The sequence below is a fragment of the Leptonychotes weddellii genome, chromosome 10 (assembly GCF_054177405.1).
Source record: "Leptonychotes weddellii isolate Sample4059 chromosome 10, ASM5417740v2, whole genome shotgun sequence".
Taxonomy (NCBI): Eukaryota; Metazoa; Chordata; class Mammalia; order Carnivora; family Phocidae; genus Leptonychotes; species Leptonychotes weddellii.
This window is the reverse complement of record NC_138378.1, coordinates 96,547,008-96,675,689: the sequence shown is the minus strand read 5'-3', so window position 1 is coordinate 96,675,689 and position 128,682 is coordinate 96,547,008. Positions and strand designations below refer to the sequence as shown.

The 128,682-nt window shown below is 44.8% G+C and overlaps 2 protein-coding genes across 4 annotated transcripts in view; one reads left to right on the top strand and one right to left on the bottom strand.

The window, feature by feature from the left end:
- The first annotated feature begins 7,035 nt into the window (after nucleotides 1-7,035).
- On the top strand, nucleotides 7,036-107,435 carry VIT (vitrin). Of its 2 annotated transcripts, XM_081796916.1 has the most exons (15): nucleotides 7,036-7,278; nucleotides 27,940-28,009; nucleotides 36,479-36,550; nucleotides 50,574-50,730; nucleotides 56,079-56,212; nucleotides 60,848-60,925; nucleotides 66,418-66,609; nucleotides 71,778-71,834; nucleotides 78,946-78,990; nucleotides 80,480-80,542; nucleotides 84,418-84,565; nucleotides 96,690-96,793; nucleotides 99,668-99,894; nucleotides 102,376-102,889; nucleotides 106,171-107,435. In XM_081796916.1, exons 2-15 carry the CDS (start codon nucleotides 27,952-27,954, stop codon nucleotides 106,347-106,349), a joined length of 2,028 nt encoding a protein of 675 aa, XP_081653042.1. In that variant the 5' UTR covers nucleotides 7,036-7,278; nucleotides 27,940-27,951; the 3' UTR covers nucleotides 106,350-107,435. The 2 variants fall into 2 exon arrangements, with proteins under 2 accessions (XP_081653042.1, XP_081653043.1); XM_081796917.1 differs by lacking the exon at nucleotides 78,946-78,990 and having other exon boundaries at nucleotides 7,037-7,278.
- Nucleotides 107,436-121,165: 13,730 nt separating this feature from the next.
- Nucleotides 121,166-128,682, bottom strand: part of STRN (striatin) — a 100,621-nt gene continuing 93,104 nt past the window's right edge. For both annotated transcript variants that reach the window (XM_081796914.1, XM_081796915.1), the window contains one exon: nucleotides 121,166-128,682. This exon is cut by the window's right edge and continues 7,841 nt beyond it. The gene's annotated coding sequence lies outside the window, so the exon portion shown is untranslated.

Here is a 128,682-nt window from a genome sequence, read left to right as displayed (position 1 = left end):
AGATTTCCTATTGCCCTCTTCTGGCTTCACCATTTTTGCCACCAGAAGTCCTCCCCGTGTAGAGCTCTTGCCTTGCAGCATAGGCAGCAGAATGAACACAGAAGAGAGGTCTACCAGCCAACCCACACACCTCTAGTGAGAAGCAGAGCTGCCCAGTACAGCATAACCCAGCTTAGGTCAGCAGAGCCCCAGCTGACCAGTGTTCAGTGAACCAATCCTTTATTTTAGACTCCATTTGCTTACTTGGCATAAAAGGGAGATATAAGGCCTATGATCTCCTGCCAAACATTTTGAGCCCTTGTTTTGAATAAGGTACTTTTGTATTTTGCGAATCTGCCAGACCAGCAGCCTTTTTTAATGCTAGGATCTACGTTATAGCCTCCAGTTCCAAATATCATCATTTAGGTCTTTGAATGTCTTTCATGCTACTGCAAACACAGTGATTTATCTGCATTTACTTTTTTGTCCATTTGGCCTAGAATATTGTGGGTGTTATCCAATATTTGCTACAGTGATTTCAGCTCATTTCTTTCGGGGAGGCATTTGGGAGTAGTAATCTTTCTAACATTCTCTTTTAAAAATAGGCCTAGGAAGATGAATTCTATTGGTCCACTATCTCCTTTGCACCCCTGAGTTTACCTTTTGTGTCATAATCAATACTTCCTGTCTAATCTCTAATCAATTTATCCCTCTGATATATTCTTAAGAACTCCTCCTTCCAGTTTTGGAGGCTCTGTTACATTCCGTGGCAAAATTCATTGTCTACCGGTTTAGAAGTGATCCACACTCTCAGTTTGGCTCCTTCCATTTTTTGAAAGATATGTTTTTCTTGCAATAACCCCTTTGCTCCTGACAGACAGCAAGAACATAAATTTAACAAAAGCTAATCATGGTAGCAAATTTTCCATTTCACACTGACACTACCCAAAACAGGTGTGCTTGGAAGTAATGTTCAAAAGGGTCTAGGAAACAGAAATAACACCTGGTCATTGCAGTAAGCTTCTACCAAAGTGCAGGGAGAAGTTTCAAAACTATTGTAAAGGAGTCCAAGGCGAATCATATTTCTATGAAAAATTGATGTAGCATCAAACACGAGGCAGCCTTAGACATTTCAGTGAACTTGTGTTATAAAAGGTGTAATTCCTGTGTTTTATACCTGCTCACAGTAAAAGTATCAGGAGGGTCTGTAAAGGCTACCTCATTACTTAGACTCTTAAATTGCCATCCTGCATTTTTAAAAGTCACATAAAATAATGGATTTGTGAGATGAAGAGGGCATTGATTTCCCTGAGTTCTATCTCCGGGGTGGAAAAAAAAAAAAAAAAAAGAGGTAGTATTTTAAAGAGCCATCAAGTTCAATGTTTATGACAATAATAAAAACTTTTGATAGAAAATGTTCTAAGAGAGATTTGAGTTTTTGTACTGGATACAGTAAAGACCAGGACACTAGGTTTTGTAGTAACAAACAGTTATTTAGGAAAGAACTGATGCTTTCAAGCATCCATAGGTGATTTATAAGCCAAACAAACTCAAGCAGTAATTCGGGAAAAACTGAACCATCACCAATTCTGTTCTCAACTAGAAACAACCTAGAAGTTCAGTTTATGCCAAGTAGCAAGCTCAAGGCCACTTACCAGGAAGCTGTGATCATGTTTTCGTTAAAGAGGTTCAGAGATTTCCCTGAGGTTCCCAGCCTGACCTTTGCTTGGGCACAGCTGCTGTCGGCCTTGGGTGTGGCAGGTCCAGTCACTTCTCAGCAACATCATCGCTCATCCACACCAGACTCTGGGACTTCTGCTACAATGTTTTTATTCCATTTTATCCCAATTCTCCACTCTCATTCTCTTTCCCTCCCAGGCAAGCATTCTAATGTATTTGTAATCATTTAACTAATACGCACCGTGTATCTATCATGTGTCAGTTCAAAGAGCTAGGAGGAATAGGTCAGTGACCAAAACAGATAAAAACCTCTGCCTTCCCAGGCCTACATTCTAGAGGAGGATGCACAATGAAAAATTAAATAGGAAATATTGTTAAAATGTAATAAACACTATGAGAAAAATAAAACAGAGGAGAGGAAGAGGAAATGTGGAGGGGTAAATGGGTGCCATTTTAAACAGGGTGTCCGGGGCGCCTGGGTGGCTCAGTCGTTAAACGTCTGCCTTCGGCTCAGGTCATGATCCCAGGGTCCTGGGATCAAGCCCCGCATCGGGCTCCCTGCTCGGCGGGAAGCCTGCTTCTCCCTCTTCCGCTCCCCTTGCTTGTGTTTCTTCTCCCACTGTGTGTCTCTCTGTCAAATAAATAAATAAAATCTTAAAAATAAAATAAAATAAAATAAACAGGGTGTCCAAGCAGGGCCTCACTCAGGATTTGACATGTGAGCAAAGTGGTGATCCATGCAGATACCCGAGCAAAGCCATCAGCAATAGCAAGTACGAGGCTCGGAAGTACCATGGGTCTGCTGAGTATACATTCACTGATAAGTGTTCCTGCAAAATGTATATTGTTGTTTTATGTGCATCATTTTAATTTTCATAATTGCATTTGTAATAGTCTGGGTTTTCCAGAGACAAAAGAACCAAGAGGGGAGAGAGACAGAGATTTACTATAAAGAATTGGACAACATGGGGGCGCCTGGGTGGCTCAGTCGTTAAGCGTCTGCCTTCGGCTCAGGTCATGATCCCAGGGTCCTGGGATCGAGCCCTACATCGGGCTCCCTGCTCGGCGGGAAGCCTGCTTCTCCCTCTCCCACTCCCCCTGCTTGTATTCCCTCTCTTGCTGTGTCTCTCTCTGTCAAATAAATAAATAAAATCTTTAAAAAAAAAAAAAAGAATTGGACAACATGGAGGCTGAGAAATCCAGGATCTGCAGTCAGCAAGTTAGAAACATAAAATTGACACATAAAATGAAACATTCCAGTATTGTATTATGTTTCTCATTCTGCTTCTTACTTTCCCTCAAAGTAATGTTTTAAAAATCAATAGCTATGGTAGGCAGAGTTCTAAGATGGCCCATGATCTTTGCCCCTGGGGCATGATTATGTTATGTTCCGTGGCAAAGCAACATTGCAGATGTAATTATAGTTACCTATCAGTTGACATTAAGATAAGAAGATTACCCAGTGGGCCTAAACTCATCACAGAGTCCCGGTAAAAGCAGTTTTCTCTGGTTTATTGCAGAAGAGAAAGTCAGAGAGAAGCCAACCATGAAAAGGATGCAACATGCCATGGCTGGCTTAAAGATGGAAGGGGCTGTGTGCGGAGGAGTGGGGTGGCCTCTAGAGTTCAGAGCACCCCTGGCTGACAGCCAACAAGAAACCGAGGCCCTCAATCCACTACTACAAAGGGCTGAATTCTGCCAACAACCTGAACCAGCTTAAGGCAGATTCTCTCTCCGAGCGTCTAGATAAGAGCCCAGTCCAGCCGACATTTTGATTTTAGCCCGGTGAGACCCTGAGCGGAGAACCCAGTCATGCCATGCCGGGACGTCTGACCCACAGAACTGTGAGCCGGTAAACGGGTGTTGTCTTAAGACACTAACTTGGTGGTCCTTTGTTACCCAGCAACACAAAATGAATACAGTAGTGTTGATGTACATTGTACTTATTTAAAAAACACTAACATCGTATTTGCCTCACGTGAGGTAGGATTCCAAGAACTTTACAAATATTAATTCCCTTAATTGTCGTAACTCTGTGATACGTAACTCTGCGTAACTCCCATTTTACAGACGAAGAAACTAAGAAACAGAGAGGTTAGGTTACTTGTCAAATGTCAGGTGCTGAAACCAACAGTCAGACTTAGGTGGTCTGGCCTGGGGAACTGATGCTCAAGCCCCACATGTAGTCCTTTGCTTCTAGGTGTTTCATAATATTTCTTTTTTCTTTTTAAAGAATTTATTTATTTATTTGACAGAGAGCGAGCACAAGCAGGGGGAGAGGCAGGCAGAGGGAGGGGCAGAAGCAGACTCTCTGCTGAGCAGATCCCAGGACCCTGGGATCGTGACCTGAGCCGAAGGCAGATGCTTAACCAAGTGAGCCACCCAGGCAGCCCTATTGCCTATTTCATACTGTGCATTTCCCATACTTAACTCCTTAGTTCTCCAGGGATGGATTTCTCATGGCCCTGTGCAAGGAGCTCACTGAGGACTACAAAGAGCATTCCCGGGTCCATGGGCACACATGAACTATGACTAAGTACTTTAGATGGCTCTCTAGAATGGTCACATTTGCCCACACCTCCAGGAGCCCCTCAGAACCACCACACGTCTGCCATGGGCGTTTTCCGGCTTTCTCATTTTTGTCAATCTGATGAAAATAAGGTGATATTTCATTACTTTAAAATTTTTTTTTTGAGATTTTATTTATTCATTTGACAGAGAGAGAGAGAGAGCACAAGCAGGGGGAGCAGCAGCGAGAGAAGGAGAAGCAGGTTCTCCACTGAGCAGGGAGCCCGGCGTGGAACTCAATCCTAGGACTCCAGGATCATGGCCTGAGCTGAAGGCAGACGCTTAACTGACTGAGCCACCCAGGTGTCCCTTCATTACTTTTTTAAAAAGGGAATTTCTTGGGGCACTCGGTTAAGCATCTGACTCTTGGTTTTGGCTCAGGTCATGATCTCAGGGTCATGAGATGGAGCCCTGTGTGAGGTTGTGTCCTCAGTGCAGAGCTTGCTTGGGTTTCTCGCTCCCTCTCCCTCTGCCCCTACGCTCTGTGCTCTCTCTCAAATAAATAAATAAATCTTAAAAAACAAATAAAGGGAATTTCTCTTTCTTTTTATTATGAAACACATATTACAAAACCTTTGCTAGTCTAACCATTTTAGGTTCATTACGCATTAGCATTAACTACATTAATAATGTACAACCATCAATATCTACAGTAGTCTCCCTTATCTGCGGTCCCTCTTACCCACAGTCAACCTGGTCTGGAAACAGATGATCTTTCCGATGAATCACCAAAGGGTCAACAGTAGCCTAACGCTATGTCACAGTGCCTCTGTCTTTCACCTCACTCTGCACAGACACCGCACTATCTTGGACCATCACAAGAAGAGTACAGTACCGTAAGATATTTTGAGAGAGAGTGATCACATTCATATGACTTTATTACTGTATATTGTTATAATTATCCTATTTTATTATTTGTTATTGTTGTTAGTCTCTTACTGTGCTTAGTTTCTAAATCGAAATTTATCATAGGTATGTACATGTACATATAGGAAAAAACATAGTATGTATAAGATTCGGTACTATTGTCAGTTTCAGGCATCCGCTAGGGATCTTGGAATATGTCCCCCACAGATGAGGGGTGACTACTGTATTTCCGAAAGTTTTCATCACCGTACACACATCGTTGCTTTTAATTTGCGTTTCTCTTTGAGCATCTCTTCATTTGCTTTTCAATACATTTGCATTTGATTTCTGCCTTATTCACCACAAGATAACAAATTAGTGAAAGAGAAGAAGCTCCAAGTGAGTATAGAAGCTAACACAGCCCAGTTGCCTCTGAATCACACAGCTTTGAACTTGAATCCCAGTTGTTACCTTTCTGTCTGGGTGAAAAGTTAGTATCTCTTTGAGCCTCAGTTCTCTTATCTGAGGAACGAGAATAATAGTATTGGCCTCTTCAGGTTCTTCTAAGTATTAAATGAGGTGATATATGTAGAGGGCTATCACCATTCCTAGCAAAAGTAAGTATTCGATAAATGGCAATTATTATTATTATTATTATTATTATTATTAATTTGGTTTGGGCTGCCATTTCATCTGAACCTTCCCTGACCCCCTGATGGTGGAACAAGACGTCCTCCATGTGGGAAGCACCATCCTTCCTACCCATGGTCTTAGGTTCAGGGTTTTGTGGAGGAAGAAACAGAACTATGTAATAATTTAAAGATTTTATTTATTTATTTATTTATTTATTTGAGAGTGAGCGGGAGAGAAACAGCATGAGAGGCGAGAGGGTCAGAGGGAGAAGCAGGCTTCCCGCTGAGCCGGGAGCCCGATGTGGGACTCGATCCCAGCACCCTGGGATCATGACCTGAGCTGAAGGCAGACGCTTAACCAACTGAGCCACACAGGCGCCCCAGAACTATGAAATAATTTAAATGCAGAACCAGATGGAGGGGAAAAAGTTAGATAGCATTCCAATGTTAATCTTAAATAAGGAGCGATCTCAGTGCCCACAGATAGGGCTGCTGGGAGGGAGGGCTCTCCTCTGGGGCTGCCGGAGTGCACACTCCCCAGCAGGAGGAGAAATGGCTCTGTGCGACCTCCTCGCTTGCTGGAGAGGAGATGCTGGGTCACACTGATACCCATCTGAATCTCAAGGAGTGCCAGATGTACGCTTTCATGTATGTCTTTTTTTAAATGGTGTGATATGCTAATGCCCGTGCATGTTTTGAGTCTGAATCCCTTCACTTTAACTGATGACACCAATAATAACTAAAATTGGCAGATTTCACTTATGATGTGAGCTCGCCACCATCAGTTTTTTGAAACATGAGCAGGTTTTGCTTCCCACTATTATTATCTTGTGTCCTGTTACTAGCAGCATGGACTACAGTCATTTCATCAAGCTTGCCAAAACGCAGAAAGGACCAAAGTGAGCTAAACAACAACAACAACAACAAAAATAGCATTACTATGTAGGAAAAGTAAGTGTTTTCAACTCTAAGAGTGAGAGCCCAGTAGAACCAGCTTGGTGGTATTGGCACAGTGTTCAGTGTTCTTTCCTCATGCAGTTTAATCAGCTGTTTACTGGCATTTGAAAAAGAAAGAGAAAATTTAATTGCCCCGTGTTAAGTCCTTTTTAAAGTATACGTTTTATTTCCCATTTTACTGAGGCACTTCTCTTCCACTTTTTAGATTTTCTAATTATAGAATTTGCTTACTGAAAATGTGTGCTTTAGGCTAGAAAAGAATATTTAGAAATCCTTACCCCAAAGAAAAGCAAGTGGGAGTGGAAATTTGAAAGAGGACCGCCTAATTCAGCACTAAAACCAGTGTGAGAAGCAGTGTGTGAGTGTGTGTGTGTGTGTGTGAGCATGTGCATGTGTGTGTGTGTGTGGCTAAAATGTGCTTTTCAAAGTGCTGAGAGGTTGATGGGAATGTTTGATTAGCTCCTCTGAGAAAAGAGAAAAGTTGCTTGGACCTCTTCTTGTTTCTTCTTTAGAATAATTTGGATGGGATTTGTGATGCAGAAAAGCTTAAGGAAAAAAGGATATTCATTCTGTGTGGTGGAAAATTTTTGAAAAAAAATTGCTCTCTTCAAACAAGGTATGTCTGATGAATTACTAAGCTATGTAGATAGTTTGCTTTCCATTTCTTATTATAAAAACCTTAAAATGTATTTATCATTAAGAAACTACAATACATACCTTGAGCAAGTAATCAGTCTGTACAAATTTTAGTCTCAGGAGAATTGGGAGGGGGTGGGGGGAGTTGACATCCTTGTAAACAACTAATATTATGTAGATCCACTATAAATGAATTGTGCTGAGATGAGATTAGAACAAGATTTTTGACTGTATTTTTAAACCAATGTTATTATGGTTAAGACAAGTTGGAAAGTATGACATAAGTCTCTTTATTATGTTACCCTTTTTTATACCTTGCTTCCTCTATGGAATATGATAGCAATGTAACAAATTGCTTCCAACAATGTATGAAAAGCAGTATGAGAAAAGGACACATTGATGCTAAGTGAAGAGAAATGATTTAGTGTGGATCTAAACTTCTCTCTACTCAGACAGATCTCAGTGGAATGTGGCTAGTTGTACAATTCTGTATCTTGTTTCTACTGGAAGTGTTTTCTTAGGCTGAAAGCTTCTTTAACTGATAAGCCCGAGAAAAGGCTGGTATTGTCAAGTCTACTATTGTAGCTCAAATTTGCCCAGGGAAACAGGGTACAAATCTCTTTTAAGTATGATTTGTGTCAAACTAGTATAAACATGGGATAAATGACTCAAGCACAGGTTAAACAGAGAGGATAAGATTGAATAGTTAGACTCGATCCTTTCCTCCAAAAAACCCAGGCATCTTTGCCATCCCCAGATCGAGAGTGGAATTCCAGATTTTCTTTGGGTTTATTGTAAAAATAAAACCAGGCATTCTTGGCTGTGGTGGTTATTCAAAAATGTGAGCGTTAAGAAAATAGCATTTTGCCATTACGTTGCGTTGCAATAAATTTGGAAGCTTTGGTGGCAAAGTTCTGAGGTTGTTTTTCCCTCCATCTCTTGAAAGATGAAAACACCCTGCAGCAAAGCAAGATCAAACGCTATTTGTTTGTGTATTTTCTCTGTTATGTACATTAGCTGCAAGGGGTGACTACGCCTCCTTCGGTAGGAAAGTTGGACGTGTCTGTCTGTTATTTATTGAATTAAAATACCCTCTTTTGTAAAAGGGCTTTAGACAGAGAATTGCGAGACTAAAGGGCTACATTTTTAATTGCAATGTGCTGGTTTCCCAGACTAAGCTTGATTTAAATATATCTTACACCTCACCACGGAAAGGAAACACCTAAAGAACATTGGAAATGCTTAGTATCCATCCTGAAATAGCGTTCACTCTAGGAATATCATTTAGAAGATCTAGGGATCTCTTTTGCCAAGTTACTGATTACAGGAAGAATAGTTTCTTTCAGAAAAAAACACACTGGGTTTAAAATGGTTTATGAATAGCATCGGGAAGACAGAAATGCTTGTGCTGTTCTCGTCTGTAATTCCTGTCAGACGTACCGGGACGCGGGAAAGCAGTAGGGTTAGCTCACTGTTGCAAGCCTGGAGTCCTGTAAGGGTAACAGTTCTGCCACTACCTGGCTGAGTCACCTGGGGAAAGGTGAGCAACCTTTCCCGACTTTCGCTTCCCCATCTGCAAAGGAGAAACCGCAATGCCTACCCACATCCCTCCCACGGTGGTCAGGAGCTTCAATATTGATTCCCAGCTCCAATAGGGTTTTGAAACTTGAAAAGTTCTATAGACAAGTAATCTTCCCCCCGCCCCCATCCCATATTCAAGACCAGATGACACTGGAAGGAGTCATTGGTCTCAAAATAAATGTTTCGTGGCCTCCAGGATGTTACTTGTGGCCACATGTGTAACTTCTCTGCTCGCTTCCTTGGAAGCAGAAGCCAGGTAGCAATGGCGGTGGGTGATCTGTCAGGAGAAGGGCATTCCAGCTGTGTGAGCTTGGGGAAGTTACTCCACATCTCTGTGTCTCCATTTCCTCACGTAGGAGATGAAGAAGTTGGACAAGATCGTCTCTAAGTTTCTCTCCTAATGCTATGGTTCCATGCACTGGGACCTCGCCAATGTCAAGACATGGCCAGGCCTCTATACATTACAAAGTGAGGAAGTAGCAAAATGGGGTTTGGAACCTGTGGTATATTTAAAATATTTATGTTTACGTAACTAATGACTTTTTGAAGTATACAAAAATGAAATCTACCATAACTGCATATTATATAAATATAACATAAATGTGTATATATGTATATACATGTGTATATATTATATTACCATATTATTATAATATATATATGTTACTAAGGACAGTGTGGGCCAAGTTGTATAACAGACTTCTTTCAGTTTCCTGGTGCATTTCTATGACTACCTGCGTACCCTTGTGTAGAGATAGTATCAAATATCTAAATTTAAGGCCTTCCATGCAAGGCCAAGGCCAAGTGGCCCTCCTGGGCTATGTGGATCCTGTGGGAGTTTGTCTGGCAGGAGGACCCACCACTTCTTAAATGTGTTAACTTCGGCAAGTTACTTAAGCTCTCTTGGGCCTCAGTTTTCTCATCTGTAAAAGGTGTCTGTTATTAGTGCCTACCTCATAGGATTGTGGCAAAAAGCTTCTGTTGGTGCTGGTACTCCGTCAGCACCCAAATGTTAGCAAATATTTTCTTTATTATATGTAGCTGGAATGAAGAAATCCGATCAGCTGTGAAACAAATCAATTGTAATACTCTTCAAACTTTTAAACATTAACCCTGTGGATGTGGGAAGCAAACAGATTTGTGAAATTATGTGATATTAATATAATTATTAGAAATGTGTTGCCATTTCTTCATCCAGAGGATGTGAGCTAATTCATCAATCAGCAAATGATAAGCAAGAGAGGCAACTTCTGTGATGCCTGTAATTCGAGAAGCCCCAAGGGCCCCCCTCTCCTTGCCTAAGAATGGGTCCCTCTGTGGTTTGCAGGAGGTGGTGGTATTCCTGGCCCTCTGAACATACAGAGGGGGAGCTAGAGAACTGCCCAGGGAACCTGCTACCTTTTACAGGTATGACAGGTCCTTGTGCATGTGGCGTTGAGCAACTTCTGTGAGTGCAGAGAATAGGTAAAGAAAGGAGCAGTAGAGGGGGCGCCTGGGTGGCTCAGACGGTTAAGCGTCTGCCTTCGGCTCAGGTCATGATCCCAGGGTCCTGGGATCGAGTCCCGCATCAGGCTCCCTGCTAGGCGGGGAGCCTGCTTCTCTCCCTCTGCCTCTGCCTCTCTCTCTCTCTCTCTGACTTTCATGAATAAATAAATAAATAAATTAAAAAAAAAAAAAAGAAAGGAGCAGTAGAGCAGGACAAATTTAGTTGTGGTGTCAGCAATGGCTGTTGGATATTGTGCTGGTTCCTAATTTTTAATTAAGCTGCAGGAGTGCACGCCAACAACCGGGGCCTCCACAGCCCCTTGTCAGCCCGGATCCGGCCCCTAACTCCTGTCACTTGCCTGCATCTCTGGGCTCACCTGCAGCTGGCCCCTCCAGGGGGTGCACCTGTGTCCTGCTGGCCCAACTCTTGTCACCAGCCTCCACCGCTGTGCACAGCGCGTGGCGAGACCCTGCAGCCACGGGAGCGCACGAGGACAGTCAGGGGCCCACACCTGCTAGAGTGCCAGCAGCAGGGCCTGGTTCTTGCCACGACACATGTGTCTGCACCTGGCCCCTGTTGCGATCCAGGCCCCTGCAGCTGACCCCTGCAGCTCCTGCTTGCACACCACCAGCTCTGGCTGTCACCACTGCCTACCCTGGTCTCTAAGGACCCGAACAGCCCTTGCAGATACCCCCAACATGCTCACCAAGGACTACCCGGTTGCCAAGGTTGGGGACCCCAGCAGCCACACCTCCCTGGACCCAGAGGCACCACAAGCCCCACTGGACCCAGGGTCACGGGGCGCCCCAGCATGCCTCGACCCACCAGTGAGGACACCTGACCAAAGTAACCTTCCCTTACTGAAGTCAGGCCATAAAGTCTAGAAGAGGTAACTGGACACCTACGCAAAGCTATGAGCATCGTGAAGAACCAGGGAAATGACATCACCAAAGGAACACAGGAAACCTGAATTAACTGACCCTCAAGAAATGGAGATGCATGAACGACCCGACAAAGAATTCACAAGCGAACACAGCTAAAGAATTTAATGACATCAGGAAAACAACATAAGAACAAAATAAGTTCAACAAAGACACAGACAACATAAAAAAGAACCAAACAAATTTTGGAACTGAAGAATAAAATTTTAATTAAAGAATACACACACGCACACACATTTAAGTCAGTGTGAGATCACCTAGGTGAGTTCCTGTTTGCAGACCAGGAAGTGAAGGACCAAAATCCAATGAGATTCCCAGAGGTCCATGTTCACAATGGAGCAAAGACTATTTTGGTCTTGTTTATTGCATTTTTCTATGGTTACCTCATCCATTACACAAACAGTTGTGGATACGGGATTTAGAATTTGTTTTTAATCAACTAGAAAACTTTTCCACTTCAACAGATTGCAAATCTTAAAGAAATCTCCTTAGAGACTGCCTATCTGAAGTGCTCGGGGCTGCCTGGGGAGTGCACAAAGCAGGCACCAAGCGATGCTCTGAGTTGAGACCTATAAAAGCTGCACATCATGTGGCAATCCTGCATTAGGCAAATCCCCCACACAGCAGATGTTGTGGCTCGGCTGAAATCCATTGCCACATTCCAGTGCTAATATCCTCAGGGAGAAAGGTGAACTGAGATAATGGGATGCCAAAGTCCTCTTCTGAGTCAAATCTACAAGCCACGGGTCTTAGAACAAAAGGAATACTAGTTTGGTTTAGATTCAGTTTAGGGACTATTTTGGTGTTTGTGTTTTATTTTGATGTTACAATTTTAAAAACTGTGTAGGCTCCTTTCTGCTTCCTATTACTTCACTGGATTCTTTTTTCAATTCTTTTTGAAAATGCTAGATATCATTCCTCCGCTATTTGATTGGTTCAGTTGTCCTACCATCATCTAGAAGATTTCCATGAGAATGGGCTGAAGATCCTTATAAATCTCTGAGAGAGAAGGAAGGAACACGGGTGTAGAATCACTCCCTTTCTGGAGCCCTAGAAGAATTTAGCTCAATGGCAGTCACAAATCCATGTGGCTCCTTCACCAACAAGTCCCCAAATCAGCCATAATTAACCTGGGCAGCTTTGCCTCTGTAGAGTCTTCAGCTGGAGTCTAAATGCACCATGTTTGCAAGAGGATGAGCTAAAAATGACGAGATTGATGACGGTACTCACGATTAACCACCACCAAACAACAAAAGATCATATTTGCTGACACCCACACAGCTCTTCTCGTGTGCCAGACACTGGTTTAAACCCTCTTCATATATTCACTCATTTAATCCTAACAGCAACCCTATGAGGTAGGTTGTAACTACTCCTATTCCACAGATGGGACATCTGAGGCACTGAGAAGTTAAGTTCTCCAAGGTCACACAGCTAGTAGGCGACGGAGCTCAACCTCAAACCCAAGCAGTCTATTTCCAAAGCTCACGTTCTTAACCTACCAGGCAATGAGTACACATGCTCCTGGTTTTTCTGTCACCGTACCAAATTAATCTTTGCCATCCCTGAAAACATTGTCTTCAAGCCGAGTAAATTCCAAAGAAACTATTCCTTCCTGCAAGTAGAGACACAGGAGTAACCCTGATGCAGAGGGACAGAGGTTTTTTTATTTCCGTCATTCTTAGATGAGCTCCTGGCTTAAGGACACTTTTCAGGTAGAACCTGACTCTCGGGGGAAGGCTGAGGTGCAGAGCTCGTTATCAAGCCCTAGGAGTAGCCGGTTCCCGAAAGGTGTCCTTTATCTTCACTCCAGTGCTAAGTTAGCAGCAAGGCACAGAAAGAAACTTGTTTCCTAATGACTCAGACTTCAGAGAAGCACTTTCCCCAATAAGGGTCTCTACATTGACAAGACTCTAGTAAAAATTTCTCAAATTCCTTCCTTCAGTGAAAGAAAGGTTAAAGTTTTATGTGGACATGAGGTAAAAATTCATAAAAACCACCCTTCAGGCTATAGTGGGAAGGGACTCTCTGCATTCTTTCTTCTCAGATTCAAAAAGAAAAAAAAAAAGAGAGAGAGAGAAACTATTCCTTCAGGGGAACCCAGTGTATAGTTTCCAAGAGATCAGGTCACTGGCATCTCAATGCTAAGTGAATTCCCTCCTCCAGTTCCTGTGTCCCAGACAGAAAACAGGCTTTGGAAGTAAAGGTGCGAGTCAGCTTGCCCAGACTGGCTTTGCTTGTATAATAGAGTGAGTGAATCTATAGTCCAAAAGGTAAAAGGAATCTGGGGAAGCAGAGATAACACTGAATGACAGGAACAACAAATATTTATTGGGCCACCATCATGTGCCATTACAATTCTACATGCTTGGGAAGAAGAGTGAACAAAATAGTCTCCGTTCCCCTAGAGCTTGCCAATCTGGGGAGCATTGGTGGTATTATGGCTGTGAAAAACCTAGACTAAAGAGGCTGGACAGAGCAGGGAGATGAAGTGATGATTTGCACTGCATGGTTAGATAAATGTCTGATAAAGGGACATTTGAACAGAGAGAGAGAGGTGAAGGAAGCCATGGAGCAACCTATGTGAGTACTTGGGGGAAGAACAATCCAGGCAGACCAAAGAGCAAATGCAAAGGCCTTGAGGTAGCACCATGCTTGGGAGGGCCACGGTCTCTGGAGCAGGCAGAGTGAAGAGGAAAGTTCGTATGGAAGTACTTGGACAAGTCGACGCGGAGGGCACTATCCTAGTGCTCCTCAAGTTCCCCCAGGAGCCCCCCACTGCCCACTCACACACTCCACCTGCGGCTCTTGCCTCTGCCCTGGATGAAATCTGAGTAGGTCCCTTAATATTTCAGGCCACACTAAGAATTTTTAAAAAGACCTTGCCCACATTACACCCCCAAACAATCAGTTTGGTCATTAATATGGATGTAACACTTAAGTAATGCTTAAACACTGAACAGTGGCATTCACAGTTTCAAGTTTCACCCTGCCCCTGGGCCTAACTGCTGCTGTGTGGAGGGGAGCAGGACTGGATTCTCTCTTTCTCTGCTCTGTGCCTCTACCCCTCCTCCCCTTGGCTGCTAACAACAGTATCTTCATGTCCAGAGTTGAAGTGGGTACAGAGAGGAAAGGTAAGGGGACTGAAGGGCCTTGTAAGCAGATACTGACGTAAGCTGGCCCCCCGGGCTCCCTGGGCTCAGCAGGCACGTACAGGGGTTTCTTGTTCACTTGGGGCACTGCTCCCCATTTGTTGGGAACCCCAGGTGCTGTTACATATGGATCTGCTCTGGCTGGGGGTTTACGGGGTTCCTTGCTCAGCCTCTGAACACCCGGCACTCCCTCTCTCCTGTGCCTCCTGCTGTGGCCTCCTCAGCCCTCCGTGCACCTGGCTTGGGCAGGACCTAAAGTGACCCCAGGCTGACGCTGACACAGAGGCTGCTTTGCCACAAGCTCTTCCCTCTCCTGTAGATGTCTGAATCATGAGCCAGACACCAGGCCGCTGTGCCCCCAAGCCCTAGAGACACAACCACTCAGTCATCTAAATGGGGCTACTGGACATCCAAGCTGGACTTCCAAAGATAGTGACCAAGAGCCGGGATGCCTGGCTGCCTGCCTCCCTCCAGACCATACCACAGTTGGCGGAGCCAAGAGGGAAGCTGGAGACTGGACAGAAGGAATTGCTTTAGAGAAAGTTATTGGCGTTTTCCCTCCTCCTCTCCGTCCCCAGATGCAGGAGGGGAGCAGGGGGACAGACAGTCGTAAGACGACTGTCAAGGAGACCACTTGGGAACACGGAAGTAGATCTCACGTAGTCTCAGGGGAAGTTAAGACAGAAGGTTTTAACATCTCATTACACAGTCAATTACAATACACTCCAATGTTTATTTAGATGGGTGTGTTATGCCTGGTTAAACTTAAAAATATGCCTGGTGCATCACTTTACCCTAAATAACATTTGTGTGAGAGAGAAAGCTCTATGTGAGTTCATGCCCAGATAGGACTCAAAAAAATCTCCTGACCTTATAGTCAAGACAACTGTATCACACAATGTCTGTATTTTTGAGCGTGCATCTTGAACTATTGTCAACAGAGTATTTCAAAAAGCCTCGGATATATGTGTCAAGGTGAAAAGGAAGGTGAACCCATCCTGGAGAGTGGTAGAATGGAGTAGTGAATGGGGTTAAATGCGAGGCCTGGGATGGAATTCTGGTGCTGCTCTGCGTCCATTGTCCTTGGACAGCTCACTAGATTCTCTAAACCTCGATTTCCTACTCTGAAAAATAGGCATAATTGTACTTAGCTGGTAGGAGCATCGTGATAATGAAACAAGATGGCCATGTGTAGTGGGGAGCATATGGTAAGCACTCAACGAATGAAACTGTTGTCATTGGAGTGGACTCTAAGCTTCTAAAACTTCCCATGAAGAACAAAGAGACCAATCCCATCTCATGTAACAGGCCACTGGACAGCAGGGCCAAAACTGTCAGGAGGGACGTGAAGGAGGGTTGGAAGGCTCCAGCAGAGCTGAGAATGGTCTGGAGAGGGCCTCTGGAGCCTGATGCCGCACGGCTCCCTTCGGAGCTCCCTGGGTCTCCTGCTTCAAAACAACTCCTTCTGCTGGTTCTCCCCAACTGCCGGGACTTAATCCTCCATCCCCTCAATTGCTCAGCCACAGTGACTGCCCCCCTCCACACCCTCCCTTCCCCCGCCACCCCACCCCAAGCCTGTGGTTGCTGGGATTCAAGAATGTGCTTTGACCCACAGCCCTGCACTTGCCTCTCCGCTGCATGGGGACAGCTAGGACCCTGTCATCTGCGATGAAACCACTCGTTACCAAGAGGCCGACGGGAAGATGCTGTGGACCTTACAGACACACCCTCATCTTCCTTCCCACCTCAGCTGGAAGGCTATATGAGACCCAAGAATGTTTTTTCTGTGCCTCAGAATTGAAGGCAGACCAAAAAGCACAGAGTGTTCGGGCCAGTCGAGGCTCTGGGGATCGCAGCTGGACTGATCCAAACACAGAGCTCCAAATTCACAGTGGATGGCCCCTTGGCAACCACAAACCTCAAAGCCCAAGGGAGAAAACCCAGTGGGAGGAGGCAGGACTACTCCACAGTGTCAAACACATTAGGTAAAGAAGCTTCTGATGAGAGAAGCTCCTCTTCCAAAGCTCCATGAGAATCTTTTAAACACACACCGTTTCCAGAGTAACTGAGAGGAGTGGTCATGGTCCACCTCGTCTTTTACTAAGGTCCTCAGCCCTTCCCCCGATTGACTGCCCTTCTATTATGGAGGATAAATAACTCTTGGAAGCAGTTCTTTAGAGCTCATTTGGGGGCATGCCTGCAAACTAGTATTTTTTTCCTACTGGCAATATAGGATCTAAACTACCACTTCAGAGACGTAATTACTGTTTGCAGCCTCACTAGAAATCACTATTGGTCGAAGGCTTTGTGGATGTGGTAAGCATTACCATATGTCAGGTTCTTAACGAGATACAAAATAATGGTCTGAAACATGCACACCAAAAAAGGCTGTCCCTTTTTGGTGTTCTGACATGTAGAACCATGCCACATGGATCAACGAGCCTGACGGCATAGACATAACTCAGTCATGGAACACAGGGATGACCTCTCTAACCCACCCACTGCCCACGAGTAAACATCGCTGCTTTAGGATTTGACTTGATGGTACATGGTGATCAAAAGTGGTCCTGGAGAAAGTGATCCTGCGTTGTTCATATCTTAGTTATAAAAAAAAAAATCACCTTTATTGATGGAAAATTCCTAGGTTGGAAAATCAGTAAGCATGACATTCTCAGAAATACACTGGGGGAAAAAAATTCTCACACATCAGAGTTTCTCAGCCCTGACACTATGCCCATGTCATGCTGGATAATTAGTTCTTTGTTGTGGGGGCTGTCCTGTGCCCTGCAGGATGTTTTGCAGCGTCCCTGGCCTCTACCCATTAGAGGTAGAGGCCCCACCCGGATCATGACAACCAAAAATGTCTTCAAACATTGCCACGTCTTCAGGGGAGGGGGCAAAATCACTCTTGGTTGTGAACCATGGTCATCAACATACCGGGAACTCCACAGTGACATTCTGACAGCATAGTTTCAAGGTCACCCACTTCCATGCTTGCCTCCCAGAGCATTCCAGATGTGCAGGCTGTGTTCCTCATTCTCTGGGGCTGTCCTCACAGCTTACGGGATTCTCTGTCACACTTCTTCCCAGAGCCCTGCTCCCGAGTTGGATACAACCTCTCAGACCCCAGCTTGGTGCTACCAATGATAGGTGGGCACAGGAGCCCTTTTCATTTTAACTGTTTTCATTTTCCTACTAATCATGTCAGGGAAACAGATAACTAAAACAACAGAGATGAAAAGGGTTTGAACCAAAGCTTCAGGAAATAGAAACCAACTCCAACTGGCTGGAGTAAAAGGGCCCAGAAACATCTATGTCATGCGCAGGAGACTAGGTCCAGCTGGACCTCCTTCAGACTGGAAATGGGACGTGGGAAGTGGCCAGAAACCAAAGCGTCTTCTCGCCCTGCTTCTCCCAGAGCCACAGGCTTTCTCTTCTCCTCTCTTTCTGCCTTCACCTTCTCCGTCTCATTCAGGACCCCACATGGCCTTCAGGTTGGCTCCCATAGTTTTCAAGGCTTTCAGGATCCTGATTCCAAAATCACAAGGGAGCTCTTGATTGGCCTATGTTATCTTTTCTTGCCAGACCAGCCGAGACACACAATTTCCGCTAGTGTTATTTCTGCATCTGACTGTAATATTTGAGACATTTATTTCAGGTGTCTTTAGAGATTAAAATCCTAGATGTCACCAGACATTTAAACATGCAAAATACGACACAGATGAGGAGTGGAGTTTTAATTTTATAATAATAGTATATAATAAATCACAGAATTATTTGGAATTTACAATAATAGTTATGTGAGGGGTTTGATATAGTAAAAAGAGCATGAGACTAAAATAGAGATCTGGCCTTCGACAAGTCACTTCACTGCCTGGAATGATAGGGAGAATAATGTCCATTCTACCTCCTCAAGAGGTTCTTAGGTGATTCAGATGAGAGAATTGTTGAGAAAGCATCTTACAGACTCCGGCATTATTAGTCTTCTCCAGTTAAAAAGACAGGTGCTGTGAGTTAGGAAGCAGTCAGGAATACTTTTTTCCCTGCAAGGCCAACTGAAAAGGAAATACATTATCTCACACATCAGGTGGTCCAGAGGTGGGCCCAGCCTCCGGGCACAAGACAGGCAGAGCTCCAGCTCCATTTCTCTGTGATTCACTTGGCTGCCTTCCACCTTTTAGTGTTGACTCGTTCCTCACACTGACTTGTCTCATGGTCACAAGATGGCTGCCAGCAGACCAACAAGGGAGGCAACCTCTCTCCCTGAAAAACATAGGACTAAGTCTTTCCATTCTGTGCGTCTGATACCACTCAGGACACAGCCCACCCTTGAACTAGGCGCCATCATGTGGAGAGTGATGCCGTGCTGATGGGCTCAAGCTGAGGTTCTGAGGCAATCCCCAGCAAGGGGGAGAATATATATAAACAATCTTTAGCTGAGACTTGGAATCAGGATCCACACCAGGAGCTGGGGATGGATCAGCTTCCTCTGAGTCATCTGTGTGGATTTATTCCTCTTATCAAATTGGGGCTGTGTCAGGAAAGAGGAAGTGGGGAAGCCGCTGCCCTGCTTAGGCAGCCAACAGCGTCCAGTCCACACAGCCTGATGGAGAGCACATATTCAAGTAGCCTGGTACATTCTTTGGAGCCAACATGGAGAAAAGGCAAAACCTCCCCTGCCTCCCTTGCCTATTTGGCTTGCACATTTCTCTTGGCATTTCTTTAAGACAAAAGAAGGCTCAGTCGGTTAAGCGTCTGAGTCTTGACGGTGGCTTGGGTCATGATCTCAGGGTCATGAGATCAAGCCCTGCATTGTGTCCTGCTGGGCATGGAGCCTGCTTAAGATTCTCTCTCTTCCCTCTGCCCCTTCCACCCGCTCTAAAATAAATAAATAAATAAATCTTTAACCAAAAAGATAAAAGAAGGGAGGAATTGGAAAGAGAAGGAAAATAAGGAAAGAAAGAAAAACCACCATGCTTTCTGGCTCACTTCTGTGCTCCCTCCCTCCTTCCCTCTCTCTCTGTCTCTCTCCCTCTCCTTCACAAAATCCTGGGGGATTGTAACAGTGTCTGCTGGTGTCATGGCAACAGGAAATGCAGTGTTTCAGGCCCAGCCCAGAGGAATATGATCTGTGTGAAGGTTTATATGCAGATCAAGGCCACCTCCACATTGTAAAGGCCCCTCCTAGGACCAGTCTTCCTTTTTCCGACCTCACTAGATCAACCCACATCCATTGACAAGCGGCTGAGGCTTTACATCAGGCAGAGATGGAGAAAGAAAGGCTGCAGATGTGGCCTCTCCCCATTCAGAGATGTCGGTCCTCAGGGGATTTTTGGCATTTTGGAAACAAAGCACAAGCCTCTCATAACTATTAAATGTTTCCAGATGGACACTGGCTCTTTCTGCCTTGTGGACAAAGCGTATTGTTAGGTACTCCCCCTTGTAGCGTCATAGATCAGACACACACCAGCATTGCATAAATCTTACACGCCCGCTAGGGCAGATTTTCTGCAAGTGAGGGGCTCAAGTAAACCTCTAGGGGGCTTATTAAAAATGATGAATGCAAAAATAATTTTTTAAGTCTTCCATGTCTCCCTATTGCCTAAAGGATCAACTGCACATTCTTCAGGCGTGACATTCAAGGCCAATATGGCCCCTTCTTTCCTCTCAACAGTCTGAATCCTCTCCTGGCCTCTCGAAGCAGCTCCCAGTTCCTGAATCTACTCAGTCCCTTGGGTCCTGTCCTTCCCTCACCACTCACTGTGTTCCAACCTGCCAGTTCAACTAATTCAAGCTCCTTCCGATCCCCACACCCCAGGCCTATTTGACCATCCACCCCTTCTGCCATTACTGTTTGCTCTTCAGCAGAGATTCTCAACTCTGGCTGCACAGGGGAGCCACCTGGGGAGCTTTAAAACAGTATCAATACCAACTCAGACCAATTACATCAGAACAGTTGAGGGAAGTGCACTTGCTTATTCTGAAACAGCCATTGCAGGTGGTGAAATGCAAAGGCAAGGCTCTGGGCTCGGGATGCCTGATTTGAAGTCCAGTTCTCTTCTTCCCAGCCATGTGACCTTGGGCAAAGTACCCACCCTCTGCATGCCTCCACATTTCCGCCTCTAAAATTAAGGCAGGAAGTAGCCTCCACCTCATCAGGTTGTTGAAAAGATCATCAAATGAATTAATATATCACTGACATCATGTCATGTGCTCCATCAGTGTTAGTTATGAGGAAGGTGCATCAGACTCCCTCTAGAAGACTCTAGGCAACTTGGTGAGCGGACCTGCATCTTGCTCCTCTCTGCCTAGCACAGAGCACACACACAACTTTTTTTGAATGATTAAATGGATACATGAAAGAAGATGCATTTTGAATTTAGGAGGTCAGAGAGATTTACAAGGAAGAGGTGGCCCATGAGCTGAACCTCGGATAGGCTTGTGAGAGGCAGATGAGGAGTGGAAGGTATTCCAGAAAGGGCAATAGTTAGAGCACGGGACAAGACATGGAAGTGCTGCATGTAGACAAAGACCCTCCTCGGACCCCAGGTATGCAAATTGCTGCAGTGTGATGGTTTGAAATATAGTGGGGCCGTTTCAGGAAGAGTCTGTAATGCCTCACTGAGGAATTCTGGCTTTATTCTGTAAACAATGAGTGGACTGTGAAGAAGGAGTCTGAGAGGGTGAATGGACAATCCGACCCATGCTTTAGGAAGCCAATCCTCCCCAGCTGGAGGGAAGGGTGACCTGGGGCCTGGAGAGCAGAGAGCAAGGAGTAGGCTAGGAGATTATTGCAGCTTCTCATTTGATATCAACATTATCTATGCTAAATTTTCAAAAAAAGTTATTCTATTAATTCTGACTTATTAACATATATGCACAGAGTAAGGATTAAAATAGAACAAAACCGTCAAACTCACTTCTGTCTCTGATCACCATTTACCCAGTTTTCTTTCTCTAAAGTAATCACTGCACTGTTATTAAAATAAAAAAAAATTATAGGAGAGTACTGTGGACAATTGTATGCCAACAAATTGGATAATCTAGCTGAAGTGGACAAATTCTAGAAACACAAAGCCTACCAAGACTGTGAAGAAATAGAAACTCTGAATAGACCCATAACTAGTAAGGAGATTGAATCAGTAATCAAAAATCTCCTGACAACAAAAAGCCCTGGGTCTGATGGCTTCTCTTGTGAATTCCACCAAACATTTAAAGAAGAACTAACACCAAACCTTCTCAAACATTTCCCCCAAAATGCAGATAAGGGATTACTCCTTAAGTCATCCTATGAGGGCAGCATTACCCAGATACCAGGTCAGACAAAGGCACTACAAGAAAACTATAGTGTCCCCTATCAATACAATATCCCTTATAAATATTGATGTAAAAATCTTCTGCAAAATACTAGCAAATCGAATTCAGCAGCATATTAAAATAATTATACAACATGACCAAATGGGATTTATTCCTGGAGTGCAAGAATGTTTGAACATACACAAAAATTGATTAATATAATACATCATGTTAATAGAATAAATGGGGAAAAACAAACACATGATCATCTCAACTGATACAGAAAAAACATTTGGCAAAATGTAACGCCCTTCCATGATAAAAACACTCAACAAACTAAGAATAGAAGGAAACTACCTGAACATAATAAAAACCATATATGAAATCTCATAGCAAACCTCATGCTCAAAGGTGAAAGACTGAAAGCTTCTCCTCTAAGATCAGGAACAAGGCAAGGATGCCCACCTGTTTTCTCCACTTTTATTCAACATAGCCCTGGAAGCTCTAGCCAGAGGAATTAGGCAAGAGAGATAAATAAAAGATATCCAAAATGGAAGGAAGAAGTAAAATTATCTCTGTTTGCAGATGATATGACCTTATCTGTAGAAAATCCTAAAAATTCCACAACAAAATTGTTAGAATGGAAAAAAAAAAAGTTGTTAGAATAAACAAATGAATTCAGTCAAGTAGTAGGATACAAAATCAACACACAAAAATCAGTTGCATCTTTATACATGAACAACAAACAATCTAAAAAGGAATTTAAGACAACAATTCCATTTACAATTGCATCAAAAAGAATAAAATACTTAGTAATTAATTTAACCAAGGAGGTTAAAGACTTGTACAATGAAAACTACAGAACATTGCTGAAAGAAACTAAAGAAGGCATAAATAAATAGAAACGTATTCCATATTCATGAATCAGAAGACTTAATATTGTTAAGATCTTAATACTATCAAAAGCAATCTACAGATTCAATACAGTACCTATCAAAATCCCAATAATGTTTTTTGCTGAAATTGAAAAACCCATCCAAAAATTTATATGGAACCTCAAGGGACATCAATTAGCCAAAACAGTCTTGAAAAAGAAGAGGCGAACTGGAGGATGCACAATTGCTGATCTAGAAAACTTACTACAAAGCTATAGTAATCAAAATAGTGTGGGACTGGCATAGAGGTAGACATATATACCAATGGAATAGAATGGAGAGCCAGAAATTAACCCTTACGTTATGGTCAAATGATTTTTGACATGGGTGCCAAGACCATTCAATAGGGAAAAGATAGTCTCTTCAACAAATGGTGCTGGGAGAAGAGGATATCCACATGCAAAAGAACAAAATTGGACCCTTACCTAACACCATAAACAAGTACTAACTCAAATGGATCAAAGATCTAAATGTAAGACCTAAAACTATAAAACTCTTAGGAGAAAACAGAGGACAAAAGCTGCAAATCATTGGAGGTGGCAACGATTTCTTAGATATGACACCCAAAGGCATAGACAACAAAAGAAAAATGACAAATTAGTCTTTCTGAAATCTAAAAATCTTGTGCATCCAAAATACTGTAAACAAAGTACAAAAAATGGGAGAAAATATTTGCAAATCATATGTGATAAGAGATTAATATCCAGAAAGCATAGGTAACTCCTAAAATTCAACAACAAGAAAACAACCTAATTCAAAACTAGGCAAGGGACTGGAATGAACATTTTTCCAAAGATTGACAAGTGGCCAACCAGCACTCAAAAATATGTTCAACATCACTATTAATGAGGGCAATGCAAATCAAAACTGCAATGAGATGCCACTCCACCCCCGTTAGAATGACAACTATCAAAAGAGGCAGAAAACAGGAAGTTCTGGTAAGACTCTGCTGACCCTGGAAGCCTTGCGCACTGTTAGAGGGAATGCAAAATGGCGCAGCCCCATTCTGAAAACGGTACGGTGTTTCCTCAAAAAACTAAAAATAAAACAACCATATGATCCAGAGATTTCCCTTTGAGGTATAATAATCACAAAAGAATTGAAAGCAGGGTCTCAAAGAGAGATTTGTACATCCATGTTCATAGCGGCATTTTTCACAATAACTAAAATGTAGACGCAAACCAAGAGTTCATTAGCGGATGAACAGATAAGTAAACTCTGGCTTATACATGAAATGCAATATTACTCAGCCTTAAAAAGAAAGAAATTCTGACATATGCTACAACATGGATGAGCCCTGAAAACATTATACTATTTGACATGGGCCAGTCACAAAAAGCCAAAAGGTGTATGATTCCACTTAAATGAAGTACTTAGAGGTAGAATGCAGCCTGGTGGTGCATTTGGGAGTTGGGGGAAATGGGAGTTTGGGAGATGGGGGAAATGAGGAGTTTTTATTTAACGTGCGTGGAATTTCAGTTTTACAAGACAAAAAGTATTCTGGAAATGGATAGTGCTGATGATGGCACATTATGAGTGTATTTAATCCTGTTGAACTGTACTCTTAAAAAATGGTTTAGATAGTACATTTTACATTTGTGTATTTTATCCCAATAAAAAAATGGGAGGAAAAAAACCCTGAAGAACCATATAAATATAAGGTGATGTTATTATTTATTACCAACTTGCTCTTTTCTAACTCCGGGCAACAAGAGATTGAATTAAATTGGCTGGCTACTCTACTACATTGGTATGGATTTTTATCTCACCATCAAGCTTCATTTGCCTCATCAGAACTTCATATTCAGGACTCTATATTACAGTTCACAGCAGAATCCATAAATTCACAGATCAGGAACACATGCTTTTGGAAACTCCAGTTGTTTCTCTTTGAACCCCGGTGAGCACGTGGAGTTGTTGGGCTCCAGCATTCCTGTGCATAGATTTGTGGCGCAGACAGTCTGCAGGAACTGCTTAATGGTGTTGGTGGCCATCCTCATCCCAACCTCAGCAACGGTTAAGAGAGGGTTTGAATTTTTTTTACACACATTTCAAAAGGCACCTTTATGTTTTAAGCATTATGAGTAACTAGACCAAACAAGGAGAGAAATTGAAGTGGTGAGAAAGAGGTCTGAAAACATTCTGATTCTAAGAGATCAGAGTGATTCTGGTCTCGTTCCATCACGAGCGAGTCACCATTTGGGTGAAAACTCCTCCAAGGTTAGAGTGTTCCCTGGAATCCTGTTTGTTTTTATCCACCCATCCCAGTGTGGAAAGATCAGATCCCTCATGTCTCCTAAAGTTGTAAGACAGATGTGCAAGCATTTCTCTCTGCAATCCATTTTCCCTCTGCTTGTTGACGATCGATAATGCTTATTGAGAGATAAATCACATGCCATAAATTGGAAGTGTGCAATTCACTAGTTTTTAGTGTATTCATAAGATTATCTTTGTTTTGTTTCTTCTTTTTATTTCCTAGGGAAAGGAGAGAGCCTTTGCTACTCACTCATTGATTCAATGTGTATTTATTGAGCACATAAAATATCAAGTACAAATCCCTGCCCTCATGGAGCTTGCATTCTAGTGGAGAACACAAACAATAAATAAGTAAACTATAAAGTATGTCAGTGGCAATAGTAACATAAAAAAAATAGTAGAAAAAATAGGGTGTACCAGTTGGTGGTAGGTGGGAGATGGATTATAAAATTAAGCTAGGTGATAAGGAGATGTCTCAAGAGAAGATAACATTGAAGCAAAGACTTGAAAGAAATCAGGGAATAAATCATGTTCTCATCTGCAGAAAGGGCATCCAGGTAAAGGAAACAGTAAGTGCAGAGACCATGAGATGTGTGTTCTAGAAACAGCCAGGAGGCCAGTGTGCCCAGACCTTAATAAGTGAGGGAGAAATGAGGTCAGGGGGCCACATAGGGTCATAAGCCACTTGTCAAGACTTTGGCTTTGATTCTGAGTAAGGTGGGAAGCACTTTAGAGTTTTGATCTGAGGAATGCTGTGAACTGATGTACTTTGAACCGGGTCATGCTGGCTGTTGTGTGGATCGTGGAGTCAGAGGGAGAGGGAGATGCCTTGTTAGGAGGCTGGTTGTATAACTGTGTGTAAGCCTGAAAACACGTAAGTTGTTCTGGAGCTTCTCAAAATAGTAAAAGACAAACAAAATATTACTTGTTATCACCCTATTTCTAAAACATAACCCAGCTACTTAAGCATCAAATTGCAAATAGATTGTACACATGATTTTATTTCTATTTTGAAACTAAAAACTGTTACCTGCCTATTATGTAACCAGTAGTCAATTACCTTTATTAGCAAATTTAACACATTGCAATTGTTGCTGGAAATTAACAAAATCATCAGTTCTGTTTGAGGTTACTCTTGCTGCCTAATTTAATTGTTTGTAATAAAATCTTTCATATACTAAACAGTTTTATTTAAGTTAATTGTATCAGGTACTTGTATTACTACCTTGACCATAATTTGATCATTGCTTTTTATTAATAAAATCTGCACAGTCCTGAATCTAAATATTGGATATAAGCTTGCACTGGACCTAGCTAGTACCAGATTGTGTATTCAATTCTCTACTTTGGTGGCTTCAAAATCAGCCATGGAAGATTTACACACAGAAATCAACAAATGCTACAAGTTGGGGCTTTTTTTTCCCCCCGAGAGCAGATTTAGCAGCATACCATGGGGCATAGTGGCATGCAGGGTGTGAATGCCAGATTTAGGCCACACAGCGGTGGCACTAGGCAAAGAGGATGTAACAGGAGCCATCCACCCCAGAGGGTGGGGGTGCGTTATCATTGGCATTGCTTGGAATTGCTAGCTTATAAAGAAAATGAAAAGCATACCAACCTTAAGCTTTACATTCTCTAGACAAGGTTCTTCCTTATTGCCCGTGCCCAGGGCAGATCCTTCCCACTACTCCTGCCCCCAATCTGGTCCTACTGACTGCCTGGTCACCACGGGTGTGACCAGAAACTTATGTTAGCCTTAGTTTCCTGAAGGGATCATAAAATCTACCACACTGGCTTATTGTAAAGATTCAAGACTATATAGAGTACATAGTATATGCTCTATGTAATGGGTAACGGTAGTATGACCAAACCTTTTAGGGTTTCCTCACAGCCTCAAGAGAAGGAGGAAACCCCGTATAGATCAACAGCATCTTCATATCCACTCTGCTTCCCAACCTCTGAGCTCCTGTCAGTGCTGTTCCTCCCGCTTGGGGCCACTTCTCCCTATTTCTGTGTGTCCAAACTGTTTGTCTTTCAAAATGACCCAATTGCTATCACCTCTAGGAGACTTTCTCTTTTTCCCATGGCTGACATAATCTCTCCTTCCTCTAAAATTTCCTGGCTTCTTGGGGAATCTCTGGCACTATCCCAGACCTACTGGGATTAGAATCTGCATTTTAACAAGATCCCCAGGTGACTCCTATGCATGTAAGATTTAGGAAGTCTTGCTCTAAACCACTGGTCCTCAAACTTGTCAGCACATTGGAATTACCTACGGAGCTTTTAAAAAACTTAACGCCTAGACCCCACCTTAAGAGATTCTGATTCAACTGGTCTGAGGTGCAGCTTGGGCATCAGGGTCTTTTAAAACTCCCAGATGATACTAATATGCATCAAAGTTTGAGAACCTCTGGTCTATAAACTCCCCTTATACTCCCTTATGGAGCCTGCACACTTTCTAATGTTAAGGTTATTTGTGTCTATGTATGTTTACCCACTTCTAGTAAACTGTAGATCTTTTAAGAGCAAGAACTATTTCTTTGCTCAATTTTTATCACCTCCTCCCTAACAATACCTAGCCATATAATGGGAGTTCAATAAATATTTGTTGCATGAATGGTGAATGCATCATTTATTTGTAATCTAAAAATATTCTCTCAATACCATAAGTGTAGCTTTTGTCCTAATTTGAAGACTGGTTGAACCTATTCCCGAAATTATGGAGTCATTTCTTTTTCAGTTCTAAGGAAAGACCAAATCTCTGAAGAATGGGGGCTGGTGGCTACAGTGGGATTTCTACCTGAGGATGGACTCTCTGGGTATCAGTGAGGCTGGCCACTGCCATCTCTGTGGGCTCCTTGGAGAAAGCTGCAGCTTGGAATCCGGAGACCCCAGGGAGCAATGCAAAATGAAGGGGCCCCTCCCCATACTCTAAGCGTCCAACTCAGAACTCTTGGCTGAAATGTGATGGTGTTATTGTTTCTTCCTCTCTAGGGTGCCATTTTGATGTTTATGGGAATTGTTGTCCTCACTATGAAGGCATCTGTTATTGAAATGTTCCTTGGTAAGTACTTCTATATGTGTATCTGGATACGCTTTTAACATTTTCCTAAGGTCCAAAGAATCTTGCCAAGAAAAGGTTTAAACCAAGACAGAGCATATAAACAGTACAGTGTATCTTTTTATGATAAACATTTTAGAGAGATGTTTAAGTGAGAATGTTAAGTGTAAATCAAATTCAGGATGTACATGTGTATATATTTTTGTATAAAGCAAAATTACGTATCACATGTGTGTACATATTACACACATATCTTGCCTTCTTCAGCAACTAGCAAATGTTTCAGATGGAGCATATTTACAGATTCTGAAGTTAGAAATCTTGTTTCTTATTCCTCAAAAACAAAAAATTCTTATCGCTGACATGGCCTTATATGTACCATTGGTGACTCATGATTTAGAGATGAAAACCACGTCCATGATCAGCGGAGAACACAATTTCGGGTAGGCTCTCGAAGAGCAGCACCTCAACCGGAAGAGAGAAAAGGATTGATGGGTTTAGCATTAAGCCCAAGGGTAATCTTCTATTAATCTTGACCCCACTGTGCCCTGGCCGTGCCGGATGGAGCGACCCTGTGGATCCCTGTGATACTATCACCAGGGAAGGGTGCAAAGACCTTTTGGGCGGTCTATTTGTTTGCTAGGGCGCCACAACAAAATACTACAAACTGGGTGGCTTGAAACAGCACAGTTATATTCGCTCACAGTCCGAAAAGCTAGAAGTCCAAAACCAAAGTGTCTGCAGAGTTGGTTTCTTCAGAGGGCAGTGATGGAGACTCTGCTCCATGCCTCTCTCCCAGCTTCTGGACGTTTGCCGGCCATCTTTGGCACATCTTGGCATCACCCCAATCTCTGCCTGCATCTTCACATGGTGTTCTTCCTCGGTGGGGTTGGGTATCTGTGTGTGTCCAAATTTCCCCTTCTTGTAACACTAGTCGTAGTGGATTAGGGGCCCAACCTACTGTAGTACGACCTCATCAGAACTTAAATAATTACATCTATTTCAAAATGAGGTCACATTCGGTTTTGGGGGCTGGGACTTCAACATATGAATTTAGAAGGGACAAAATTCAACCCATAATATAGTCAGAATGTTCCAGGTCTGTGTGGAGGGGGTCTACACAGCAGAGTTGGGGAACGAAAGAGAAAGAGGTGACACTGGGAAGGCAAGAGGGCGCTCACACAGTGGAAGGAGACTAGACAGGGAGTCGGAGGGACCATATGGGTTCTGGTCCAGACTGCCCACCAACCTGCTAATGAATAGTCACCTTGGAGCTCAGGCTCCTTCATTCCCACCTTGTCCTTTGAGAGGCTACCACCTCTCACACTCCCCCATTGGTTAGTGCGTTTCTTACATAGGGCAGGAGGGGAGTCAGAAATAGGAAGGGTTTAGCTCCTATAAAACACACAAAGCAAGCAAACCCTGAGGCCCATTTCATACTCTGCGTGTCCCCCATATCACAGAACCAAGAATGGAGACTTGACTGTCCTTCCTTGTCCCCGGCCTCTCACAGCCTGCCTTTCTGCAGAACTCTCTCCCCTCAGGGCTGCTCATTCAGAAGGCGAGAAATCAAAGCAGGCAAAGGAGACTCCTGTCACACAATCCCCTCTCTGTGTCCTCACATGTCTACCTCCCCAGCATCTCTCTTACTCATCTGCTTGTCTCCATCCCATGGCCATTCCCCTGTCACTCTCCTCAGTACTGGGACAGCCTCCCTGACCCAAATCCTGACCCCTCTAACTCCTTCTCCTCCACACCCCAATTAATCTCTCTAAAGACCACGTCTGACCACCACTCTTGATTTAAACTCCTCCGTTTTCCCCTTTGTCTTTGGGATGGAGTCCACATCTCTAAAAGTGCCTTGCTTGCTGGGGAGGCCTTCCTGATATAGCCCTTGCTGTCTTCTGGTCTCCTCACTCCCCACAGAGCCCTCTCTGGTTTCCAAGGACCTGAAAAATACTGACCTTGTTAGTCCCCCGGGGCTCACATCATTTCTCCCCTCTAGGCCTTTGACCATGCTGGGTCCCTTGCCTGGAATGTTCTTCCTCTCGCTCCCACACCCCCACAAGCCCTACTGGTTCTCAGGAAGCTTCCCTCCGCCCCCCATTTGATCAAGCCATCTTCCTAAGGGCTTCCATGGTGCCCTGTATTGATTCTCATCATAGCTGCATGGTGTTCACCTTGCCACTAGGCTGGCTCCCCCAAAGCTGTGAACTCATTGAGGGCAGGAGCTGTGTCCTGCCCATTGCTGCATTTTCAGTGCTAAGCACATCTCATAGGTACTCAAGAAATATTGTGAAATAAATTATTCTCAGGGATGCTAGATTTGTAAGGTATCAGAGTCTAACTCTGCACCTAATTCCTATGTGTGGGTTTTTGCTCCGCACCAAGCGATTCCTCAACACCAGCTGGGTGTCCTACAATTCAACTCAATTCTGACACTGTCTACCTGGAAACAGCATCAAATTCCACTGGCTAAAGGCTCAGTCCCACAAGACTGCCACACACACCCCCCACTTCAGATGCCAACAGAAAGTCCAGGTTGTCACTGTGCTTCTGACTGACTGGCCAGAAATCAGAGGTTCCCATGATCCCCTCTCTGGGTTTGATGACTTTGCTAGAGTGCCTCACAGAACTCAGGAAACCAGTTTACTCACGACTATAGATTGCCAGTGTATGACAAAGAATATTCAAGAATACAAACCAACTGCCAGATGAAGAGATATATGGGGTGAGGTCCCAAACAAAGGAGCTTCTGTCCCTCTGCAGTTTGGGATCCAGCAGAGTAGCATATAGAAGCATTCTGATTCATCAACATGGAAGCTCTTTGAACCCTATCCTTTTGGGTTTTTTATGGAAGCTTCAGTACATGGGCATGCTTGATTAACTCATTGGCCTTTGGTGATTGATTCAACCTCCAGCCCCTCTCCCCTGCCCAGAAATCAGAGAGTGGGACCAAAACCCTCTATTTGAGGTTGGTTCCCCTGGCAACCAGCTCTCTCATCTTTAGGGATTCCCCAAAGTTATCTCATTAACATAAACTCAATTGTGATTGAAAGGGGCTTGTTATGAATAGCAAGACATCTATTTCACCTTTATGGATCTGATTTCAGGAATGGAGGACAAGAAACAAAATATTATAACAAAAGATGCCCCTATTGCTCTTATCATTCAGGAAATTTCAAGAGTTTGGGGAGCTATGACCTAGAAACTTAGCCAAAAGACCAAAATATGTATTTACTATGAATCAAATATCACACAGTACTGTCCAATGATCCCCCCAAAACCCTCTAAATTAATGTCAATTAAGTGTTTAATATATATCAGAGCTAGCATGTTTGTTTTAGACATCCTTGAATTTAAGAAACAGCAGAGTTTTATGCTGTCTTTGGAGCACCATGTGTAATCAACAGCTGCGCTTACGGGAAGCAAGTGGAATGAATAAACAGGCTAAGACAGGAGCCAGCAAACTTGCAGTCTGGTTCCAGCTTCTTCCCCTGAAGAACTGCAGCTTTAATCAAGGTGGTAACCTTGACCTTTGTGTCCTTTTTATAAAATAAAAGGATAACCTCCAAAGCTCCTCCCAGCTTTAGTATTCTGTGATTTGAAGCATAATTTTATGATTTATACGATTGTAGAGAATGAGTTGTCCTGTCTTTGCTATGAAGCTCTGATTTATATGATACTAGATGTTTCATTGAGTACATAATACCAAATTAAAGCATGGGGGGAATTTGAACTGCTTTAAAATGATCAGCTTTGTAATTCAGTTTTCAGGAAGGCACTGTGGACACTTAAAGAGAACCAGAGCTGGAGAGTGTTTAAAGTGGTAAAAACAGATTTTAATCAGGAACTACTGCAATAGAGGGGATCTCACTATAGAACTGGGCACAATTCCAAATACAACAAGGAACACGGAGATTTGTATCCGAGCAGCAGGTTGCAGGGGTCAGTGGATGGAAATGACTGAGAGAAGACATCAAGGGTGGGGGATTCTTGCTAAAGGCAGACCACGGTGATCAGATATCAAGGGTAGGGATTCTCTCTAAACAGGATTCTTGCTAAAACCGGGTGATGCAAGACCAACAAGGAGGAAGACTGAAGCCCAAGGTCAAAGGCCAGTTGGGAAGAGGGCTTGGAGGAGCCCCATTAAAGTTTGGTCAAGGAGAGAGTCTTCGTCAACACCACTAGAGTTGGTATCTTGAGGGGCCCTGGAGTTTATGGGCTACACAGAGGCATTTCTATAAAAGTTGTAGACACATAATAAATTTTCAGTAAGTACTTCTTGATTCAGTCATTGATTAGATGTCCTGGCACTTCATGTCTTTCTTGAAAGTAAGTGAATTCTGATTAAAATTCATTACTGGCCGGAAGACTGGGATACGAGTGCCCATTAACCATACTGATGATTTCGGTATGCACTTTTCATTGTCATAAGTCTATGGGATTTCAATATGACCCAATTAAAAAACAATTTATCTTGTCTTCTTTAATTGTAAAAGAAACATATTCTCTATAAAATATGAGATTTATATATGGAATATACTATAAAATGGGAAAAATACACAAATATAAAATAGAAATGACAATGCCATCATTATTACCATTTGGTATGTTTGTTCTACTTATTTCTCTCTGCATATATTCTGATTTTGTCAGAATCATCCTTCAGGTTAGAGCTGAGCATTTGCCAGTTCATCTAGTATTCTTTAACACATCATTTGTAATAAATGCTCAGAATACCCCTACTGTTGGGACATTTCCAACATTTCATTATTTCCAGATTGCCATTATAAATAATGCTACAGTGAACATTTTTTACAGAAATTTTTGGCATATCTCTAATTATAACTTGGGATATATTCCTAGGGGTATAATTTCTAGGACAAAGAATGTAACTATTTTTAAAGCTATTGAAATATATTACCAAATAGCTTTCCAGAATGACTCCACCTGCTTAGCTTCACCAGCAGTGTACCTAAGTGCCCTAATCTCAAACCCATGCCAGGATTAAGTATAATCTTGTGTTCAGTATTTACTGACATGATATGGGAAACTATCCCGTTGTTTGGCTTTAGCTTGCGTTTTTTACCATTAATGAGACTGAACATTGTTTTAAGCTAATTCATTTGCATTTCTCTATCTATAAGCTATATGGACGATAATTTATTTCAATTGAATTTTAAAACAATTATGCCTCAGCCACCTGAACTGTACGGATGGCTACTCTAGAGAGGAAGAGAGTGAGAAGTGGGAGGAAATCTTTTATTTGAAAAAGTAATTTCAACATTCAGTTTGTGTTGAAATTTCAAGCACCGCTGTCAAAGGGTGAGAACTTCAGTCAATGTTATTCAAAACTAGAACACCGAATTTTTAACAGCTGAGAAGTATTGCTGCAAATTTCATAAACCATGATTGCCTTGGAACTTTGGACTCTAGACTTAATTTCCTCAAGGCTTCTAGACACTAATGGCCTAGTAGCCTGATAACTAGCAACTCCCGCAGAAGGGAATGGCTTTCAGACCTGTGGTCCACTTTGTACTTGGAAGTGAGTATCAGTCATCCATCCCCGTGCTCTGCCTGGCTTCCTAAGAAAAGCGACACAAGACTGATTTTTCCCTTTCCCGAATTCAACACTCAGTTCATACCTCAGCGTAGCAAGAGAAGCCTTACAGATGAGAAATGAAGACTCCGGGGCACAAGCACATTTTCAGCCTATTGACCAGCCCTCCCCTTGAGGAGTGGTTTCTGGGGAGTTTTAATGAACAAGCGTCTAAGCCTAGGAAAGGGCCTCTGTGTACCACTGAAAATAATGACTTTATTAACCACTGCGGTAAAACTGAGCCCAGCTATGCGTGTTTGCAGCCTGCAGGGTCGTGGGTAAGCAAATGCGAGTGATGGGGTGGTCTTACTGAAATATTTATAGTCCTAATGATATGGAGACTTATAAACCACTTGCCACAGGCAGAGGCCCAGAAGGACAGTATTTGATTTTCCAGAAGAATTGATACCCAAGTTTATGACTATTTCAATTACCCTTTCTAGTTAACTTGCTTAATTTTCTTCTACATATTTATTTAGTATTTGTTCTTTAAAATATTCTAGGATTCGTTGTTTTTGTGTATAAAACGAAGACGTGTCTTCACACAGAGTTAAATGACACAGAGACTACTATAAAAATTAGACCTCCAGGACACACACCCACCCAAACCCCAGAAGTAAATAACACCTAAAAAATGTCTGCCTTCATTCCGCTTGGCTCGACTTGTGGTTCCTACTCAGTTCTCTTTCATGTGTCTGTTCTTGCAAGACATGGTATGTCAGCTGTCCAGCCTCAGCTCATGCTACTGGTCAAAACTGGGGGCAATTCACGAGCTGCACAATTGGTGCAGACTAGCTAGATAATCACAAGATAAATAACAATTTTCTTAACAAACCCTGGTGGCATTTTCCTTCAAAGTTATTTGCCAATCAAGAATTCCTAATTCCGGGACGCCTGGGTGGCTCAGATGGTTGGGCGTCTGCCTTTGGCTCAGGTCATGATCCCGGGGTCCAGGGATCGAGCCCCACATCGGGCTCCGTGCTCAGCGGGGAGCCTGCTTCTCCCTCTCCCTCTGCCTGCCTGTCTGCCTACTTGTGATCTCTCTCTCTCTGTCAAATAAATAAATAAAATCTTAAAAAAAAAAAAGAATTCCTAATTCCATTTATGCCTAAATTGAATATCTGTGTTGTGATAAACACACACACACACACACACACACACACACACACCACGAAGTAGAATGCCTATTTTGATTACTCTATCGCTCCATGTTTACCTCTGGAGTCCCAACCCTACCCAGAAAGTGAGTTTCTCAAAAAAGTGGCTAAAATAGAGGCAAGTTAAGCAGTGGGTGAGGTAGAAGGATGCTTGGAGAGGAAGGAAAAATAGAGAATTGGCTAGCCTTTTGAAAGGAAAACATTGCTTTTCCATCTACAGGTAGAATTAGCGTCGGGACAGAGACGTGAGCATTTTCAGACGTTACTACTAAAAAAGTGCTATGAGAAATATTCACAATACATATCGAAACTCTAAGTGGGCATATATTCCAGACAAGAAATCTTATTTGGAAATTTATTTAAAGGAAATAAGGGTGCCTGGGCGGCTCAGTCGCTTGGGCGTCTGCCTGGGGCTCAGGTCGTGATCTCAGGGTCCTGGGATCGAGCCCCAGGTCGGCCTCCCTGCTCAGTGGGGAGCCTGCTTCTCCCCCTCCTCCCTGCTTGTACTCTCTCTCGCTATCTCTGTCGCTATCTCTCTCTCAAATAAGTAAATAAAAATCTTTTTTTTTTTTAAATAAAGGAAATAACAAAGGATCGGGACAAAGAGGAAGCTATTTATATTAAGTCAGAAGTTGACTAAATTATGGTACATCCATACATTGCAATCCTTTCAGGCACTCAAAATTACTGCGAGAGGAACATTTAATGACAAGACAAAATGTTTGTATATATCCTTAAGTAGAAATAAGTTAAAAAACATTGTAAACAGTGTGAGCATGACCAAATAGAAAAAATGAAAATATTATATCTTTTGTGTTCATCTATGTTTTCTGTACTGTTCCTAGTGTTTTTTACATTCTTCTGTGAGGAACATGTACTATTCTGGTAATAAGAAAAAACTGGTCAGTGTTATTTTTTAAAAACACAAGGCTCAAGCTGGTAGTGCGACTTTGAACTAAAAAGGATAAAGAGTTCCCCGTTCTTCCTCTGTTGTTATACTTCCTCAAGAGAGCAGTCTCCAAAAGCTGCTCTGTTCCCGTTTCTGAGGAGGAAGGTCAGCTACGTGCAGTTGACCTTGACGGGGTACAGAAGCTGGTGCTGCTCCAGCGGACCACCAGGGGACACTCTGGTCTCCCTTCAGACCCTGTGACCAGTCCCCCTCTTCTCCCCGGCCCACTTTCCCCTCCTCTTCCTTTCCCAGACAGCCCTCCCCTGGGGCTTTTCCATAGCCCCTCCCTTCTACCTTCCTTCTCTCCCTCACACGCACACATACGCATGCGCATGCGGCTCTCGGACCAGTTGAAAATTAGCCATTTGGAACCCCAGTGTGGAGAAGAGGAAAGAGCCCAAGAAGCGCTTGGGGCTCACCCTACTTCCATCGTTTATTTCTCGCACCAAGCAAATGAGTGTACTTCTCGGGTCCCCCATTTCCTCCTTTGGAGACTAGAGAGGGCAGACTTGGTGTAGTGAAATACAAAGCAGCAGAACAGAGGACAGGTGCCCAGGAGGTGTTTTTGGAAGGCCTCCTTCAGCAGGGACCAAGATAAGTACACAAACTATTCATCTTATTTCCTCAACCTTCATTTAAGGGAACATTAGTTCCACCTATGAGACTATTTTAACATGTGATGGAAGCAACAATAAGGGTCAGAAGAGAGAAAGTGTTTGGGTAAAATGATATTGATTAGATTTTCTTTCATTTCCTCCATGTAGTTTTGCTGGCGACTGGAATACACTCAAATAAAGACATGACTCAAATAAAGAAGATCAAAAGGCCCAAGCTCGGTAAGGAAAACTGCAATTCCTCATTAGCCTAAGGCTTGTGCCTTCCATATAGAGGGCTGTTGTACTTGTTTCAGATAATTTGGAAGGTTTGGGGACTTTTTGTCTTACTTCAATTGCTTTGCATTCAGACGGATTAGTTAATGATTATTATTTATCACCTACTTCATTCCAAAAAGCATTTGAGATAGGAGTGCTGATTTTAGGTGAAAGATATGTGGTTCCATTATATTGGAACATTTCAAAATGCACGTACAAAGACCAGGCAACACTGGGTCTCTATGGCTAAGCTGGAGTAGGTATTTTCTTGCCATTGAAAATGTCAATTCCCCATACGAGAAAATTTAGTCTCGCTAATACAAATCTGCCCTCCTTCCAGCATGCTCTGGGATCAGAAGGTAAATCTCACAGCAAAGCCCAGAAGGTTTCACACCTAATCAGTGGATAGAGGAAAAATAAATTTCATTTTTGGATGGTATATCAGTTAAGATTAGATGACAGGAAATCTAGAATAACAACTGCTTAAATAAGACTGAAGTTTCTTCCTCTCTCCTGTAAACATAGTCAGTCTGGGCTTTTATGGAAGCCTCAGAATCTTCAAGGACCCAGACTCCTTCTACCTTGTCATTCTGCTTTCCTCAACACGGCTCTCAACTCATTGTCCAAAATGTGTGCCCCAGCTCCATCCATCATGTCCATGTTCCATTCGGTAGGAAGGGATGAAGAAGGATGTATACCCATCGCTTTAGAGATAAGTCCAGGAAATCAAATATACCACTTCTCCTTAAATACCACTAGCCAGCATTAAGGGAGAATGGGAAATTGATTTCAAGCATCCACATGCCTAAGCTACAAGTAAAGGGTTGTATTACAGGAAAGAAGGAAGAAGATATTGGAAAATCACTAGCAGGACAGGACATAGAAGGAAATGCTCACATTCAAATGCTGTAAACACACTGAGATATCTGGACCTAAATTTGTAGACTTGATGGAGGCTTAGTTAAGGCATATTTATAAAGGACCATAAAAGAACATCAGCAACATTAATAATCCAAAATAAAAGAAAGATATTTGCTTCACACACCATTCTTTTTTCCTCCTGTTCCTTTAAACCCTCCATGTGGGATTTCCTGTTGAAATGAGACCAAAAGGGCAGCCAGCCACAGCCTCCAAGCCTAAAATACTAAAAAGGAGTCCATTGCTTATTTATTCCTGTCAGTACCGAGAGCCAAGAGAATCAGCCCAGGGGCAGATGTGTGTTCAAAACAATGATTGGGTTAATATGGAGACAAATGCACACCCAAGTATGAATTCCTTTGGGCTGTTTCCAATATCTTCATTAACTCATATACAAAAATCATGAAAGGTTCCATGATTACCATGACAACGGTTTTCAGTGACTATGAAAGGCTGTGCTAAATGACCCAAGGGCAAACCTCTTTGAGAGATCTCAAATGGATTGAGTTTCTGATATGCTAAATGCTAACCTTATACTCAAAATCTCCCTGGTGATGCAGCACATTTGAATCAATAAATGCATGAGGCCTTTTCTCTAATTAGAAACCTTGGCACAATCATTAAATAAGGGGGTGGGGGGGAGATACAATGAAGGTAATAGGATATTCCCAAACCATGGCAGTATCTGATTCTTTACCTCAGGAGTATTAACAACTGACAGTCTATAGCTTGAAGCCAAAGCAATTTTCATTTTTTCTTTTTAGTGTTGTCAATCTGCCACTGGGGTAGGTGACTGATGGCAAGGAGGCACACCATTCATTCATTTTACGAGTATTTACTGGGTGCCCACCAAGTACCAGGCACTATGCTAGACTCCCAGATACAACAGCGATTGAGACTCAGCCTTTGCCCTCGCAGAGCTCAAAATGTAGGGAGAAAGAAACACAAGTCACCAGGCAGCTAAAGGTACTCCAGGAACATGGAGAAGAAGCTGTATATCTGGGAGGGCTTCCTGGAGGAAACGACACACCTACACTGATATGTGAAGACCAAATAGGTATAGACCAGGCAAAGATGAGGAGGAAAGAATGTTACAAGCAGAGAGAAAACAGCATGCTCAAGGCCTGGAGAGTGGAAGGAGCTAAAAAGTAGTCCAATATGACTGAAATCTAGAGTAGGAAGTGAATGTGTTGAGATAAGAGATGGAGGGGTAAGCAGGTGTGGGATCGTGGAGACCTTTGTTACCATGTCCAGGAATCTGGACTTCCTCATGAGGGCAACCGGAATATCTCTGTGCAGGTTATGTTGGTTGCAGTTAGCATAAATCCAAAAGGGATTTTTGTAGGACATGGAGCGGCTCGCGGCGGGTTGGCAGCTAGAACTCAGTGGAACTGTACCCCAGATGACAAGCCCTCAAGAATCAGTACCTCTGCTTCTCTCTACGTGTCTGCCTCACTGTCTCCCCTCTCCTCTCCCTGTCCCTCCGTCTCCCCCACTCCCTTCCCCCCTCCCCCGGCCCCCGTGCACACTGTGTCTCTCAGTACTGAGTCCACATTCCTGGGAGAGAGAACCTCATTGCATCATCCCAGGCTGCAGGGTGGTTCTCAGAGAAGAGTAAGCTGGTTAAGGTTGTGCTAGGGAAATAAGACCATCCTGCCAACCAAAAAACCCTCCCTGCCAACAAATGAAGAGAGAGGAGAGAGAACGCCATTTGTCAGTGAGAAAAAGCTCAGGGATTTATACGCATACACAGGTACAGTGAAAGTGTCTACCATGTCTGAGCGGCATCTCACACAAAGGGGTCCAGCCAAGTGGGGGACAGAACAATTACATCTCTTATCTCCTTGAGAGATGATTGTGCCTGTCTCCCGTATGCCTGGATGCCTCTGAGCTCCTTCTGGAGGTAACGTCACCGTTTTACTCTTACAGCTGATACCTCAGAGTACATCTTACAGGGAGCTGCTAAAGGGTTTTAAGCAGAGAAGGGAAATCATAAAAGCCAGGCTTTAAACAAATCACTCTGGCCCCGGTGTGAGAACAGCCTGGGCCAGTGCCCCTCAGTTCCTAGACCGGCAGCACCTGCGACCTTCTGCCCGAAGCCCCCACCCCCACCCCCACAGCCGGACTGCGGGAATCAGACCCACTGGGGCTGGGGTCCAGCCCTCTGTGTCTTAGCAAGCCCTCCAGGAACTCCAGTGCCTGCTGACATCCGAGAACCCGTGGAGCAGAGAGCTATCCCAGATCAGGGTTGCTTCCAGATCCGACTGTAAAATCACGGGTACCCTTCAGTGCCCTCTGACCTCTCCTCTAGCCAGCCCTCCACTGGCACCAGTGTTCCTGCAAGACGGACGGTCCTCACCACCCAGAGGACTGGAGGTGAAGTAACAAGAAGAAAGTGATCGGAGAGTTCTGGTCGGTGGCCACTGACCCCTACTACGCATGCAGCACGGCTCTTGAGTCTTGAGGATCTAGTGCCCAAGACCCAGTGCCATGAGCTGGCAGAGCCAGATTGGAAATGCAGGTCTGTGTGAGGTTCCACCCCGGAGGCTGTTCCCAGTCCCTCTGCCAAGCCAGCCAGGGCTGCCTGGAGGCAGAGAGGGTGTGGGATGATCACAGGCTGACCGAATAGGAAATAGAGTAGAAGAGCTGTGCAAATAACAGGAAAGGAGGAACCAGCATGGGTATCTTCCTTTGGTCTGGCCAGAAGCCATACGCCATATGAGTGCGTCTATTCGGTGTACAAGTAGGGTCACTTTGCTTTAGGCAACTGTCACATTCTCTCCCCCATACTTCTTTTTTTATTTCTGTTTCTTCTTATCTCCTTTTCCTTTTTCCAATTCTTTGGTCTGCCCACGGCCCTCCCAGGGGCCCTCATGGACATCACTCAGCTTCACTGGGGGCTCTTTGAACCAAGAAGGTAGTACATGTAGAAAATAATCTTACATGGGGGGGTTTACAAAAGGGAAAACAAAGATTTAAAAAGAAAGAGAGAGAGAAAGAAAGAAGAAAGGAAAGAAAGAAAGAAAGAAGAAAGAAAGAAAAGAAAAGAAGAAAGAAAGAAAAGAAAGAAAGAAAAGTTCTTACAAATCTCTTCCTTCCTTCTTACACATGCCCATTCATTTCAAGCTGATATTTTGCTTTCCCATACACAGTTGTATTGGGCACAATGTTATTCCACCATACTTGGCTTATCACCACTTCATTTTCTAAATCAAATCAAGTTGAACTCCAAACTGCCAGTTTCCAGGGGCTGAGAAATTAAAATTCCATCATTACAGGGGCTTCCTCCTTCCCCGAACCAGCCCCTAGAAACCTTGTGCAGTCAACAACATCCAGGGAGATCCCCTGCACTGCTCAGTGTCCAAGCCCATGTTACCTGTAGAAGTTGGGCACTCCACTGTTTTCTGAATGGTGGCATCTTGGGAAAGATGGGGCAGTCCCATGCCTAAGGCTTCACCCTGAGGGACACCACCCCAGGTATTGCTCCAAGATGATGCTCCTCCAAGGCAGCTGTTAGGGAAGAGGATCATTTCCCTTACTGGGACCTTCCTGCCCACTCCCACCTTCCCAGTCTTAGATCATTTCCTCTCCATCACTCTTTGGGCCAACCAAGCCCAGTGCCCTCAAACAAGGGGAATTTGGAGAGGCTAATTCCCAATGCCTGAGGGAGAGTTTTCTTTGGGCAACTCTGCCCTCTCTCTTGCAACCTTGAGTTCCAGAGGTGTTTAAAGACAAATGCCTGACTACCTTCTTAGAATAGTATGAAGGAGTGGCACCTGGGTGGCTCAGTCACTTAAGTGGCTGTCTTTGGCTCAGGTCGTGATCCCTGGGTCCTGGGATTGAGCACCATATCGGGCTCTCTGCTCAGCGGGGAGCCTGCTTCTCCCTCTCCCACTCCCCCTGCTTGTGTTCCCTCTCTCTCTGTCAAATAAATAAATAAAATCTTAAAAAAGAATAGTATGAGGGAAAAAATACAATGAAAATAAACATAAGTTAATGTCTCAATAAATTAGCCTGCTGTGTGGTCCATGGTAAAGTTCACCATACTCTATGAAATGAGAGTTTCACCAAGTTTATGTTTAGAGGTGATTTTTCGAGGTTCTCGTTTCCCTGTTATGTTTCCAAGCCATGGAGCTGGCCTTCCTTAGAGGCACGTCAGTGGTAGATTTAGTCAGCACAAACCTGTTCAAGCATTTTCTAACAAATGACCAAAATGTGGCTACATTTTTCTGGATTGTGGAAAGCCTCAAATAATGATTGAAGGGTTTAGGTGTGTTCGTAACACTCTTCTCTGAAGGCAGTCACGATACCTTATGAATTTTAAGGATTAACTTCATTTATGTGTAGATTACATGTTCAGAAAGGGCCTACTCTTCAACTCATGAATATTTCAGCCCACACTGTAATAAACACATCATACGTTTCCCCTTAAACTATGTCTGCCAACAACTCTCGAACAATCCCTGCCCGTCAGTGCCTGTAGAGAAAGAAAAAAGCTTTTAAGTTATCAAATTTCCTCAGTAGCTTTTCTACATGGAAGGAAGCCCCAGAATAGTCTCAGAAGCAATGGCTTCAGCGAAGAGTGGGTTCAGATGAGGTGGCATCGCATGGTGAGAGCCATGACGATCAGCTCCTTAGAACGTGGTACCAGCTCTCCAGCCTGCAGTCTCTCTGACTTCACTGAGCACCCAATCTTGTGTCAGATAAAATAAAGTTATGACGAGGTGAGACTTCCTGGACCCAATTCCCTTTGCCAAACACACACTAAACTAGTTTGGATGGTTCCTGTGTGTGCCGCACTTCCTCTGTTTTGTACTTATCACCCATTCTTTTTTTTTAATATTTTATTTATTTATTTGCCAGAGAGAGAGAGAGAGAGCACGCACACAAACAGGGGGAGTGGCAGGCAGAGGGAGAAGCAGACTCTCCGCTGAGCAAGGAGCCCGATGCCAAATACATGAAGACCTAATTAGTGTTCATTGAGTATATGTTGAATGGATGGACAGACAAATGAACAGTAAAAACAACAAAAAAAATCCACTATAAAATAAAGCAAAATGTGGTGATTATTACATAAGAATAACAAGGGATATATGAGTAGGGTTCATACTGATTTCACGAAGGAGCATTTGAGGTAGGACATGAACTATAAGTAGAATTTTACAGACAGAGATAGGTGGAGGGCTTTCCAGGTAGACTAAGCCCAGATATCCTGGGGAAAAAGTGGAAGGTGAGGTCAGGATATAGTGAGTGAGGTGGTTGGTTTAAGCGTGGTGGAAGTCCTGGGAGATGCAGCTGGGACGTGCGTTAGGACTAGGCAAGGCCATTCAGAGAAGCTTTGTTCTTGGCCATTCATTAGACGGTGGGGACCCTCAGAGTCTTCAGAGCCATCTACATGATGAAGACAACAATCAGCAAGATAAACAACAGCAGGGTGTTCTCCACAGGCAGTGAAGCTACATTCTGAAATATTTCCACTACGTTTGAGTCTGTTGAAATAGTCTTAGCTTGCGGTGAAATGTACAACCTTTAATTCACATAGTTCTCTCCAATAAGTTGACCTTAATACCTTGTAAGGCACGGAAAGATCTTTGCAATCAACCTTGAAAGGTTGATGATTCCCAGCAGTACTGCCTTGGCCATGAAGAGGTAATTGTTCTGGGACTTGGTTATTTAGTGCATTGGACACTGATGAAGAGATATACAGCTCGAGGTGGTTGTTGGATTTGGGTAGAACACGCACGCAGCTTCTTGAGTAGGTTCGCATGTTGTTAGCTGCAGCAACTTGTAAGTAATCCCCAGTGTGTGCTAGCTTCTTAGACACCTGGTGTCAACACCAGTGCATCCTCTGCACAGATCGGTGTGTGTGCCCTTTCTCAGACCATGAAAAAGGAAGAGGATTAACTTTCTAACCCTCCTTCTAGGGGTGAGAAGAGAGGTGCAATTTCTTTTTTTTTTTTTTTTAAGATTTTATTTATTTATTTGACAGAGAGAGAGAGAGAGACAGCTAGAGAGGGAACACAAGCAGAGGGAGTGGGAGAGGGAGAAGCAGGCTTCCCGCCGGGCAGGGAGCCCGATGTGGGACTCGATCCCAGGACCCTGGGATCATGACCCGAGTCGAAGGCAGACGCTGAACGACTGAGCCACCCAGGCGCCCCGAGAGGTGCAATTTCTTAATTGGTAAACTCTACCATGGCAATTCTCAGGAATAACGGGAAAACAATGGGATAAATGCACAGATGCATACACACACACATACACACACGTGTGTGCGCACACATACACATAACCTCTATGCAAGAAATATTCACCTGCTGATGGTTGTCAGTGATCTTTGAGTTCAGAAAAGTCCTGTAGGATTAGAGTAGGGAAGAGCAGTTTAACTCTTTCTCTTCAGTTATGGAAGAAACAACCAGGTGGAGGTGGCAAAGTCTTGGCTTTAGAGCCAGAGGGCCTGAGTTCAGGTCCTCCCTCTGCCACTTACTTGATACCTGAGCTTGAGCAAGTCAACTCACTTCTCTGAAATATAGAAACAATATACTTCTCAAGGTTTTGTAAAGATCAAGTGAAAAAATGTGTATTAGAGTCCTTAGTGAACTAGAAATAGGTTATTTTTAGAGACACAAACTTTTGCAGCTGCCCAAAAACTGTGTTGCCACAGATAGATGAACCTCTGCTATCCAATCACTCCTTCCTCACTGTCCTTCCATGGCATATGGATAAAGGTATTGTCTCAAGCCTGGTCAGAAGGACCAAACTTCACAGACTTTTTGATGTGCTTAATGCTTGGGCTTGGAGTTACCTGTTGAGGCATGTGCTCTTTACTGGGTCTGTCTTTATAAACATTTTCCATCATATGTCTTATGTTTCCCTCAACTGTTGCTTGATATAGTCTTCTTGAGAAATCTTTCATGACCAGAGGAAAATATTTCTTTGACCCCCCACGGCTTCACAACTTGGCAAAAAGCTTGGCTCAGGTGAGAGTGTGGAACAGTGCTGGAATCAGACATCAGAGTTCAAATCCAATGCCACCATGAACTAACGCTATAATTTCATCATCCCAGTGTTAGCTTGGCCACCATGGGTCCTCAAATGCCAGATTAAGCCCGTGTAAATACCAATTCTATAGTCTTTTTAGAAGTCTGGAGCATGCGCCATGCTTTCTGGAGAATCTGCAGTGTACTTCCTCATGATTTCTCTACCTAGTCACTCCTGTGTTCCCATGGCCTTCCTGTTTTGCCCTGCCCTGTGACTCAGCTACTTTACTAACTCCTACAAGAAACTTCCCTGCATCTGAAGTTTTATCTATTTTGGAGTCTTTACTACAGATTTTCAAGGACCAACAGATGAGGTCACCTCATGGATCATAAAATCTTCCACCAGCTCATTCTACCCTCACCCTCTCTCCCCTACCATCTCATGCCCCACCCACTCTCTCCTGAATAACAAGCCGATTTTATGGGTAGATGTTTCTCCTCGCCTCTCTGAAGAGTTCAGCCCACACACAGGCTCTTGGAAGCTCAGCCTCTAACCCAAGTAGGCTTATTAAGAAATTTCTTCTGAAAAAAAACTAATGTGTAGTCTTGAAAAGAGTGCTAGCAAGAACACTTGTTGACTTCTTGGTTATGGCGGGATTATTAATTCATCTAATTCTCTCATGATTTGACCCCTGCTTACCTCCCAGACTGCATCATAGACCCCTCTCTCCCTCATCCACTGTTCTCTATACACACTGGCCTCCTTTATGTTCTTCAAACCACCAAGCCCATTCCCACATCAGGGTTTTTGCCCTGGTTCTTCTTTCTGTCTGGAGGGTCCTTCTTCTAGACCTTTGCTGGCTGGCACCTTCTCATCACCAAGTACCAGTGGTAGGAGATTAAGTAGACAGGAGTACAGAGACCAATCCTTTAGGGCCTTGTAGAACATCTCAAGGAGCTTGGACATTATCCTAAGGGCAATAGGAAGCTAGTGAGGGTTTTAAGCAGGAGACTGATGAAATGTGATTACTTTTTTTTTTTTAAGTATCACACTGGCTGTGCAATGGAGAAAGGACTGGGGCAAAGGGAAGGGCAACATGGAAGGAAGAAGACAAGATATGAGGCTATTATGTTCATAGTCCAGACAGGAAATGTTGGTGACTTGGACCAACATGGAGGTAGAGAGGAATAGCAGCTTCAGAAACAAAACTAGTAAGATTTGCTAATGGACTGGTTTCATTCATTCACTCATTCAGGATTCTTTTTTTTTTATATTTTATTTATTTATTTGATAGAGAAAGACATAGAGGGCATATGCAAGCGGTGGGGAGGGACAGATGGGAAGGGAGAGAATCTCAAGCAGACTCCCTGCTGAGCATGAAGCCTGCCATGGGGCTGGATCTCATGAACCTGAGATCATGACCTGAGCCAAAACCAAGAGTTGGATGCTTAACAGCCTGAGCTACCCAGGCGCCCCTCAGCAGACATTCTTGATTGGCAGTAAACAAAACAGAAATCCCTGCCTTTGTGGAGTATATATTCTAGTAGGTGAATGAAGATACAAGTGAACCTGGGACCTTGAAAAGTAGTAGCATTTAAACAGATAAAAGGAAAAAGGGTTCCAGGTGTGAGAAATGATCCAAGCCAGGTTTGCAAGATAATATGCATTTGGAAAGTATCAGGAACTGTAGTGGCAAGCCCAGAAGTTCTGTGGAGGGGACTATGGAAAGGCCTTACGGGTTTTAGAATTTTTTCAGAGGCAGCAAAAAGGTATTGATGGGTTTTTACACAGAGATTCAAAGTAGTTTGAGGACTTTAAGAAAAATGGGAAAGAATGCTTTGCAAAAGAAGTCACTATAAAGGAAAGATTACCATGATTTGGTCACTGGGTGTCAGGATCAAGGAGAAGGAAATATTCATCTTCAAATTTTACTTAATGGTCTTTTTTTTTTTTTAAAGATTTTATTTATTTATTTGAGACAGAGAGAATGAGAGAGAGAGAGAGAGCACATGAGAGGGGGGAGGGTCAGAGGGAGAAGCAGGCTCCCTGCCGAGCAGGGAGCCCGATGCGGGACTCGATCCAGGGACTCCAGGATCATGACCTGAGCCGAAGGCAGTCGCTTAATCAACTGAGCCACCCAGGCGCCCTTAATGGTCATTTTTATTTCATTAAATTTACATTTTTGTATAATTCTCTTAAAGTAGGATTTTGCTCTACTTCAATATCACAGTCTAACAAAATCAACTTTCATATCAAAACAACTTTGCATAAATGTTTTTATGTTATAACAATTCTTCCTCATAAGCAGCCAGGAGGCGAGCTTACAATGGCTTTCTCTGAATGGATTAGGAAATCTGTTTTCCAAAAGCAACATAGCCTGCCCGGGATCAGCAAAAAGACGAGTGGAAAACAAGAAGTAGAGTCTTCCCTTTGATTTGGCCTGCTGCGTCATTGGCTTATTGTATGTGACATCACCTGGTCTGAATACCCGTCACCTGATCCGCTATTAGATCAGGCAGGAGACCCAACCCAGGGTAGGAGCACGCGCAGTGTTGCCTCTAAGATTCCAGTATTGCAGGAAATAGTGGCTCAGACACTACGGGTTTTGCCCACGGACCCTCTGAGATCCATACAGCAATCACAAGACCTCAGGGAGCAGCATCTAAAGGTCATCTTTTAGTTCTAACTATCCGGGTTGCAGATGGTTCTCTTTTGCCTGTGGCTGGTGCCAAGGGCCTCTGGGAAGAAATCCTTGGTGGATTCTGCGATGCTCTGATGTTGAGCTGTGTCATGAAAGTGATAGCTACCATGAGAAGGCAAGGCATCCTGTGAGGGAGAAGAAGAGCACATGGCCGAGGAACAGGTCTCTGTGCAAAGGTTCTACCCACGCAGCTCTGGGCAACCCCAGGATCTCTGGGCTCCCTAACTACCACGGCGACGACTCAGGAAGGAATGGGAGAGGCTCTTGCCTTGCTTTCTGAAAACGTGCCTGGCAGGAAACCTTTTGATGACTTCTAACTAAGTTGTCTCCTGAGGTTAATAGTGGGGTATTCTTGAGCTGCCTTAATTTTGACTTGTCCTCTTAAAGAAGTCTTATTTCTGCACATCTGAGAAAACACCCAGAGAAAGGTGAAGGGAGACACGAAAATGAATCTGAACAACAAAAGAGAAAGAAAAAGGAAAACCTAAGCTGTAGGATCGAATAGTTCAAAAGTGTTCAGAGGAAATGCAAAGAGAAATCACTTCGTTTGGGCCTTAAGTGGATGGAGGAAAGATTCTCAGAGGTTACAAGAAAACAGACGACTTCACAAACAACCAGGTGAATACTGGAAAGAACTAAACCGTGGTTTCCATACTCAAAGAAGAGTGGCCAAAAAGATGCAAATGGCTGCCACTTCCAGAGGCCGGATTCAGACATTACACTTTCCAGTGATTTTGGCAATTACTTTTAATTAGCTCACTCTCTCCAGCTTAATATTCTGTACAAATTTAACAAATATTTGACCTTTAGCCACACTTTGCCATTGCACCCTGTTTTTCCAAAGCACATGAGCGTATGTGCTTGATTTAATTTTTTCCCTGCTAGGGGTCCAGTTAAGTCACTGATTTTACTGATCGAACTGGGTGCAGTTAAAGCAGATCTCATTTAACTTACTTCCAGGCCTTTGTAAAAACTGAGACCAAACAAACAAACAAACACCCCTTAAGGGAAAGGGGAATTTGATTAGCAGGAAGCAAAATATTCCCATGTGACCTTTTCCCCCTTGTCTTTTTAAACCAACTATTTCATGGAAAACCCCTTCCTGTACTGTGAATACCCTGAAGTCTTTCAGTAGCTTTGATCACTGTGTAACACTCATGCAATAAGCTTCTAGATTTCTCCCCCTTTTAACTTCTCCACTCCAGAAAATTTGGGTTGGCCTGCCAGGAGAGCCAAAACCTCTGGGAGCCAAAGTCACATCCACATTAAATCCCAGTTCAGAGCCGGTCACCTCCTAGTTCAAATACCTGAGAACCAAGAAGGCAGGTCCATTTTGTGTCCAGGTGAAGGAGCAGATGCATTTGGGAGTGGGGGAGTGGGGTGCAGAAGGGAGGGGAGCTGAGCACATCCAGTTACACCCAGGGAGCAATTAACTAATTTCAGGAGAGAAGACACTGGCGTCTTTAGGCCCCAAAGTGCCTTTTTAAAAAAAAATAAATAAATATTCTAAGGCTCAAAATAGTAAATGCAGCCTTGAGTATCAGGATTGAAAAGAATGAAAGATAAAAGGAACACAGCTTTGGAGAGGAGGCCACCTGTGGTAGGGAGGAGAAAACGCGCAGGCTGCTCAGAGCACAGGGCTTGGCTTCTTAACCGAGACCACAAATTGTTTTAGCCTGCGATCAGACCTGCCCCCGCCCCCCCCCACCGCGCCCAGGAGAAGGGCTTCCATGCTGGCCCAGCCCTGCATGGCCAAGATCGACTGGGAGGAGTGTTTAGGAAAAGAGCAGGAGTTCTAACTTCACTTCTCTCTGTAGTCTGAGTGAAACGCAACTCTGCTCTGTCCAGGTACATAAGGGTTAAAAAAAAAAAAAAGAGTGTGTGTCTTGGATACAGCTGGAAGCCATTAACAACTCTGAGACCATCTCGGTAACCCAGTCAGAGGGTGGGTGGCCTGGCAGAGATCCTGGATCCCTGTGTGTAATCACGGACTCTTAGCACTGGGCGGGGCTTTATTTCTCCCTCCCACCCAATGCAGAAATCCCCTCTTCCACTGTTCAGTCCCTGCTCGCATGCTTCAGAACATGCACTGCTTCAGGAGGCAGCCCCTTCCTTCAGGGGCAACCTCAGGCACTAGAAAGTTCTTCTTTGCAGAATTTGCCTCTGTAGAAAATCTCCCCTTTCGTTCTCGCTTGGCCGTCTGGTGTCATGGCACACAACAGTCCTACTTGGGAAGACAAGGACCCCTTTCCTCCTCCAGATTCTCACCTCCTCGTGGACGAACAGCCCCGTCTGCCAGCCAGCCCTCACATCTGATGGTTTCTGGACTCTTCCTGAGCCTGCTTACTCTCTGAACTGTGCTCATGTTTCAGAGTCCCTTGTGAAGAAAGGGGCCCAGAACAGAAGACATTCCTAGCTACAAGGGCACCAGGATAGTATCGTCTAGGAGACCTTTCCCTTCAGGAGTTTTGAGGGCCATTTTTTCAGGAAAGACGCAGCAAGTCCCCCTTTCAGGTACTGCCCCTAGACAATCTGTGCCACCTCATTCCCGGGCAAGCTCTCAGCTCTAGAAGACTCGCCTGATGGACAGTGCTAGTCTGGCAACAGCTGCAACAAAGCCAAAAAGGAGAGAGGAAAGAATGAATTTCTTCTGGATGCTCCATGGGGGATTTCCACGCTTTCCACCAAGTGTTGAGGGAGATGAGTAAAGATGGCTCTCATCTTGCCCTGGATCTAGGACCCGTTCTCTAGGACCTCAACCAAAGATCTCTTTCATTATCTGTCTCCCTGTCCAAGAACCTTCCATTGTGCCCCACCTCCTGAACAGAAGACAAGCACTGCCGCCTCCCTCACCTGGCCCAACGCTCCCATTCTCCATCCTCCTGCCTGGCTCCAGCCCAGGGCCTCTGAGGCAGCAGGCCAACCTGGTCCTGGCCTCCTGGCCCCCAGGCCCAGCCTCCCTCATTTACCCTTCCTGAAATGCCTTCCCTCTGTCCTGTAAGGTTGTCTGAGAGGTCCCTCTTTTCCTGGGCTAGCTCCTGAGCATCTGAAAAACCAGTGTTCTCCAGCCATGGGCTCAAGGTGACGTTTCTGACCCTTGGAGGTGGGTCTTTTCCCAGAGTTCTCCTCTTCAATTGTCTGGAGAAGCACAAGATTCCACCTCTGTTTCTGCTCTCAGCAGGTTAAATGCAACTGATGGTCATTGTTGTTCTTTTGGTCTGAGGAATGTCCTAATTATATCTTTGCTTTCATTATATGGAGAGGACCCAGGGTCAGCCCAGGCTCTGGCTTTTGGAGATTAAGTAAATGAACAGTTATGACCTAACAGAGTCATCCCATATATAAGCTGATACCACTAAGTGTAATTTTGACCTCATTTTGCTTTCCCAGCTGTGCCCCAGATCAACTGCGATGTCAAAGCTGGAAAGATAATCAATCCTGAGTTTGTTGTAAAATGTCCGGCAGGATGCCAAGACCCGAAATACCATGTTTATGGCACGGATATCTATGCATCTTACTCGAGCGTGTGTGGCGCCGCGATTCACAGGTGGGTAGCTCCAAGCTACTTAACAACGAGCAGTCAGGCTGTGGGGAGGGAGCTCCCCATGCAGGTTGCCTGATTGAGCAAGCAACACTGTACACATGTAACTGAGCATCCAGTACTTCTTGTGGCAACCCTACCCCATGGGATTACGCAGAAGCCATGCGTGGTCCCAGATCTCCTTTCACAGTGCTCCGTGGAAAGGACCGACTTCTCCCCGACCCTAAGGGGATGGGGAGGAGAATTCTACTCTCTCATGTTCATGACAAGGAAACCATAGTTCTCGGTGACATAAAGCATGTTTTTTCTACCTGTATGTACTGAACGAGGAAATAATAGGGATGTGAGTAAGGAAGGCCTGGAAATTTGGAGAAGAAATGTCACAGCAGTGGTGATGGCCTGGAGATGAGTAGAACAGGAAAAGTGAGGAAGAGGGTGACAGGTGGTTCTGCTTGGGCAGCTGTTGGTTTGGGCTTCAGGAAGGAGGACAGGAAGTAGGACATGCTTTGAACTAAGTCACTGCCTAAATGAAGAGAAGCAGAAGTGACCTTCACAGAATCCTCAGACCTTTTTGCTTAGGCTGGGAGTCCAAACTCAGGGAGATGCGTGTTTACTTCCTATCTTTGATAATAAGGCTAAGAGTGTCCATGTCAAGCATCTCACTTATGTCACCTTATTTAATCCTCACGGTTCCCTATGCGGTAGCTACTACTGTTATCCACATCTTAAAGAGGAGAGACACTGACTAGCTTTTCTAAGGCCGCACTATTAACAAGTATCCAAGTGGGGACTTGAACCTAAGTCCAGTGCCCACGCTCCTAACCACCACTTTGAGATGCTTTGGGACACGACTCCGGAATCAATGCTCAGCCACCAGATACTGGGCAAAGTTTCTGAAGTATTCGGGCTTCAGGATCTTTTTCCTTCTCTTTACTTGCACACCAGTCAGGTGATGGATCCATTTATCCCTGCCAGAGAGAGGGGGAAAGATGTAAAATTTACTCCCTCTCCAGGTGTCTCGTCAGTGGCTTCTCAGAAATTTGGGGAAGCAGCAAGAACGAAGTCTATGTGTAAACTGAGATTTAAGAATTACTAGCAGAGTCTGTTTGCCGTCCTCCTCACCGCTGCTGTGGAGGGCTGATGAGCTTGACTGATTTTCCAACGGGAGCAGGACTCTGAAGGCTCTATTATGGAGAAGTAGGGAAACATTCAAGAAGAACTATACCAAACCCTGTTTCTTAACCCCAGACTGTAGAAAAAATATTTTGCTTTCACTCTGAAAGAAATTTCATGCAAAAAGGAAAGAGGTACACAAATCTACCCATACGTGCGTGTGCACGAATACACACATGCCTGCTCCCACACATATGTTTGCACACATGTGCATGCTCACATGCATCCTTACACATGCGTGTGCGCGCCCGAACAGCATCCACACCATGAGCACTCTCCAGTCCGTGTCTATGTGGACACTGATGTCTGTTGCAGGGGCCGAGCCTGTCTTAAGGTCACCTATATTTTTCCAGCTGGGATCCAAAATGGTGGGCACTTGCTTCCTCTGTCCCTTGCTGGCTCTGTCTTGCCTTTCTGTGTTTCCCAGGCAGGTCAGAGTCGCATGAGTTAATCCAGCCTCACAAAGATGCCGTCATAATCACAGTAATCCCTTGCACTGTGATTCTCTCCTTCTAGCATCATCGCAACCCCACGAGGCTGCTGTTAACATTCCCATTTGTTAGAAGAGGGGCTGAGAAATAAGGAAGCTAATTCAATGGCTAGTTAGTTGCACATTCAGGATTAGAGCTCATGTCCCGGGACTTCCAGTCCAGAGCCCAAGCGACACATTTACATAAGAACAGGGGAGCCCCAGTACTGCTTAATATACAAAGGGAAGTGGATGCAGACTTTGGACCAGTAAGAGTCGGAATGGCTTTATGATGGATGGACACACCACCGGGGACAAAATAAGAAGGGTATTGACAAGGACCAGGACTCGGCAATCCCAGCATTTGGACTGGGGTGTAGGAACTCGTGGAGAGACTATAGAGGAGGGTAGAGGGGTGGAGAAGAACTTGAATGTTTCAAAAAACAAGATTTGCTACTTGAGCAACCAAGTGCCCTTTGAAACTTCCTGGACCAGCGTCTGATCTAGTGGGAAACTCTATTCAGAAAGAAGTATCACTGTCCATGAGAAGGATGAATAGAGGTCTTAAGGGAGAACAGATAGGAATTTTGGATACTCTCAGTTGTTTTTTTTCACACACAGAACAAGTCTGTTTTCAGAAGGCAGGATTCAAGACAGAGAACTTGAGTAGAAAGTACACACGGGGCCTCCAATATTGGCCTGTCAGAGCCCCCCATGATCAGAACTGGGAGGCTGGAGAGAGCACACTTTGGTTCAGACATTCAGATTAGCTTTAGGATTTAATATTCATACAATATATCATAATCAGATGTCTTATTATGAGTGATTCCCTCGATTCTTTCAAACCAAAGGGATGATGAATGTCTTTGAGGCATCATATTTTGGCTCAGTCTTGTCCTGAATCAACCTCTGTATTTAGAGTGGGACCAAGTGCTGGGGAGAAGGAAGATTTCTCCCCAATGGGGCGATGAGGGGGCAACCCCCATGCAGAGCACTCTTCATGCTGATTTCTGACCAGATGCCTACCCTGAGAATGGCAGTTGTTCAAATCCCAGCCCTTTTCTCCGAACCATGCAGCTGACCCTCAGCTGAGCCCAGGCCTCTGGCACCGGGGTCAGGGAGGACAGGAATCTGAAGGCTATGTCTAGCATCAAGCAGGGCATCTGAGGATGCAAAGAAGTGAAACCGGTTTTTGCTCTTTCAGAGAATATATATGAGGTGCCTATCCCTGAGTGAGGATAGAAATGAGGTCACATTTACATAAATTCTCCAAAGTACCATGGCTCCTATCTGCTTCCTAAGTGAAACCACAGCCTCTCGCAGACTCTCTCCCTCCTCCAGTGTCTCCTCCAGTGGTCGAGTCTCTGGTGCATTCCACCTCCATGGACTGCCGTTGGCATCTGGAGTTTATAGACCACTGACCTCCCCAGCATCTACCCTTCTCTAGAATATCTGAGAAGATCCACATCCTCCAGTTAAGTCCATCCTCAAGATGAGGCATCCCTCTTGCCTGCAATAGAGAAATCTCATGAGCACACCATAGTTCCGTCCTGCACCTTCCCTGAAGGCTGGGTTTTCAGTCTCACATCACCCTCAGATGGGGCGTCAGCAGCCCTGTCCAGCTTGAGAAGCCCCTGGGCCCTTCCCATTTCCTCACACAGCCTGAGGGAAGCTCACCACAGGCCCCCCTCCCCCTCACTGCAAATGGCCCCTGCCGTGCTTCGGACTTCACTTCAACAGGAGACCAAGTGCCCCCACACACATTTCCTCAATACAATGGACTATGAAACCGAGGGCAGAATAATTTCCTGGGAGGGAAAGAAAAAAGCTGTTATTTCTATCTTCCCCATTAATTATAAGTAAAGGGAGCAGGGGATATATTTTTTTTTTCAAATAAATAGAATGTTCAGCCTACACAAGGGCCGTGCTTGTCAATGTTGAATGGCCAGCTCCCCCAAAGCGGGGGTAGTGCTGAGTTACCAATTTCAGGGGTTTAAATCCTCCCACCGTGGCTGATTTCAAGCTACCGTGTGAAGTGAACCAACTCTCACAATCCTGGAAAGTTAACAGTTGGCTTTCATAAGCCCTTGTGGGTGGCATCCACACTCCACCGACAGGCCTTCCAACGCACGCAGAAGGATAAAATACTGTCTTTTCCCTAAGAAAAACGTCTAATCTAGTTGGGAGACAAAAATCAACTCAAGAAATATTTAGGAAATCGCACAAGACCAAATAAAATCAGAGTCTGGGTTGTGAGACAAGAGTCTGAGGCATCGTTAGGAAGGGATGGAGCCAAGTCTTTTCAGAATCTCTGTGGAGAAGAAAGTGTTGGGCCTCGTCAGGCAGAAGTGGGAGCTGGTTTTCCAGAGGGAAAGAGCAGCATGAACAAGACGCGTGAGTGGAAACCATGTGCTCTGTTGGGGGCGCTGAGACCAGCCTGGCTGCACCTGGGAGACCTGAGCTAACGGATTCTGAGCTCCCGAGAGAAAAGAGAGGGCAGGGTCACAAAGATTTGGAAAGATGACCCTCAAAAGATAAATGAAAATCTCTCCAGGTCAGAATAAAAAAAAAAAAAAAAAGATTTGGAAAGATGAGGAGTTGGCATCAGGAGGTACCCATGCTTTCGGACTCTGAGGGGCCACTGTGACCAAGTGGGACAAACCCAGGATTCCAGGTCAGCTAGACCTGGGTTCAAATCCCTCCCTTGCAATTGAACCAGTTACAAAATCTGGACTGAGTCACTCCACTGGTCCAAGCCCGATTCTGGGAAATGGGAACAATAGCACCACCTTCCCTCTGCAACTCACAGGTTTGCCGGGAGGAGCCGGCGAGAAACCTCACACAGGGATGATTTTAAAGCACTTACGTGCTCTATATGTCAAGTACTATTATCGCTTTCCTTCCTTCCGGGTCACTGAGCAGTTGAGTGTTGAAAGTTCTTGACTCGTGAAGGTGGGGGGGCAGGAAACGGCAGCTCTCATTCCTGGAGGGGAGGGAGGGTGTTGATGAGAACAAATCTAAGCGCGTTTTTAGCTGCCTGTGTGCTACAAATCACAGATACCCACAGGAGCCATTTTAGGCTCTGGGGCAAAGAAAGGACAAGGGGAAGGGATGCTGAGGAACCAGAATGGAGGCCTTGCTTCACGTGCAAGCGAAGAGGTAGATACGTCAGTCTCTGTCACATCAGGATCTAAAATCTTCAAAATCGTAGAAATTAAAGAAATGATTTCTAGGAGGGAATCTTTTTAATGAGTTCAGTTTAGCTGCACACCTCCCTTCCCTGGCCCAAAATAAAAGGAATAATGTGTTTTGCAAAATGTCATGGCCACCCTTCAAAGTAGCGGGAGTCATTCTGCCATGTCATGACACCAAATTAGAAATGGTCAGGAAAGACGTTTTACTTAAAAGAACGAACTAGTGGGGATGAGGAAACCAAGGAAAAGAAATCTGAGGCACGGTGGCAAAGAGAAATTGCTGCCTAACGAAACAACCAGGTCCTGATGATAAGAAAGGGGATGTCTGACCTCAAGGTCAGATGCTGTGCCATGCGATGGAGGCACCCTTCTTGGGGGGTGGGCTGCAAGTCAGGGTAAACCTCATCTTAATCTCCCTGCTTTCGTATCTTTCAGTAAAGACAGAGGCTGGTTTGATGGTCGGTTGATTGCGTCAAACGGTATTTTTCTGTTCTTCACATTTTTGTTTCCCTCCATAGTGGCGTGCTTGATAATTCAGGAGGGAAAATACTTGTTCGGAAAGTCGCTGGACAATCTGGCTACAAAGGGAGTTACTCCAATGGCGTGCAATCATTGTCGCTGCCACGCTGGAGAGAGTCCTTCATTGTCTCAGGTAGGCCCGTGCTCTGGAGAGGCCCCGCCGTGCCCGGGCGCTTGGCCTAAGTGACCTCACGGGATGAAGTGTGCTCTTTTCAATGTTCTATTGGCTTTAGTGCGTGGCCCGACTCATTTCATCAAAATCTGAAGCATCAGCTCTTCCGATAATTAGGATCATGAAACAATAAATCATAATGATGGTGATAAATCACTACAAAGTCTGGAAATATTAGAAGGCTCCAATTGCTCATTTTAAACACGCTGCAGCTACCCGTAAATCCAGTCAAACTTTTAATGAAGTGAATTACATTTAATAACTTGGGTTCTTTTTAACTATTCCTTTAGTGAGGCCAAATAGGTCTCATATCTGGATCCTCATTTCTTGATATTTCTGGCAAATGGATAGGGATATAGGCTCTTAGAGAACCAAGCTACTATTTTGAGATTTCTTTTTGTTTAATTAATTGTTTAACTAGTCAGTTCTTGCTCTCTAGCTCCTTAGGATTTTTGCAGACAATCATTTTCACTCTTTACTTCTCTCTTCCAATGAGGTGATGTCAGTGAGCTAATGACTAGTGTGATTTCACAGTGAAAAGGTAACCAAGTATCTATTATCATGACCTGCCCTTGCCTATTTTTGTGACATTCCCCCAACCTAACCTTTTATTTTGAATTTTAATTGAAAGAAAAATTAAAAGAACACTACAATGAATACCCACATTCCCTTCACCTAGCAACATTTGCTTTATCTATCTACCTATCATTTATTTTATTTTGTTCTAATCCCTGTGAAAATAAGCCGCAAGGCATCATGACACTTCATCTCTCAATACTTCAGCACAAACCTGGTAAAAACAAGAATATTTTCCTAAATAACCAATTACCAATACCACCCCTAAAAAATTAACACTGATACAATAATGTTATCTAACAAATAGTTCTTATTCAATTATATCCGGTTATCCTAAAATAGTCTTCGTAGCAAGTTCTTCCTCTTCTTAGTCCTCCTCCTCTCTCCTTCCTTCCCCTTCCTCCCTTCCTCCTTCCCTCCCTCTCCCTCTCTCTCTCTCTTTCTTTCTGATCCACAGTCTAATAAAAACCATCCATTGCATTTGGTTGGCACGTCTGTTTACTCTCTTTTAATCTAGAATGAGCTACCACCGCAGCACCTTTTTTGGTCACGAATGGCAACGACATTTTTGAAGTCCCAGCCAGTTGTCTAGTGCTGTGTCTCACAAACACGTCCAGCTATTTCCTCATGATTGGATTCACGTTAACTACTTTGCCAAGGGTCCTACCTAGGTAGTATCCTAGCCTATCCATTCTGCCGTATCACAGTGGCCCTCTCAGGAGGCACAATAATGCCAGTTTGTCCAGTCGTTGGTGATGCTACAGTTGACTGGTTGGATACATTACAATCTCTCTCCATGGTAAAGATACCTTGTAATTAATAAGTAATCTGTAGGGTGATACTTCCAAACAGCATGAATAACTCATTCCCCAACAAATTCACCCAATGGTTTTAACATCTGTCGGTGATCCTTGCAGTAGCAAGAATTGCACTAGAAATTAAAAAATTATGATTGTTCTAATCCCGTCATTCCTTCCACATTTATTAGCAAGTATTCTTATATAAAGAAGAGGGGTATTTCCCCCTCTCTACACCTATTTTTTCAAGTACCACTATGGACTCATGGATTGTTTTCGAAAATATGTTATAATCCATTATTATCATTATTCTTTTTGGCACTCAGATTTTCCAAGTTTGGCCAGTGGGAGCCCTTCAGGCTTTTTTTTTTTTTTTGACATGTCCTGATTGGTGTTTGAGCACAACACAGTGTCCTATCACCATCTTATACTCGCCTTACTCTGGGCCTTGAATCTCCCATTTTCTTCAAAAAGGCTTCACATGATTTTAAATAGATTCTAACAAAGCTTCCTGGCACCCCAACAAGATTAGGAGCCATGTCACTCTCCTGAGAAACCACCTATGGAAGGACCAATTAAAGCAAGGAGGGGAGAAATATTTTGTAACATAGTAGATCTTCTAGTCTAGGTAGTTTTCTGGTACCTTTATGTGTCCCAAGCCCCAACTCCTACTATCCTCCATGGACCAGAGTTTTAACAGAACTACAAAGAGACCTTTTAGGGTTCTTCACAACTTGAGCAGTCCCTGCTTCCTCTTGCCTGCAGAATTCTGCACACCCAGGGCTCAAATTAAATGGGTTTCTATGTCAGATAGTGGAAAGTCATCAAACATCTGAGAGAATGCAGAATAGGGGCCATATGAAAATGCTAATATCTAGAATCCAAATGTGTCAAATATAGAGAGAAATATAATCTCTACATAGGTGTTTACCAAGTTGCTCCTGGCTAAGTAAGAATGTTTCAATCTTAAGTGCATAGCCTGCAATTCAAGAATCCCAACAGAGGTTTAAAAAGAAAAATTAACTCCAAGAGAGTAGAGATGTTTGGAGTTTTGTAAATGAAAATCAGTCTGCTGAGATTATTCCCTATAAATCTCAACTTCCGTGTCCCCTCATTTCACGTAGTGACATTTAACCAAAACGCTTCTTGCCAATTATAACAAACGTGTGCTTCTGCAACGCCTAGGAGCCTCTTCCGAATGGGTGAACAGGGAGAGCTCATTGCAGCATAAGGGCATTGACTGGCCAGTAGCCAAGGCTTGTTCCCCACTATCTGGGGGCTCAAGTTTAGCTGGATTGGGTCCGAATCCTCCTCTGAGGGCTCAGGTGCCTCCGTGACCTCTCTCTAGGTTTTTATTTCTAATTTTCACAGATCACTGTGCTTTTAGTTAATTCACTTTGGCGGGCGGGGACGGGAGCAGGACCTGGGATGTGCATTTTTGGTCAGCACAATCTTTTGACAGTCCAGGGATAGGCAAGGTCAGAGAGGGACCTCCTAATACAGCCCATTTGTTCTTTGATCCACATTTCAGAAAACTGAGCTCATGTTCCTTTTCCTTCTGAATAGAAGCAGAAAGAACCAGAGGATTTCAGATGTGAGAAGAGTAAACAGAGGGAGATGATGTCTCTGCAGTGCGCTCTGTTGATAAAGTGAGGCCTGCAGCCGTGGGGCCCTCCTTGGGTCCGAAAGAACCTCAGTCACTGTTGTTTGGAGGCGGCCCAGACAAGGGTGGGGGACCTGGAAAGGCCAAGCTCTGTTCCCCCGGGGCTGGCGGGGGGGACTTGAATGAGATGAAATAACTCCATAAGCCCAAACATTTTGCCTCATCACCACTTTGAGTGATATTTATAGGTAATGTCAGCATAGAATCTTCACATCTCTCTGGTAACATATAGTTCCAAAAGAGTTTAACTCTTTTTTTCATTAGATCCCTACAACCTAATGTAGTAAATTGGCCTATATCGTTGTCCATATTTCCCGAATGAGAAAAATGAGAGTCTCAGTGATTGAGGCAGCTAATTAATGGCAAATTGGAACAGAAACCTAGAGGTTCTTATTCCCAATGCCAGGCCCTTTCTGAGCCCCTGTCATTCCGTCTGCTTCCTGACTCTGCAATCCCTTGTATCAATAGGGCTTTTGGCAAAATCGTGCTCTAGATTCTGTCCCACCCCTCAGGCTCTCCATACGACACTCCTCACTGTCTCCTCCCCAGGCCTATCCTATAAAACTACTTCCTTAGATTGTACATTAAAATTCTTTCCTTATCAGATGTAAATATTAGATAACAGGTGAGACCCCTCTGAGTTGTAACAGAGATCTAAGCATTAAGGTATTCCTTTTCTGAATAAATACTTATTGAGCATCTCCTACATTGCAGACACTGCTCTAGATGCTGATCCGACAGTTACCAAGTGAGACGGATCCCCCACCTTCGGGGGTGAGGGGAGGCTTCTATATCCCAACTGACACTTTCCATCTCATTGTGGAGCAAAACTCCTGTGGTGGAATGTCAGGCATCATTTCCTGGTGGAGGGAGGCTTTGTAGACTGCAGCCTTCTCAGGCAATTTTCAGTCCTATCAGGCTTAGTACCTCCTTATCCAGCCCCGATCACCTGATCGTTTTTCTTTTTTATGCCTCCCTTGTTTCCCTGATACATATTAACATTTCTTCTCCTCATCTGGCCTCTAAACTCTCTTTCCCTAGGTGGGCAACAAATGCTTATTTTGAAACCTACTTTTAGGTTTCTCTAGTGCCATGGAATTCAAATGGATCCCACTGGGTCCGTGAAAGGGAAAGAGAGCTATTCTGCAAGGCTAGCCTGTGACCAGAGCTCTGGGGCGTCCAGAAGGAGAGCGTGGGGGAGTGTTTTTACATCCATCTACTGACCTAATTAAACATTCAACACCACATGTATGAAAACCTTAGCTTATATGTCACATCTTCATGAGCAGAATAAGGGTTACTAATGGGAACTCTGAGTCATGGACATTTTATTGCTTCCTTTCTAATATTAATAAAACGCAAGCTCTATAGGAAAACAAAACATCTCTTGACTTTCTTATTGTAATCAACAATTCACCTGGGCGGGGGGAGACTGATGGATTTATTGAACTCCAGAGAGATAAATAGGAAGGAGGGAATCAACTTACCAGAACAGAACCATCTAAAACTTCTAGCTCTAGAAATAAATAATTTTTTTCCTTTTTTTTTTCTTTTTTGCAGAAAGTAAACCCCAAAAGGGTGTAACCTACCCATCGGCTCTTACATATTCATCAACGAAAAGCCCCCCTGCCAAAACAGGCAAGTGTTCACGTGTGATTTCATCTAAACCTTCCGAGTTTATAAACACGTGTTTTATTAACATCTTAACTGGTCAAGCTCCACTGACTCCGGCAATATTATAACAGGTGCCAAGAACTTGGGCACAGAAATCAAGGGGATCAGATGGCTAGGCTGAAGGATGATGCTTTAGTTTTTGGGTTTTGTTTTTGCAATTCCAAGATGACATCTATGTTTGTGTCATTTGCATTCAGGATGACGGCTGCCTTAGATTGTACTGTATTGTTGCTTTAGAAGATGACAGGTCAGGGGTGCCTGGGTGGCTCAGTCGGTTAAGCGTCTGCCTTCGGCTCAGGTCATGATCCCAGGGTCCTGGGATGGAGCCCCACGTCCGGTTCCCTGCTCTGTGGGGAGCCTGCTTCTCCCTCTCTCTCTGCCTGCCGCTCTGCCTACTTGTGCTCTCTCTATCTCTCTGTCAAATAAATAAAATCTTTAAAAAAAAAAAAGAAGAAGAAGATGACAGGACATTCTGTCTAGAAACGTCCCCTGGCCACTGAGAGGGGAAACGCTGTCTCTGCTCAGGTAGGAAATGAAGGGAAGCAACGGGGATGGTGTGGTGTATGTGTTCACAGAAAGCAACTCATGGAAATACCCCAAGCCAAAGATACACTGTTTATGAGGTTGTGTGGATCCAGCTTCCTGTGAACCACAAACGGAGTACAGGTGGACCGCAGACAAGGAAAATACCTTTTCCTAGGTTTCTGTGTTAAAGCGGGAGCTGGGCTATGCATTATTGTCTTTGGGGGCACTTTGATTTCCCACACAAAGAGAAAGGATAAACATCCCTTTCCAACATACACATAAAAGGGATACTTGGGGTCTCGCCCAGCTTCTAGAGGAACTGCTCCTTAAAATTATAGTCTCATTAAAGAGTAAGCTTTCACCAGTTCAAATAAAAAAATCCCAGTGAGAACCGTAAAAAGGTGGCCCCCTTTGTGGCTACCCAAATGATAAAATTCCTACAGAAAGTGGGGGAAGCAGATGAGATGAAGACGTGAGGGCCAGCAGTTGGTTCCTCCGGTCTTGGCATGCCCCTATAAAATGCTTCTTAATCCGTCCAAGACTGTGAGTTAACAGGTAAATCAGGTTAGGATGACCCCCTCAAAGCATAATAACCTTCTTCCACAGGAAAATATCTCACTCAAAAAAGTAGAAAGCACCTTCAAAAAATAAAAATCAAAAGCATCTCGATTTGCCTGGTGCAGCTCCTGCGGAGGACGGACATTCCTAAGACTTAAATGCTGTTTCCCCAGGCAGTTAGCAACCATCATGCAGGCAGCTGTTACTTGGCTAGAGTCTCAGGCTACTCTGAGCTAAATACAAACAGGTAAGTGTTGGTTTGTAGAAGCTCATCAAACCCAAGAAGGCACGCTGCTGGCGTTACAGTAAAAGAAAAAGGAAAGTAAATCTTTATTAGAGGCTGCTGAGCAAGAGTGGCAGGAGAACCCCCCTCCTGGTTCCCTTTGGTCATCGGCCCAGCCCCTCCCTCCGGAGGCAAATCAAGCTGAAGTTTATGATGATATGTTTGATTTCCTAAGAACCTCCTGCCCTCGCTGTCTATCCCCACCAAGACCACCCCCTGCCCCGGTCTTGAGAGTAAGACAGTTTCCACCAGAACTCTACAGTGGTCTTGGGCCACCCTCTGATGGGAACCACGTTCAGGAATCTTGAGGCTATTTGTGACTTGCCTTCCACTTTGTTCCCCTTTTGAGGAAAAACATACAGAATTTGGAATCAAACAAATGTGGGTCCAAATCCTGGCTCTGCTACCTTATGTACATTCCTTGACCTCTTGGAATACATGGGAATTCTTGGATTGGCTTCCAGGATTGTGTTTAATATCAAATGTGAATGCTTATGTAAAAGAGGCCGTCACAGTTGTCTGGCACATAGTCGATGCTCAATGAATATTAGATTTCCTGCCCCCGTGTGTAATCCTGAGGCCTGTAGTGAGTTAGTGGCGGGAAAAGCCAAGTCCTCCCCCATCACTCCGACCTCCAGGCATTGCTGTTAAACTGGCTTCAGTGTCTTTTTCATGGCGCCTCACATTTGACACCTGCTGAAAGCACTGTTTTCCACTGGGGCAAGGAGACGTGTGACATAACATGATGACAAACGTCAGCTCCTGCCATTGCTCGAATACCTACCACGTGGCAAGCAGACATGATCTCTAATTATGACAACAGCCCTGCCAGGTAGGTCCAACCATCCCCATTTTTCAGCAAAGGAAGCCAGGCTCAAAGAACTTTAGTGGCCAAGCTGGTGAGAGCTGAAGTCAGAAGTCCAGTCTAACATTGCCTGGCGGTTCTCAAATCAGATTTCCAATGCCCATCCCAGATCCAGTGAATCAGAATCTATGTGGTTAGGGCCCTGGGGCCTGCATTTTAACACTATGATCTAATGATGAATCAAGTGTAGGGAGCTCTGAGGACCTCCTACTGCTGCTGAGAAGGTAGTTGTCTACAACTGTTCATGACCTCGGGGCGCCTGGGGGGCTCAGTCTGTTAAGTGTCTGCCTTCAGCTCACGTCATGATGCCAGGGTCCTGGGATCGAGCCCCACATTGGGCTCCCTACTCGGTGGGGATTCTGCTTCTCCTTCTGCCTCTCCCTCTGCTCATGCTCTCTCTCACTCTCTTTCTCTCAAATAAATAAAATCTTAAAAAAAAACTGTTCATGACCTCGTCCAAAGAGTAATATGTTAACAGCCTAAAGGAAGTTTTTTATATGTTTTCCCATGAAAATCTTTGAAAAGATTTCCATGAAACTTCCATGTATTTGAGTTTATATGGAGAAACTATTTTACTGGTTTCATTTTTTTTTTAAAGATTTTACTTATTTATTTGACAGAGAGAGACACAGTGAGAGAAAGAACACAAACAGGGGGAGTGGGAGAGGGAGAAGCAGGCTTCCCGCCGAGCAGGGAGCCTGATGCGGGGCTCGATCCCAGGATCCTGGGATCATGACCTGAGCTGAAGGCAGACGCCCAACAACTGAGCCACCCAGGTGCCCCAACTGGTTTCATTTTAATTTGCTCAAAAGGAACCAGGTACTATGAAGAATTCATTTTGGGTCACATCCAGCATTACGTTCAGTAAGGAATCGGGAGCAATTGGGGTAGAGCTTTTTCTCTCTTCATCTTAAAGACAGTTCTATTCCGTGCAGGAGAGCAAGCAGAAACAACAGCCCGTGGGAGACCATGGAAAACCAGAGATGGACCTGTTGGTTGAATTGATGACATGCTTGAAAGTATCTGTTTTAAGCAAGTAACACAAATGGCTGTCATCAGGATATTTAATCTGTTCTCCAGCAATCAGTATTAGTAAAGGAAGACTGGGGTATTTAGAAACCTCAGAATTATGCAATGGTGTGATAAAAAAATAATTCATAATTTCAATATCTAGTAAGTGTAAGGTGGCAAAAATGTTCATTATTGCTAGAAGTTTTATTTTTTAATTTAATTATGGTTTAATTAATAATTTGCAAGTAAAATGTACTGTAGGTTTTATATATTGCTTTCCAAATTAATAATTTCATCCTATTTCATAAAATATACAAGTCATTCTGTTAAATGGCTTTTCCCTTTATGAAGTAGGTCCAACCTGGGCCTGCATCCCCCTGCCAAGGCACTAATGCTTCATGGCATTTACCGGAGGGTGAGACAGAAGACTATTCTGGAGAAATTAGAAACTTCCCTAGGACTTGTTATGAACGCTCACTGCCTTTGAAGTCACGGAAATGTCATAAATCACACAGGTTCGGTCTTGCCCAAGGATGGCGTGAAGACTGGCTGAACCCCCAAGGCCACTGCCAGCTCTTTAGCAATTTGTCTGGCACGGTCTACGGGCAGGTTTAAAGGTGACCTACTGTTAGCAACAACAGGGTGAATGAGAGATCCGTCTCCTGCCCCGATGGCCCAATGCCCGTGAGAGCAGACTGAAGGGCCAAACTCCCACCCGTGCCCGGGGCACCGTCGACCGGCCTGCTGTCCTGAGTCACTGCTGTGATCCCTGCAGAAGGTGGCGGCGGCAGGGTGACAAATGCCCAGATGCCAGTGCTGGGTAGTGAGTCTACATGCCCCGCCACACGTCTGTCCGCATGGCTGGTCCGCAGCCACAGGGTGTCAAAGGGGAAGTTGGGTGGTTCACAGAAGCGTGCAGCGCCTTCTCATCTCACACGCGGTCCTCTTGGCTGCTTTTTTGTGCACCAGAGATGCATCAGCCCTAAGCAGAGTCAAAAGCTAGAGCTAGGATGCAGTGGGTAAGCTGAAAAAATGTCCCCCGACCAAAGATACCCCTGTCCTAGTCCCTGGAATCTGTGGATTCTTCCATATCTGGCAAAACACCAACCGGGAGAGGGAGGGGGGCTTTGTGGATGGGATTAAGTTAAGGCTCTTTAGATGGGGAGGTTATCCTGAATCGTCTGGGGCAGGGGGACAGAGGGAGATCTGATACACATGCAGGAGAAGGTCATATGAAGATGGAGCAGAGAGACACCTGAGGATGTCGGCCGTGAAGCCTGGAGGGGGGTGGCCACACGCCAAGGAATGCCAGCAGGTGCCAGACAATGGAAGAGGCAGCTTCTGTACCTGGCGTACCTGCCATGGGGCTCAGGAGACCCATGTAACTGGTGGCTGTTTTTCCCTCCCAGGACTGGGGCACTGTTCAGTTTGGGGGCCATTTTGTGTCTCCTTCTGGCACAGACCCATGGCTATCAATTCAATAGCCAATGCCCACTGGGTAGCCATTTTTCCCCTTGCCCTGAACCTTCAGAGAAACTATCAGGGCATGCAGAATACTAATAAATTGAGACTTGTTTAAAATCGTGGAAACAATCTAAATAATTACAAATGAATGAAGAGCCCAACTTAGAAGTAGAATCTAGATGATCCTTACCATCTAATTATTTCTGTCACCCCATTTTACAGATGAGAAAACTGGGACCCAGAGGAGTTAGTTGACTAGCCATGAACCAATCTAAGCTAGAACATCTAGAATGCATTCTCTAAGAGTCAATCATAGAGAAAGCCCCAAGGGTTCCTTCCATCCCTAGGTCAATGCTAACTGACACAGAAGGAAAGAAAGAGAGAGGGAGGAAGGAGGGAAGGAAGGAGGATGAAAGACAGAAAGAAAAAGAAAGTTCATGAACCATTGCTTCTGGCGTCTGGCAAATTAATTTCACTGTTAATCGAGTTCTACCCTCTCTATGTTGCTGTATTTAAATATTTTTTAAAATTGTTTAAATATTTTATTGTTATTTAGTGTTTGGTTTGTTTATTGGCTCATTGCTCCATCCAGGTTGTACATTCCTTTCAGACAGGTGGATCTTATCCTCTACAGCAGCTAGCACAGATCTTTGCTCAAAGCTAGCATTCAATAAACATTTATTTTGTTTCTGTACTCAAGAGCCTACCAACGATTTTGTAGGCCCCAGTATCATTTCATCTCTTTTACAGGTGAGGCGACAAAAGCCTATCAGAAGCCACCAGTCCCAGGAACAACCGCACAGCCGGTCACCCTGATGCAGGTAACGGGAGCCCCGGCCACCGAAGCCACCCACACCAGCCTGCCAAAGCCATCCCCATCCACAGGTTCTACCACCAGCAGCCTCAGACCACAGCCTGTGGGCCACAGGAGCTGGGAGCTGGGTCAGTAGGTAGACTGTGTGTTGTCATGTGCTAGCAAAGTAGGAGACTGGGCTTTCTGAATGCTTGTGTGGAGTGCCCATCTCCCACCTTTTGAGCTGGGTGAGGGTTCGTGCTAAGACCTGGGCCAGGAGTGGTTGTGTCCTTCCAGACTCAAGGGGTAGACTTGAGCCTAATGCTAATTCAGGACCAAGCTATGAGCTAAGCAAACCATGTAGAAGGGGCTGAAGACAGATTCAAGAGTGGGACTGTGGAAGGTAGAATATTACACAAAAGCTTCCTATTGCAAAATCCTCATTTCTCCAAGAGCTCAGCTGAAGGAATAGTGGTTTCAGTGGAAATACTGTTGGGTTTTAAGTGACACATTGTATATTCCTGGAAGTCTCCAAATATTAGAAGCAAACAAAACAAAACAAAACTCCTATAAGGAAAACCAGAGAGCTACATTTTTATTCCTTTTCTGATTGCTTTTTATGCATCCATCTCTTAAGTCATGTTTTAGCTTTTACCAAAGTCCATTTTATGAAATTAATCTCGGTAGTACATCAAACAGGACCTTAAGAGCTCATCTGAGAACCCCATCTCTAGTTTCTACACAGGCTTATATGCCAGCCGCCCAAGGCTAATAAGCACCCCTCTCACTTGTAAATATCTTCTGGCAAGAGCCTGGAAAATTCCGCAACAGGAGTGACACTTCTGTCTCAGCAGGCCTTTCTAAATATTTCCCACCTGGGGCCATTTTTTCCTTCCAGGAGGAAGTGCCGGGGTCTTGTTGTCTTCAGCGTCACCTCCAGCTTCCAGACATTTCCGCCACACAGCATGGCCCTTCCCCCTCCCATACGTATCAGAGCCCAGCCATGTATTCATCCTTTTCTCTGATAATATCACCACTTGCTAGGCGCTAGACACTCTTTGAAGCACCTTACAAACACTCGCCTAGGACATCCTCATACCAGCCCTCTGCAGTAGATCACAGTGGATGGACGACTTCTACTGTGACTAATCCCTCGTCCTGGTGAGGAACCGGGGCAGCAGGGCTGTGAGCAAGCCCGCCCAGCTCACACAGCTGAGAAACAGAACCCCCAGCAGCCGGGGTCTCCTGTGACTGGCCTGCAGCAGGCGCCCCTGCCATCCACGAGCGCCCCAGGCACGGATGAGGCCATCGCAGAAGCAGGCCGTTGGGCACCACCAACTCCCGCTGTGATGAGTAACAACAACAGTGGAAGGCAGGTCGGTCCAGGCTTCCCCAGGCCCCGCACACCGCGCACCCCTTTATTCAATGTTCCTAATGACTCTGCGAATCTAGGAGTATTATCAGGCCGTTCAATGAACGACCCATGGAAGAAACTATGATATAAAGTCCCCAAATAAAAATACCATAAAAATACTGTCTGGAATACATAGGACATTCCCCCCATCCCGTTCCCGTGTAACCCCGGCCGGCGGCCAGAGCACAGGCTCAGAGTGCCTGCCAGCGAGAGAAATGAATGGAAGGAAGGAAGGAAGGAAGAAGGAAGGAAGGAAGGAGGAAGGAAGGAAGGAAGGAAGGAGGAAGGAAGGAAGGAGGGAAGGAAGGGAAGGAAGAAAGGAAAGGAAGGAAGGGAAGGAAGAAAGGAAAGGAAGGAAGGAAGAGAAGGAAGAAAGGAAAGGAAGGAAGGAAGGAGGAAGAAAGGAAAGGAAGGAAGGAAGGAGGAAGGAAGGAGGAAGGAAGGAAGGAAGGAAGGAAGGAAGGAAGGAAGGAAGGAAGGAAGGAAGGGACGCTGGATGAGGGAGCCCCACAGCGAAGAGTTTTCCTCTTTCTGAACTTCAGGCTCTTGACTTTTAGAGCCCTTAATTCTTTCAAAGACTTCAGAGGACTTGAGTAAGTTGTTTGCTCCTGGGGCCTCCTTGGAGGAGGTCGATTTTTACATAACACATATAATTAAACATGTGGCATATTTATTTGGCTACACTGGGAGCCTGGAAATCCTGGGACACGTTGGGCCTTGCTTGTAGAAACCTCAACCACCTCAGGTTGTGGTTCCCACCCTGGCACAGTCTCATTATTCCTGGCCGGGGCACAGGGCCGTTGGCCGGTAGCCTCCCAGCCCATCGGCCTCCCTCTTCAACCTCGTCCAGCCCCCGCGCCCAGGCTGCCCCACAGACTGCCAGGCAAACAGTCAGAGCGAGGGCTCCGGCCCGCATCCACCGTAGCTGCCAAGAAAGGGGCCAAACTGGGCGGGGAGGAGGGGACAGAGGGCGAGAAAAAAATGATATTGCCAACTCAAAGGATTTTCTGTAGGAACGAAGAGAAGTGAAAATGGGTGTTTGAAGGCCTATGTCTTTTTGTTAATAACAGTTAGTTGAGATACTTTTCACATATCATACAATTCACCCATTTAAAGTGTACAATTCAGTGGTTCTTAGTAATCACCAAGTTGTGCAACCATCACCGTGACCGATTCTAGAACAAGAAAAAGAAACCCTGTGCCCATGAACTAATCCCTCCTTCCCCAGCCCCAGGTAATCGCCCATCTACTTTCATGAATGCCTATATTAATGTATGGCCATAGATACTTGCTGTGATATTGTAGCCCAACTAAATTAAATAATATTTAGTGCACAGATAATCCCTTTTCTTCTTCAAATGAATTGAGAATGTTCTGCCAACTCTAACAGAGTAACTCTTCTACTACCGATAGACAAGTGAGTTGTTGTTACCACATTTATTAAGGGCTTTCCCCTCTCTTTTTATATGTGACTAGAGTCAAAAGATTCTAGAAGTTGGTTGTGGATGGGGTGGCCAAGTAAAAGCTAATTTATTTATTCAATCAACAAATATTTATTGACTGCCTACGATGTGTCAGGCACTGTTCTGGGATCTTGGGCCACACGTAGGAACACATTGTACCGAGATCCCTGCAACAGGTCGCTTCAGCTCTAGACACCTAGAAGTGTGTAGCCAGAACAGGAACAATCTGCATTTGGGGTCTGTGAGTCCTCTTTGCTCTACAACGAGATAAAGAGCTGCCGCTCACACAGAACATAAGAACTTGGAGGGAGTCTAGTGGAAAGTGGAAACTTCGTAGCCAGAAAAGAGAGGGGCTCTCCCGGCCCAGGGAGAGGAGCTGATACAGGTGGAAGAACAAGGAAGATGGGGCTGGACACCTCTTAACTGACCCATGAATGGGTAAACCTAACAAGATAGCGCGGAACAAGTCAAGGCTGGGGGTAGGGGAGCCAAGAGCCAGAGCGATAGAGACCTCTCAGAGGGACAAGAGCGAGGCTGTTCTGTTCGTCATGGGAGATGCCAAGGACTACACAGGCACTAACGGGAGCTGGGCAGCTGCAGGGCCGCATCCCAGGGCCAGAGGGGGCAGCCTGTAGAACCAGATCCACAGATATGCTGAAGAAAGAGTTCTGGAAAAGGCCTGCTGCAGGGTCAGCTAAATCTACCACAGGCTTCCAAGGGTGGGGTTGCTTTGCTGGGCATTATTTTCCTAGTCAGGTTCCTTCCAAGAAGTGCCACAGTTGCCTCAGGAGACCTAACTGATTATGTCTGTCCACAAAGAAGGGGCAGACCAAGGAGGGGAGCAGAGCGCCACCTAGTGGCAAGGCATGCGGATGGCTGTGGGCATTCACCTTTCCAGGGAGGCGGAGGGAGACCAGCATCTCCAACTGCCCTTCCCGCCCCCCACAGGCGATTTCCCTTCTCGCCAACACTTATCTCCTCTCTGAAAGTTTATCTTGTTTTCTTAAAATCCAGTCTTACAAATAGCAAGAAAAAGAGGAACCTTCCCATAGAAAAATGGGGGAAGGTCATGACCAGGCAAGGCACAGTGGAAGCGACCCAGAATTCGCACTTACGGGAGTACATCCTAAGGTAATTATCATCTGAGGGTGAGAAGGAGCCTGGAAACAGGTGTTGTTCCTCATAGAAAAATAAAGATCAGCGGTTCAGTTGTCCACCATCAGAATGGTTAGAGCGATTACCACACAGCTATTAACATTTTGGTGAATATGTGCACTTAATGACATGAGGTTGGCCCGTGACAGACTGTTCGGTCAAAGAAGGAGGCGACAAGGCGACTTGTGTCGCCTTGGTAGAAGGACACAATACCTTTACGCCATGGTTGCGTATCGGTAGCTGCAGGATAGAAGGATTGCAGGTGAGTTCTTACTATACGTGGTACGTATTTTTACAGGGAGCATGTGTTCTCTTTACCATTGGAGAGAAAACAAAGCTACTTGGAGTCCGTATTCAGATAATTGGAACAAAGTCAAAGGGAGCGAAACGTTGACTGGGGATAGATTCGGCTTTCCGAGGAACTGATATTGTTCCGTGACCTTCTATCTCTTCCCCTCTGTGAAATTTGGTTCTTTCCCTCAGCTCCTTTTCACATGGTTCCCTTTCCCCCAAAACGGACTTTGCGTCTCTTTTAAAGCCTTGCTTCAGAGAAATTGCCCGATAAATACTGAATGCTGAAGTGTATTTGATTTTCTCACAAAGTAATTAAGGATAACCCATTGTGTACTTTTTTTTTTTAAGATTTTATTTATTTGACAGAGAGAGATACACAGCGAGAGAGGGAACACAAGCAGGGGGAGTGGGAGAGGGAGAAGCAGGCTTCCCGCCGAGCAGGGAGCCCGATGCGGGGCTCGATCCCAGGACTCTGGGATCATGACCTGAGCCGAAGGCAGACGCTTAACGACTAAGCCACCCAGGCGCCACCATGGATAACCCATTGTGTACCTTTAAGATGACTGAAAGCTAATGCTATTTGCATCAATACCATGTTAATGCCGTTTGAGCAAATTGTGAAATGTTAAGTGACATTGCTACTGAAGGATTACTTTAGCCTCCTCAGGAGTGGCACAGTTGAGGAGAATTATTGTAAGAATAATGAAGTGTAAAAAAATACGGCCCTTTAGCAAAAGATACTTACTTTGACAATTGTGAAATACAGGGGTTATTAGTACCTGGAATTTTCAGTCAGTATTTTGAGTTAAATCCCCACCACCACTCCCCTTCTTTTTCCATTTCAGGGCCTCCTTGGGGCAGATTCAGACCACCCAAGGACAAAGCTTTACCTTAGTTCTGACCTTGGTTGGTAATGTCTTGCTAGGTCGGATCATGGAAAGAATGAGAACAGATTAAAATTCATGCTCTGACCAGTGCAATGTTATTACAGATCGCTGGTCCCCCAGCTCTCCTGCAAGCAGCCAGAACAGCGGCCGCGCCAGTCCAGGTAAGGACCTGAACTCACCTTGCCAGCTCCTGGTGGAAGTCCAGCGTGTTTCTATGGCGTTTGTCTTCCCAGATCCTTGCCATTTGATTTAGATTTGGACAGAGAGCCTTAAACTAGTGATTCCAACAGAGGATACTGCTCAAGGGCCCCACTTGTAAGGAAACTTGAAAGGAAAACAAGGGAGCCATTAAATAAGCAAGGCTTTCACCAGTTGTCATTCCCTCCAGGCAATTTTGTGGAGGTTGTGATCGAAATTCCTAAGGATTCAGTAACTAGGCTCTTATAAAGCTGAAAAGGGATACTCTCTGGGGTATGTGCTTGAGGAACTAGGGTAAAAGAAAGAGAACATTTTTTAGCATTGTCTAGGAAAGGGCAGGGCCGACTTCGGTTGGGTGCTTCTCTGATATGGGGAATAGAAACGCATTCTCTCGCCTCCAGGAATTCTATGAATTATGACACTCCCAACTCTCCTTTCTTCATTTCTGTGTGCATCCCTAAAAGGCTTGGCCGAAACACTGGCATTGCAGAGGGATGAGGCAAGTTCTCTTCTCTGCAATGCCCATGAGGCCTGTAGAGATTAGAAAGGAAAAATCGAGCAAGGCTGGATGGTTTCTACAAACTCTGCTCAGGGCTTGGGCCACAAGCTGATACACTTGGTAGAAGGACAGAATACCTTTTGCAGCCACAAGGCACTGCCAGGGGGGAGGGGGGGGCAGGTCTGGACTTCCCAAGGAAAAGAGTTCAGGCTTTACTCTTGCTGAGGGATACCAGTCTGTCCTCTGCAGGTTAAAAGATTCCTGGGGACTGTAGGTTCTGTTTGGCTTTGATACCGGATCAGAGCAGGGGCTCCATGGGAGCCCCCAGACAGGACTCGCCCCCAGATAGGAGCTGCACAATTGTACCTTTGCCAAAGGACACGCTGTGTCCTGGACAAAGGGTTTTAAGAATCAGATCGCTGGGCAAAGCAAGTACTCCAAGGCCATCCTAGCCTTCAACAGGCCCGTGGGACTCTTCAGGCAGCCAAGCATAGGGCACTCCCTCCTCCTGTCCCCATGGCTAGGATCTTTGCCTCCTCCACAACCCCCAAAAGGAGAGCCAACCACAGACAGCTTGACCGACTTCCAAGGAAAAGCGGAACCAGGGGCAAATGAAGGGAAGAGAGCAGCTTGCAGGTTGCATGTGAATCAGCTGGTGCTGTGTCATCCCGTCAGGTATCCAAAGTCAGGATTCTCCCCGAGCTGCTTTCCAGAAACCTGCCAGAGCACAGGTCAACCCGGGGGAAGCTGCCGGCTTCCTCCCACCCCGGCTCCACCGGACTGGCAAACACCTTTCTCCCTCCACACTCGCGGCTAGCCTCGGCAGCTCATCTCCACGTCACCAGAGCTTGGGGGCAGGCCAGGGTGTTTTCACCTCCAGAAAATGTCTCTTTGCTTTGTCTGTTCTCAGTGTGTCAGAGAGAAAACCTCTGGCAGTCGGGACACCCAATAGTGTTCCCGGGCTGGGTTGGTTTGAGAGGTCCCCAGCTGGGTGGCTGTGCCCCCACCCTGCACAGCCCAGGACCCACCTCGGAGACTGAGCTCAAATACCCAGATACACCACCGCAAATCAGATGTGCTTCAGGGGGTGGGTGCAACAAGGCACATTATCTGCTCTCCAGCTCCTCTTTGTCACTGCCAACAACCCAAGGTTACTTGCGGTTGATCCCACTCCCTGTCTCGAACTTTACTGCCTCTGGTCCTCTAGCTCTGAGCCTTCTCTTCTCCTTCACGCTCCCATATGCTCTATCTCCTTGAGCCTCACAGATGCTCCCAGCTCCCTATGAACCCTCAAATCCTACCATTTCTGCTGCTCCTCTCCCTCCATCATCATCCCCGACACTTTGCTCTGAGCCTCCCACCCACTCCCAGAGAGCCCTGGCCTCGGGAGCACCTCCTAGCCCGCGGGCGCCCAGACCTCACTAGTCCCGCAGCCTCCTTGGGGCTCCTGCAGGTGGACGGAAGTCACTCACACACTGAGTAAAGGCAGGTCAGAACACTTAGATGCCCTTCTGCCGGCTCTCCCTTCAGAGACAATCATGCCTATCAGGCAAGTCATCCAATTTTCTGGCTAGAAAATCTTGAAAATATGGGATTGGGAAGAATTGCATAAAGTACCTCTGATCTCATTCGAAACCAAACAAATAAATCCTTTGGGGCATGCCAGATAGAGGCTTCTGCCAGTGTCAGAGAACTTTGAGCGGTCAGGGGTTTCCCAGCTCCATCACTGTTAGACAGAACTTTCTAGAACTCAGACCCACAGATCCTAATTTGTTTGAACTGGAGCTTCTCAAAGTGTTTTCTGAGGACCTTGCTTCCAGGGATTCTGTAAGGTTCTCCCTTCTCCTACCGCACAACTTTGTGAGGCCAGATTTTCTTTGTGTACTTGAACCAAAACAACATATCACACAGACTGAGGAACAGATACCAGATTCGGTGTGTCTTCTGTTATGCCAGACATTGAAGAAAGTTGTCACTCTTCTCACCGAATTGTTTTTTTAAAAAAACCAGCTGTTTCTCATAAAAAGTATGTTAAAACAGAACAGCTCTATCATTAAATGGGAAATAGTTAATATTCTGTTTCAGATGAGAGAACACATCAATTTTTAATATGATAAAAACAATAGATATGACCCCCACAAACAACAGCCCTTTGGGATCTTCAGTCATTTTTAAGAGCATGAATTTGAGAGCCTTTCAAATATGTGAAAGGAGCTTTCATGTCCACGTTTAGGTCCCATCTTTTCTAGGGTAAATTTCTCCAGTTCCTCCCACAGGTCCTTCTGTGGCCGGCGGTATATCCGTTAGCTACACTACAGTCTGTGAGTGACGCAGAGCAGGGCACCCAGAGCAGAATGCGATCCCACGAGGGTTGTGTGCCCGGGAACTACCTCTCCCAGCCTAAATATCCCGCCTCTATGAAAACATCCCAAGTTGCATTTGGGAGAAGTCCTGTCAGCCCATCCGTTCATCTCCTCCTGAACTGGCAATAACTCAAGCCACCAGGACATTTTCTCTTGCTCTTCTAGAGAAGTGGGTCACACCAATCCCGTCTTTGTGCCATTGAGTTTTTTGAACCCAACTTAGAATATCACACTTATCGTTATGAAATTCTCCTTTAGTTTAATCTCTTGTAATCTTCCTGAATCTTCATTCTGTCATTTAGTGTATTAACTGTCCTTCCAACTTTTCTGTCATCCACAAAATTTTTTTTTAAAGATTTTATTTATTTATTTAACAGACAGAGACACAGCAAGAGAGGGAACACAGCAGGGGGAGAGGGAGAGGGAGAAGCAGGCTCCCCGCCAAGCAGGGAGCCCGATGCAGGGCTTGATCCCAGGACCCTGAGATCATGACCTGAGCCGAAGGCAGACACTTAACAACTGAGCCACGCAGGCACCCCATGTCATCCACAAAATTGATGAACATGCCACCTGCCTCTATTCTTGTCACTGATAAAAATACACCACATGGGACCAAATCTCATGAGCCCCACTAAATACCTCATCTGTGTTTAGGGCAACCCATTAACAGACACGAGCAGCTATATATGGACCTAATGAGGTTGTCATTGACCTCAATACTTATCCTCTGCTCCACAGGACACCAGACTTAAAACCCATGAGTGATTCCTGCTGCCCCTCCCGCTATGCCTTCTGCCCACTGATGTAACTTCACACATCCCCAATTTAAGCCACACACCCCCCCACACACACACCCACTGCAGAGGAACCATTCTTCAATTTTAAAAAATACAAATTTACTGAGCATGCTGTATGTCAGACACTGTGCTTTGGGTTAGAACTATAGAGATGAATCGGATATTCTCAGATTCTAGAATTGTGCTGCAGGAACTTCTGCCTCTACAGGTAGAGGGTCCCACCCTCTGGTCCTCTGACCCCTTGAGGCCCTGCCACCAGACCCTACCCTCCTTCTGGGCCCTCTGGGCAGGGACGGGGACCCCCTGCGGGCATGGCTGCTCCTGCTGGATTCCCAGGGAGGGAGGGGTGCCCCTGATAATTTCAGTTAGAATTCAGTGACTTTGCCTCAGAACCATTCGGCTTCACGCTACCATGTTTGATCAAATAAGCTTCACTGGCCTGGAAACCCAACCATGGAGTTAAAGTCGTTTGCGTGAGAAAAGGTGGCCAGGTCCCAAACCAGTATCTCACATGGAGCTCGCAGGGAGGGTAACCCGTGCGCAAACCCAGCATCGTGGATGGGCAGGGTAACCCTGTGCAAACCCAGGACCATGGATGGGCAGGGTAACCCGTGTGCAAACCCAGCATCGTGGATGGGGAGGGTAACCCGTGTGCAAACCCAGCACCGTGGATGGGCAGGGTAACCCGTGTGCAAACCCAGCATCGTGGATGGGGAGGGTAACCCGTGTGCAAACCCAGCATCGTGGATGGGGAGGGTAACCCGTGTGCAAACCCAGCACCGTGGATGCTTCGCCGGGACGACAGCTCGCGCCAGAACCTCGGACGGTCCTCAGCCTCCTCGATAGACCAGTGTCGTGGGCCACTGCGCGGGGACACCCCACGGCCAGCTGCTGGCCGGGCGCGCGCCGGTTCACGTCCGCAAGAGGGAGCCGTCCGAGGGAAGCGGGCGGCGCGAGGCCGGAAGCCAGGCCACCGGGAGGGCGGGGCGGAGGCGACCCGGCGGCGCCCCGGAGGCCCGCTGCCCCTCGACGGCCGCCTGCTCACCCCCACACCCCAGGGGAATCTCTGGGGCAGAAGCTCCGGGCCACCTGCGCTTCCGCCTCATGAGACTTCAGAGCCCTGAAGGCCGCGTGTCGTCGCTCCCGCTTGGGTCCTGTGCTGGTGGCTCCCAGATGGGCGGGGAAGAGAAGCTGGAACCAGAGCGAAGATCATCACCAGGATCTCCGGGGCGGGATGTCGGGCCGTCCCATTTAGTGTGAGTTACGGGGAGTGGGGCAGGTGGGGTCTCTTCGGGGCCTCACCCCGTACCCTGCGATGCTCACGGCTCGACGACTCCCGGAGTGATAAACAGTGGGGGGTAAGCCCGGCGCCCGGCGCAGCTCCACCTCGCCCTCTGCAGCGGTCTCCTCACCCCTAAAACGGGGTCGTGGTTGTCACCCAAGTCACGGGGTTATTGTGACTACCGTTGCCACGGACATGGTCAGTGCCTGCCACTGAGCGCGCTCTCGCCAGTGTTAGTGGTTCTACGTTTTTACCACGGGAATCCTTCGGAGCCAGTGTCTCTCCGGGACGCGGACGGTGTGGAGGAGACGAGCGAGCAAGCACGGCCGCACACATTAGGGCTCGTGTCCTAAGACTGCCTTACCCCTTTCGGGGTGATTTTGTACACATTTCCCTCCGTGGCAGGCAGGTCAGGACACGTGTTTACGACCTCAGCTTTACACAGGAGAAGACTTCCGGTCGGAGAAGGTGGGCGAGCCCCCCAGGCTCCCGGCTAGGGTTTGGTGGACACAGGATGGGCCTCCTCCTGCCTTTCATCCTCCCATCACCCGGTTCCTCCTGGACGCCAGAATGTAAGCGTTCCCACAGACTGACGTGCCATTACTACCAAGTCCAAAAACACCAAGTCTCAGCTGTCCAAATATTTGTCAGCCCTCGGCGTTTGGAGAAAAGCGATTCGGTTCATACTTGTCCCAAACAAATATAAATGGCACCAACAGAAGGACCGGCGCCCAGGACAGGAATGAGGGCTTGGAGATCCTTGCTGTCAGCGAACTGTTTCCCTCCTGCTGAAGTATGCCCAGCATTGTAATTCTCTGTAGCATTCGAGGGGGCTGAGAGCCTGGAGCAAAAACGGAGATGCCACCAGCCCTGGTTTTTTGGTTCTGTTTTGGGGTTTTTTTTAGGGAAAGGGCGTGTTTTGCCAGCAGGTGGCGACACAGAAGCAGAAGGTTTAAACGTATTAATCATAAATCTGAACTGGGAGATCATCTCACCCAACCTGCTATTGTTATTGTTAATGTTATTCCCAAAGAAATTAAGGTTCACAGAGGGTCTGTGACTTGTTTAAGGTCATACACCTGGTTAATGGCTGAGCCAAATTAAACTCCGTTCTCGCCATGAACTCAGAATGTGCACGAACACAGACTTGCCTTTCAAAATAGCCTGACATCCTCATCATATGAAGGAAAATACCACTTCTTTTGAGTGTGTTCATCATTGCAGCCAAGCTGATGAGCTGGGGAGGTGGGCAGAGAAGGGATAGAGGAAGAGACACAGCTATTTTTGGTGTCCTTCTGAGGCTTCATAACACATTCGTGCTGCCTCTGAGCGCTTCCTGGCCATGATCCCCCCCACAGCCGTCAGGGACGGCAGGGTAAGAATACCCCTTCCCGACCACCCCTTCTACTTTATCAGCACCAGCTTATAGTGGGGGCGTTCAACACTTTACTGAAAGGCCAGGCGCCGCTTTGCTATTTAGTGCACAGGTGGCATGGTGTGAGAAGCAGATACTCAGGAAATGAGGGGACCACCTGCCCTCTGAAGGGGCCTAGATTTGTTCTGTGTCGTTCTAAGGAAGAGAACATAAACAGATGGGTAAGTCAGAGGTACCTAAAATGACTTTGGGCACGTAGTGGGTGCTTCATAAGCATGGATAGAGGGATGGGTTAAGATTTCAGATCGATACAATGAAACATTTTCTAACAGTCTCAGTGGTCCAAGACGGAATGTACTATCTTGGTTGAATATGTAATGAATTCCCTGTCCCTGGAGGTATTCAAGCACCAGCCATGCAGTCACTTGGTAGGGATGTTGTAGAAGCATGCTGGGGGAGATTGGTTTGGATTGGGTGAGCTTTTGGGCCCCCTCGAATCCTGGGATTCTTATTTTCTATGATTCTTGGTGCACAGTGAAAGAATGGAAAAGGCAAAGATGTTTCTGTCTTTGGTTTTCAGAGCTTTCCAAGAGAAAAATCCTAAAGGTTTTAGGTGGCCTTCTAAAGCCTGGTCCCATGTTCCTTTACTGAACTCTCTGCCACAACTGAAAAATGTTATCATCCTGGAAGTTCATTTGAGAGCTTCTGCTGGTTTCACCTAAATAACAAGTTTGCTTCTTTTTAATTTTGAAAATCAGGGGAAATGGACTTGTGGCAACCTGGATCGGTCCTTTTAGATGCAGGTAATTATGCAGCCCAACCTCCTGGCCATGACTAGATGGAGACACATAGGATGACAGAATTAGGAGAGTCTGACAAGCCAGTGGGTGGCGCAGAGGCCACTCTTGTCCATCGGGTAACAAATGAGAAACGTGAAGACTAAGATCTACAACGGGAATGAGTGGGTTCCTCGCCCCCAAATGAGGCTTCAATGCTCATTCCATCTCGAAGCATACACTGACTTCCTGCTATTTCCCCTTCTTTCTTTGCAGAGGGGTATTCAGCTTTCCCTTCACGTGAATGGGTGTTGTTCGCTTTTTACTGAATTAAGTGTTTGAAACTCCAACAGCAAATCCAGCTCTCGGTCTGAGGGCAGATTTTACTGGTAGGGAGAAACGGGGTGGAGGAAAGGACGCTGGCCTCTCATTTCTTTCCCCCTCCCTCCAACGTGGAGCCTTGGACAGTTTCTCTGAGAGGCTCCTGGCTGAGAAATGCCGTTAGACACCCAAAGCGAATTTTTAAAATGATGCGAGGAAGTGGGATGAGCAGATTGACCTTTCATGGAAAGATGAAATCATGTGCTTGGCAAATTGGAAAAACTAACAAACTTAGAGAAAGCTCACCACAGCCAAGAGCAAGCAGAACCTCCAGCACCTTCCTTCTCTCCCAGAGCCTCTGGGAGGGTGCCCCCAGGCATCCCAACAACAGGGAGACCAACTGACCAACTTCTGGTGCTCCCTGAGAAACTCACTGGCCTTCCTGAGCCTGAAAAGATTCTCATTGATTGTCTTTAATCCCTTAAATGATACATGTGTAAACTTGGCTCCCATGTAAATGGCTCTAAAGAAAACTCCTGAGCCTGAAATTACATACACACGTGTGCGCACACGTGCACACTCTCAAAGCACAAAACCCTTTTGCAGCTTTACCTCTAATCTCAGGCTGTGGAGGGGAGGGATTGCTCTCTGGACCCTCTTACTTGTTTGTGTTACTGGGGATCTTAGGTCCTCCCTTCAGTCTATATCTGCCGCCATTAGATTGTCCATGTGTCTCACCCATCTTTGTTCATTGACTCAATTACCAAATGTTGACCAAGGACCTACATGGGGTAGGCACAGTGAAGGTTTACATGATGAGCAAGACCCATGCCCTGACCTTGAGATTTTCAGAATTTTACAGAGGGATAATTTACACTGGCCAAGTGTTTCCTGCTTGCAGGTAAGGAAACTAAGGCTCAGACTCTGTTAACAGGCAGTAGGGAACAGACCCTGGTCTTCTGACTTCAAACCCCCTGAGCACCCAGGAGAGTCCCGTGTCTTTAGTAGGCTGTCAGTAATTCATTCTTACCTCTGAAGGCGGGGGCAGTGTGGAGAAGAGCACAGTCAGCCTTAAGCCAAGCCTCCCCCACGAACCCCAAGCTGAGTGTGAATATCCATTATGTCCCCATCCCTGGGGTAAGGCCAGATGCTTCCTGTTCTTGTAAGTCACCAAAAGTTTTACTGCTCTTTCCAGGATTTGTTCCAAAAGAAGAATTAAGCACACAGTCTTTGGATTCAGTATCCCAGGGAGATGCAAGTAAGTGAACTGACAACTGGAAACCCAGAGGTGCTGTGATATCCGATCTGCTCCCCTCTCTCCACACTCAGCCCACCCAAACCCCCTTCTCTCCCACCCTGGATCTATTTATCTCCTCTCTTCTGTCACTTTGTTCTAAGGGGAAAGGGAAGCTTATGGAGGATTTAAACTGTCTGTGTGCACGAAGGGGAAAGGATCAGATTTTTTCAACATCACCATGGCAACAGGGTGGGATGGAAAGGGGAGACAAAGGAGGAGGTTAAAGGAAGAGACAGCCTTGCCAGCAGGGTTAGTGGCCCCGTGAACAGGATGGCAGACAGAACTCTGAGCTGGAGGTGGAAATGCGGAGAAATAGGCAGATTCAGGAGACAGAGAAGGACGAATCTAGAGGTTTGGAGGTGGAGGTGTGAGAGAGGAAACCAACGAAGATGATTTGAGCAACTGGGATAATGGGCACTGCCATGAGGACCACTAGGATGGGGCAGGTGGGGGCAGGGAGATCGTTTCTGACTGCCATCTTCCACAAGACATTCGGTCTAGTAGACAGTTGACTACCCAGATCTGACTTGAGAAGGAGCAGCCCACCTGGGAATTCAGAGTTGGAAGATGATGAGCTAGGATTCAAAACCAAGGTTATGAAAACAGGAAAGGTGACCGAGGGAAACAAGAGGGCTTACACCTGAAGAACTTCAGCACTAAATAGGTGGAGGAGAAGCCACCTGAAGATACCAGGAAGGAAGGATCAGGGAAAAAGAGGAAAACCAAGACGCAGTTGAGTGTTGCAGGCCAAGGAGATCACCTGCAGATTCCCTCAGAGAGTCGTTGCAAGTCAGCCACCCGTGGGCTGGGAGTCACAACCCAGCTATGTAGGAGAATCACCTGAAGACATTTTTAAAAACTCAAGATGCCCAATTCCTGGCTCATACCTACTGAATCACCCTCAGCCTAGATCTTCCTACCCGGGATACAGGTTGACCACATCAGCATCACCTGTGGGCTTGTTAGAAATGCAAAATCTCATGCTCTACCTCAGACCTACTGGATCAAGTGATTTCTTTGCATGTCAAACCTTGAGAAGCCCATCCCAGAGTGATTCCCGGGCATCTTCCTTTGTTGAAGCTGCATAAGCAAATCTGATACATATCCAGGGTTAAGAAACACTAGCCTAATGCATTGGACAGCACAGAGTATTCATCTATAAAATCATATGTTGGAGAAAACCAAAGCAATTAAGAAAATTGGTAGATTGATTCCTGTGGACACTCTTTTTCTTCCTTGTCCTCCAACCTCTGTCCTCTGTGACAGTAATAAATTGCTCATGCTGAACATTTAGTGACTCAGTTCTATCCTGTAGTATTGATGTCATCTTCCTATTGGCATGTTTTCATCTCAGTACGAGGAGGCCACTAGGTCTCAGCACACGCGCAGAGCTGAAACTATGATCAGTAAAGCATCGTGGGAAATGGAGAGCATGAGTGATTCCAATGTCAGCCATCAGGGTAGTGAGTAAAGAGAGCCAAGCAAATAGAGAGCATCTCAGCTTCTTAAAACCTAGCTACGAAGTGAGCACTTCAATCCTGAGCACAGCTCAAGATGTAAGAAATAAAAAAATTGTCTATGAAGAAGCAAAACAGAGACTCAAAATCCATGTGCTTTATTTATTTAAAAAGAAAATCACCTTTGGGCCTCATTCTAATTAAGTTATTTTTTTAAAAAAGTTTTCATTTTAAAAAGCATATTGAGCTAATCTGCTGACAGCTGGAAGGAAAACCCCTGACCAGGGGCACGTCTCAAACTTTCACGTGCACCCAGTTCACCTGGAGATCTTGTTAGAATGGGGATCTGATTCTGTAGATCTGGGTGGAGCCTGGGAGTCCTCATTTCCAGCACACCACAGGTGCGGTGAGCAGGGGGCCCTGAAGAACACCACTGCCACCTGCTGGCAACAATTCTCATTGCCAGCTCAGACCCAGGGAAGAAGGGGTTGGCCCTGTGTGGGGTACAACATCACAAGCCTTAGAACAGTTCTGCTTCTCTTCTGCTTTTTCCCAGGCTTCCACGGTATCGTTAAGCCTCTCACTTCTTGCTTTTATTTGATTCTTCCAATCTTCATCTCAAGGATCATGCTTTGGCATAGGCAGTTTGGGGGCAGCAAAGGACAGGGGAAGCCAGCTGAACAGGACGAGTTGGCAGGCACTGAATGTCCAGGCAGACAGGAAATAAAAGTTTGCAAGATCCACTAATGAGCCAAGGCACTAATTCCAGATGGAGCAGAGTCAGCCAGGCCCAGAGAGGTCTCTGTCATCGCCTACTTCTCCTCTGCCCTTCATTGCCAGGCGCCAGTGCAAGATGATGAAGCACATTCTCAGATAAAACTTTTTTCCTTAATCTGCCAATTCTGCAGTATCGCTCTTTAATAAGTATCTCTTCTCGATTCTGCTTAACACTGTGTCAACTCATGTCCATTTCTTGCTCTCGTTTAATATATACCTATATCCCTCCCTGCCTACTGATCTCCTGGGGAATGGGAAGACCCCGGTTGCACAGAAGCAATGCAACATGCATCAGAGAGAAGAGAAGCCTAGTGGTGGCCTCCTGGGCAATCGTGCTGCAGCCTAGAGAGTTCCAGGCTTGTCCAGACGGCTGCAGAAAGGCAGAAAGGACAGCACTGCTCGCATGTCCTCGTGGATACTGCAGCCCAGAAATTCCTACCTTTACTGCCCCCCTCTCTTTCTTTCCCCCATGGAACTCTGTTTTGAAATATTTTTGTCTCCCAAATCGCAGCTGTTTAACGATTCATTCCCCATTTTTTTTTTTTTACCAAAGGGATATATACCTCCTAATAAGAACTTCTGAACAGTATTGAATATCAGTTTTATCATACTAAGATGATGTAATTTCAATCGAGAGCAAAGAGGACATTAACTATTAGCTTATGTGACTTTCCACCAACTCCTGCAGCGTTTGAAAGGTTGAGAAGAGCTTTTAGCCCCCTGCCTTCCTCATAGCCTCATATCCAGAGATCCTAGCCAGAACAACTGTCCTAGTCCTTATCACAACTAAAAGAAAGGAAAAAATTCAAAGCTTGCTACAAACAAGTCCTGAGATGTGTAGATATATGTGGGTAATTCTACGGTTGCCTCACCTGGGGAAGTGAAGACAACTGGTATCAATTTCTCATTCTACCATTCCTGCCCTCCCCTTAGCACTGGGCCTTGCAGAATTTTTCATACCTTTATAAAAACCCAACACATAATTCTACAAAATTAAGATGAGGGTAAGGGACTGCAAGCTCCTGAGACTCAATCTTGGTGAATTCTACATCTGGGGGGTCTGCACTGAAGTGGTCTGAGCCGGGGAAACCATCCTCAGGGCTTTCCCACATTTGACCAGGAGGCCATTGCTTCTGAAGGCTCTAAGTTGGCTGATACAGAGAATTCTTTTTTTAAGATTTTATTTATTTATTTGAGAGAGAGAGAATGAGAGAGAGCGAGTACATGAGAGGGGGGAGGGTCAGAGGGAGAAGCAGACTCCCCGCTGAGCAGGGAGCCCGATGCGGGACTCGATCCAGGAACTCCAGGATCATGACCTGAGCCGAAGGCAGTCGCTTAACCAACTGAGCCACCCAGGCGCCCTGATACAGAGAATTCTAAAGCAGTTATGGAAATAAGTGCTAGCCCAGGTGTCCAGGACCTTGGTGCCCAGTGAAAATCTGTTATGAACTTAAATAAGTGAATATACCCTGCGTCTTGCCATTACTTTTTACTTTCTTTGCATTGGATTCTCAGGGGGCCCTGGGGGAGAAAGAGGAGAAAAAGCCTGGGTTAATGCAATGAGAGATCATCAGAATAACAGAGCCCTTTTCCATTCCTCAGACTGCAAAGTTGACTTGTCATTTTTAATTGATGGGAGCTCGAGCATTGGCAAACGCCGATTCCGAATCCAAAAGCAGTTCCTGGCTGATATTGCCCAAGCTCTTGACATTGGCCCTGGTGGTCCACTGATGGGCGTTGTTCAGTATGGGTAAGTGCTGTTCTTAATCCAGAAACCGAGTGATGCCACATGCTGAATCTTGTGCCACAAATAATACCAACGTGTCCTATAGCACAAATTCATCCTCTTCCCTAATACAAATGTAAATGAAAGAAATGGCAGCAATTTCAGGTGCTACTTAAGAAATCTGACTCTTCCAGAAGGGAAGGACAGGTTAGTGAACACTTAGAAGTAAATGGCATTTGCACTCAGGATTCGTAGAGAGAATATTTATCTGGGAATGAGGAGAGCTGGATTCAAGTCTTAGCTCAGCCAGTAACAAGCTACGTGGTCTTGGGCCAGGGCTTCGCCTCTCTGTCCTCAGTTTCCTTTTCTGTAAGCCAAGAAGGTGGACTGCACCCTGTGCTCTGTCCACCTATAGGTAAGACGCCTAGAAAATACGGTGCTATAGGTTGACCTTTCTCTTTTCTCCATATGGCTTTAGGCCTTTGTGCTAGTCCTGGAAAAGGTTACCAGGTAATGGGGAAGACTAGATGGGGAGGGGAGTGGCCTCTATCAGTCAGCTGAGCACCAGGTTACTGTCCCCAGTCCATCCTACTATTCTAGTTAGGGTAGAAATTGAGCATTCATACTGACATCCAAGCTCAACCTTTTCTCTTATTGGGGGTAATAAGTCAATCTTATTTCATAATAATAGGTTTCTCCCTAAACGCCGATATACAGATGTTAACAGATAATAAGCAAACAATTGAAAGAGCAAACAAGCACAGATCTCAAATGATAGATGGACTTTTGACCAGGAACCATTAAGGGCAGGATAATGGTCTCACTTTCCACAAAGGACCCTCAGACACAATATGAACCCTCCTTCCCCACAGATCTTCAGCTTAACCTTAACAATGGAAACTAACATAGACCTTGGTGCCTCTTGCTGAGAAGCCGCGGCCCCAGCTTATTTGCCTGCCCCCCCCACAAAAAGTAAAAACATTTATACCTGACAACAGAGGGTCTCCAGATCCTTCAAAATTTCCCAAGGATCTCCAGGAGCAGTATTTTAACCAAGGTTGTTCTATCAAAGGCCCTAGAATATTGATTTTTGAACTGTCAAAAGAAATCATCAAAAACCCTTTATTTTCATAACAACGTATAACGTTTGTATTTTTAGCATTAAATCCCAATAACACATGTAGTACTGTCTCCTGTTCCTGTGAAGAAAAATTAGTAGATGAGTTACCTGGCACTTGTATATAGTCAGAGTCAAATAGATGAAAATAACCAATTACTGCAAATGTCAACTCTCGATGTCAAAGGACTTTGACTTGAGGACTTTAACTTGAAGGACTTTATCTTGAGGACTTTAACTTGAAGTAGAAAAATAGGATTTTTTTTTTTTGGTCATTGTTTTCTTGTTTTCAAAATGTCAGCCTATTTTCATTCCTGCACTACTTTTTAAAGATAGCAAACAGAGAGCAGTCTCCTCTGGGGAGGATATGCAAGGATTTTAGTACCAGATGTCCCCGGTCAATTTTATTGGGGGGTTCAAAGCTTGGTGTGTCATCTTGCGTTAAAAATATCTGCTTTAAAAGCTGTGTATACTAAGGTTTATAGTATAATATGAAAATAAGGTAATAAATATGTCAAGGAAAAGAAAAATGGCAGGAGAAAAGTGTGTGCCAATCAGAAGGTGGATGAACGAGCCAATGTAGCAAGGAAGGAAAACCAATTCAGTAAAGGCTCCTCCCCGCCCCCAGAAGACCATTTCCCCCACGTTTTCCTAATGTGATCACCATTTGCAGGAGAGAGTTACCTCCATGCTTTCCAATTTCACTTTCTAAAAATGCCTTGCTATTCGTCTTTTTTGCATCCCCGGTCCTTATTAATTCGGAGCTCTTCAGAGAAATGGTGTCTGTTTTCCTTCACTTTATGCTCACAGTAGCGAATCAGTCATCAGCACCCTCCTTAAGCCACAGGGCACAGGGGAAAGCACAATGAACTAGTGACAGGATATCTTGAATTCTGGCCTGAGCGCTGCTGGGTGACCTGAAGCAGGTGCTTTGACCTCTCCATGGGAGCACTGCCATCTATAAAGTACTGGGGGTGGATGGGATGATGTATTAGGGCTCCGGCAGCCTGACAGTCTGTGATTCAGTGACTGCCTCTGTACTCGGAAGACACCCAATAAATGAATGTTGGGCTAACAGACTAGATGAGCCGCTTCTCCCTTCCTTCTAGCCTCAGTTCCGGTTAGAAATAGGTGGGGACGGAAGGTGGGGTGATTAGTAACAACATGATGTTTTGCACGGAGGTGATGCATCCTTCAGTGGAATGTGGGGAACACAATAAATTGGAGGGCGGTGTAAGAAGGGTGTGATGAGGCACGAGGGGAAATCCTTGTGTGCAAGTGAAATTGCTTGATTTCAGCCTCCTCGCTTTCTCCTTGAGGGGCTCCCTCCAATCCTTTCTTTACCAAATGGTCTTAGTGCCCAGAGAGGGAGGGAGTGGGGCGGAAAAGGGGAGGAGGCAGGAGTCAACGCAGATATGGGGTCTGTGTTTCTGCAAAAGGAAAAGCAGGAAGAGCCAATGCTTGGCCGGTTGGGAATCTGATTCTTCTCCTGGTGCAATGCCCACCTTACCATCACTGGGATCAGCCCTGCTCTCTCAGAATCACAGAGCCTTGGGGCCATAGAAAGATCCTGCTTCCACCTCCTGGTGATAGAGAGGAAATGAGGCTCTAAAAGAAATGACCAGTCCATCAAGGATGAGCCCTCCAAGGAGAGGCCAGTGCTGCCCTCAGAGAGGTTGAGTGACTTTCCCAAGAGCACACAGCGAAATGCATGACCTCTGGGGAGAGGACAAATATTAAATCTTGGGTTAATTCCTAAAATGTCAAACAGAATTGACTTCAAAGGGAAGATTTTGCTCATCTGCCCAAAAAGCTTCTGATAAGTGAGGCTTTCCACCACGCTGAAGACGGAGACACTATCCTTAGACAAAAAGCCAAGGACCGAGCCCTCATCTGGCACATGAGTTCTAATGGAGAAGTACACAGCAACAGGCTCATGATCGCACTTAACACCAACGGGGACTCAGAAAGGCTGAGTGAAAGAACAGCCAGAGCAAGTAGCTGTTCGGTGAACTCTAGCCTGCGGAATGAATGAAGCCACGCCGCTTGCATTTTCACGGCAGCTAAGTGCCCCCTGACCTTCAAGATGATTTTGTTTTAGTCTCCAGTTTCAGGATAAATGGAATAGAATTGCACAAGTTCTTTTGAACTCTGTAATCAACCATAGGATATCAACAGTTGGAAAACAGTTATAGAACAAAGCAAAATGCTGGTTTTTCTTCATTTCAAAATGAAATAGACTTTTCTTTGCTCATGGTTCTGTCACAGCTGCCCAGTGTTTTGGAAAGTGGCTCTGGGGTGGCATGCACATCCCTCCTCATCTTACCTGTCGGCCCCGGACTGAAGAGCTGCAGCTGTATCCTCAGCGGCTCCCCCCACCCCGTCACTGTCACCCTCTCCAGAAGGAAAGATGCCCAGAGGCTCCCTGGGTCAGCTGAGCCACCGTGTGGGGGACGGTCGGAGTGGAGGGAAGAATGAGTATCAGGACAGGTGTGGCACGCAGAAGAGTGGCCCCCAAACTCATCTACCTCTGAGTCCCTGGAACCTATGAATATGTTGTCCTCACATGGCAAAAGGGACTCTGTAGATGTGATTAAAGTTAAGGACCCTGAGATGGGGAGATTATCCTGGATTATCCAGTGTCCCCATCTAATCACATGTGACCTTGAAAGCGGAGAACCTTTCCCTGCTGTTATCAGTCAGAGGAACATCTGACTATGGAAGAGCGGTCGGAGATAGACAACTGCTGGCTTTGGAGATGGGGGAAGGGAGCCATGAGCAAAGAATGCAAGCAGCCTCTAGAAGATGGAAAAGACAACGGAGTGGGCCCCCCACCCCCACCCCAGAGCCTCCAGAAGGGAACACAGCCCTTCCAGGGAGACCCATGTCCGACTTCTGACCTCCAGAACTGTAAGGCTAATGAGTGTTGAAGCCACTAGGTTTATGGTCACTTGGTACAGCAGAAATAGGAAACTAATACATTCTGGCACATTCTCTTGAGTCTGCAGCAAAGGAGATGTGGGCAGCGCTGGAGCCTGAGACAGCTCCATAGGGCTCAGAGCAAGTAGGTCCCAACTTCACACTGGCATTACCTAGGGAACTTTAAAAATGTTGATGTCCGGGTCCCATTCCAGACTTATTAAACCAGAATCTGGTTAATACCCAGGAGCTGATATTTTAGTCTAATTCCGGTCTGTTGCCAAGAGGGCAAGAGACAGCTCAGCTTCCCAGGAGTCAAGTGGCCACGCTGTCCAGAGCCCAGATCCCTCCAATGCCCACCCCAGTCTTCTCGTGCCCTCCACTGCCTTTACAGAAACTACCAGGATCCCAGAGGCCCTGCCTGTCATCGGCTCTCCGGGGCCGAACCGCACAGACTGTGCCTCTACCCTACACTCTAAGAGACAGCAGGTGAGCCCTTGAGCCACAGTCCTCAGAGACACAGTCTCAAGGCTGAGTGAGCCATGAATAACATTTACCCAAAAATCCTATGCTTTTTCTGTTCCTCCCCATTGAGTCCTCCCGGAGGTAAAAATAAAACAAGGACTGCACTTGACTTCCACCACTTGCATTCACCAGCTCCCCTCCTCCCCACCATCGCACGTTGACTGGGCTTATCGCAGTGCTCCCCTGAGATCATTCTCCCTACGTCCCGATCCCTAGATCATTGTGCTAGAGAAGCAGATGGCCACCTCGGTGCACATTAGAACCACTTGGGGACCTTTTGAAAATCCCAATTCCCGGACCAAACCTCAGATCGATTAAATCAGAGTTTCTGAGTGTTGGACCCACACATCATCAATTTTCAGAGCTCCCCAGGTAACTCTATTGTGCAAGCAGAGAGTGCATGCTCGGCTATTCCCACAGGCCTATGCTGTCATCTGGGGCATCCTCTCCCGGCTCTGGGCCCCCTCCTCCTTCTTTTCTCAGCCTTTCTCATGCTTTCTCCGGATTCTTCTTACTTGTTCTCCTCCCTCCTCTTATGATCCATGGTATCATCTGCAAGGTTGTTAGAAAGGCAGAACCTCAGACCTCACTCTCGACCTACAGAATCAGAATCTACATTTCGACACGATCTCCGGGCATGGGGCCCGAGTTCAGGAAGTGCCAAACGTGGAGTCTGTTGCAGACATTCCATGTCGCAGTGTTTCCGAGCCCTGTGACGCAGGTACAGATGGGCGAGCCCAAGAATCTGTGTGCTCCAGCGTGACTCTTAGATCGGCACGTTGCATGTCCACATTTCCCTCCACAGGAAGAGCTATGCAGGTTAATTTTCTTTTTGGTGGGTGCATTGAATTCTTGTTATTAATTACCAAAAATATTCATCTAAAAACAAAATTTGATTATAAGACCCTGCTTCCCATCTCTGGTCCTAGGAAATGTAGGACCAGCATCCTTTCAAACGGGGCTAGTTGTACCAAGTCCCTTGGCAGGTTGGCCCGGGCCACAGGGGTGGCCAGAGCCACTCAGTCCTTTGAGAGGATGGGGGCAAACTCATTTTCGCTCTGAGCTGGGCGATGCATTCAAGGGATAAGTCTGCCACCCAGCCTGCAGCTCCCGGCATGTCCTTGGGCAAGCAGGGCCACCCTAGAACATCCTCCCGATTGCACAGGCATGGTTCATCTCAGTGACTAAGCCCATAAATTATCACATTTTAGCACTGAGAAGATGAGAAGAGTCAATATAGTCAGGTGATTTTATTGTAACCTCAAGGTGATGCCTTGTAGGAGGAAACGGTTTTGAAAAGTTGGTGCCTATAGGAGATCTTACCAGCTAGTATGTCTCTGTTGGCATAAGAGGCTCGCACGGTATGACTGCGAGTACGTGGGGCTAATGCAGGAGCCTCTGGGGCTTCAACTGAAGGGGCCTCAGAAGTCTTCCAGGCTCCAGAGCTTCCCAAACTTTCCTGAGGATAGGATTCACCTGGATCCCTTGTTTAAAACAAACAAACAAAAATGCCCACCTGCTGCCAGGATGAGATCTGGTTCGTGGGTACTTAAACAGGTGCTTCAGGCGAGTTTTACCATCAGGGAGGCCTGGACACACTGACATCCATCCCCGTGCCCTGCCCCCAGGTGCCAAGCCTTCCTCGGGCTCACCAGGGACCATTTCTGACAGGCATTCTTCTTGTTTCTTAAACACTCACAGGGTCATCATTTCCTGTCACATAAATTATTCCTGTCCCTGCACAAATTCTCCCTATAATCTCTCATCATTAGCTTCTCTTCCAAACAGTACAATTAGTTATTTTCTCCTTGAGCTATAAACCTTCATTTATTTTCTTCTCTTATTTGCAAAGGAAATCTTTGATATCGCTGAGGGAAAAAAAAAAATATTTCCCTTTAATGAGATCTTGTAGTAAAATTACAAATTAGAAGTTTGCTTAGATAGAAATATAGCTGAACTTTTCAACTAGTCTCTGTCTCTGAAAAGTAACCTGGCTAGAGTGTCAGGCCACCAGCCTACATATCCCGAAAAAGGATACACACACCCATGTGTGCTGGTACCAAGAGCTGCTACAGTTTGCAGATTAAGGACGTATCATTCATTCCTATGATTTAACTACATTTCAATTTAATGAAGATTTATTGAGTGTTTACCATGCACAAAGCTCTATGTCATTTGCAGGGAATACAATGTAAAATTCTTCTAAGTGGTTTGATTACATTTGTCTGTAAGTCGCTTGATGAATGGCTCAGTACCTTTGCCTGTAATAATAATTTTAGCAATGGGAGAGTTTCAGAGGTCCTCTGATCCAAATTTTCAGTCCATTAAAAATAAATCAACAAATGTGATAGAGATTGTGTTTTTCAGGACTTCACCATCTAGTAAGGGAGGCAATATTTTTAAAAGAAATAACACTAAATAAAATTAAAAGCATCTATTCATTGGGTATGTGAATAACTGATCTGTCTGCCTCTGTAGATGGATTCATCCACCTCTATGATGTAATAAAGAGAAGGATCAGTGTGGAGTTCAGGAGCAGAGTGTTCAACTCCAGTAAGGATGATCCAAGAAAGGAGAGGACATTGAGCTTTCCTCATTTATTTATTCCACAGTTACCTGTTTAATTCCCTGTATGCTAAGCACTAGGGATAGGAAACACTAGGACATAGAGCCTGTTTTCAAATAGTCACAGTCAATCTTCATGACTTGTGGCTTCCATATTTGCAAGCAAATTCTCATGGTACTTTCATAGCCATCTGCAGACTAGCACGGCATAGGGGTGGGATTTGAGCTGCTTCAAGCACGGTCCCAGCCGAGGTCAAACAAGGTAATGTTCTGCCTTCTTGTTTCAGCTGCCATACTGTTAACAAGTCTCTTCGTCGCAATCTATTTAGTGCCACATTTTTCCTATTTTTGTGCTTTTCATTGGTGATTTCACTATTTTAAATGGCCCCCAAGTATAGTGCTGGAAAGCTCTCTCGTGTTCTAAGCACAAGAAGGCTATGAGGTACTTATGGAGAAACGGCAACTGCTCAACAGGTTTCCTTCAGGCATGAGTTCAATGTCAATGAACCAATGATTCAGCACTTTCAGAAAAAGAAATGAAAACCACCGATCTGTATGTGATTCTGCTCTAGAAAATGCTAAAGTAATAACTAGAATGCCTGATGAAGCTACAGAGAAGTAGCTGAACTTATGAATTCATGAATGACAACTGATGTGAAAAACAACAACCACAATATAGTGGACAGGATTGTGAAGTTAAGAGCCAAGGAAATTTATAGTAACATTATCCAGGGTCAGAAAGCTGTTAAACCCTTCTCAGCTGGTGTTTTATTAAACAGAAATATTGCATGTGATTAATTATTTTTAACAAATATACATTAAATTAGGTGTCTTCCAACAGAAATGTACATAAAATAAGTTTATATATTGATCTACTGACAAAAATGTCATGACCAGAGGCCCACAGGAACCTAAGCCAATATTTCCCCTAGGAGCAATGATTCAGTATTTGCTAATTTGATGTTTGCAGCAACTTTATAGAACGTAACTACTGCGAATAAGACTTGGCTGTATGGGAAAGAGACAGGTAATCGATTGCTCTGCAAAGTGTTCAATACTAAGCCTCCTCAGCAGCATTCGGGGGAATGCCACGGATGTGACTGACTAAGTTCTACATTTAAATACATTTTTATCTGGAAAAACTTTTGGAAAAAAGTTTTATATTTTTGCTTTTTAAGTTATTTGTGTATGAGCAAATGATTAGCTTATGATTAGCTATGATTTCTTCACAATCATCAGACATACTCAGGAAATCTTGCAAGGGAGAAGATCTAGCCCACAAATCATTTTCAAATGTATTCAAGTTTTATGAGTTTAAAATTTTACAATTAATGAACTGGATGTTGTGTTAATGTTTGGTCGACAATTACATACTTACTATTGACAATATCAAGTTTGCAACTTTTCATTTTATAGCCAATAATATTTTGTTTGTTTTGGCTCGACTCATATTTTATTTTTTTAGGCCCTGAGAAAGTTCATATTCTTTGGTCACTAAGGGAAGAGCAAGACTTTGGGAACTCTGAAGCTTATGCAGTTCGAGGGTCCTTTTAAGAAAAAGAGCACAAAATTACAAATACAAAATTAGGCCCCTTGGAAGAGGTATTATTAGCTCCCAGGTTAATTTGCCTCTGATCAGCATGACAGCCTATTGAATAAAAGGTCCCCTGCAGAGGCCGCTCTGGGAAGACCAGGTAGGAAGCTATAGCAATAGTTCAAGAAAGTAAAGATCAAAGTCCAAACATGAGGATGGAAAGGATGCAAGAGAGACAAGAGATATTTAAGAGGTTGGTCTGACAGGACATGGCATTTGATGAAGAAAGCCTCACCACAATGCATTCTGCTGGGATGACAGTGAGTGAGAAGAGGGAATACAAGGGAATATGGGTGGTTGGATGGAGCAGATTTGGAAGATATATGAGTTCAGTATTGGAAATACCAAACCTGAGATGGTTGTGGACCACCTCCAGGCACCACCCAGTGCATTCCGGATGGAGATGGATGGGAGTCATTTTATGTCTATCTGGGGTTCAAGAGAGAGGACCGGCCAATGTGCACTGGACAGCTGTTGGCATGTGAATGGTCTCTGAAGCCCAGGAGACTGAAACTGATGAGCTCTCCCATGGAAGTGCATACATTGAAGAGGGAGGCATGAGGGGGAGATACGCCCTGGGCAATGCCAGCATTTAGATATAGAGATGCACAGAAGAAGAAAGAAGAAATGTGTGTTTCTTCAGTACTGTTTACTGAGAGCCTACAGGTGCTATGGGCTGTGTAAGGTGTTGTGGGTTAGAGAAGCAGCGTCAGGTGCAGAGGCTGTAAGCTGGGCAGAAGGGAGGCGACAGGGAGCTGGATCTGGAGGGTGGGCACATTTGGGTTTTCCAGATGAGGGGATTCACGAGCAAGGACACAAAGCCAGCTAGAAAACCAGGAAATAGTGAGCCACGCATTCTGCCTAGAATATAGGCTATCCTGAGAGAGAGAGAGGGAGAGACCGAGATGGAGACAGAGAGCACCATATGAACGTGATGGGTTGGAATTAAATTATGGATGGGCTTTTGAAAGCCAAAATATGAAGTTTAACAATGGGAGCCTCTGATGATTTTTGAGTAGAGGAGGAGTTTTTTTAAGCAGATATGCATACAGTTGGCTCTCCAGAGACCAAATATGCTTACAATAGAAACAGCAAGAAGTAAGGTGCCTGAACTCAGAGGGTCGCTGCAGGCATATGGAGGAGGGATAAAAGCAAGTGATCTTGGACAGAGGGACTTACAGGATTTTACTGACAGGACTCACAGGCCCTAGGACGAGCAAGTAAAGATGGAGCCCACATTTTGAGTCTTGATGGCTTGGGGGCAAGTTCAGCATTCGCTGATACTGATCTGTAAAGAATATAAACCCGAAAGCCTTTGAGCAATAGAGCTCCCTCTCTGTGCGATTCCTCTGTGTGACCTGCACAGGGGTTGTGTTACTGCAGTCCCAGTTCACGAGGCTTCACCCCGCACACAGGTTGAGAGGAAGGTCGGACTCAGCTAACATGCCCACGTTTCCTCATTCTGCAGTTGGCTTTGTCATTATTGTTGTTTGTTTCTGTCGAATCCTTGGTTTTCATCTGGTGGCATTTCATCTGGTTGGGTTTGGCCCCAACACCCTTCTCCCTGAGCTTCTTTTAAACTTCCCTTGTCTTCCCCAAAAGGAGCTGGTCCTCCCAGTTTCCCAACCCCTCTCACAGAGATAAGCATGCCTGCTGGGAATTTCGCTTTGGTTTTGTCTCAGAACCAGCCCATGTCCCTCATATTTACTAATAAAGGGGAGGACAGAGGGTCACACTTCAGCCTCCAGGAGTTCTCCTCTGACAGAGATCAATCACCTGGAGATAGCTAGAAAAGTCGGAAAATAGGGATGGAGCAGGGGAGGGAAGCGGGGAGAGAGGCAGAGGATGTCTCCTCTCAGTCCTAGGGAACTGGTTTCCTGGTGACCACGCTGCCAGGTCCCCCCAAGGACTTGCTAAGAATCCACTATAAGTCCCCTTGGAATTCCCACCTAAACTGCCTAGAGCTGCTTCTCCCGAGACCTATTCCCGGTGTTCGTGGAAAGGCTGCTTTTAAAAGTCTTTGCCCTCACAAAAAAAAAAAAAAAAGAAAAAGTGGGGGGGGCACCTGGGTGGCTCAGTCAGTGAAGCAGCCGACTCTTAATCTCAGCTCAGGTCTTGATCTCAGGGTCGTGAGTTCAAGCCCCACTTCAGGCTCCACACTGGGTGTGGAGTCTATTTTTTTAAAGAAGTCTTTTCCCTCCCCTCGAAGGCTTAGACACCTGCAGGTATGACCTGCTACATAATTTGCAGAGCCCTAGCTTCAAACATTAAGGATTTCAAGATGGCAACATGAGAGCATGGAACCAAGTGCAGGCTCTTCTGGAGTGCGGGGTCCTGTGGGACCTTAGAGGTCACACTCGCTTGAAGCCTGCCAATAGCTAAGTGTCAGCGCTTTATGAGATATGCTTCTGCTGTGCATCCCCACTTCGTCATGGGTGTGAGAGCACACACCCACCCGACCAAGCCCCCCTCCCTCCCGGCCCCCTTCCCACCTGGTCATAAAATGCATCCACACCCTCTGCTCGGCTGCTCCCGTGCGTATCTGCCCAGTTTACCCGCAGAGACTCCTCTGTAGAAAAGGATTCTCATTCTGTTTCTCTACTTAATTTACTCCACCTCCTCTCCAGCCGACCTTTTGGTTAATAGATGTTAACCTTTTGGGTAAGATGTGAATATTCTCACCCAGTCACAGGAACCATAAAATGAGAAAATGAAGGGATGTCTTCTCTTAGACACCACAGTTAAGATGCAATTCCAGTGTAGGGGTAACCCAGGGAGTGGCTATCAGCTAGAATTTTCTCCCTGGAGAGGAGGGTCTGGGGCAGCCTGGGGACACGCTGACATTTGCAAAATCCCACTTGACAGTCATCCTGTTTTTTAGCAGTGTGAATGCTGTGATCTTTGCATTTACCTAGATGAGGAAACCGAAGCCCAGAAAAGTTAAGTGACTTCCCAAGGTCACACAGCGAGGAAGCAGCACAATCAAAACTAGAACCCTGAGGCCTGGCACAGACCACTTTTCTCTACACACACTGAGGAAGACCCCAGCCCTCCCATCTGACCATTACTTCTGTCCACAGTTGGGCATTTTATAAAATGCAGCTTAAGGCTTTGAAGCGGCTTCCATTCTATTTGTATATAAAAGAATCGACTCTGGGGCGCCTGGGTGGCTCAGTTGGTTAGGCGACTGCCTTCGGCTCAGGTCATGATCCCGGAGTCCCGGGATCGAGTCCCACATCGGGCTCCCTATTCGGCGGGGAGTCTGCTTCTCCCTCTAACCCTACCCCCTCTTGTGCTCTCTCTCTCACTCTCTCTTTCAAATAAATAAATAAAATCTTTAAAAAAAAAGAATTGACTCTGATTTCTGCTTTCCTCCAAAGATAATAACTTCCCAACTAATTTTTATTTCTCTGATTCTCACTCTTCAGAGACAACCCTGCTGCCCAATTTAACCTCAGGACTCACATGAATTCCCGGGATCTGAAGACGGCCATAGAGAAAATCACCCAGAGAGGAGGACTTTCTAACGCAGGTATGCGATCCGAATTCACATCATTCTATTTTGCTTCCACGGTTCTCCCTCTGTGTGAAAAAATAGTAATAATCCATCAAGAAATGACTCACATAGTATTTGTATTTTTTCTAAAGTATCATCGAATTTAGGGGCAAGAATCATTATCACACGTATGCTGGAGAGTTCCAGCATGCCTGGTTCCTCGGGTTGGCAGCTTTCTTTGGGACAAGCAGGACTGCTATTATAACTGTTTCCTGGTTGGCTGACAAGTCATCAAGTATGTAACATTAAATGTTATAACCAATTCCACTCAGAAAGCTCCACAGCGCCCCTTGGGGATCTTCTTCCAATGAGCTCCTGTTACAGTGACGGCTGTACAAAGAGAGACAGGTTCTTTGTTTCAAGCTGAGTCTCCCGAGATGTCCGAGCCTTGTTGGCTAGGAGGTGGGGTGGTGGGTTTACCAGAAGTCCAAGTCTAGCCGGCATGGGGCAGGTCCAGACACCATTTTATCAGTTCACCAGGATCTAACCAGCCATTGGGAAACAGTTTCACACTAACCAAGCTCAGAGGCTGCCAGTGAGCCAGTGAGTGAGTGTGCCAACCTACCAATTCATAAATGGTGGTCTGGCTTTGGGGGCACTGGGACAGCTGTCTGCCTCTCAGGGAACCTCTTTGTATCATCAACATCCAAAGAAATGGAGAAGTGAGCCGCGGTGGCTTGGCATAGAGTGCACACAGACCTGTCTTTGAAGAAACATCTTTGAAGTTACTGTAAATATGATACAGTGTACATCTCTGTAGACCAGTGTAGTAGTATCTTGAAAATGAAGAGCCTTTGCAAAACGCTAAAAAAACATTGGCCAAGTCACTGCTATCCAGGACCCCAAATCAATATCACCTCGTATTAAACATGATAGAGTTGATTTCTGATTTGTTTTCGATTGAGTACTTAAATCAATGACATTCCAGTAATGAATCATGGAATAAGACTGAAACTTCAGAAGATACCCTATATCCTTATCCTTGATGGGATTAGAGTGGTGTCTTAATAAAATCATATACCTTTTTTAGGGGATAGCATATTCTGTTTCTGCCCTGTACTGATCAGGGTTTGGGTTCAGAGAACAGGATCCATTTCAGCAGTTGAAGCAGAGAGGGATTTATTCCTAGGTACTAAATGGTTTTGAGAATAATCAAAAGGGCTGAAGAATGAGCTCGAGGCTGAACTTTGAGAGATGACTTCTGATGGCTTCCTGCAGAGCCTGGACCTCTAAGGAGCTGCTGTTTCTTCCGAGATCAGGAAATTGCATTCTCAATTCTGCCAGCACAGCCTCTTTGGGAATCTGACTCTGCCAAGAAGCCCCACAATCAGAGGGCTTCTGCTACAGCCGTCAGCCCCCAAACCAGGCCTTGCCTTTTCCATTCACACCCACAAAATGCACGTTCTGCACCCTCCCACCCCAACAGCAACAAAGCTAGAGACCAGACATAGGTTCCTCTAGCACCACCCAGAGAAGTCAAGTACCCTACAGATGCTCAGCAGCAGAAATAGCAGAGTCAAAAGTACATACGGTCTCTGCCTCGCTTCCCTCTTCTAAATCTCATGTGTGTGCATTGATTCATGAAATTAGCACAAATCCAGGGCTGTAGCTGCAAGGGAGTCCCAACAATGTGGTTTTCAGAGTTCTGGCCTCAGCTTTCAAGACATGCTGGAAGGTGGATGGGATCTGGGGTTGAGCACTAGTGGACTGTGACCTCCAGATTTAAGACTGGGTGAGGCCAGGGGTGTGCTCTGTTTACAGGCATCCAACATTCAGCCAGAGGGGCCTGCTGGATGCCTTGGGCCTCCAGGGACATTATCCCTTGGCTGTGAAGGCAGTTCTCTTCTCAGCGGCTGTTTCCCCTTAGCGGCTGTGCTCTATGCAGCCCGATCACGTGGGGTCTCCAAGCCATTTCTCCAGCTCGTACGTATGTAACTATTTGATCCTGTCATTTACCAGGTAAGATTACACTAGAGTTAGCATAACTGCAAATAAGAAGACAGGGATCTGTGGACCTGGTCATCCCAATTTACCCAGGAGCATATGGGGTTTCAGCGCTTACACTGGGAGAGGCCCAGTAAACTGGGTCAGTTGGTCCCCCTCCTTCAGTGAGAAACTCCTGAGGTCCTAGATAGTGTGAAACAAGTGCTTTGGGAAGCTATGTTGGGGGCTCTGTTACACCTCCCAGCTGTGGCTTTCTGCTGAAATGGAAATCTGAAGTGGGCTGCCTGGGTCCTCACAGCCAGGGCTGGAACGCAGTCCCTCAGTTCTCAGTGAGTACCGCGCTTCCCTGGCCAGCCGGACCCGTGCCCCTCCCATGGAACTGGACAGAAGACGCCACTGCACCTAGAATACAGCCGTCCACACCCCGCAGCCCCTGGAGCCCCAGGCTGGCCAAGCCCCAGCTGCAGGAGGCCGAGAAGAGGCTCCTGTCACTCAAGGCCAGCCGCTCCTACCCCGTACTCCCAGAAAGAGCTTTGTGCACTTCGAGCACCCAGCAAAGAAGGGACCCTCTTACTCCCATGGAAGCCTTTCTCATCTGTTTGCTGGTCCCTAAGACTCTTTTTTTTTTTTTTTATAATAATAGAGAATTAGAAGTGAAAGGCCTAAAGTGAAATGGGGGAGGGAAACGGATGGTGGTGATGCTTGTACAATGTGAATGTGCGTAAGACCACTGAACTGTACACCTCAAAATAGTTCATGTGGTTTTAAAAAAGGAAAAAAGAGAAACACGCAAAGGGAGGGTATGAGAGGGTTTCTCTGGCCGTCTGGAAGTCGCTGGGATCTAGCCCCTATTTCCAAGCCATGTGATCACGGTCACTCCACGCATGAGTTTTCGGTTTCTTCCAGGTCGGGCCATCTCCTACATGACCAAGAACTTCTTTTCCAAAGCTAATGGGAACAGAGGCAGTGCTCCCAACGTGGCCGTGGTGATTGTGGACGGCTGGCCCACGGACAAGGTGGAGGAGGCTTCGAGGTTCGCAAGAGAGTCAGGAATCAACATTTTCTTCATCACCGTCGAAGGTGCCACTGAGAACGAGAAGCAGTACATGGCGGAGCCCAACTTCTCGAATAAGGTACAGAACTGCCCCGGGGACCTACCCAACACCAGCATCCGCTGCACTTTGCATAGCTGTAACAGCCATCGAGACTGTTCTCATGCCTTCAAACGGGTATTGAGCTTACTTCTAGGCAGGGAAGCCTCCAGTGAGAGGCTAGTAAGTGAGGGGCTGGAATTGCCCTCTCAGAGCAAGACCCCACACTGCCCTGGTGAACTGAGGCCAGCAACAGCACCTCAGGAGGAGCGGTGTCCCTGAGGTCTCAGATAGAGGCTCCCCAGGGCACCTCCACCAGGCAGCCCAGCAGGGCTTCTCATGAGCACGCATATACTTGCTTACCCACATGTGCACGCACGCACACACACACACACTGCAAATTAAACAACCTGATAAACAAGAAAAGGAAGGCAATGGCTCAGGTCAGGGAGATCAGGTTTTCAAACCCTGCTCCTGGGTCCTGTAGAGAGAGCTAGCAGCAGATGGGGGTAGGACAGATGGGGACCCAGGCCTCTGAACCCACTGCAACAGAGCAGCTCACCTTTTGTATGTGTTACATAGTGGGGCTCCACATAAACCTGCCTCCAAAGAAAAGGCCCCAGCTTGGAAAAGAAAGGAAGGGAGGGAGGAAGAGAAGAAAGGGAATGTCTTGTCCTGACTTGTCTTTGATGCCCTTCCAGCTTTAATAGTCTGTGTTTCCAGATCTGATAGGGCTCAACTTCCGGCACCATACCAAGCTGCTGACCACTCGATCATCCTTGAAATTCTCATCCCCCTTGACTTCCAGGACCCAATGTGGCTCTTATTTCATTTGCTCTCTCCTCTTTCCTGTCTTGTACCCTAAATGTAGACTTCCCCGGACTCGGTTCTTGGCCCTCTCCTCCTCTCTCACTGGGCTTTTTCTCCCTGGAGTTCCCGCCAGGCCACAGCTCCCACCTTCCCTCACCAGCAGTAGACACCCTCATCCTGTCCCCGTCCCTGGTCTCTCCTGAGCTCTGTAGCCATCTGTTCCAGCCAATTGGCTTTTCTCCACCCGATGTGCTGAAGAACCTTAAGTCTGACATGTAAAAAGCTAAGTGCATCATCTTTCCCACCAAATTCGTTCCTCCTCTAGACTTCACATGAAGGGCCGCACAGCTGTCCCAGAGGCCCAGAGTCATCCCAGGAGGCCTTATCAACTCCCAGTGCCACCTCCCTAGGGCAAGCTAGCACTCTACATCTGGTCTGTCTCCCTGTCTGGGCTCCCCAGTTTGGTGTACATTTCACAGTGAAGCCCACTCATGTTGATGATGAGCTCTTCCAGTTTTATGGGGCCCTGCTGCAAACCCTTCATTGTCCCCCATTACTCTTGAGGCCCTCTGGAGTGTGGTCCTGACATGCCCAGTGTCTCCTGCCCATGCCCAGCACCACTGCCTTCTCCCTCCATGACCTCAGCCAGTGCCTGGTGGGACTCCCCCCACTCTGTCCATTGGCTAGAACTCAGCTCAGCCGGGACACTCATCTCAAATACCACCTAGGCTATGGAAAGATTTATAAACCTCTTTTAGGTTTTTGCAACCCATTAAAAGTATTTCCTAGGACATTTTAAAGTCATTTCTTGTTTTAAAATAAATTGTCAATTCTAGAACTTCATGTATGGTCACCAGGTCTGTGACTCTCCCTGTGGCCCCCGGAGAGACAGCGGCAAGGAGAAAACGCTTCACTTTAGGAACACAAGCCTGGTCCCTTCCAGGAGCACACAGGCCAGGTTGATCCATGTTTATTTGCAGCTGCCTTGTTTTTTCTGGAACAAACTTGGGCACAAGTCAATAAATATCCATTTGTCTGGAGGCAGGGTTGTCTGGAGGACAGAGCTGGGGTTTTGAAGGCAGAGAGATTTGTGTTCCAGTCTCAGGGACTCAAGGATGTCCCTTCACAGCTGGCCCCCCGTTTCCTTCATGAAGGGGGGGTTAGATCCACCTTGTGGGGTTAGGATGGGGGTTTATGAGAGAATCTCTCAAGAACATCTAGTGTGACTCCTGACGTATGTGTGGGACCCCTTGTTGCTGGGCGCAGGGCCGCTCTGGAAACACTCCTCTAGCTATTTCTCATGTGTCTTGTTTTCCCGATCAGAACAAAAGCTTTCTTTAATCCTCTCAGATGTTGGTGCCCACCAGTGCCAATCTTATGGACAGCTGCCCGTACAAATGAACCGAGGGGCCCAGAGAGGCATAAATATGAAGCTGAAACCAGTGATTCACCTCTCTCTTGAAGGATTTGCTTCACCGATGGCTCTCCCCTAAAGCAGAGACCCAGCCGAGGGAGTAGGAGTGAGTCCAGGGCTGACCCCAGTGGGCATCTGACTGGGTGGACCGAGGTAGAGAAAGAGCTGTAGGAAGAAGAGTGCAGAAAACAAGAGTCTGTCTGCTTCTTTCTTTGCCTGCCCTGGCGGTCAGGGTCATGGTGACCGCCTGGAGAGTTCGACACCCGAGCTGGCGAGTACCCCTCCCCTCTGTCTTGCAGGCGGTGTGCAGAACGAACGGCTTCTACTCGCTCAGTGTGCAGAGCTGGTTCAGCCTCCACAAGATCGTGCAGCCCCTGCTGAAGCGGGTCTGTGACACTGACCGCCTGGCCTGCAGCAAGACCTGCTGGAACTCCGCCGACATCGGCTTTCTCATCGACGGCTCCAGCAGTGTGGGCACGAGCAACTTCCGCACAGTTCTCCAGTTTGTGGCCAACATCACCAAAGCGTTTGAGATTTCAGAAACAGACACGCGGATCGGGGCTGTGCAGTACACCTACGAACAGCGCCTGGAATTTGGGTTTGAAGATTACACCACCAGCTCCGACGTCCTCAGTGCCATCAGTAGGGTGGGCTACTGGAGCGGTGGGACCAGCACAGGGACCGCCATAAACTACGCCCTGGAACAGCTCTTCAAGAAGTCCAAGCCCAACAAGAGGAAGTTAATGATCCTCATCACTGATGGGAGGTCCTACGACGACGTCCGAATACCGGCCATGGTTGCCCATCACAAGGGTAAGTTGGTCTTGCTGAGCATCTCGGGGCCATGGTGGGCCAGTGGGACAAGGAAGGGGCCGTCTTCTTAGGCTCTGGTTTTGTCGACCATGTAATAAAATGCTCAAAACCACAGGGAACACATTAGGGGTGTTGTTAAACACGACTAGCCTCGCTGAGCAGCAAAGGAGAAAGGCGGGAGCCCCGAGGTGGTTTCCAAAGTGTCGTGGCAAACCCCAGGCCTACAGGTGACCGGGAACATCAGCCCTCTCCTTTACGTCCGACGCTCTGAGGCCTTACACACGAAGGTGTAACACACTGAAAAGGAATTTGACTCATTATTGTAATCTCTACTGAAGACCACCAAATTGTGTTAGAAATTTGAAGAAAACTAGCGTTTTAAAAGAAAAGTACTATTTTTTGTAAGCAACTGCTAGCCAGTTGTTGGGGGTTTTGAGGAGACCTCAAAGGAATTTTCATCCAAAGTATTTAAAGAGATATTTCCAAGTAAAAATTTGTAAGAGAGCAACAGAGAGTTTAAAACCATGAAAAATGAGCAAAAATATTTTTGTAAATGCTTAGAAAATCAGTCACATTTAACGCCTTTTTCCACAGAATCAACGTTTAATCACCATTTTCAAAAGTACCATAAAATACCATGAAAATACAAACAACCTGAAGAAAACCCCCAATGATAATAATAATAGTAACGATAATAAAAGTAAACCAAGTTGTCAGTGAACACCCACGACCCATAGATAAGTGTTAGTGTACAAGACTCACTTGGGGCCAGGGTGGCTCCCTTCTGTGCCTGTATTTAATTTCTGTTAGTTTGCAGGATTTTCAGTATTCTTTAAAGCTGCTTTGAATCCTTCCCTAAACAAGGAGGGGTAAAAACAAACAAGCCTTAATGGACCAGCAGTTCTGCTTTCTGGAAACCAGAGTAAGCCGACAGCAGGTTCAAGCAGTGATTCACTCTTGTAGAGCCTGTGGGGCAGACTCACAACGGCAAGGTGGGGGATGGTCTGCGCGCCAGCAGTCACAGCATCCCTTGGGCTCATGTCCGCAGAGTGGAGATGGTTGAAGGCTCAGAAGGAACCTACTAAAAGTTCCAAAGTGAGTGGGCAGAGCCTGGTGGGCCAGCTCTTGACTACAAGCCCAGGGCTCTCCTGCTATGTCCAAACATCTGTCTCCAGCTCACGGTCAGCCCCACTCTTACTTATTTTTCTAAGTGGACTTCCATTGGCCTCACCCAAAGGCTATCCTTGGCCTCCTCATCAGGAGAAGTGAAGATTGAGGGAGATGTCCTGGGAAGCCTTTACCAATAGATGCCAATTACATGGAGACAATGAGCATTGTGTCCCTAGAAGTGTCCACAGCAGGGCTGGCTGACCATCTGTCAGAATTGCTAGTAGAAGGTTCCCAAGAGGGTAGACTCGAGGATCCGAAAAGCTGAATTTTGAATACCGTTTGTGTTGTCTTTACTGGGGGGCAGCCTTTCAATCTTTGTGCTAAAACGAGGGCTTAGTCCGTCTAAGCCATGTTCTGCAGCAAATCTGTTCCCACTGCCTCTGGGCAGCATGTTTAAGCCCAATGCTCACGTTCGTAGACAACAATGTAGACAATATGCAGAGAAAAGACACTGGTGAGGTAAGAGAAGGGACTGGCAGCTTAAATGCAGCTTAATGAGCCACAGTTGAAAAGCAGCTTAGGGCCAGAACCATGCGAGGTGTGGATTGCTCTCCGATCAGCAGAACAGGGCACTGGGGAGATGCTGGACATGGTGGCATGGGATGCCACGGGTGGCTGGGCAGGAAGGCCACACCCTGGCTCTTCCCTCTGTTTCATGGCCATGTAGCTGACCCCACTCTGCCAGCCTCCCATGCCAGGCATGGGAACAGGCTTTTGTAGAGTAAGGTCAAGGCCCTGCTGGCCAGCCGCCCCCAACCCCAATCAAGAACCACCCACCAGTCTCCCAGCTTCCCCACTGAGAATAGATGCCTAGTCTCTGAGTCTGTCCTCTCCTCCCTCTGGCCTCTTGCTCCCCACTGCAGTCCTGCAGCTTTGGTCCCCCTGCACTCTTTCCCATTTGCATCTAGACATGCTGGATCCCTCCCAAAAAAACAAAAACAAACTCTGCTCCCCTTCCCTTTCTCTTTACAGCCAAACTTCTGGAAAGGGTTAGCTCTATGTGCTGCACGCCCACATCTTCATTGCTTTTTTCACTCTCAACACACAGCAGCTCATTTGGTTCCTTTGGCATCTGTGCCCCCGAAACTGCTCTCACCAAGCTACCAATGTCTTGGTTTTTTCTAAATCCAGCGAGCACTTTGTTTTAATCTCACGTGACCTCCTGCAGCATTCAGCACTGCTGGTCACTCCCTTAACTTGAAAACCTTTCTTCATGTCAGTGATGGAGCAGATGCTGGGTCACCCTCTCTCCGGGTCCTTGTGCAAGGGTTTCTACACTGGGAACAAGATTGCATTTTATGGCTTGTAAAGTCACCTTCAAGCCTAAAGTAATTCGATTCCACTGTTTTAGGTTAGGAAGATCTTGACCTGACTTTTGATGCATTTAAAACTGAGGGGAGGGGCGCCTGGGTGGTGCAGTCTGTTAAGTGTCCGACTCTTGGTTTCAGCTCAGGTGATGATCTCCGGGTCATGAGATCGAGCGCCATATTGGACTCTGTGCTCAGCGTGGAGTCTGCTTAGAGTTTCTCTCTCCCTCTGCCCCTCCTCCCCATAAAATAAATAAATCAATCTTTAAAAAAATTATAAAATAAAATAAAACCGAGGGGAGCCTGGCTGGCTCAGTCAGGGGAGCATGAGACTCTTGATTTCGGGGTTGTGAGTTGGAGCCCCACATTGGGTATGGAGATTCCTTTAAAAAAAATAAAATCGTTTAAAAAATAAGTAAACAAATAAAACTCTCTGAGATTTTGTTTGGCTCTACACACAGGTAGAGCAGGCATGTGCATTGTGATGTCATCTGCATGGCATCAAGTTTCACTTGTCCCAAAATATCATCCCTTCTACTGCCCATGGACATGAAAATCGTATTTATTTACTCCATTTTGTCTGGGTTCTCTTCCTCCCAAAGATTATAAACTCCTATGAGATAGCAACCCTATCAATTCTGTTACTGTTGGTGTATAGCAGGTGCTTATGCTTTGGGGAGCATTTCTGATTTTGAGTTTGTTTGCATCCCAACACAAGTGCCAACAGAGCAACAGAAAGGCAAGTGTTCACGCGCAGTACCTCTCCTTGGGCACACTGGCTTCATCTAACCTTTGTCCCCACAGGAGTGATCACCTATGCGATAGGCGTCGCATGGGCTGCCCAGGACGAGCTGGAAGTCATAGCCACTCACCCTGCCGAAGACCACGCCTTCTTTGTAGATGAGTTTGACAGCCTGTACAGAATTGTCCCCAGGGTCATCCAGAACATTTGCACAGAGTTCAACTCACAGCCTCGGAACTGAATTCCGAGCAGGTAAAGCCCCAGCCCATGCCGCTCTCCCGACTGGCTCTGGCACAGCCCCCGACGCTTTATGGGGCAGCAGGGCGCGTGGGGCTGGGCGCCCACATGCGCTCTTCCTATTCTTCACCAGTGTGGTTCTGCAGACTTCAAAACTTGGAGTGAGAAAGATGATCGTAGGTTTATAGAATGAGGCAAAACGATACATCATTTTGAGGGTTCTGGAGATGTGCATTTTGACGACTGTTTTCAAAATAAATGTTCAGACTAGAGTGCAGGACTTATGACAGGCTTAACTAGAGTTTTTGTGAAGTTTTTTTTTCCTTTTTTATTTCTAATTAGGATTCTGTAACCCTCAAAAATTTCATTTTTATGACGACCATACAGGAGTTGCTTAATTAAATGTTTTAAAGGATGGCATTCTGAGTGTGTCGTGGAGAGTGTTCACAGGCTGTGTGGCAGGACCGCCCTCTGCTCTTCCTGTTCCCCGGAGCCACCTGCTCTGCACTCAGTCCTGGCCCACGGTAACAACACAGCCACCGGGCGCAGAGAAAATGTGGCAGCGACATGGCCACTCCTGATTCACCTCCCTTTTCTCTATTATCTGAATCACTGTGTACCTGCCTCCCGTAGCTTTAGGAGCAGTCTAGGAATGGCCCTGGAGGACCAAGGGGATCTGGCCCAGAATCCCTCGGGAGACCACAATGCTGGGCGGCAGGCCCCATTCCAATAGCTGTGGGATCTGGGTCTGTGGGGCAGGAGCCCGAGCAGAGCCCCCTGGCAGCACCACCGAGCTAGCACGGATGGAGGTCCACGGAGCTACTTCGGACGGGTCGGTGTGATAGGAGAGCCCCTCCTGTCAGGCCTGCTCTCCTGGGTCCCACCCAGCTTTAGCACTGTGCCGCATTTGTCATGTGTTAACCAGATATTATCATTAATAGCTGCATTAAAATAAGCCGGCATGGGGTTTAGTTGAGCTCTACTTTTTACTTCCAGCTTCTGCCAAGGATTCATCTATTAGGATATGAAATCTGTGTGTGCTGGGGGGGTGTTCAAAAGAATCATTAATAAAGATGACTTACTTGAGAAATCGTGTTTTGTAAAAGTGTGTGTTAAAGGATGCTGCTGTGTGGGGCGCCTGGGTGGCTCAGTTGTTGGGCGTCTGCCTTCGGCTCGGGTCATGGTCTCGGGGTCCTGGGATCGAGCCCCGCGTCGGGCTCCCTGCTCTGCGGGAGGCCTGCTTCTCCCTCTCCCTCTGCCCCCATCTTGTGTTCCCTCTCTCGCTGTGTCTCTCTCTGTCAAATAAATAAATAAATAAAATCTTTAAAAAAGAGGATGCTGCTGTGAATGGAGGCAAAAGGTAACACCTGTGTCAATACTTGGGACAAAATATCTACAAAAACAATTGGAAGATATCATCCATTTAGCACAATTTGCCCCAAGCTTACCAAATTTCTCAGTACCTGGAGAGTGTATTATCAACTAAAAATATTGACGTCTACAGAGAAGAATCCATTAAAGGTGTCAGCAATTTCAAATTCATTAACCATATATTTTACTTTAAAAGCGATCGCAATTTGCGATTTGTTCAAAAACCTCAAAATACAAAAACTATTTTCAGAAAAGAAGTTCTTTATAAAGATACCAGTGACACACACTACTAGTGAGAGATTCAGCTAAGAAACTAATTAAAGAACTTAAGTAAGTACAAGGAAAAATTATTCTGCCTGTGGTTTTGAATATGCAGAGAATCAGTACAAAAGAGTTTTTTTCAATGTCTCTTCAATGTACACATGTAAGTTTTTTTAACTGTTTGAAGGAAAATTTATTTTGGAAAATAGCTTTTGAATATGATTATTTTATATTCGAGAAGTAAGGTGCCTTAATACAAAAGCCAACTTGTCATCAATAAGTAAATATTTCCAAAAGTAGTATAATCTTAATTATTTCGGTGTCCTCTTTCATTCACAAAATTGTCCCCGTCTGGAAAATAAAGTATATGGTCGCTCTAGTTATAGGTATCACAGTTTTAAAGATACATGAAACCTCTCTAAATGGGCCCATTGTGTACGTGCTGTCAACTAATACCTGAGTGTGTGTGTGGAGGAAAGGAGCACCAGAGGTGCGGAAGTCGACGCGCCTGGAGGCTGTGGTGTCGCCAGAGTCGTCTGAGGATGGCCAAGTCGCCACAGACGGCAACGGGAATTGGGATGGAGAGAGCAGAAGTGAGCCAAGCTTCACCACCTTCAGTGAACGAGAAGCGATCCAGCTGGGAGAAGACAGCCGTGATCAGGACGAAGCCCTGAGGTCAGCTCTTCAGGGGAGCTGGGGACTTTGTGGAAGGAAGGAGGGAGATTAGAAAGGGAAAGGGGGAGAGGAGCGGGCCTCTCCCATCCTAGGCCTGAAAATCAACAGCCTCCCCTTGGAGGTTACAGATGAGCCGGGGGTGGGGGGCAGGGGGCAAGAAAGGGCTGAAGCTTCTGGGAGCTCGCTGGCTACGGAGAGGAGTGCCCCACCCTGCAGCAGGGAGGCTGGCATGGCAGTGGGCCTGGGTCAGGTCAGGGTTGCACAGAGCAGTCTGGAGATAAGGGTCCTGGTGCTGATGGGTGACGTGGGGAGCATGGATAGAAATGCTGCCTTTCTCGGGCGCCTGGGTGGCTCAGTTGGTTAAGCAACTGCCTTCGGCTCAGGTCATGATCCTGGAGTCCCGGGATCGAGTCCCGCATCGGGCTCCCTGCTCAGCTAGGAGCCTGCTTCTCCCTCTGACCCTCCCCCCTCTCATGTACTCTCTCTCATTCTCGCTCTCTCAAATAAATAAAATTTAAAAAAAAAAAAGAAAAAAAAGAAATGCTGCCTTTCTCAACCCAAACTGTGCCCAACAGTGCTGAGGCAGAGCCAGAATCTGAACGCTAGAAACAGAACTTTAGACACAATCCACCTCAAACCGTCCAATGGCAAAAAAGGAAAACCAGGCCAGTGGAAGGTCATGCAGATGCAAAGGGACAGAACCACAATTCAGATCTCTGTCTTCCAGTTGACTCATCTGACCGCCTTCCTGGGGGGTCAGAAGCCCCACCCCCACCTCCATCCCTATGTTACACACACACACCCACACCCACGCACACATGCAGGCACCTGGTCTGTCCTCTGTGGGCTATGGTCCAGCCTTTGCAGAGCCCTCTGGGTCCTGCACACTCAGAGCCAATCTCCTAAGGCAACTCTAACTTTCATTCCGTGGTCTCAGCAGAAAAGCTCCTCTGTGCCCTTTCTCCTCCCAGGCAACCAAAACAAGCAGACAAGGAGCACTGGGCCAGCTTCTCTGGGTACATAGGGTGTCTAAACTCCACTCAACTTTATTTTCCCACCTCTCAGGAGTTAGAGCCCTTTGAAAGAAGTTTCTTTGCTAAAAGTTTTGTAACAAGGCTCTGCTAAAAAATGTCCAGCCAAACAGACAAGGTTGAAGGTTCGGATATTTCTTACTTCTCCGGGCTCTTTAAACTCTTTTGAGCAGGACAAAACCTCCATGAAGCAAGTTTTCCACCAACAGTCTCAAGGAGCTGGCATGGGTTTACACAGAAGACAATGCTTCTGTGTGCAAGGATTTTCCAGCCTCATGGAGGAGTTTCCAGCTAATCTTATTTCTCCCTCAAAATCCTAAGAAAAGTTCTCCCCTTGGATTACCAACACAAAAATGTAGTAAGTAGGAAATATGCTTGAAAGCACGAATTCAATTACTTTGGAAAAAGACATTTATTCAACTAATGCCTTTGAGGAATGCACGGTCCAGTGGGAAACAACACCAAATGAACACCTAAAATCATGTAATTATTACCATGGGATCATGCACTAAGTGCACGGCTGGTGATTGCAAACAACCTCGTGAGAAATGAAATCATACTAGGGCCTGGCAGTGAGTGTTTGCTGCACGCGGGGCACTCTTCTGAGGGCTTCTCGTGTATTAACTCACTTATCTTATCCCTAGGGCTTGCTGAGAGAGGTACTATTGTTCTCATTTTACAGATCATGCAACCAAGGCACGGAGGTGTCGAGTAACTTGCCCCAGGTAACAGAGCTGGTAGAGGCAGATCTGGGAATTAAACCCAGACAATCCGACTCCAGGGTCTATATACTTAACCACTTTGCTTCTTGTTAATGGTAGCTGCACAGAAGGTCCTCTAGTAAGCTTGACAATTTAAAGTATATGTATAATTCTGCAAAGCATACTCTCAGGATCTATTAAATGTACAAAGTGAAGAGTCTGTTAAACGTCCAAGGCACACTGCACTTCCCCCCCATCATCCCCCTTGATTCTCTGGACAGTCATCTTGCCCTCACTTTTTTTTTTTAAAGACTTTATTTGAGAGAGAAGGAGTGAGTGAGAGAGCATGAGCGGTGGGCGGGGGAACGGGGGTAGGAGAGGGAGAAGCAGACTCCCCACTGAGCAGGGAGCCCGATGTGGGGCTCGATCCCAGGACCCCGAGATCGTGACCTGAGCCGAAGGCAGACGCTTAACCGGCTGAGCCACCCAGGCGCCCCACACCTTGCCCTCACTTAAGATGAGTAATTTTAACCTATTGTCCACAGTCCCTACAGCTCCTCGAACACATTGGGCTCCCCATCCTCTTGTTAAACTCCTAATTATCCTTCAAGTCTCAGTCCAAATGCCACCTCCTCTTTGGAGCCCTCTCCAACTTGCTCAGATAGACTTGGGCTCTCTGGATTCAGGGTCCTGACCCACCCATTTTCCAGCAACCTCCTTAGTCCCTCATTAGCCGACACCATTCAGACATGTCATGAGGGACATGGACCACAGGGAATGAGAACTTTAAATCTAAGTCACCCAACAGTGCCAACCCCTAATACAATGGCACTGGCAGAATGGGAGGCAGAGATGTTTCGGGAAGAGAGAAACAGGGTATGATGGCAAGAGAAAAAGAGGATCTAATTCCATCCACGCTGCACCACTCTTCAGAATGCCCCTCTGAGGTTTACTACAGTACATTACAAGCACTCTTTTTCTGGGACCAGCATCCTCTCTGGGTATCTACCCACAGGGTAACTCTCTTCCTCACTTGCTGCTCTCACTTCTGCAGAAATGAAAACCCATTTTTTCTGTTTACCTTTCCAAGTTTCTTTCAACAAACACACACCTATTATGTACCAGGCATTGTAATAGACCCTGGGGTACAGATGGAGAAGACCTGGTCCCCGTCCAAGGAGCTTAGAGGCTAGCGTGGGAGACACACAGATAAGCAGTGAACATCTGACTGATAGGAGAGGTGACAGGCACACTTGGGAAGGCTTCCTGAGGTGGGTGTGTCTGTTTCAGCCAGACAAAGAAAGATGGAGAAGATGTCCCAGCAGAGGGAAAGATAGGAGCAAAGGCGAGGAGGCACGACACAGTGACAGCATGAAATGTGAGGTGTCAGGAAAGGAAGCTGGGGAGAGAGGCAGGGGCCAGGCCATGGGAGGCTCCACTGGTTAAAGCTCTCTCGGTGGCAAGTAACAGAAACTCCATTCACAGCAGCTCAAGCAGAGGGGAGTTTGGGGAAGGAAACTGGAGTAACTCATGAACCCCCAGGGTCAGGGAGACAGCAGAGCCTCAAAAAGGGGAGGAGGGACAGGAACAGGACAGTAAAAGCAGGCAGCCCTCTCACTGTACCCTCCTCCAGAACGATCTTCATCTGGAAAGTGTTCAACAACCCTGCAGAGAGGGAAAAGAGTGAAACTTCCTGCCCGTTAGGGACTGACCCCCTGCAGCAACCGCCTGAAGGCTGCAGGGCCACCCAGGAGACCATGCCGATGTGGCTGGCTGGGCACCAGCACTCACATTGTTCTATCTGACCACCTTGCAGTTAATAACCTCTCGAAGTTCCTAGAATGATCCAGTTGTCTGGAATGCTAGTGACTGCATGTCCACGAGTTCCTATATTGGGAAAACCAACTCCAGGCTGAATAAAAGTCTTCCAGCAACACAGTGTCCCTTTGCTTTGTTTAGACACTTTACCCCAGAAAACCAATGGCGGTCTCTCTAAGACGTTCACTTCTCTCCACCTCGATGGCTACACTTAGGCTACTTGCTTATAGGCAGTAGCCTTTGAAAACTGCTCACACTGTCAGGGAAGCAGAAACGCTGCTGGGATCCACTTCCGTTTTTAGTCTGAAGGTCTGACTGAGGAGAAATGGACTATTTAAATAACCATCCACATGGAAAACAAATAAGGTTGAAATACCACAATTTTAATGCATGCCTGCCAGCCTGCCAGCCTGCCTAGCTTCCTCTTTCTTCCTTTCTTTTCTTCTTTCCTTCCTCTCTTTCCTTCCTCCCTTCCTTCCTTCCTCTTTATTTTCTTTCTTTTTTCTCTCTCTTTCTTCCTTCCTTCCTCCCTCCCTTCCTTCCTCTTTCTTTTCTTTTTTCTTTTTTCCTTCCTTCCTTCTTTCTTTCCTTCCTTTTCTCCTTCCTTCCTTACTTCTTTCCTTCTTTTGTTCCTTCCTTCCTCTTTCTTTTCTTTCTTCTCTCTCTTTCTCTTTTTCCTTCCTTCCTTCCTTCCTTTCTCCCTCCCTCTCTTCCTTTCTTCCTTCCTTCTTTCTTGTCCTATAATTGAAAAATACTGAGCTTAGCTTTACCCCCTGCCATCCCTCTTACACTAACTGGGCCTGCAGGCACTAAGCTGCCCAAGTAAGCAAATGCTATACTCGGCTTGGCAGCTGAGACTTTCTTATAAAAAGTACAATTCCAGCTGAATAGCTTCTTTCTGTGACTCCTCTAGTTTCACACTTGGTTGAGGTGAGCAGGGTGTATTCAGGTTAATGGCAAATTTGAATCTCGGTTCTCAACAAAGAGCCTTTACATGACTGCCCAGGGCACAGAAATGGGAAAAGGTCTGGAAGCCATGGAAACTGTGCAAACACCAAAACAAGACCCAAAATCAATATAATTGTTGTTAGTCTGACATTCCCAAGGCATCCGTAAACCTGTATCCTGATATTACGATATCAATTTTTTCAATTATCCTAATGCTCTACAAGTTCTCCTTGAAATCCCGGTGAAAGGGAGTTTCTTTCCGACCTCAACAGGGGGGTTGTGTGGCATTTTAAAGCCAAGGAGGGAACGGGGACAAGTCAAAGGCACAAACCACTGTGGTAATGACCGTCTAAGATACACACCAAGCAAAACAAATGAGCAGACAGAAATTTCTAAAGGGCAAAGCGGCAGTGCAATTTGGTTTTCTCCTAAGAGAATATCCTCATCGAACCAGGAGACAACCATCATGTGGAAACCATGGGGGACCTTTCCAGCTCCTCGGACCTAAATGCAAGGCCTGGAACACCCACAGGCCTGTTTCCCTCTGCAGAGAGGCGTCATTCTCCCAATGTGAAAAATCAGCCTTTTCATCTGGGAGTTGTTCTGATCCCGGACACAAAATGCAGGAGCCGTGGCAGCCTCAGGGGGAAGGGAGGGATGGCCACACGGCCAGCAGCCAAGCGGGTCCTGGCTGGACCACAGGCGTGTTCAGGAGCAGTCCTGAGGCATACCTCAAGACCCCAAAGATGCTGGGTCCTGCAGTATGGCAGCGAGGCTAACTCAGCCCATGCCACTGAATGATTAGCCACTGTTCCGACGACTGCCTGCCTTCCTCCGGGCTGAGGAGGCCTAGCGGAATCCTGGGGACAAGAGCAAAGCCAATCACAGACGTCAGTGACAAAGTCCCAACGTGGCATCAAGTGTGCTAGCAAGCCTAGGACTTACTTTCCACCTGGCCCCTCCTTGGGGTTGAACTGCAGCTGATAAAGAGAATCCACCGCCCTCTGGAATTGGTGTCCTGCCACCCACGTTGCCCGTCATCTGGCCCCTTTCATTTTGAGGTCCTGTGGGACACGAGGGCCTGACTGTGTAGTAGGCTGTCTAACCCAGTAGGGTCGGTTGTGTCTGTAGCTGTCGAACCTATTGCAGGGCCGCAAACCCCGCCCCCAGCCGTGGCCATAATTCTTGCTACGTGCGGACTACTAGCCCCCAGACAGCGGCTGTTTTTTCCAAATGCCCTCCAAAGCCCTTCCTACCACAACATCCCTCCCAGGAGGTTTCTGGTCGCCCCGGATCCTGCACACCCACAACAGTGCCAAGGCCTACCCCAGTCCCCCGCTACATAGGATCTGCCAGTGGTTGAGGAACTCTTTCTTACTAAAGCGTAAAGCGCAGAACAAAGAATTCTCTCTTGAGATCTATGGATGCTTGCAATCACACTCCACCACACTGGCTTGGTACCCGGAAAGCCTGGGCTGGGCTGGCGCATAGGTTTTGCACCAGTAGTAATGACTGCCCAAAGAAGCATGCGAAGAGAGAGTGAGGCCAAGGGCCCTTGAAGGAAGAGATGCTAAAGTCAATTAGTGACGTCGGCCACGGCAGAGGGATGCAGCAGCGGCAGCTCTCCCCGTTGGGATCTACTCACCGCTACAGTTTAAAGAGCAAAGCTGCATCTTGAAAAGCACACTTGGGGAATTAAAAGGGAGCTTTCTGAGCTTTTCCTCCTAAGGATGGCATTGCCCACAAATTCTTTTAAATAAATCTCATTTTCTGGGAAAAATTAGGAATGGAGAAAATTCGTTTTTAGTTTGACTCCTTTTCTAAGGAGGTTTCTAAATAAATCACCTGGAAAGATTCAGGTTATGAATGTTTTTAAACCAAGAGGTCTTTGTAATGTGTTGCTTTTGGTTACCAGGTCCAGAATTCTCCACTGTGCAGTTTCTTGCAGCAGGCTACGTAGGCCCTGTTAGCAGCTGCCCTAGGTTTGCTGGGGTGGAGATGAGGAGAAAGAGAGCTGAGAAGCTGGCCCTCCTGAGGGGTTTCCATACACGCCTGGCACCATCTTTGAGGGACTTAACTGGGATAATAGACGTGAAGGCACCATATTTTAGAGGGGAAAGTGAAGACTCAGAGACCGTCTTGTCCCGGCATCACATATCAGATAAACAGCAGGTTTAAACCCAAGTCTGCCTCAAAAAAAAAAAAAAAAAAATCATTTAAGTAAATACAACATAATTTAAGTAAATGCAATAAAATCATGCACCAATATTTTGGAAAAAACATCAGTTATTTAAGGTTTGCTACCTACAGAAGGAAATAGCCAATAAGCTAAAAAACCATGGAACAAAATAAAGTGAAGCGATGAAGAAATCTCAAATTTACAAATTCTGAATAAGAATGAGGATGAGGATGAAAAAAGGATGTCTAAAATGTGAAGTCAGAAATATAGAATTATTTAAAGAAATACTGTTTCCGAGCTTGCAAGTATATATAGAAACTTCTCAAAGGACTAGGTAAGAACAAGTTTCCTGGATGAAGAAAGAAATCCTATATTTTTCCTTCACTGAAGAACACAGATCTTACTTAATTTTGGAAGCAGATCGCCACCTGCGTATGGGATGGTAGTGGGTATTTCTCATTACCCAGAGACCTCTTTTGTCATGTTTCTTGGGTGTGAGAAGGCATTGCAAGTCCCCTCCTCCACCTATGTGGACAGGAGCTTGTCTGCAGAATCTACAAGATTAGCCTTCATTTTATTCGTCTTCTAAAAAATACAGCTTTTCATTGACTTTCTCTTTTGTTTTTCTGTTTTACATTTTATTGATTTCTGCTTTTATCTTTTCATTCCTTTGTTCAGCTGACTTTGGGTTTATTTTACTCTTCTTTGTCTAGTTTCTTAATGTGAAAGCTGAAGTCATTGAATTGAAAGCTTTCTTCTTTTCTCATATAGTTTAGTGCTATAAATTTCCCTCTGAGCACTCTAGTTACATCCCACAAATTTTAGTATGTTGTGTTTTTGTTTTCATTCAACTCAAAATATTTTTCCCAATATTTTCAATAGACTTTACTTTTTAGAACAGTTTTAGGCTCACAGTGAAATTGACCAGAAAGTACAGAAATTTCTTATATACTCCCTGCCCAGCCCCCCGTGCCACCCACCCCCCTCCCCACACACACACATGCAGCCTCCCCTACTACCAAGATCTCATAGCCAGGTGGTACATTTATTATAATAGATGAGCCTACGTTGACACATCATTATTACCCAAAGCTCACAATTTACATTAGAGTTCACTCTTGGTGTTGTACATTTTATGGGTTTGCACAAATGTATAATGACATGTATCCACCATTATAGTATCATACAAATAGTTTCATGCCCTAAAATTTCTCTGAGGTCTGCCCATTCATCCTTCCTCTCCCAAGTCCCTGAAAACTACTGATCTTTTTAGTATCTCCAGAGTTTCCAGAATGTCATATAATTGAAATCATATCTTTCACTTAGTAATATACATTTAAATTTCCACCATGTCTTCTCATGGCTTGACAATTCATTTCTTTTTAGTGCTGAATAATATTCCATTTTCTGGATGTACCACCATTTATTTATCCATTCGCCTACCAAAGGACATCTCAGTTACTTCTAAGTTTTGGCAATTATGAATAAAGCTGCTATATGCATGTTTTTCTGTGATTATAACCTTTCAACTCAGTTGGGTAAATACCATGGAGCATTATTGCTGGATTGTATGCTAAGAGCAGGTCTAGTTTTATAAGAAACTGCCAAACTGTCTGTCAAAGTAGCAGTACCATTTGCATTCCCACTATCAGTGAATGAGATTTCTTGTTCCACATCCTTACCAGGCAAAATACTTTTTAATTTTCCTTTGACCCTTTGGTTATTAAGAAGTGTGTTATTTAGTTTCCAAATATTTGGGGATTTTCCAGACACCTTTTTTTATTGGCTTCTAATTTAATTTTACTGTGGTCAGTGTACATACTTTGTATGATTTGGACCCTCTTTAATTTATTGAGACATGTTTTATGGCTCAGAATATGGTCTATCTTGGTAAATGTTCTTGGCACATGAAAAAAAAAAGTGTTTTTCTGCTGTTGTTGGGTAGAATGTTCTATAAATGTTAATTAGGTTGGTAGTGTTAGCCAAGTCTTCCATATCCTGATTGCCTTTCTGTCTACTTCTTCTCTCAGTTATTGAGAGGAATATTGAAATCTCCAAAACTATAATTGTAGATTTGTCTATTTCTCCCTTCATTCTATCAGTTTTTGCTCCACTTATTTTGAAGCTCTGTTATTAGGTGCATACACTTTTAGGATTGTTATGTTCTCTTGATGAATTAACCTCTTAATCATTATGAAATAAACCTCTTTATCCCTGTTCTCTGAAATCTGTTTTGTCTGATGTTAATATAGTCACTGAGGCTTTCTTTTGGTATGGCATCTTTTTCTATCCTTTTACTTTTAACTTATTTGAGCCTTTATGTTTAAAGTGGATTTCTTGTATGTGGCATTTTATGTAGGCAATGTCTCATTATTTGTATATAATTTGTCAATCTTGCCTTTTAATTATGGTGTTTACACCATTTACATTTAATGTGATTACTTATGTAGTAATCTAGCACCTTGCTATTTGTTTTCTCTTTGTCATACTTGTTCTTTATTCCCCTTTTCCTTTTCCTGTCTTCTTTTGGATTAATTGAGTATTTTATTATTATTCTATTCTGTCTCCTTTTTTGGCTTATTAGCTATAGTTTTTTGAGGGGCACCTGGGTGGCACAATTAAGCGTCCAAATCTTGGTTTTGGCTCAGGTCATGATCTCAGGGTGATGAGATCAAGCCCTGCGTCAGGCTCTGCACTCAGCGTGGAGTCTGCTTAAGACTCTTTCCATCTCCCTCTGCCCCTATCCCCTCTCTAAAATAAATAAATCTTAAATATATATGTATTTATTTAAAATATACATATATTAGCTATAGTTTCTTTTTTTATTATTTTTATTTTTATTTTTTTTTATTTATTTGAGACAGAGAGAATGAGAGGGAGGAGGGTCAGAGGGAGAAGCAGACTCCCCGCTGAGCAGGGAGCCTGATGCGGGACTCGATGCCAGGACTCCAGGATCATGACCTGAGCCGAAGGCAGTCGCTTAATCAACTGAGCCACCCAGGCGCCCCGCTATAGTTTCTTTAAGTGGTTGCTTTAGATTCAATGGTATACATTTATGTATTATACTACTTCACAAATAGTGTAAGAACCTTGCAACACTAATTCTATGAAATGTGTTAATTCTGGGTTATTTTCAATTTATTACATTTTCTCTTCATTTGGGGTGTGTTTTCCTGCTCCTTCACATACCAGATAATTGGATCCCAAACATTATGAATTTTACCTTTTTGGGAACTAGATATTCTTGTGTGTGTGTGTGTGTGTGTGTGTGTGTATTTGAGCTTTTCATGTCTTACTTTTAAACTTTAAGACAGAGCCAAAGCAACCTTTAACCTAGGGCTGGGTTATAGTGATGCCCACAGTGATGGGCAATAATATCCTTCTGAGTCCTCTACCTAATGCCTCAAACTTTATAATATATTCTACTGTGCCTGGTGGAAACATGAACTATTCCCAACCCTGTGTAACATCAGAGGATTGTTCTGCCTATCTATTAGGTGATTCTTTCCTCAGCCTCTGATAGGCTCCTCATATGCTTTTACTTATCAATACTTAGCTGAAGACTTGGGGAAGACCCAGTTCAGATCTCCAGAGCTTTCCTGTAGTATGCTGTCCTGAAATCTCTAGCTATCTTGGACTCACCAAACTCCGAACTCTGTCTCTTCAATTCACAAAGACCTCTAGGCTCTGCCAGGTTTTACCTCATGTCAAGGACACTCTAGGCAGTAAGCTAGGGCCACAACTTGTTTTCCTCTTTCTCAGGAATTATTGCCTTGTCCTGGCTGTTGTTCAATATATGAAAACTACCGTGGGTTTTTTCCCCCTCTATTGTTTAAAGGGGGGAGATAAATCTGGTGTGTTACTTCACTTGGCCAGAAGCATAATTTGGTCTTTCATTATAAAGAGCAAAGGAGGCCTACATTTTTTATGTCAGAAGGTTGAAATCTAGGGCGTTTTTTGGTACTGGTTGGGCCAAAGAATTTATGCCTAAGGATGTTTATTTTTTATGACATTTCTTAAGGTTTTTATTTAGCATCTTTAGGAAAACAAACCACTTTCTTCTAAGGTATAAAAGATAATCCTCTTGGAGTAGAAAGAATGCAAGAAGAGTCATGCATCGACTGAGAGAAAACTTAAACAACCTTAGGGACAAACTCAAGGCTATATCTAAGACAACAATGTTCCCCAGGATTTGTGTGAAAGGAAGCCTACTTAGGAGGGTTTGTTTGATCATTCTTCAGAGAGTGAGTGAATTCAAAAAAGGGATGAACAAACAAGATTAGAATGATTGAGATATCATATAGAAAAAGTGAATGTCTCATTTGGAAGGTGATTTGAGGCACTGTTCTCGAGTCAGGATATCAGGACTCAGTGTCTACAAATTACATATATTATCTTTTTATAATCAGCGTGAGAGAGAAAAAATGAGGGAAAATGCAAAATAGAAATGAGTGATTAAAGAGATTCCTGTCTAATGGGGCATTTGGGAAAGAGAACATTTGTGGTTTAACCCAAAATCCATTTGAAATTGACTTCTCACTGCCATCTTCTACTATAGAAGCTGAAAAGTGAGATACTTTCTCAACATCCATTAAATGTAGGGAGGCAGTGTTGTGGCCAGTTAGATATGTGGAGAAATCTGCTGGAGGGCCACTGGGCAGATTTCCTTTGCTGTCAAAAGAAGAAAAGTCCTAATTAGTACTACCCTTCCCCGTTTTTTACCTTCTTCTTGCCTTGAGGTTGGATAGCATGACTGCTATCGTGGGAGCCATCTTGAAACCAAACAATAGATGAAAATCCAATCCTCTAAGAAGGGCAGAAGAGGAATAAAAAGAGGCCTGGACCCTTCTTGACATTTTGAACAGTTGGACCAATGCCAACAACTCCCTTACACTGAGCCTCTATTTTTTAGGCCGTTATTTGTTGTGTTTTCTCAAACTTAAAAGCTAATTCCATTCCTTGCTGATACAGAAGCAAAACATAAACTGGCAGGGCTGCACTTTGTTCGTCTGCACATTGAAGACAAATTAGTCCAGTAATGACCAAACACACTGGGAATAAGCAAGGCAAGGTGGCTGATATCCATGACTCATTCCTAATTATTCTTTGCCATTTGTTTTACATATTTGTACCTAGAAAGACTGTTTAAATTAGTGGAAACTGTCCACTGACTATAGTATCAGGAACCAAATTACTCCTCCAAGTAACACACAAAAAAAGAGATGTTTGGGTAAAGCAACAAGACTTAAGGAGAGGGGAAAAAAGAATTGGCGTCCTGTTTTTCCAGGTGAGGTAAGGGAAATGGAGAAGCTGAGTAACACACCTCCTCAGTTACTGATGCAGAAATCTTCAGACGGCATTCTGAGCAAATTCTTGATCCACCTCAATTTTCTCCTCCTCATCCTTCAACTTGCCATGAGGAGTTGAATGTGAAAAATGAGTACTTCTTTTCTTGAACTCTTTGAAAATTAAGAAACACACTTAGATGATCCTTGGATAATAAGAATAAAAACCATAATACCACGCACAGAAGAAATTACAAGAAACATAAAAATACAGACCTATAGAAAATAAATATGAAAACCTAGAAGAAATGGAATATTTCCTACAAAATATAAATTATCAGAATTAATACAAGAAGTGAATGTTTTGAACCAAAGATATTAGAAAAGCAATTAAAAATCTTATCTCTAAAAAAGGCGGCCTCGGGACCAAAAGATTTCTCAGCCAAGTTTCATCTAATCTTTAACATACAATTTCAATGATCTCTTATTTAAACAATTCTAAAGTGTAGGAAAAGATGAAAAGCTCCCCAATTCATTCTATGAAACAAGTATTGCTTTCTAAAAATGTTTTATTCAAGTATAATATACATACAGAAAAGTGTACATATAAGTGTAAAATTAGATGAATTTTCATGAACTAAACAATCCAACATAAACAAGCACCCAGATAAAGAAACAAAATACTACCAGCACTGCAGAAGTTACCATCTGGCTCCCTCCCTTTCAGACACTCTGTCCTCCCCTACCTATCTCTCACTCTCCTGACTTCTAACAGTTAACATAGATTAGGTTTGCCCATTTTTGTACTTTATATAATGGAAAGCATACAGTATTCTTTTATAGCTGCCTTTTTAGGCTCAACATAATGTTTCTGAGATTCATCCATGTGTTGCTTGTACTTATACACTGTTCATCCTCATTGCTGTATAATATTCCATTGCATGAATACCAAAATGTATTTATCCATTCTATAATAGATGGACTTTTAGGTAGTTTCTGGTTTGAAGCTATTACTAATAATGGTGCTATAAGCATTCTAGAACATATCTTTTGGTGTACATATGTATGCATTTTATTGGATGTCTGCCCAGAAACAGAGTTATTAGATTTCATCTGTTCACTTCCGTAGATTCATCCCAATGGTTCTCCAACATGTTTGAATAAATTTGCATTCTCACTGGCTAGGGGGTGAGCCTTCTGATTAGTTTCACATTTTGTCAGCCTGCATAATTTTTTACATCTAATAAAAAGTCCACTGAAGAAACCCATAGACCAATCTCACTTAGGAATATGCATGCTGAAGTTCTAAATAAAATATTAGCAACTGGAAAACTGATTTATAAAAGACAGAATAACACATTATGACCAAGTAGGTTTTATTCCAAGGAGACAAGAATGGCTTAACGTCAGCAGCTCCACAATCTAGCTAGTCACCAGATTAAAGGACAGTAACACCCAAACACATCAAAAGAAGCTGAAAAGGCATTTGACAAAATTCAGCAGCTATTTCTAGTAAAATCTCTTGGTAAAACAGGAAAGAATTTATTTAAATAAGATTATTTACCAAATAGCAACACAAATACTCAAAATAGCTAAATACGCAAACTATTTCAATTAAAATCAATAGCACACAGAGATGCCTGCTATCACCATTATCACTTAACACTATAATGGAGTTTCTAGACAATAAAGATTCTAGAGAAGAAAAGAATTTTTCAAACACTGGGAAAAAAGTTATTTTTGTGATTATGTGAGTTTGAGTGTCATTACATTTGTGACTGTCATCATTCTATTTCTAAAAATCCCAAGAGACTGTAGTGAAAACTTCAGGAATTAATGAGAAAATTTAGTAAGTATATATAATAAACGTGTTGCATTCAAGGTAAGCATACACACACAAAAGTAAGCTTTTTATTTATAATAAGCCTTTAGAAATGGAAATGGAAAAAAATCCATTCTCAATAATGACCAAAAGACTAAGGAACAAGACTACATTTAGTAAAAAAAAAAAAAAGACACAGGACTTAAGTGAAGAGAAGTCTCAAATCTCAATCTTACTAATGATATAGACAGGATCTGAGCAAACAGAAAATGATACAATTTTGTTAGTTCTTAGAAGACAATATCATATGTCAATTTTCCCAAAATTAATCTTTACATTTAATGCAGTTTCAACCGCTAATTGGATAAAATGATCACAAACTTCAAATGCCTGATAATAACCAAGAAAGGTAGTAAAAAGAACAGTAGTTCAGGAGTGTGGGGTGACACAAAGCTCTGCCTGACCATTTTATAAAGCCCTTGTATGCAAACAGAGTCACTGTAATTAAATGCATGATATTGCCATATATAGAGTACTATAAGCAGAGTATATTGAGAAATCTCATTATATATGAAAAATTAATATATGACAAAGTTGGTATTTTGTTTCATTGGAAAAAGATAATTTGATAAGAAGTGTTGGAACAATTGGCAACCCACTTAGAAGAAAGTAAAGTTGGATCCATAGCTTGCATTCTATACAAAAACAAATTCCAAATGTAAAGAGTAAAGACAAATGTGAAAAAAACACTAACAATAAAAACCAAGAATAAAATGCATAAGCCATTCTAGGAGACTACACATGCCACCCAGGGGTGAAGACCTTAATACAGAATACTTTGAAATTTTTATATATTTATAAATGTCCATATTTTATAAAATAATATACTTGAGTATATACTAATATAAAATTTTGAATGTGAAAAGGTATTATAAATATGGTAAACAAATTACAGTTTGGAGAAAATTTGCAAATAATATGATGAAGTGTTTGCATATAATGTAGAAAGAGCACTTACAATTTTTTTTAAAAAACAGTGCACATATGGGCAAAATATTAATAAAAATGAAGTGAATGAAAAATAAAAATAACTAAAAACTTACAATGTGAATAAAAAGATACAAATAATGCAATTCACCTTATGAGCAAAATCCAAATGGCTAAGTTTTCTATGGGAAAAGTACTTAATACTATTAGTGGTCAATAGACAACTTACAAGAGTTGGGAAAACTGTTTGCAACCAAGAGTAGAAAGGCTTAATATTTATGTGTAATATACAAAAACCTCCTATGAACTAGTTAAATAAAAAAATAAAAAGGCAAACACAACAGAAAGATACAAACGTAAAGCTATAAATAAAAATATGAATATTTGTGGTAGACAGAATTCTAAGATGGCCCCCGTGATCTTTGCTCCTGGTGTTTACTCTCATGATAACGCTACATTTACCAAGCAAAGGGAGTTTGTGGAAGTTATTTAAGGTTACTAACCAATAGACCTTCATATACCGAAATTATCTGGGTGGGTCTACTCTAGGCACACGAGCCCTTTGAAAAGCAAGAGAGTTTTCTCTGGCTGATAGCAGAAGAGAAAACACAGTCAAGTATGAGAAGGATCTGATGAATCCTTGCTAACTCTGAAGATGGCAGGGGTGGGGGGTAGCGTTACATACAAGGACTGGAGAGTAACCTCTCAAAGCTGAGAAGAACTTCTGGCTAACAGCCAGCAAGGAAACAAGAGACCTCCATCCTACAACCGTCCTACAATTGTAAGGTTTGAAATTCTGCCAACAACATGAATGAGCCTGGAAGTGAATTCTTCCCCCAGATCCTTTAGTTAAGAGCCCAGCCTGGCACACACTTTATCGGACACTAAACAGAGGGCACAGTCAAGGCCACTTCAAGTTCTAACCCACATAACTATGAAATAATAAACAGGTATTGTTTTAAGCTGCTAAATTTGTGGTAATTTGTTATACAGCAAAAGAAAACGAATACCAAAGGTAATTTAATTATGAGTGAAATCCAAATAACCAAAGAACATATGAAAAGTTATGCAGATTTACAGTAATCAGGAAAATGAAAAAAAAAATAATATGGAGAAATCACTGTACACACCACTAGTCTTTTTTCTTCTCATTTTTTTTTTAATGCTACAAAAGCTATTGCTTGTGGGTATAAAAAGGGCATTTTTATACTGTACATTTACTGATGAAAATATAAATTGTTCCAGCCTTTTTGGGAAACAATCTGTTAATACTTATTAAAAAATGTTAAATCTACATCTCTCTCAACCCAGCAATCCTACTGCAGGGACTCTATTCCGTAGGAGTGAAACCATCATGGTCATGAGTATGTGCACAGGTACAATTACCAAAATAGTGAAAATCTGGTAGTAAATGCCCACTGATTATGGAAGAAGTTTAAGACATCATCATCAGAGTATTCATCATTAAAAAGAATGAAATAGCAGCTATAAGACAGACTTGAAGGAATTTCTATCACATATTGTTGGGTGAGAAAAGATGCAGAGGACATGTATTATCTCATTTATTTAAAGCATACAGACCCACCAAAAAATCTTTTTATTTATGTGTGTATATTAAGGAATTTAAAAGAAATCTATGTATGTATAGGCTTATAAGTTGCTCAAAATATACATCAAATTTTAAAAGCAAGTTGCAGAGAACATGTAGAGTAAGACAAAACTCCACGCAGTATTTGTGTACACATACTTGTACGAACAAGAATAGAGACATATATAACGCTATTACTACACGGGGGGTGGGAGTGAAATGGTATGGTGGGATGTGATGAGTTCTGCTATTATGGTCTTCATTACTTATTGCTCTTTTCTGTTGCTCTTTTTTTCAAGTTCTTATTTATTTAGGTAATCTCTAGAGCCAACATAAGTCTCAAACTTACGACCCCAAGATCAAGAGTAGCATGCTCTTCCAACTGAGCCAGCCAGGCCCCCCTTGTGTTGCTCTTTTAATTAATTGTATTAATTTAAATTGTATTACTTTTTACGTCTGAGAAACAACATCTCCTTTCCCTTTATTTATCCTTAGCACTTACCACTAATATTCTGTATTTCTTACCTGTATTATTTGTTGTTTTCCCCAACTGGAATGTAAGCCACATCAGGTAAACGATTTTGTCTGTTTGCTGATGAACACCAGCGCCTAGAATGGCCTGGCACATAGCAGTCACTCAAATATTGAGGAAAGTAATATTTTATGTATAACTTCTTCTTTAGGGCTACTCTTGATGTTCATTTTAACCTTGTTTCTCCTAAATACCTGATATTCTAGAAGTTATCAGGAGTGTGAGAGAATTACGTGACAAGAAGTATGAATGCAGGGAGTGAGTAATAATTATTTGTTGGATGTTTATTACTGCCCATTTTATCAAGTGTTTTGTATCTATTATCTCAAATCAATCTATCAGGTAGATTTATCATCTCCTTTTCACAGATGAGAAACCGACTCACAAGAGTTAGCTTGACTACAGTTTCACTGACAATAAATGTCCTGCGTCCAGGCCAAAATCCTGTTCCTTCCTTTGTGCTGTACTGATCTTAAAAGAATATTTTAATAATTAAAAGAGATAATAGTTCTTATATAATACAAGGGTTTAACATTGAGATTTAATATTTCACACTCACACAATTCACTACTCTGTTGATGATTCTGTTAATAAGTCATTTGATTGTTATATATAAATTGTCTGTCTCTAAACTTGACTCTTTTACTCCTGAAGCAGTTAAGCTCTGCAGCTCAAGGCCACACGCCACCTGGACCCTGGTAGAGTGGTAAGTAAACCGGGACAACACAAGCTCTTCCGGGGCGAGTTAATAAACATTTAGATAATTACCATCCAATGATCTGGACAAAAAGCAGCCCTGAAAACATCTTGAGGGATTTGTCCTAGATTCTCCCAATTCAAGGCAAGCTCCCCAGAGGAATGCCTTTCTTGACAATCTTCTGCTGGAACTTCCTACTTCTTTGGAAAAAAAAAAACCCCAGCCAGTTAGGAACAGCAGGACCATCTGAGGGTCACAAGACAAGAGTGGTGGACCTGGCCTGGGCCCGAGACAGTCCTGGCAGGTCGAGGTTCCAGACTGCAGCAGTGGCCCCAGAGGGGAGCAGAGGTCAGTGGGGTGGTGCTGCGGAGGTGAGGGAAAGAAGGGGCCCCATAACAGGGTTCAGACATGCCTCATCTTCCCCCACATGCTTTGCTCAATTCCAGTGCAAGGCAGGACTGGAAGTGTGCAGCAGCGGGAGGGTGCCTTTGGCATTCTGTTGCCACCTTCCAGGTGAGGTCCGAATTCCCCCCTAGTTAGGGTGCAGACCTCCATCTTGGGATCAGCTTCACAGATCGAAATACATTTGCGATTGGCTAGGGACTGGCGGAGAGGACTTTTTTTTCTTTGTCTTTGAAGATCTGGATAGATTCAGAGTTTTGAAAATGTGCTGATTACTCACCAAACAAATAGTTATTGAGTACTTTTTGTATGGTAAGGCACCAGGAGAGGTGCTAAGGGGACTATAAGAAAAACAAGTGAGGAGCTTACAGACACTGAAGCAAACAAATAATCATTAACTGCTTTTAGTTCGTTAGGTAACAGTGAGTGATACTTAAAGTCTGAGTTGAGGATGGTATAAGGCGTTCATAGTAAGACTCATCACTACCTGCTGCCCATACCACAAAAAAAATCCACAAGATTTTGAAATATATAAAATAAACCTTATCACATCTTCCTTGCTAGTCTTTGCACTTCCAAAATAATTTTTAAAAATCACACAAAATTTGTGTTTATCTGCAGAGGCAAGCTGTATGTAACTTGCGTACATCAAGGACACAAAACTGCATGGATCTCTAACCTTCGATTTCAAAAGTAAAATCATTTCTGCCTCCAGAAAGCAATGATGTTCCTAAGGAGAAAAAACAATCTGCTTGCCAGGTTTATTTTTTTTTAATTGGAATCATTAGACGTGTATTCCGCGTATTGTAGGATATGAGAAATAGGAGCTTATGGTCTTGCTTGTTTAAAAAGCTGACCAGAATGAGTAAAAGAAAGCCTGAATATTTTAGAGCTGGTAGAAAGCCTTTCTTCTGACCCTGAGATCTACAACGAAACTGAACAGGTACTATTTCACTGAAAAACAAAGTTTCCATTTAAATGAATTAAGTGGTATTTTAGCTGATTCAAAACTCGTGAATGGCAACTGGCAGAATCTAACCTTAACGCTGATAGCTCTGAGGGGACATTGCTAATTAACATTTTTTACATGCTATATACATGTTAATTTTAACATGTATGAAATACGTAAGTCTCCATGTTGACCTGCAAACTATGTACAAACATAGTGCTTTTCCAGGCAGTCAAAATATGGAGACATTTACCACTTGTCTACATAGCAGTTGAGTACTGTATCAGGACTGTTACTCATAAATGACTGTCAAGAGATGTGAGACCAATGAATTTTTTTTCTAAAATACACAATGAATGAAATTATTCCAACAGGATATTCAGAAATACATGGGCTCAAAAGTCTGTAGAAAAATATGCAATATATATATATATATATTTTAAAGATTTTATTTATTCGACAGAGAGAGACATAGTAAGAGAGGGAACACAAGCAGGGGGAGTGGGAGAGGGAGAAGCAGGCTTCCTGCCGAGCGGGGAGCCCGATGTGGGGCTCGATCCCAGGACCCTGGGATCATGACCTGAGCCGAAGGCAGACGCTTAACAACTGAGCCACCCAGGCGCCCCTGCAAATATATTTTTAAGTGCTTTTAAAAGCATAGGCAAAACCATTCAAAACAGAATTCATCCTATAAAAATAATTCTCCAGTCTTTTCGTGAGATTATCACTTGGCCACATGAGAACATTCTTACATGTCTGGTCTTCATTCTGACATATGCAAATGGTACAACATACCTGTGCCTATGTTAATACGGCTTCCTAAAATATCATAAAAACTATGTTGTCTGATACTTTACCAGGGGGCTCTAGGATAACTTTTAATGTAAAAATCTTTAATTTAGGTAACAAGGACCAATGACAAGCCAGAATTGGAACCATTCACTTTTGTAGGTCAAAAGATCTCAGAGGTCATTGTTCCAGGCCATTTAAAGAGGAAGAAGGACAATGGGTGGTGGGTCCAGATTGCAGAGATATCTGGCGGCTTTTCCTTCTTGGTATGGTGCTTTTTTCCCCACACTCTCACCCAAATT

Excerpts from the sequence above, each read along its gene's own strand:
- VIT (XM_081796916.1), top strand. The coding sequence starts at position 27,952 with ATGTTTATGGGAATTGTTGTCCTCACTATGAAGGCATCTGTTATTGAA. Across the intron at positions 36,551-50,573 it reads GATCAAAAGGCCCAAGCTCG|CTGTGCCCCAGATCAACTGC; the intron begins GTAAGGAAAACT and ends TTGCTTTCCCAG. Across the intron at positions 96,794-99,667 it reads AGGAGGACTTTCTAACGCAG|GTCGGGCCATCTCCTACATG; the intron begins GTATGCGATCCG and ends GGTTTCTTCCAG.